Source organism: Scyliorhinus canicula, chromosome 13 (assembly GCF_902713615.1).
Source record: "Scyliorhinus canicula chromosome 13, sScyCan1.1, whole genome shotgun sequence".
NCBI lineage: Eukaryota > Metazoa > Chordata > Chondrichthyes > Carcharhiniformes > Scyliorhinidae > Scyliorhinus > Scyliorhinus canicula.
This window is the reverse complement of record NC_052158.1, coordinates 137,855,106-137,989,656: the sequence shown is the minus strand read 5'-3', so window position 1 is coordinate 137,989,656 and position 134,551 is coordinate 137,855,106. Positions and strand designations below refer to the sequence as shown.

Here is a 134,551-nt window from a genome sequence, read left to right as displayed (position 1 = left end):
ATATACAAACAACATAGATGTGAATGTGCGGGGGGGGGGGGGGGGGGGGGATGATAAGTAAGTTTGTGGATGACGCAAAGATTGTCAGGGTGGTTAATAGTGAGGAAGAAGGTCTTAGTCTGCAAGAAGGTACAGATCGGTTGGTCAGGTGGGCAGATCAGTGACAGATGGAATTTAACCCTGAAAAGCATGAGGTGATGCACTCTGGAAGGAGTAACAAGACAAGAGAGTACTCAATTAATGGCCGAACACTAGGAAGCTGGCGGGGGGGGGGGGGGGGGGGGGGGGGGACACCTGATTGTGGCGTTTAAGATTAGGAGGGGTATGGACAAGATGAATAAGAAGCAGCTGTTCCCCTTAGTTGAAGGATCAATAACGAGGGGACATGATTTTAACGTGGGCAGGAGGTTTAGAGGCGATTTGAGGAAACATTTTATTCACCCAGAGGGTGATGAGAGTCGGAATGCACTGCCTGGGAGGGTAGTAGAGGCGGGAAACCTCACAACCTTTGAAAAGTACATGGATGAGCATTTGAAATGTTATAACAATCAAAGCTATGGGCCAAGTGCTGGAAAGTGGGATTGGTGTAGATTTAGTGTAGTTTTGTCAGTGCATACTCGATGGACCATAAGCCCTCCCTTTTCTGTGCTGTATGGTTCTATGACTCTATGGAAACCCAGCAGAGTAAACCGAGAGCCAACAAAATAACAGAGTAACAAAAAAAATCACTAAAACAGGGATTTTGAAGAGGCTTTTGAGACCAAGGAGAGGATATAAAGATAGACTGTTGGAAGATGATTTTGATTTGATCTGATTTGATTTATTAGGATTGCAAAGATGATTCTTGACATGAGCGAGAGTAACAGGGTAGTTGTTATGGGGGACTTTAACTTTCCAAATATTGACTGGAAATACTATAGTTCGAGTACTATAGATGGGTCAGTTTTTGTGCAGTGTGTGCAGGAGGGTTTTCTGACACAGTATGTAGACAGGCCAACAAGGGGCGAGGCCACATTGGATTTGGTACTGGGTAATGAACCCGGCCAGGTGTTAGATTTAGATGTAAGTGAGCACTTTGGTGATAGTGATCAAAACTCGGTTATGTTTACTTTAGCAATGGGCAGGGATAGGTATATACCGCAAGGCAAGAATTATAGCTGGGGGAAAGGCAATTATGATGCTATTCGGCAAGATTTAGGATGTATAGGATGGGGAAGGAAACTGCAGGGGATGGGTACAATCGAAATGTGGAGCTTTTTCAAGGAACAGCTACTGCGTGTCCTTGATAAGTATGTACCTGTCAGGCAGGGAGGAAGTTGTCGAGCAAGGGAACCGTGGTTTACTAAGGAAGTTGAAGCACTTGTCAAGAGAAAGAAGAAGGCTTATGTTAGGATGAGACATGAAGGCTCAGTTAGGGCACTTGAGAGTTACAAGTTAGCCAGGAAGGACCTAAAGGGAGAGTTAAGAAGAGCGAGGAGAGGACACGAAAAGTCGTTGGCGGATAGGATCAAGGAAAACCCTAAGGCTTTCTATAGGTATATCAGGAACAAAAGAATGACTAGAGTAAGATTAGGGCCAATCAAGGATAGTAGTGGAAAGTTGTGTGTGGAATCAGAGGAGATAGGGGAAGCGTTAAATGGATATTTTTCGTCAGTGTTTATACTGGAGAAAGACAATGTTGTCGAGGAGAACACTCAGGTTCAGTCGACCAGGCTAGATGGAATTGAGGTTCAAAAGGAGGAGGTGTTAGCAATTTTAGAAAATGTCAAAATAGATAAGTCCCCTGGGCCAGATGGGATTTATCCTAGGATTCTCTGGGAAGCCAGGGAGGAGATTGCAGAGCCTTTGTCCTTGATCATTATGTCGTCTTTGTCGACAGGAATAGTGCCGGAAGACTGGAGGATAGCAAATGTTGTCCCCTTGTTCAAGAAGGGGAGTAGAGACAACCCTGGTAATTATAGACCTGTGAGCCTTACTTCGGTTGTGGGTAAAATGTTGGAAAAGGTTATAAGAGATAGGGTTTATAATCATCTTGAAAAGAACAAGTTGATTAGCGATACTCAACACGGTTTTGTGAAGGGTAGGTCATGCCTCACAAACCTTATTGAGTTTTTTGAGAAGGTGACCAAACAGGTGGATCAGGGTAAAGCTGTTGATGTGGTGTATATGGATTTCAGTAAGGCGTTTGATAAGGTTCCCCACGGTAGGCTATTGCAGAAAATAAGGAAGTATGGAATTGAAGGTGATTTAGCGGTTTGGATCAGTAATTGGCTAGCTGAAAGAAGACAGAGGGTGGTGGTTGATGGCAAATGTTCATCCTGGAGTTCAGTTACTAGTGGTGTACCGCAAGGATCTGTTTTGGGGCCACTGCTGTTTGTCATTTTTATAAATGACCTGGAAGAGGGTGTAGAAGGATGGGTTAGTAAATTTGCAAATGACACGAAGGTCGGTGGAGTTGTGGATAGTGCTGAAGGATGTTATAGGATACAGAGGGACATAGATAAGCTGCAGAGCTGGGCTGAGAGGTGGCAGATGGAGTTTAATGCGGGAAAGTGTGAGGTGGTTCACTTTGGAAGGAGTAACAGGAATGCAGAGTACTGGGTTAATGGCAAGATTCTTGGTAGTGTAGATGAACAGAGAGATCTCGGCATCCAGGTACATAAATCCCTGAAAGTTGCCACCCAGGTTAATAGGGCTGTTAAGAAGGCATATGGTGTGCTAGCCTTTATAAGCAGGGGATTGAGTTTCGGAACCACAAGGTCATGCTGCAGCTGTACATAACTCTGGTGCGGCCGCACCTGGAGTACTGCGTGCAGTTCTGGTCACCACATTATAGGAAGGATGTGGAAGCTTTGGAAAGGGTTCAGAGGAGATTTACTCGGATGTTGCCTGGTATGGAGGGAAGGTCTTACAAGGAAAGGCTCAGGGAATTGAGGTTGTTTTCGTTAGAGAGGAGAAGGCTGAGAGGTGACTTAATAGAGACATATAAGATAGTCAGAGGGTTAGATAGGGTGGACAGTGAGAGTCTTTTTCCTCGGATGGTGATGACCAACACGAGGGGACATAGCTTTAAATTGAGGGGTGATAGATATAGGACAGATGTCAGAGGCAGTTTCTTTACTCAGAGAGTAGTAGGGGTGTGGAACGCCCTGCCTGCAACAGTAGTAGACTCGCCAACTTTAAGGGCATTTAAGTGGTCACTGGATAGACATATGGATGAAAATGGAATAGTGTAGGTCAGATAGGCTTCAGATGGTTTCACAGGTCGGCGCAACATCGAGGGCCGAAGGGCCCGTACTGCGCTGTAATGTTCTATGTTCTATTATTGTCACATGTATTAGTATACAGTGAAAAGTATTGTTTTGCATGCTATACAAACAATGCATACCGTACATGGGGAAGGAAGGAGAGACTGCAGAATATAATGTTACAGTTATAGCAAGGTGTAGAAAAAAGATCAACTTAATCAGAGGTGGGTCCATTCAAAAGTCTGATGGCAGTAGGGAAGAAGCTGTTCTTGAATTGGTTGGTACGTGACCTCAAACTTTGGTATCTTTTTCCTGACGGAAGAAGGTGGAAGAGAGTATGTCCGGGGTGCGTGGGGTCCTTAATTATGCTGGCTGCCTTTCTGAGTGTGGTGAATCACAGTAGCGTAATTCACACTGTATTACACATGTTGTACTATGTCTCGGTAAGCTCGGCACACGAGCAGTTGCGCTGCTCTGCCACTAGGGGGAGATGCACTGGGAGTGTACGGGAGTTTGTACTGGGCTCCACCCTTGGCTCCACCCACGGCTCCTCCCCTAACCGGAAGTATAAAGGTTGATGCTGAGAGCCTGCCTGCCAGTTCATCTGGAGTTCATCTTGTCATAGGCAGGCTCTGTTGTAAGACGATTAAAACCACTGTTCACTTCTAACCACGTGTCGCGTGATTTGATGGTCTCATCACTGAGGCAGCAGGAATTATAGATAGAGTCAATGGATGGGAGGCCGGTTTGCGTGATGGACTGGGCTACATTCACAACCTTTTGTAGTTTCCTGCGGTCATGGGCAGAGTAGGATCCATACCAGTCTGTGATACAACCAGAAGGAATGCTTTCTATGGTGCATCTGTAGAAGTTGGTGAGGGTCGTAGATGACATCCCTATCTTTAATGCCTGTATCCAATTGTTTTGCGTTACCCTCTCAAATTCAATAGAGGCCTGTCCAGGCTGTTTTCTTGCATTTCAAAATTTCTGCATGTATGCGTTTGGAACCAATTGATACACACGAAGGTTAGCTTTCTTTTCTGCATCATACTCTACAGATGCTTCTTCCGATAACGATGCTCTACAGATCAACTTATTCTGCGATAGAAATGTCCAAATTACGTTTGGCTATTCATTTGTTTAGTTACCTTTTCGGTCAAAATAAAGAATGCTTCCACCTCCATTTCTTCAAATTTTGGAAGGGCTGGTATGAATTTAAACATCTCCCCACTGGGTTTTAATCTAGAAAAACATCCTTCCTCACCTTCTTCTGGTCTCTCTCCTTTAATTGCCAGCATTTTAAGCTGGAATTCTCTGTCTCGTTCTTGCTATACTAACTTTTACATTTCCAATTTCCTTTCCTATCTTTTTGCTCTTTTTCCCTTTCCTCCATTTCTGCTTGTTCTTTTTGAAGGGCTCTCTTTTTACATTTCCTCTCTTTCCCTTTTCCTTTTACATAAGAACATAAGAACTAGGAGCAGGAGTAGGCCATCTGGCCCCTCGAGCCTGCTCCGCCATTAAATGAGATCATGGCTGATCTTTTGTGGACTCAGCTCCACTTTCTGACCCGAATCCTTAATCCCTTTATTCTTCAAAAAGCTATCTATCTTTATCTTTAATGAAGGAGCCTCAACTGCTTCACTGGGCAAGGAATTCCATAGATTCACAACCCTTTGGGTGAAGAAGTTCCTCCTAAACTCAGTCCTAAATCTACTTCCCCTTATTTTGAGGCTATGCCCCCTAGTTCTGCTTTCACCCGCCAGTGGAAACAACCTGCCCGCATCTAGCCTATCTATTCCCTTCATAATTTTATATGTTTCTATAAGATCCCCCCTCATCCTTCTAAATTCCAACGAGTACAGTCCCAGTCTACTCAACCTCTCCTCGTAATCCAACCCCTCAGCTCTGGGATTAACCTAGTGAATCTCCTCTGCACACCCTCCAGCCAATATGTCCTTTCTCAGGTAAGGAGACCAAAACTGAACACAATATTCCAGGTGTGGCCTCACTAACACCTTATACACCTTTCGCCTTCAATTCAAGATTTTTTTTGGCTTTTAGCTAATTCAATTGCCTCCTCTTTGGGAGAACTTGGTCACATAGGCATCCCTTGCAATCTGAAATACTTTTAAATACTTCAGCTTTCCTTACTCCCATAGGTAATCCCAACTGCAATTTATCTGCCAATTTCGTTAACTAGCTCTTACTTTCTGTAACCCAGTCAGGGTTACATCTTAACTGTGTACGGTTTTGGTCTCCTTACGTGAGAAAGGATGCACTAGCACTGGAGGGGGTGCAGGGTAGATTCATTAGGTTGACTCCGGAGTTGAGAGGATTATGAGGAGAGACTAAGTAGACTGGGACTTTACTCATTGGAATTTAGAAGAATGAAGGAGGATTTTATAGAAACATATAAATTTATGAAGGGATAGATAGGATCGAAGCAGGGAGGTTTTTTCCACTGGATTGGATTTGGATTGGATTTGGTTTATTTTCACGTGTACCAAGGAACAGTGAAAAGTATTTTTCTGCGAGCAGCTTAACAGATCATTAAGTACATGAAAAGAAAAGGACATAAAATGAAAATACATAATAGGGCAACACAAGGTACACAATGTTATTACATAACACCGGTATTGGGTGAAGCATACAGGGATGTAGTGTTAATGAGGTCAGTCCATAAGAGAGTCGTTTAGGAATCTTAACAGTGGGGAAGAAGCTGTTTTTGAGTCTGTTCGTGCGTGTTTTCAGACTTCTGTATCTCCTGCCCGATGGAAGAATTTGGAAGAGTGAGCAAGCCGGGTGGCAGGGGTCTTTGATTATGCTGCCCGCTTTCCCCAGGCAGCGCGGGAGGTGTAGATGGAGTCAATTGATGGGAGGCAGGTTTGTGTGATTGACTGGGCTGAGTTCACGACTCTCTGAAGTTTCTTGCGGTCTTGGGCCAAGCAGTTGCCATGCCAGGCTGTGATGCAGCCCGATAGGATGCTTTCTGTGGTGCATCTGTAAAAGTTGGTAAGGGTTAATGTGGACATGCCAAATTTCCTTAGTTTCCTGAGGAAGTATAGGCGTTGTTGTGCTTTCTTGGTGGTAGCTTCGACGTGGGTGGACCAGGACAGATTTTTGGAGATGTGCACCCCAAGGAATTTGAAACTGCTAACCATTTCCACCTCGGCCCCATTGATGCTGATAGGGGTGTGTACAGTACTTTGCTTTCTGAAGTCAATGACCAGCTCTTTAGTTTTGCTGGCATTGAGGGATAGATTGTTGTCGCTGCACCACACCACTAGGTTCTCAATCTCCCTCCAGTATTCTGACTTGTCGTTATTTGAGATCCGGCCCATTATGGTTGTATCGTCAGCAAACTTGTAGATGGAGTTGGAACCAAATTTTGCCATGCAGTCATGTGTGTACAGGAAGTATAGTAGGGGGCTAAGTACGCAGCCTTGCGGAGCCCCGGTATTGAGGACTATTGTGGAGGAGGTGTTGTTGTTTATTCTTACTGATTGTGGTCTGTGCGTTAGAAAGTCGAGGATCCAGCTGCAGAGTGAGGAGCCAAGGCCTAGGTTTTGGAGCTTTGATATGAGCTTGGCTAGGATTATGGTGTTGAAGGCGGAGCTGTAGTCAATAAATAGGAGTCTGATGTAGGAGTCCTTGTTGTTGAGATGCTCTAGGGATGAGTGTAGTGCCAGGGAGATAGCACCTGTTGTAGACCGGTTGTGGCGGTATGTGAATTGCAGTGGATCAAGGCATTCTGGGAGTATGGAGGTGATGCGCTACATGACCAATCTCTCAAAACTGGAACTAAGGGGCATAGCCTCAAAATAAGTGGGAGCAGATTTAGGACTGAATTGAGGAGGACCTTCTTCACCCAAAGGGTCGTGAATCTGTGGAATTTCTTGCCTAGTGAAGCAGTTGAGGCTACCTCGTTAAATGTTTTTAAGGCAAAGGTAGATAGGTTTTTGAACAGTAAAGGAATAAAAGGTTACGGCGAGTGGGCGGGTAAGTGGAGCTGAGTCCACAAAAAGATCAACCATGATCTTATTGAATGGTGGAGTAGGCTCGAGGGGCCAAATGGCCTACTTCTGCTCCTAGTTCATATGTTCTTATGTTCATCTTTAGAAAAGCCTTAGCAACGCCCAATGTCATTTTGGATTCCAACCTGTATAATATACCTCACAACAACTTAAATTCTTAAGTCCAGCACCTCAATACTAGAACTTTTGGAAATTTCTGCCTATTTGTTGGATGATTTTTGTTGACAAGTTGTGAGGAGAGAGGTGGGTGGTGGATCCTCCCATAATGTGGAATGAAGACGGGGTACCAGACTCGGCAAATGTCAGTGAGAGCCCTAGCTCAGGAGTTGGAACAACCTTGTGGCACAGAAGTATTGGGAAAATAGCGGAGGGGGATGGGTCGTTGCCAGTGGCCGCATTGCTGCTGGAGCAGCTAATGAGAGCCATAAAAGAAGAGATGCAGGGAGATTGGTCGAGGGCGTTTGAGGGTGCAGTAGCACCTCTTCGTGGGTCTTTGGATCAGGTGGGAAAGTGTCTGGAGACACAGGGTGCAACGATAAAAGAAGTGGTGAAGACTGTTTTGGACCAGAGTGTCCGAATCATTTCGCTGGAGGCAGAGATATCGCACTGGGGGAAATGTGCAAGGTGCTGCGAGTGAGGGTAGGCGACCAGGAAAATTGGTCCAGGCGGCATAATTTGCATATCATAGGTCTGCTGGAGGGAGTGGGGGAACGAGTGCCACCAGTTATATTACTAAGATGTTTGAGAAGTTTGTAGATGAGAAGGTTTTAGAGAGGGCCCCCAAAGTGGATGGAGCCCAACAGTCTGTGAGATAGAAGCTGAGGGTGGGGGAGCTGCCCCGGCTGTGATTGTGTGAATGGAATGCACAAATTTCAGGAGAAGAAAAGATTCTGAGGTGAGGCACTCGGGACTGTAGCTGGGAGGGGAATTGGGTCCGGATATACCAGGATATTGGGGCCGACCTGGCCAAGAGACAGGCAGGATTCAACAGGGTCAAAGTGGTGCTCTTCTGGAGTAAGATTCGATTTGGGGTCTTGTACCCTGCTAAGTTGTGGGTAACATTCAAGGGCAAGGAACACTATTTTCAGACTCCAGAAGAGGCAAATTACTTTGTCCAAGCTCATGGGCTGGGGGAGGGTTAGGGCTGGGACGGTTTGTATGATTCACAATTTGTCAGGTGTATGTTCAATTGCATCTGTAATATGTTATTGATTTTTTTTTTGAATGTGTGATGTTGCTTGTGTGCACTTCCTAGTGCTGATGGGTTGTTGGTCTTTCCTGCCTTGGATACTTTGGTAGGATGGGGGTATGAGTAGTTTTGGGAAGGTCGGAGAGATGGTTGAATTCTATGGGCACAGTCCAGTGGGGAACATGATGGGTTGAAGGGGGAAGTGGATGGAGTAAATAGGGTGAGGATGGGTCCATGGGTCGTGGAAGTGAGGTCCTTTGTTTGGGCCTCCAGGTAGGAATCACCATGCTAGCGAGGTATCGAAGTAAATGGAAGCAGTGTGAGGGTGGGGGCTGTGATGGGTAGCCAGTGTGGAAGGAGGGTGCAGAGGTGGGAAGAGGAGGGGAAAAGGAGGGGTGGGGTTTGTGATGAAGTTGTTTTTCAAGTTAGACTCAGGGGAATATGGAGGGGACGGCCATTTTGTGTGGTCTCAAGTTTGTTGCGGAATGGATAGTTGGGTGGATCGTAGATTAGGGGATGATGGCAAAGGGGGAGGATGAAAGTCCCCAGTGAGGATGGTAACTTGGAATGTCCAAGGGCTAAATGGGCCAGTTAAAAGGTCAAGAGTATTTGCGTATTTAAAAAGTCTAAAAGCAGATGTGGTCTTCCTGCAGGAAACACACTTACGTAAAAGTCCAGATGTGATTGAGGAAGGGGTGGGTAGGGCAAACATTCCCACGCCACCACCTGTTGTCTCAACTGATGGGCCAGTAGATGACTAGCCTTCTCATACTGGGCACTGTTAACCTTACGAAGCTGACCCACAGCCTTTCCCGTTGTCAATTAGTCAAAATGCTCCTGCAGTTCCTTCCTCTCCGCCATAAGCTCCCTACTATGGGCTACTGAATATCTGTGATCTACCTCCACAGTACCCTCCAGTAACCTTCGCAGGTCCTCCCTCTCCACCTTTTCCCTAAGGACCTTAAAAGGAAATCACCTCCCCCCAGACCTCCGCCTTCAATGCCTCTCACAACGTGGCCACAGAGACCTCCCCATTTTGATTAAGTTCCACATAGTTCTTTTGTGGCCAATTGCACCTTATCACAAAATTCTTTATCCAATAATAACCCCAAATAAAATCTCCACCCCAGTCTCTGTGCCCACCCCGTCATTAGCCTCACATCTACGTAGTGCGGCGCATGGTCCGAAATAACTATGCCTGCATACTCCACCCCCGGCAACAACTCCTTCCCCACCGCAAATAAATCTATTCAGGCGTATACCCAATGAACCTGGGAAAAGAAGGAATATTCCCTCTCTCTCGTGTATAAACCTCTACAGATCAAACTGTCCCATCTGCTCCATAAACACCCCTAACTCCCTTCATAGAACATAGAACATAGAACATACAGTGCAGAAGGAGGCCATTTGGCCCATTGAGTCTGCACGACCCATTTAAGCCCTCACTTCCACCCTATTTCCATAACCCAATAACCCCATCTAACCTTTTTGGTCACTAAGGGCAATTTATCATGGCCAATCCACCTAACCTGCACGTCTTTGGACTGTGGGAGGAAACCGGAGCACCCGGAGGAAACCCTTGCAGACATGGGGAGAACGTGCAGACTCCGCCCAGACAGTGACCCAGCGGGGAATCGAACCTGGGAGCCTGGCGCTGTCCACTTGTGCTACCGTGCTGCCCAGTAATTATCTACTGGCCCATCAGTTGAGACGACAGGTGGCGGCATGGAACGTTTGCCCTATTGTGCAGGTAAGGGTAGAGAGGGGGTGGGTGTTATTGTGGGGAGGGGGAGGGTGTCAGTGGTGACGGCATCGGAAAGAATTAATGAGGTTTTGGAGGCATTTTTTCGAGATTTATATAGCTCTGGACCCAGCGGGAGGACGTGGAATATGGGGTGCTTTTTGGATAGGTTAGCGTTTCCAGAGGTGGGGGCGGAGAAGCGGCAAGCATTGGAGGAGCCACTGGGGTTGCAGGAGATAGTGGAGTTGATGCAGTCAGAGAAGGCGCCGGGGCCGGATGGCTTCCCGGTAAAATTTTATAAACAGTTCTTGTGGGAATTGGCCCCACACCTCCTGAGTACGTTCAATGAGGCACTGGAAAAGGGGATGCTGCCGGGTAAATTTGAACAGGCCTCTATTTCTCTGATTTCAAAGAAAGTTAAGGACCTGCTGGAGTGTGGTTCATACAGGCCCATTTCATTGCCAAATAAGGACATGAAGATTCTGGCCAAGTTGCTGGCAAGGCGATTGGAGGGGTGTGCTGGAGGTGGTATCAGAAAATCAGATGGGGTTCGTGAAGGGACGGCAGCTGCCTAGTAACATCAGGAGGCTATTGATCTTGGTCATGACCCCGTCGGGTAGTAGGGTGCTGGTGTCAATGGATGTGGAGAAGGCCTCTTTGACCGAGTGGAGTGGCGATATTTGTTTGAGACTCTGAAGAGGTTTGGATTCGGTTACTTTATGCATCCCTCATGGCGAGCGTGTGAACGAATGGGATCGATTCTAGGTATTTCATGTTACATAGGGGAACGAGGCAGGGATGCCCTCTGTTGTCACTATTGTTTGCACTGGCAATAGAGCCTTTGGCGATTGAACTCCGCGCTCCGGAGCAGTGGCGGGTGATTGTGAGCGGGGTTAAGGACCATTGGGCGTTGTTGTATGCCGACGACCTATTATATGTGGCAGACCTGTTGGAGAGCATGGGAAGAATTATGGGTTAGCTGGAAAGATCTGGGTCTTCTCTGGGTACAAATTGAATGTGGGAAAGAGTGAGATCTTCCCGGTGAATGATTTGGGAAGGTGTACGAATTTCAGAGTTTTGCAATTTAAGGTTGCTAAGGTTAGCTTCCAGTATTTGGGGAATCAAGTTGCACATGATTGGGTAACGATGCACATATGGAATTTAACGGGACTGGTGGAGGGGGTTAAAGTGGATTTGAAGAGATGGGACGCTTTGCTGTTGTCAATGGCAGGGAGGGTACAGGCCATAAAGATGAATATGTTTCCTAGGTTCTTGTTTATCTCCCAGTCTCTCCCAAATATTCTCCCTAAGGCCTTTTTCTGGAGGGTGAGTGGACTGATCTCCTGTTTGTTTGATCAGGTAAGACACCAGGGTCAGTAGGGCCCTTTTTCAGAGGAAGAGGCGTATGGAGGGGTTTAATGCTCCCAAATCTGCTACACTATTACTGGGCAGCCGATGTGGAGAAGGTGAGACAATATGGGCAGAGTGAGGTCAGAATGGGATGATTCTTGTAGGGGGTCAGGTTTAAGGGCTATGGTAATGGCCCTGCTCCTGTTTAAGGGCTATGGCAATGGCCCTGCTCCCGTTTGCCCCGGGGAAATACACTAATAGCCCGGTGACAGTATCATCGATAAAGATCTGGAATCAGCTAATGGAAGCACTTTAAGTTGGAGCGGGTGTCCCCACTCTGCAGGAGCATAGGTCTGCACCCAGATGGATGGACGCGATGTATGAAAGCGGAGGACAGGGGTAGGGCAAGTGAGGGGCCTATTTCTAGAGGAACAGTTTGCAGATTTGGCAAAGCTTCAGGAGGAATTTGAGGAATTTCAGGAGTAAATTCAGGTACCTACAGGTGCGGGACTATATCCGGAAGGATGTTCCAAGTTGGATATTTTTGTACATGGTGGGTTAACACAGTGCTGGGGTCCAATCAATTGGCCAGTAGATCTCCAGTCCCAGCTCTGCCACCATGAATGGTGGCCACTCCTGGGACTACATCTAGTCTCCAATCACAAGGAACCTGAGTGAAAGGTAATTCTGGAGGGCATCGCCGACGAGTGGGGTGGGGCTGGGAAACATACAAGGGGAATCGGGGTGCAGATCCCTGGGGATGGGTGGGGCACTCCTCTGATGGGTTTAGAGGGCCTGTAAAGAAGGCAACCATCCCCCTCCCCCAACCCCTTGTCGGCCACCAGTCCGCACAATGAAAGCTGCCAGGCTGGTGCTTAGCATGAGCTTCTCCTGTTACTGGTTAGATTCCAGCAGTGGCAGGATGAGGCCTTAAGTGGGCATTAATTGGCCCATGTGTGTTCAGGTCACCTAGTTTCACCCCACTGATGGCACAGTTAAAGTAAGTAAAGTTGCCACCGTCCCAGATGACCATAGGCTGCTTTCCCCTTTGACAGGGAGAGCTGACTGGTGGTGATTTAAGCTGAGGGTCACCACACCTCAGGCGAGGGACAATGTTGAGAAGGTTGGGCCTTCATGAATAACCTCAGGCCATATGGGAATTGAACCCGCGCTGTTGGCCTCGCTCACAAACCAGCTGTCCAGCCAACTGAGCTAAAACCAATTACGGTGAGGGCAGGGACAGGCAATAAAATGGTGGGCAAAAACCTGCCACCCAGGGCTGTAAAATCTACTCCTGTGAGATAGTCTCCAAAGCATGTACTAAGCTGCAACAGGATGACTGCACTAAAGTTCACCACACAGGAGCTGTCAAGCAATAACAATAGCTGCTGCAAATCCTCAGTGACTCACTGAAGATAAGATAAAATTGCACCCTGTGCAAACCATGACTACCTCAAGAATGAGATTAACTCTCCAGGTAGTCCGCCCGCATGTCTAGCTGATTCTGGAGAAGGATTGCATCATTCAGCGTCTCTCAAATTAAATTGTGGAAAAGACTAAGAAAGTATTGGAAATTGTCTCCCGGCTTAATGAACTGCCATGACACAGAGGCCATACTACGCAGTCATAGATGCTCACTCCCACCCAGCCACATTTTGAAAAAAATATTGCACACAATGCTGAGACTGCGGAGAATATCTCCTGGCATTCTGCCAACATCCACCCCTCAACCCGCAACTAAAATATGTGGCCTGATCATTTATTTGATTGCTGTTTGTGGGACCTTGCTTTGCACAAAATGGCTGCCATGTTTCCGACATTACAATGGTGACTATACTTCAAACAGCCCTCCTTTGGATGTAACGTCTTTTGGGAAAGCCTACGGTTGTGAAAGGCACAATATAAATGCAAGGTGTTTCTGTTGTAAGTTGTTCTGTAGCTCAGCACCATGCTGGGTTTACATTTTTATTAATTGATTTAAGAAGAAAAGACGTGATAAAATTAGTATTTCATCTTGTTACACCGAATTATAGATAAATGACAGCATATAACCAATCTGCGTTCACATCAATTCACTGCATAGACAGCAGTGCTAATTCCATGGTGCCTGCCCTGTGTTCAACTCCCCTTATTTCCTTTCCTATAACCACCTATCAAATCTAATAAAAGTTAACATTCTCTGTTTTAAATACTGACTCTGACAGTGCATTACGCAGGCTCACAACCTACTGTGTTAAAAAACATCCCTATCATAAACACCTTACATTGAATCTTTTATCTGTGTTGGCAATTACTGGAAACAGTCTTTTATTTACTTTGTCCCATATCTTAACAACTTAAAAAACCTCTGTCAAATCACCCCTTAACCTCCTCCGTTCTAATGAAAACAACTCTAATTTTCCAGCTCTTTCTTCAGCTTTGGTTATTTTCATGCTAGGTAGCATTCTAATAAATCGGCGGCGCGGTGACACAGTGGTTAGCACCGTTGCCTCACAGCGTCAGGGACCCGGGTTCGATTCCGACCTTGGGTGACTGCCTGTGTGGTGTTTTCATTTTCTCCCTGTGTCTGCGTGGGTTTCCTCCGGGTGCTCCGAGTTTCCTCCCACAGGCCAAAGATATGCAAGTTGCCCCTTAGTGTTCAATGGTTAGTTGGGGTTATGGGGCATTGTTCCGAGGTAGGGTGCTCTTTTGGAGTAGACTTTTGCAGTAAGATGCACATTAATATGCACTGGCCGGAGTTAACTAAGGCGCGGAATCGAATCCCCTCACCTTGGAGACCATAAGCGAGTGCCGGTTAGTACTGGTCTCTACAAACGGGGACCAAGCATACCAGCACTTAAGGGGGGGGTTCTCCCAGGAGATCAAGGGCCCCTGGGTGGCTGTGCTCTGGGCAGGATGATACCTAGCATTGCTGGTATCCTGGCAAGGGCACTGCCAGAGTTCCAGGATGGCAATTTGCCCACATTCGAGATTGGGCCTGCAGGTGCTCTGCCCTTATTAGGTGAGGTGTGGGGGGCTCGATGACCCTCTTAAGGTGAGTTGGGAGGATGGCGAGGTCCAGGGGGTCATGGTGGGGGGGTCTTGAGATGAGGCGGCATTTTCAAATGGCCCTGTGAGCGCCAGGAAACACCCGGCTAAACGCACTCAACATGAGACCCTGTTTCATTTCTGTTAGATCGCACCCTAGAAGTGTGGGTCAATTTCAGGGTGGATCTCACCCAGAAGGCCGGCAGGAAACACCCTGCTAAACTCACCCATAATGACACTTAGAATATTTTAGGTTAAATTGCATCCATTGTGTTTAGTTTTAGTAATGGGAGGAGACAGGAGCTGAATCAGTTTCTGCAGTTTAAAAAGTTTGGCATTAGATTGGGATTTGTCCAGACAGGCAGCCACTCATAAGACAGTGAGGTTAGATTTGTTTGTGGACAGACTCTGTCAAAACAGTTCAGTTAACGATTTGACTGTGAACAGACCAGAAGCTGATCTCAAGACAGTCATTTGCTGTGAACAGGATAGTAGAACTTTCAAAGGCTGGCAGACTAAACAGTAAGTTGAGACAGGCAAGAATCTGCAGCTGGTTCCTGGAGGATCTCTCCCTCAAAGTGGTTTATCCCCCACATCTGTTTATAGCAAGTATTTCTGAGTCTGCTAATTTTATTTAAAAGTGGATTGTGACCTGAGATGAGTTTGAGTAGAGATAAAGATAGCAATTTGGAGTTAGTGTTTCATGTTATTGGTAACCATTGTTTAATAGGTAATAGTAAGCTATTTTCTTGTGTGATGTCAAAGATAATTTAATGCAGGGCAGCACGGTGGCGCAGTGGGTTAGCCCTGTTGCCTCACGGTGCCGAGGTCCCAGATTCGATCCCAGCTCTGGGTCACTGTCCGTGTGGAGTTTGCACATTCTCCCCGTGTCTGCGTGGGTTTCGCCCCCACAACCCAACGATGTGCAGGTGAGGTGGATTGGCCACGCTAAATTGCCCCTCAATTGGAAAAAAATGAATTGGGTACGCTAAATTTATTTAAAAAAAGATAATTTAATCCTGTGATAGTACTAACGTTTGTTTTAATATATCATATCCTTATGTGTGTGTGGTAGTATGACTAGGGCTATTACGGTACCTTGGAAGCGAGCTGCTATTGGTGCAGAACACTCGCTGCCCATTGGCCCGGGTAAATCATGTGCCTCTCTGCCGATTGGCTGGGGAAGTTATGTGCCTGTCAGCCGATTGGCTGAGAGGTAGGTAGGTCCGCCTACAAGGCGGGATATAAGAACCCGTACTGCCCGTCAGTCGGCCTTTCTTCTGTACGTCTGCTGCCGGGCACATATCTTGTGCATTAAAGCCTATCGTTTGGATCTCATCCTCGTCTCATGTCCAATTGATGGTGCATCAATTTAATGCACAAGTGTTTTTTAAAATGGAGCTTCGTATCTAGCCGGAGTGCCTTTGAATCAGCCCGCACGCAACAAATGCATCAGCAACATTTAAACACTGGCTGGCGTGTTTCAATAGTTACTTGAACACAGCAGAAAACCGCCCGACGAGGGAACAAAAACTGCATATACTCCACTTGTGCGCGGGCACCGCCGTCTATACGCTCATAGAGGACGAAACAGACTATGACGCAGCCATGGACCTGCTTAAGGGACATTTCATCCGGCCGGTGAACCAGGTCTACGCACGGCACTTACTGGCCACGAGACAGCAATTCCCCGGTGAGTCCCTAGACGAATTCTACCGGGCCCTCCTAGTCATGGGGAGAAATTGCGCCTGCCCACATGTTTCTGCGGCTGAGCACACCGAACTTCTAATCAGAGACGCTTTCGTTCCGAGCATGCAATCTTCCTAAATATGCCAGAGACTCCTAGAAAAAGACACTTTAAGCCTCGCCACGGCACGGGCCCTCGCATCCTCTTTAGATGTCGTTAACTGCAATGCCCACGCGGCGGCCCCCTGGGCAGCATGGAACGCGACCTCCCTCACCCCCGCAGACTCTGATCCATCCCCAGGCCTGTGTCGCAGGGCGCCCCAATAAACCCACAGGGCCCTGCTGCTACTTTTGCGGCCAGTCCAAGCACCCCCGCCAGCGCTGCCCGGCCCGCTCCGCAAACTGTAAAAGCTGCAGCAAGAAAGGCCACTTTGCGGCCGTTTGCCAGTCGAAATCGGTCGCTGCAGTCCCGAGCAGCAACCGCGGGTCCCCCCCCTGTGCTCCTCAAGGACCCCGTGCGGCCCGCGGACCTCGCTGCCCCCACCCCCCACCGCCACGAGTGACCCCCGGGCGCCGCTATTTAGGGCCCCCGCGCCACATGCGATCCCCGATGCCACGTGCGATCCCGGTCACCGGCATTTTGGGCCCCTGACTCCACGTGCGACCCCCGTGCACCACCATCTTGCTCACCCCCCACCACGTGCGGCCGACGGGTGCCGCCATCTTGGATCGGCACCGAGGACCCCGCGGGTGACCACTCGCTGCCGGATGACGACTCGGAGTTCCTGCTATGACTTGCCTCAGTAACGTTGGATCAGATGCTGCGCACTTCCCGTTTACCCAGTAAAACAAAGAATTGCTCTGGCCTCCGGTTCGCACTTGGTCCAGATCACAGATTGCTGCATAGCGGACCTCACGGTCCAGGGGAGGGTGTTTAAAAATTATAAGCTCTTCGTCCTCCCCCGCCTCTGTGCGGCAGCACTCCTGGGGATATATTTCCAGTGCAACCTCTAGAGTTTAACATTCAAATTCGGCGGCCCTATGCCCCCCCTTACTGTCTGCAACCTCGCGTCCCTCAAGGGCCATCCCCCATCCTTGTTTGCAAGTCTCACCTCGGATTGCAAACCTGTCGCCACCAGGAGCAGACGGTACAGTGCCCAGGACCTTCATCAGGTCCGAAGTCTAAAGGCTTCTGAAGGAGGGGGTTATCGAGGCTAGCAACAGCCCCTGGCGAGAACAAGTGCTGGTGGCTAAGACCGGGGAGAAAAATCGGATGGTCATAGACTATAGCCAGATCATCAACAGATTTACGCAGCTGGAAGTGTATCCTCTCCCACTTATCTCCGACCTGATCAACAGGATCGCGCAGTACAAGGTTTGTTCCACGGTGGACCTTAAGTCCGCTTACCACCAGCTCCCCATCCGCGCGAGTGACCGAAAGTACACTGCGTTCGAAGCGGATGGGCGACTCTACCACTTTTTAAGGGTTCCTTTTGGTGTCACAAATGGGGTCTCGGTCTTCCAAAGGGAGATGGACCGAATGGTCGACCAATACGGTTTGTGGGCAACCTTCCCGTATCTCGATAATGTCACCATCTGTGGCCACGACCAGCAGGACCATGACAGCAACCTCCGCAAATTCCTCCGTACCGCAAAAATCTTCCAACAATAAGGATAAGTGCGTGTTTAGCACTGACCGTCTAGCCATCCTCGGCTACGTAGTGCGTAACGGAGTGATAGGCCTCGACCCCGAACGCATGCGCCACCTGATGGAGCTTTTCCTCCTCAACACCCTCAAAGCCCTCAAGCGCTGTTTGGGCTTCTTTTCATATTACGCCCAATGGGTCCCGAATTACGCCGACAAAGCCCGTGCACCTATCCAGTCCACCACGTTTCCCCTGTCGATGGAGGCCCGCCAGGCCTTTAGCCGCATCAAAGCAGACATTGCAAAGGCCACGATGCGCGCTATCGACGAGACCCTCCCCTTCCAAGTCGAGAGCGACGCGTCTGATGTAGCTCTGGCGGCCACCCTCAATCAAGCGGGCAGACCCGTGGCCTTCTTCTCCCGTACCCTCCATGCTTCCGAACTCCGCCACCCCTCTGTGGAAAAGGAAGCCCAGGCCATAGTCGAAGCTGTGCGACATTGGAGGCACTATCTGGCCGGCAGGAGGTTTACCCTCCTCACAGACCAACGGTCAGTGGCTTTCATGTTTGGTAACGCACAAGATAAAGAACGATAAGATCTTGCGGTGGAGGATCAAGCTGTCCATGTACAACTACGATATCTTGTATCGTCCCGGGAAGCTAAACGAGCCGCCCGATGCCCTGTCCCGTGGCACCTGTGCCAACGCGCAAGTGGACCGCCTCCGAACCCCCCACACGGACCTCTGTCACTTGGGGGTCACCCGCTTTTTCCATTTCATAACGACCTGCAACCTGCCCTACTCCATCGAGGAGGTTAGGACAGTGACCAGGGACTGCCACATCTGCGCGGAGTGCAAGCCGCACTTCTACCGCCCTGAACAAACGCATCTTATAAAGGCTTCCCGCCCCTATGAACGTATCAGCATGGACTTCAAAGGTCCCCTCCCCTCCAACAACCGCAGCACGTATTTCCTCAACATGATTGATGAGTACTCCCGCTTCCCATTCACCATCCCCATGCCCTGACATGACCACAACCACCATCATTAAAGCCCTACACACCATTTTCTCCCTGTTCGGATTCCCCGCTTACATTCATAGCGATCGGGGGTCCTCATTTATGAGTGAGGAGCTGCGTCAATTCCTGCTCAGCAGGGGCATCGCCTCCAGCAGGACGACCAGTTACAACCCCCGGGGTAACGGGCAGGTTGAGAGGGAGAACGATATGGTCGACCGTCCTGCTGGCCCTACGGTCCAGAAGTCTCCCAGTCTCCCACTGGCAAGAGGTCCTCCCAGATGCCTTCCATTCTAACCGGTCACTTCTCTGTACCGCCACGAACCAAACGCCTCACGAACGTCTTCTGGTTTTTCCCCGGACGTCTTCCTCAGGGACCCCTCTCCCGACCTGGCTGGCTACCCTCGGCCCATTCTGCTTGTGAAGCATGTGCGGGTGCACAAGTTGGACCCGTTGGTCGAAAGAGTCCAGCTACTCCACACGAACCCGCAATACGCATATGTGGAGTATCCCGACGGCTTACAGGACACGGTCTCCCTTCGGCACCTGGCATCCGCAGGAACTCGGCCACACCAGCACCAGCACCCCCCCTCCAATCCCAACGGCCCCCAGCACCCCTCCCCCCGGCCCCACCGACGTCCCCACGGCCCAGCGGACAGGAATCCCCTCCCCCGGCCTGGCCCCCACTAACTCCGACCAGGGGTACGGACACAGGAACAAGACCATCGCTCCCGGAGTCACGGACGACCACCGCTCCGACGTCGCCAGCACCACTGCGCAGGTCAAGCAGGACATCGAAGGTACCCACCCGACTGATTGAATCAATGTGATCTACTGGTGGACGTCTGCCTACAGATGGACTCTTGTGTTTTTCTTGTTTGTTCCTTGCCTGTTCCCTCATCCCCCCCCCCCCCCCCCCCCCCCCCGTACACTGTACATAGTTACTGTTTTCTATTCCACACTAGTTGCGGGTCAGTGGGCAGTCATAGATGCAATGGTACGACCTAAACATCTCTAGTCATACTACCAATCTCACGTACCCACGGGACACGCCCCCCCATGTCCGCATTCCTCCCCCCCGCTTCTTTTTCAACAAGGGGTGAATGTGGTAGTATGACTAGGGATATTACAGTACCTTGGAAACGAGCTGCTATTGGTGCAGAAGACTTGCTGCCCATTGGCCCAGGTAAATCATGTGCCTCTCTGCCGATTGGCTAGGGAAGTCATGTGCCTCTCAGCCGATTGGCTGAGAAGTAGGTAGCTCCGCCTACGAGGCGGGATATAAGGACCCGTACTGCCCGGCAGTCGGCCTTTCTTCTGTACGTCTGCTGCCTGGCACATATCTTGTGCATTAAAGCCTATCGTTTGGATCTCATTCTCGTCTCGTGTCCAATTGATGGTGCATCAGTGTGCGTGGAATCACTCCTGGAGCAAAGTATTCTTTCCTCCGCCTTACAAAATTAAAATAAGATATTGAGGTTTCTGTTAGTATCCTAGCAACAGTTGGGGCCTGGTATGGGATTGTAATATAAAACCAAGCTCTTCGCCTGACTGAGGAATCCTTTGAGTCACCATTCAACAATCCTGAAGTTTTAGACCATTCTCTCAAATGAGTCTCAACTTTACTTCAAAACGCAACTCTTGCAATCAATTTGTGTGAGTTGGCATGCCTATTATCATAAAGATTTTGAGTGCCGTTGTAGGATGTATTGTCCATTCATCGTGTTTCGTTACAAGCAGCCTCGTAGCTGAACAGCGGCACTTTAAGAGAACAATTGTGTGACTTCATCAGCTGTTTGCATTGGCAAACGGGAAGTCTAACATCGCAGCCTGTAGCGTTTCCATCCTCTAAATGAAGCTCTATGTTTTAGTGAACCTTCAAGGCTTGCGGACTTAATCCTCAATCAACCACATAAAAACTGGCGACGAGGTAGACGACCAGCATTTGTAGGCACCCAAAGAAATAATAAATAATTGAAATCATCGCTATATGAAAGCTGCCGAAAGGGGAGCAAAAAAAAACCAACAAAAAATCTGGAGGAATCAACCTTGGATAGAAACCCACCAAGTGCTCTGCCCAAAATAAACTTGGCGACCTTGAGTAGCAAGTACCCTGCACAACTAATTTCAGACTGGGGGTGTTCCAAAACACAAAGGGAAACAAACAGGTTGAGCACAGGCTGTGCTTTCTTTTGGGAAGAAGGGAAGCAAGGCAGTGCTGGACATTTGTGGCACATTGTGCACACACGGGTTCTTCCATAGAGAGAAATGGCGGGAGTTTTTGGCAATAAGACCATTTGATGAGAATACAGAATGATGAAGCTCAGATACAGAACAATTCAACTATTTTGTTCAAGCTAACAAGACAGCAACAGATTTAAAAGCCCCAACATTCCTGAGCATAATGGGGGGGGGGGGGGGGGGGGGGGGGGGGACCGGGAAAGGGGGGGGGGGAGGAACGGGTCATGTAACCTCCTTAGGACTCTGGTAGAGCCGGAAAAGCCCGTCACAAAAACACACAAAGAAATTGTGGAAATTTTACAGGGCCATTATTCCCCAAAATCCTTAGTCATCACAGGAAGGTTTAGGTTTCATAAGTGCAATCAAGAAGAAGGTCAATTGATTACACAGTTTGTAGCTACCCTGAAAAGACCAGCTGAACACTGTGAATTTGGGGGAGTGTTAAACGATACCATCAGAGATAGATTAGTTTGTGGTTCAAGGAGTGAAGCTGTTCAAAAGTGGTTGTTAACCGAAAGCAATCTGGCCTTAAAGAAAACATTGGAAGTCTGTATCTAAGAAGTTAACTGCCAAAGCTAACAGTTGAGTTCAAGCACAAGAATTCACAAGATGTTTGCTGAAGCTCAAATGCAAACATAGACGTGCACTTGCCAAAGGTGTGAAAAAAACTGGGCACTCAGCAGCAGATTGTTGGTGCAAAGATATCATGTGCAGAAACTGTGGCAGGAAGGCCACATTGAACACGTCTGTTGGAAAAAGAAACAAGCTTCAGGCAAAAGCTGCAGGAAGCAAGAGCCGAAATTTCACAAATAGCAAGCTGAATCAAGGAAAATGTGTCCACGTGGTACAAAAAGGACTTGATTCGCAGTCTGAAGATTAACTATCATTAAATGTACTAGCTATTGCCGGTGCAGCAAATCGTCCTGGGACACTCCATTACTGGATGGTCAGCTGGTGAAGATTGAAGTGGACTCTGGGCAGCTGTCTTTCTGGCGCCAGAGACTCTTTATTAAGAAAAGTTCTGACATATTCCTCTGCAACCCTCAAAGATGGAGGGCGCGATTCTCCGCACCTGTGGAAAATCGCGAAGTTGGCCGTGAAAACGGCTGAGTTTTGCGACGGCCCGACACGACCCATTTCCCGAGGTATTCACGTCCGGGAAATGGGCTAGGAACAGGGCCGCGTCAATCACGTGCACGATGATGCCGGAACGCGGCGACGCTACGGACACGCCCACGTGACGCACAGAAACTGTAGGCCAGGATGCCGGAGCTGAGGAGAGCAGCCCCGCGATTTGTGGAGGCTGATGTGGAGATGCTGCTCGATTCGATCGAGCAGAGGAGGGGCATCATCTGCCCGCGTAGAGGGCATTGCCACCCTGCCAGCGCGGTGCGCCAGGCCTGGCGTGAGGTTGCTGCTGCCGTCAGCGCTGTGGGGCAGACCCCTCGTTCAGCTGACCAGTGTCGGAAGAAGATGCACGACCTCACCAGGGCTGCCAGGGTAAGTGCCAAGAGGGTGCCCCCGGGTCACAACCATCCCTCCCCCCCTTTACTTAATCACCCACCTCCCCCCCTGGCACGGGGGGTGGAGGGGGATTGTGGCAGAGTGAGTTGAGGGTGGTTCACAAAGTTGTCACAGACCCAGCGCTCAGGCCCCCGTGGAGAGATGCAATCATCTTATTACAACTTGACCCCCAAACTGTACCAGTATCTGAACGGACTGCTGATACCTGCCGTATTGTAATAATCTACCTATGCCCCCTCCCCCAACAGGACAAGACCACTCACAACATCCGTGAGCGGAACAAGACGGGAGGGGGTTCGCCCATTCTGCGGCCCCTCACCACTTTTGAGCAGAGGGCCCTGGACCTTGTTGGCGGATCTGCTACTCGGGAGATCGCGCTATGAGAGGTTGGCGGAGCTGCAACAAGTGAGACAACCCTGCATGACAAACACCCCCCCTCCCCCATCCTCTGTCCCTTCACACACCCTGCCCACTTGGACACCCCCCCCCATCCTCTGTCCCTTCACACACCCTGCCCACTTGGACACCTCCCCCATCCTCTGTCCCTTCACACACCCTGCCCACTTGGACACCTCCCCCATCCTCTGTCCCATCACACGCTGCCCACTGGGACCGTCCAGCGCCTGGCCGAGCGTCTCTAAATAACCTATTTCATTCTCTTCCCTAGGACGTGATGCCGAACGACCAGGGCCGTCTGGCTCCAGACGGACACAGGCATCTGCCCCCACCTCACCCGGGGCCGCACGACAGAGGGTGCCTGATCAGCGGGGAGTCCCATCCTCCCCAACAGAATCTGTGGAGCAGGATCTGTGGACCAGGCCCAGCATGCAGCTGGCTGCCAGACGTTTTCAGAGTTCCTGGACTTTCTCAACCCACCCGCACAGCCGATGCATCAAGAAACCCAGGGACACAATGACGGGCTGAGGGCTGTCTTCCAGACTCTGCAGACGCTGTTAGAGGAGTCGAACCGCGTCCACGAGCAGGGAGTGGTGCCGCTCATGGCAGAAACCCAGGCCGACACCGCACGGGTGGCATCCGCGGTGGAGGCAATGGGTGAAACGGTTTCGGCCATGGGTCAGGTTATGCAAGACGTTGGGCTTCGCGTGCAGGCGTCATCCTCGGCCCTGGACAGGGTTGCCCTCTCACAGGCAGCAATGCGCCAGAGCCAAAACGACATTGCCGGCGCGCTGCGGGCCTTGGCTGAGTCTCAGCAGGTCATGGCCCAGTCACAGCAGTCAGTCGCGGAGAGCATCAACCGCCTGACACACATGCTGGATGGCGTCGTGCACTCACAGGTTGAGGTCGCACAGTCCCTGGCGGGAATGTCTAACTCCCTGGACTCCGTCTCTGCAAACCTTCGGATCCTGGTGGATACCGTTGCAGGCCTCCAGGACTGGTAGCGCCAGGTGTCGGTGGTGCGACGGGGCACCTCCCCTCTCGCACCTCTGTTCCAAAGTGAGGCCCGGGGGCCACCGGGCTCCCCGGAGGAGGAGGAGGTTTCGGGGCCCGTCCCATTAACTCCATCACGGGGCGTCCCGGAATTCTCGGCCTCCCCCCCGTCCTATCCCTGGTGCATCGGGTGGGCAGCAGGCAGAGCAGGGTGGCACAACGTCACCCGAGACGCCCGCATGCAGCCTGGCCCATCAAGGCCGGGTCGCCCCAGGAAACGCTTGCCGAAGGAGAAACAAGTCGAAGGGGGCGATTCGCAGCAGTCCTCCTCCACTCCTGCTGTATCATCTGGGGAGTCACTTAGACGTAGTGGTAGGACCCGTAAGGCAACAAAGATAGACACTGAGTAAGTTGGCACGGGTGAAGGGCACAGTTTAGTTGTAGGGGCTAGAGCACCTGTAAATGTTTGTTCATATTAAACGCACTGTTCCACCTTACTTGTAATACCGTGTGATTGTTCCACAGCCACAGGATCCGTGATGGTGACCGAGTGTCGCTGGGGTTGACGAGCGGTGAAACTTCGGTGCCGGGTGTGCAGTCCCACACCCCCCCCCCCCCCCCACCCCCCTCCCACCCCCTCCCACAGCTAGCCCACGCGGGCACGTGATAGAGTGTCCGTGACGATCTCAGCGGCCACCAAGGTGGATGGTTCAGCTATTGCCATGGGTCAGACTCTCTGTAACGATTCTGAGCTCACAGCTCTTCGCAGAGCGGGCTGTCATCATTCCACATGGCACTGATCACACCCGCTGACACAGCCATCAATGTTGTGCCATTCCGTCTGGACCCAGTGGTGAGGATGATGTCTAAGTGGAGCAGTGTACACTGAGAGAGGGGGGGGGGGGGGGGGGGGGGGGGGGGCTGTGGTGGTGGCAGTTGTGTGTTGACCCTCTGCACGACTAGCGATGCAGGTGGTGGTTTGGTGTTCAGCGGGGACGTCACATGCGACGCGTGAACCATGCTGCCACCAAGGCGTTGCGTGCCCGCCGTCCTCGCCGGGTCCGTCGTGCCGCCTCCTGGACATCACCAGCACCTGGGTCGTGTCTGCGTGCTGCGCCCGCCACTCCGCCAGCCTCCTCCTCCTCCTCTGTGCTGGCACCACTGCCGCTGACATCTCCCTCCGCCTCCTGCAGCAGGTCATCTCCCCTCTGCATCACGACTGTTGTGCAGCGCACAGCAGACCACAACAATGCGAGCGACCCTGTCGGCCTGGTACTGCAGGGCCCCTCCGGAGCGGTCCAGGCACCTGAATCTCATCTTCAGGAGGCCAAGGCAGCGCTCCACCACACCCCTGGTTGCTGCATGGGCCTCGTTGTATCGTGTTTCCGCATTGGTCTGAGGCCTCCGTATAGGCGTCATCAGCCAAGACCTCAGCGGATAACCCCTGTCGCCTAGCAACCAGCCCCTCAGCCGGGGGGGACGCCCCTCAAACATCGCAGGGATGTACGACTGTGCCAGTGTGTAGGAGTCATGCACACTCCCTGGGAACCTTGCACAGACGTTCATGATCCTCATGTGGGGGTCGCATACCACCTGGATATTCATGGAGTATGTCCCCCTTCTGTTTGTGAAGACCTCCCTGTCCCCTGCAGGCGGGCGCATGTGGACGTGAACACAATCAATTGCCCCCTGGCACGCTGGGCCACGCTGGCAAATCCACGAGCTCGTGAGTCTTGACTTGCTCGGTCCTCGGGAAAGGTGATGTAGCGGTCCGCGATGGCATAGAGGGCGTCGGTCACATCCTGTGGACCGATGACTGGGAGATCCCGGAGAGGTCCCCGCTCGGAGACTGGAAGGAGCCGGTCGCATAGAAGTTAATAGCGACCGTCACCTTGATGGCAACCGGGATCGCGTGTCCTCCCCCCGTTCCACGTGGGGCGAGGTGCGCCACGAGGTGACAGATATGTATCACTGTCCGCCTACTCAGCCGGAGTCTCCTCCTGCAGGTGATGTCCGTCATTGTTAGGAAAGAGATCTGGGCACGGTACACTCTCGGCCTTGGTCGTCGCCTCTGGCGCCGTGGCTGCACCCTCACTCTCTCCTCTTCCTCTTCCTCCTCCTCCTCCCCCCCATGCTGCTCAACGACTGGCAACTCCTCGGCCCTTCCCTCTGCTGCTGCAGCTGGCCCTGCATCCACTGCGGGTTGTGGCTGTGGATGCTGCTGCATCTCCAAATGCAGTGCAGCGGCCCCAACCACTGCGCTGAACATAGCCGTTCTGTTCCCATGCATCGTGCTAACCTACAGAAGGGTGGTGGGGGGCAGAGAAACGGGACATGTTAGACGGAGGTTAGTCGACACCTCGGCAGCCGCCTGCCACGGGATACCTGTGTGTCCCGGTGGCCTGGTTGCGCTGCTGACACGCGGGCAGCCTAACCCCTGGTCACTTTCTGCATCCAACGGGCAGTTAACTATGTCCTCTTCACCGGTGCGTCAGTGGCCTGTGTCCGTAAGCCACAGGGCAACCAGCGGCCGTGTACTCGTGACCGGCACGCCATGGCATGGTGGCAGACATTTTGTAACCGGGGTTGGACAGGTCACTCACTCACTCTCTCCCTACCCCCCCCCACTCCCACTCCCCCCCTCCGTCTCCCCCACTCCCCCCTCCGTCTCTCCCACTCCCCCCTCCATCTCCCCCACTCCCCCCTCCGTCTCCCACACTCCCCCCTCCGTCTCCCCCACTCCCCCCTCCGTCTCCCACACTCCCCCCCCCCCCCCCCCCCGCTCTGGACCCCCTCCCGTTCTCGGGGATGCATTCCCTGTTGTGGCTAGACTCCAGCAGTGCGCTGAGCGGTGCACTCACCTCCTCGAAGCTCTAGTCAGCCAGCACGACTGGGTGACAAACTTGAAAAGCAGGTGTGTTGGCCGGCGTGAAAACATTGCGTGATGACGTCGGGACTTCGGCCCATCCGGGCCGGAGAATAGCGGGGGGGGGGGGGCAATAAGTAGCGATTCTGGTCATGTCGGGGGCGCGTTCGAGGCCTTTGCCGGGAATGCCGACGTGTAGTTTGTGCGGGGTTCGGAGAATAGCGGGAGGGCGTCGGACCAGCGTCGCCATGAAAATTTGCGCGGCCCGCTATTCTCCGAACCGGCGTGAGTGCGGAGAATCGCGCCCAGTGTTAAAAACCCTACACTGGAGAATTGGTTCTGTTGAGGGACCGTATTGATGTAACAGTGCAATTAAACGGACAGGTGGCAGATTTGTACTTGCACATAGTCAAAATAAATTATCCAACACTAATGGGAAGAACTTGGCTGGAAACAATCGGATTAAATTGGGCCGAGGAAAATCTCATGACAGATTCTGAATCAGGCCTACCCAAAAGTTTGAAGAAATCAGCCATTGTCTTCAACGGTGAGCTGAAAAACGGACATCTAAGGTAGAGGTAGAATTAGAATGGCTGGTCAGAACAGGCGTTCTTACCTGTTAATGTGAATGATTGGGCTACATTAATCATAACCGTGATGAAAAAACACAGATCTGTACACATTTGTGGTGATTTTAAAGCATTATTAATCCTGTACTGTGTGCATAGCAGTACACTCTACCCACGATTGGTGACCTATTCGCTGGGTTGGCTGGAGGCCAACACTTCAGTAATAATAATAAAATTGACCTCAGTCAACTATAGCTTCAAACAAATGTGGATCAGGATTCACAGCAGTCTTGATGATTGTGACACACAAAGCGTTACTTCAATACAAAAGATTACCATTTGGCATTATTTCAGTGCCAGCGTTGTTCCAACGAGCTATGGACCAAATCTTAAGCAGATTCAATGGAGACTAGTGATACTTGGATGATATCTTGGTTACTGGGAAGAAGAGGAAGAACATTTCCACAAACTAGATGCCACGCTCCAGAGATGAGAAGAATATAGATTAAGAGACAAATGTGAATTTTTCCAATCTTCTATTGAATATCTGGGTCATGTCATCGATGCCGAGGGACTGCATAAGTCGATTTCGAAAGTCAAAGCCATTACCAAGGCTCCCACAGCTCAAAATGTCAACCAACTTTGATCTTTATTGCTGCAAAAGGTCTGTCCCTAATCTGGCAACTATTCTATAATCCTTGCGTAACCTATTGTGTTGAAACAAAAAGTGGAAATGAGGGGGATCAGTGTGAGAGAGCATTGGTGCAAAACAGAAATCCAGACACATTTTGACCCAAATTTACTCCTGCAATTGGCATGTGAAGGATCACCTTGTTGGGGTGGTGATTTCCCACGTAATGCCAGAGTGTTTGATGTTTCTCATTCTAGTCAATACACATTCAAAATGGCCTGAAGTTGCCATCACAAAGTTAACATCATTGGAGAAAATAGTTGAGACAGATTTGGTTACCCTGAGAAACTGGTGAGCAATAATAGACTGAAGTTCGTATCTCAGAGTTCACAAATTACTTGAAGGGGAACGGAATTCAACACATCCGTCTGCTGCTTATCACCCTGCCATAAATGGGCTGGCAGATATTTTCTGCAGACAATGAAAGATTTGTGAAACGTAACCAGAGAACAAGATTCATTGTCTAAACATTTAAGTCAATTCCTGCTCGCATACAGAAATACTGCTCCATCACCAACTCAAAGCTTCTCTGGCATTGCTAATGGTTAAACGTCAACTACGCACATCATTCGATTTGCTAAGACCATCCAAGACAGAAGAAATTGAGGTTCACTGACAACCACATGGAACAACGACCTCTGAAACCTCTGATGTATTGACTGTTGTTGTTGATTGATTGTTCATGTTGCTAATTGAGTGTTAATGTTACACTGCTTATTGTGTCAGGGACCTTTGATTTAAAGGGGGAGGAAATGTTGTATATTCTTAGTGCTTCCTGCAAGCAGCCTTATAGCTGAACAGGGGCACTTTATGAGAATGATTGCACGATGCCATTGGTTTGGCCATTTGCACGGGCAAACAAGAAGTCTAAGACCGCAGCCTGTAGTGTTAACATTTTCTAAATAAAGCTCTACATTTTGGTTGAACCTCAAAGTCTGCAGACTCAATCTTGAATCCACCACAGGTTGTGTTGTGTTATGCTGCTTTGTGTAGCATAAGCTGCTTCCTTGATGTATGCTATGACAAAGGAAGCTCCAGACTATGAAATGAGTTCAACTTGTTTGTTGAACTATTAACACAGTTCTTAAATGAGTTTGACTCTCTGCTAATCTAGCTGTAGTAACTCAGTCTATCTTTACCAGCTTGCTCTAAGCCATGTACTGGGTGTGATGCCGTTGATCAACCCTGATGTACTCTCTAGATGTCTGTCTGTGGAAAAAGGCAGAGCATGTGTTCCCTGTCCTTCTATATGAGTTGTGAAGTGCCCCCTTGTGGTAATACCACCTCTGGGTGTTCTGATTACCCATTGGTTGTGTCCTGTTGTAATGACCCATTGGCTGTATGTCTGCATGTCATGACATCTCTGGTCCTCCCTCTAGTGGTTACTTAGTTGTAGTGTATTTACATTAACCCCTTGTGTATATACAATGATGCATATCACCAGACCCCCCTTTTTTCATGTTACATATTTTCTGTACTTTGTTAAAGAAAATTGTACAAAACAGGTAGTTAAATGATGACATGTACAAGTTGTGATGATATTGATGATTATACAATACCAATTAACATTTATGAGTCCAAACTTTAGGAATTGGTACGGTGGAGTGGCTTTCTTGTTTTGTTGTTGAAGTGGTGATGTTGATGCTGCCATTTTCTTGTGAACGCCGTCAGTGTTCCTCTGATCATGAGGCGTTCGACTGTTGACTCACTGTGTTGTCTGATTTGGACTCTTTTTTTCTATGCTTGTGGCAGCGATTCTGTATGTCATCTTTCCTGAAAGCTGGTTTGCTTGTTTGTAGTGGAGCAAACGTGAATCAGTGAGATTCGGTGTCATGCTATGGTATGTCTGCACTCTTGCCATTGTCTTGAGCTGTGCTGTCACATTGTCCTTCATGTGCAGAGTTGTACCATCTCGTACAAGTCGTTGTTCTATTGTTGTTGTTTTTGTTTTGCTTGTTATTGACGTTGGTGCCTTTGGTTCGCTTCTTGTTGTTGTCTGTGTTGTTGTTTTTGGAGGTTTTGTTGTGTTTGTTGCGCTCAAATGACCATTCAGAGTGGAGAATTTGAGTCCTTCACAAAGTTACTTGTGTCAGTGTCCTTTGTTGCATCTGCTGTTTCCACTTTTTGTGTGGCATCAGGCCGCTATCTATGGGCTTTGTCTTTGTGGGTATTTGACAGGTTGCTGTCATCCAATGTATCAACGATCTGCCATGGCATCATGGTATTGGATTCATCTACCATGAGTAGAGTCGGTTTGAGCTTTTCAACCATGGCGCTGATGCTTGTATGATCATCATATCCGAATGACTCAGCCATGTCTGAGTAGTATTCTTTGATAAACCATTTATCTTCTTGTGTTTCGGTATTGTCATTGCGCTCTCTGTGTTCAAGGAAGAAATCATTGTCTGAGTAGTAGTCTTCAAGGACCAAATCATCTCTTTGGGCGGTGCTAACTGCTTGTTGCAGAGTTCTGAGGAGGTTGATTTCAACGACTGGTAGAAGTTCAGGCATTGTTCTGTCTTTCGAGGTGAAAGAATGTGTTTTGCGGCTTTAAAACTCTTTGTAATTTTCGGACATTTCTCCTTTAAGTGGGTGTGTTCCGTGGCCTTTGACATCATGACGCTCGTGATGTAAAGCGTAGGAATGGATGGCGCATGCGCAAATCACTTTTCCTTTACTGTGCGCTCTTTTCGCATCTGCGCATGTGCGGCTTCTCGCACATGCGCAAAACACTGTTTTGCCAGTTCGCGTCATCCAGGGAACTGCGTATGTGTGGACTGGGCTGGCTGGATATGCGCAAGATGGCTGCCAATCAAAATTGCCGTTTGCTTCTGTTGCATCCCTACCTCTGCCTCGTGCTGAGAATTGATATCAGTTTTACCGACTTTTGTGTTTACTGGGCCTATTCACTGAGCTCCCCTCAGTCACTGTACCTTGTACTGTTGCCCTTTTTGATTTTTGACTATGTCTTCTCTGTCTTGCACTTTCCCCCTTACTTCCTTTTGTTTCTGTCCCTGTTTTACTACCTTCCAACTTCCTGTTATTTAAGGATGACATCCGGGCAATAGTTAGGGATGATATCGGTGCTATGGAGGATAAGGTTGAATCCATTTGGGTGGAAATCAGGAATAGTAAGGCGAAAAAGTCACTGATAGGAGTAGTCTATCGGCCACCAAATAGTAACGTTATGGTGGGGCAGGCAATAAACAAAGAGATAACTGATGCATGTAGAAATGGTACAGCAGTTATCATGGGGGATTTTAATCTACATGTCGATTGGTTTAACCAGGTCGGTCGAGGCAAACTTGAGGAGGAGTTTATAGAATGTATCCACGATAGTTTCCTAGAACAGTATGTAATGGAACCTACGAGGGAACAAGCGGTCCTAGATCTTGTCCTGTGTAATGAGACAGGATTGATTCATGATCTCATAGTTAGGGATCCTCTAGGAAGGAGCGATCACAATATGGTGGAATTTAAAATACAGATGGAGGGTGAGAAGGTAAAATCAAATACTAGTGTTTTGTGTTTAAACAAAGGAGATTACAATGGGATGAGAGAAGAACTAGCTAAGGTAGACTGGGAGCAAAGACTTTATGGTGGAACAGTTGAGGAACAGTGGAGAACCTTCCAAGCGATTTTTCACAGTGCTCAGCAAAGGTTTATACCCACAAAAAGGAAGGATGGTAGAAAGAGGGAAAATCGACCGTGGATATCTAAGGAAATAAGGGAGAGTATCAAATTGAAGGAAAGTGCATACAAAGTGGCAAAGATTGGTGGGAGATTAGAGGACTGGGAAAACTTTAGGGGGCAACAGAAAGCTACTAAAAAAGCTATAAAGAAGAGTAAGATAGAGTATGAGAGTAAACTTGCTCAGAATATAAAAGCAGACAGCAAAGGTTTTTACAAATATATAAAGCAAAAAAGAGTGGCTAAGGTAAATATTGGTCCTTTAGAGGATGAGAAGGGAGTTTTAATAATGGGAGATGAGGAAATGGCTGAGGAACTGAACAGGTTTTTTCGGTCGGTCTTCACAGTGGAAGACACAAAGAACATGCCAGTGACTGATAGAAATGAAGTTATGACAGGTGATGACCTTGAGAGGATTGTTATCACTAAGGAGGTAGTGATGGGCAAGCTAATGGGGCTAAAGGTAGAGAAGTCTCCTGGCCCTGATGGAATGCATCCCAGAGTGCTAAAAGAGATGGCTAGGGAAATTGCAGATGCACAAGAGATGATTTACCAAAATTCACTAGACTCTGGGGTGGTCCCGGTGGATTGGAAATTAGCAAACGTGACACCACTGTTTAAAAAAGGAGGTAGGCAGAGAGCAGGAAATTATAGGCCAGTGAGCTTAACTTCGGTAGTAGGGAAGATGCTGGAATCTATCATCAAGGAAGAAATAGCGAGGCATCTGGATGGAAATTGTCCCATTGTGCAGACGCAGCATGGGTTCATAAAGGGCAGGTCGTGCCTAACTAATTTAGTGGAATTGTTTGAGGACATTACCAGTGCAGTGGATAACGGGGAGCCAATGGATGTGGTATATCTGGATTTCCAGAAAGCTTTTGACAAGGTGCCACACAAAAGGCTGCTGCATACGATCAAGATGCATGTCATTTCGGGTAAAGTAGTAGCATGGATAGAGGATTGGTTAATTAATAGAAAGCAAAGAGTGGGGATTAATGGGTGTTTCTCTGGTTGGCAACCAGTAGCTAGTGGTGTCCCTCAGGGATCCGTGTTGGGTCCACAATTGTTCACAATCTACATAGATGATTTGGAGTTGGGGTCCAAGGGCAATGTGTTCAAGTTTGCAGATGACACTAAGATGAGTGCTAAAGCGAAAAGTGCAGAGGATACTGGAAGTCTGCAGAGGGATTTGGATAGGTTAAGTGAATGGGCTAGGGTCTGGCAAATGGAATACAATGTTGACAAATGTGAGGTTATCCATTTTGGTAGGAATAACAGCAAATGGGATTATTATTTAAACAATAAAATATTAAAGCATGCTGCTGTGCAGAGAGACCTGGGTGTGCTAGTGCATGAATCACAGAAAGTTGGTTTACAGGTGCAACAGGTGATTAAGAAGGCAAATGGAATTTTGTCCTTCATTGCTAGGGGGATGGAGTTTAAGACTAGGGAGGTGATGCTGCAATTGTATAAAGTGTTAGTGAGGCCACACCTGGAGTATTGTGTTCAGTTTTGGTCTCCTTACTTGAGAAAGGAAGTACTGGCACTGGAGGGTGTGCAGAGGATATTCACAAGGTTAATACCAGAGCTGAAGGGGTTGGATTACGAGGAGAGGTTGAGTAGACTGGGACTGTGCTCATTGGAATTTAGAAGGATGAGGGGGGATCTTATCGAAACATTTAAAATGATGAAGGGAATATTTAGGATAGATGCGGGCAGGTTGTTTCCACTGGCGGATGAAAGCAGAACTAGGGGGCATAGCCTCAAAATAAGGGGAAGTAGATTTATGACTGAGTTTAGGAGGAACTTCTTCAACCAAAGGGTTGTGAATCTATGGAATTCCTTGCCCAGTGAAGCAGTTGAGGCTCCTTCATTAAATCTTTTAAAGGTAAAGATAGATAGTTGTTTGAAGAAAAAAGGGATTCAGGGTTATGGTGTTTGGGCCGGAAAGTGGAACTGAGTCCACAAAAGATCAGCCATGATCTCATTGAATGGCGGATCAGGCTCGAGGGGCCAGATGGCCTACTCCTGCTCCTAGTTCTTATGTTCTTACCTCGCAGTAGCTTTCAAATTTGTCCAGGATTGTCTGGAATCACGTTCTGTCCTGCCCTTTGGAGTATTTAAAGGAACGGAAGATCTCTGTTGCATGTTCACCCGCAATGGTGAGTAGAAGAACAATCCTCTCAGCGTCGGCCACACCATGTAGGTCGGATGCTTCCATGTAAAGCTGAAAATTTTGCTTGAATGAACGTCAGTTGGCACTGAGATTGCCATGGTACCTGAATGGATTTGGAACCGGAATCTCGATCAGCTTGCCTGGGTGCTGTTGCTGGTTGTCACGGATCTTGCTGAGTTGAACTAAATAGATGTAACAGGCACTCCTGGTATCATGTTGTGTTATGCTGCTTCATGTAGCATAAGCTGCTTCCTTGATGTCTGCTTTGACAAAGGAGGCTCCAGACTATGAAATGAGTTCAACTTGTTATTGAACTATTAACACAGTTCTTAAATGAGTTTGACTCTCTGCTAATCTAGCTGTAGTAACTCAGTCTAACTAACCAGTCTGCTCTAAGCCACGTGCTGGGTGTGATGCTGTTGATCAACCCTGATGTACTCTCTAGATGTCTGTCTGTGGAAAGAGGCAGAGCATGTGTGCCCTGTCTTTTTATATGGGTTGTGAAGTGCCCCCTTGTGGTAATGCCACCTCTGGGTGTCCTGATTACCCATTGGTTGTGTCCTGTTGTAATGACTCATTGGCTGTACGTCTGCATGTCATGACATCTCTGGTTCATCCTCTATAGTGTTTACTTAATTGTAGTGTATTTACATTAACCCCTTGTGTATATACAGTGATGCATATCACCACAGGTTGGACTTACTCCAACAGGAGCAGAATCAGATGGAGAGATCTTTAAGACAGAGCTTTCATGATTACATTGGTAAGCGGCCACATCATGGTGACCAGAAGCAGGGACTTGGCTGAAATGGGTAAGAATGCTGGTGTTGTTTCTTAGAATAACAGCACGTCTGGATGCTCCTGCCAACTCCTTACAATGAGTACAGATGTGGTATGAAAGATCAAACTATCCCAGGCGCCTGCTGTGAAAATGTTGGACCCAGTAGATAAAGACTTGGTTCACAAAGGTAAATGGCTAACCGGATACTAAACACCTCTCACAGACACAAAAACAGATAGCTCTCTCTCTCTTGCTTCTGCTTCTGAGCAATTGCCTTGAAAAGAGAGAAAGCATTTTTGGAATAACAGACTAGGCACATGTATATTTTATAATAGGAAAATACATTTCTGGTTGCAATGATATTTAGCTGTTTCCAGAGTGTTTATGGTGTTGGATACTTCATTCATAATTATTGGAAATGAGACACTTAGCAGTTTATTTGCTGTTTCAGACAATGTACATGAAGGTATCCTGAGTCATGGCACATTGAAGATGTGGAGAGAGCTGTTGATGCACTGGGTGGATGGAATATTTATCTTTGGCTGGGGTGGGGGCAGGAAGGCGAGAGGTGAAGATCAAGGAGAAATGGGAAGGAAGTTGGGAGGGGAGATCAATTGGGGAGTTTGGAGTGCACACCATATGGTAAACGGGACCTCCTTCTGTGCAAGGATGAGCCTGATACGATTTAAGGTGGTGCACAGGGTGCATATGACTCGGGCGAGAATGAGTGTTTTTTTTCAGGGGTAGCGGATGTGTGAGAGGTGTGGGTGGGGGCCAGCAAATCACACACATGTTTTGGGGTTGTGAAAAACGGGAAGATTCTGGGCGGGAGTGTTCGCGGTCTTAGCCAGGATAGTGGAGGAGGGCGTGGACCGGACCCTTTGGTGCCGATATTTGGGGTTTCAGAGAAGCCGGAGCTCATGGAGAGGAGGAAGGCTGATGTTGTGGCCTTCACCTCTCTGATTGCACGGCGGCGAATTCTACTCGAGTGGCAGTTGGCATCGCCACCGGGGATAACAACATGGTTGCGTGACCTGTACGACTTCCTGCGGTTAGAGAAGATAAAGTATGAGTTAAGGGACTCCACAGAGGAATTTGAGAAAAGATGGGGGATGTTTATGACCGTATTTGAGGAGCTGTTCGTCGCAGGGGTGGGAAGGGGGAGGGTGAAAAAAGGGGGGAAAATTGTACAGACAGTATAATTGATTGCTGGAAAATATGTTTCCTGGAGTGCTTATGGGTGTAACCTGTTTTGATACACGTCTGTAATGAAATACATTTAATAAAAAAGAAATACTCATCTTTGAGAACCTATAGAGGTGGCACGGTGGTTAACACTGCTGCCTCACGGTGCTGAGGACCCGGGTTCAATCCCAGACCTGGAACGCAGCCTTGAACATACTTAATCACCCGACATCTATAGTCCTCTGTGGTAAAGAATTCCACAGGTTCACTACCCTCTGAGAGAAGAAATTCCTTCTCATCTCTGTCTTAAATGGGTGACCCCTTACTCTGAAATTATGCCCTCTGGTCCTAGACTTTCCCATAAGGGGAAACAACCTCTCAGCATCTACCCCATCAAGTACCCTGAGACTCCTGTATGTCACAATAACGTTGTCTCTTATTCTTCTAACCTCCAATGTTGGAGTACAGTCTCAACCTATTCAACCTGTCCTCATAAGAAAATCCCTACATACCAGGGATCAACCCCCTTCTCTGGACTGCCTCCAATGCCAGTATTTGTTCCTCAGATAAGGAGACCAAAACTGTTCATAGTACAGTATTCCAGGTGTGGTCTAACCAGTGCCTTATATAGTTTTAACGAGACTTCCCTGTTTTTATACTCCATTCCCTTTGAAATAAAAACCAACATTCCATTGTCTTCCGAATTACCTGCTGAACTTGCATGCTAGCTTTTTGTGATTTATGGCAACTGTGCTGCAGCTTTCTGCATTCTTTCTCCATTTAAATAATATTCAGCTCCTTTATTCTTCCTACATTATATTATGCATTACCCAATCGCTTAGCCTGCCTATATCTCTTTGTAGATTCACCACTTGCCTGCCCACATATTTTGATGTCACCTGCAAAGCTGGCAATAGTGCACTCACTTCCCTTATCCAAGTCACTAATATATATATCTCCACTAGTTAAAGGTTGCCATCCAAAAAATGCCCCTCTTATCCCAACTGTCGGTCTCCTGTTAGTCAGCCAATCCTACTATCCATGCTAATATAATTCCCCCAACACCATGGGCTCTTTTCTTATTAAGTAGCCTTTTGTGCGGTGTGCGATTGAATGCTTTTTGGAAATCCAAATACATTACATCTACTGGTTCCCCTTTATCTACAGGTTGTATGATATCAGCAATATTGAATGTGTTCCTCGTGTGGCATTCTCCAGTCTGGGACTAAGGCCCAAGCTGGGGCGGGAACAAGGAGTGTTTCCCATTTTGGAGGCTGGCGGAAAACCATGCCACTTCTTGTAGCCCATACCTAATTAATTATGTCCCTGGGAGTTTAGCAGTGGGGCAGGCATAATGGCATGAGTCCCACCATCATATTTGGGTGGCATATTGAAAAGGTGTCCATCACTGACCCACAGTTGAAGAAAGAAGATGGACCTCCTGAAAAGAAGATGGATCTCTTGGAACATTGGCACTGGAAGATGGACCTCCTGAAAAAGGTCAGGTCAGGAATACTCTGGGACTGGAAGATGGATCTCCTCGATGACACTCGAAGATCCACCAATAGATGCTACCCTCACCCACTGCTGTGGTGTTCTGAGGTCCAGGATTTCTGGAGGCTTCAGTCCTGAACCATGGTGGCAGCCCCAAGCATAGCTCAGGTGAGTCCCAACTTCTGCATACCACATTGCTCCAGATGTGTTCTGACTGGTGTGTTTTCCTGCTGGAAAATCGAGCATGGGTGGAAGATTCCAGTCGAGCCTTTGTCTGCATTCCATTAGCGGGATGCAAATCAGTTTCATGCCAGTCTCCAGTGGGCTTCCTGATCTGCCATGGCAGAAAGCAGCAGAAGATCCCGTGGGAAATTCACGTCGGCATGAAAACAATGATTGAATTCCCGCTGAATTCTCCCCTCAATCACCACTGAACTTGCTGGTGGGGCTATGGGAGAATTCTGCCATATTGTGGAAATCAATGGAAATAAGCATTGACTTCTTCCCTGAAAATGAAGCTCTTGCTTATCCTTCCATCAATCCATGACGTGCATTATGGCAGAGAACCTGTAAGCACAATCCCCCCTCCTGACTTCAGAGCCCCTTGCTGTATGCTGAGAATGATGGGAAATTCCAATGTCTCTTTTCGAAGTATGGTAGCGATTTCATAAAATCACTTACATTTTAAAAATGATTTGGTATTACTGTTATTGCTGCAATGTTAGAGCCGAGCTATCCACTAGATATTTCTAAACAACCACAGGTGTGGCTGTGGTGAAACTAAACCATATACACTAATTTTAGTAGAAGATATTGCACACTCATTGTCTGGGCAAATGCATCTGATAATAATAATTGCTTATTGTCACAAGTAGGCTTCAATGAAGTTACTGTGAAAAGCCCCTAGTCGCCACATTCCGCCACCTGTTCGGGGAGGCTGGTACAGGATTTGAACCTGAGCTGCTGGCATTGTTCTGCATTACAAGCCAGCTGTTTAGCCCACTGTGCTAGACCAGCCCCTCACATCTCGCATGTTCCTATCATTAACAAAGATCAACTGCCATTCAGTAACTAAGAAAATAAATCACTCACAACAATCAAAAAGCACTCCAATACTTGCCTTTTTGTCTCACTATTTTAATAGCAAATGCACAAAAATGTTAAAATACACATCTCAATGACATTGCCCGTAGCTTCCTCCGACAGGCAATCTCCGCTCCAGATTTCAGAGCCTCCTCAGAGTGCCACACTCTGGCAGATTGCCACATTCTGGATGATCTTACCTTCATTGAAATTCCAAAGCCCAGGTCTCTCCCAACCTTCTTCACTGGAGCTGGGTGAGGCAGGAGCAGCGAAGCACAGCCCTGACTGCATTAGCCAGGAGTAACTAGAGCACAGTGAAGACTGGAACGCCCCCTGTTTATGGCACTAGCTGCTGTAAAAGTGATGTGGGGAGACCGGGAGGGGGGAGGGAGGCAGGGAGAGACCGGGCAGGAGTGGGTGAGGGATAGAGAGAGACGGGGAGGTGGCAAGGGTGGAGATGAGTGTGGGAGTGGGGTAGGGAGTTCAGGTCAGACTGGGAGGGAGCTCAGGTTGGAGCTGGGGGAGTCAGTTCTGACCGGGAAGTTGGGGTGGGGGCTCGGATCGGGCTGAGAGTGAGGGAAGGGGGGGGGGGGGGGGGGGTCAGGTCAGTCCGGGTCCGGGGTGGGGGGGGGGGGGGGGTCAGATTGGGCTGGATCGGGAAGTGGTTCGTGCTGGGCTATGTCGGGGGGGTTTGGATTGGGCCACACTGGGTGGGAGGGTTGAGTTGGATCAGAAGGGGTGGGGGGAACGTCAGATTGGGCAGGAGTGGAAGGGAGGAATCGGGCTGGACCAGGGGGGGTTTGGGCTGAGTTGGGGCGGGGGCGGCTTGGGCCAGATCGGGAGGAGGAGGGATTGGGTCGGGTCAGCGGGGAGGTGGAGGGTGGGTGACGGTCAGTCAGGTATGGTGCGTGGGATATGCTGGGGGGTCATGTGTGTGTGAGGTATCCGCAGCTAGACCAGATCTGTGTTTTTTAAATACTTACTCTGGATTTAGAAGCTTTTTTCCTTCTAACTCTCAGAGCAACTATCAGGGTAAAACTGGCAGAACCATCTGATGTTAGCGATTTAAATAACTTCTATAGGATGGTTCCCAGCCCAGTGGAATTGTCCAGAGGAAATTAGCATTTCTGGGCAATTACCGGGTAAACCCTTACATGGGAACTTCCTAGAGTGAATGCCCAGCGCATCATTGGTGTACCCCCTAAATGCAAGACCGGGGAACCAGGACGTTATGGCCCATTAAGTCCACTACTTTGTTTTTACAGCCCAGAAATGCCATGCATCACATCTGTACTCCCAATTTGCCACTTGAAGTCCTATATTTCCATTTGAAAAAAAGTTCAATCCTAGCCACGATAACCGATTTTACTCTATGTTCTGCAAGAAACTACTTTTGTCAATCACTACCATGCTATCTATTGGAGAGTGGAAGATTTCTCAAAGGAATTAAGTTGTTTTCTGTACATCTCACCCATACTCAATGCAGCAATGGGAACCAAACCAAATTCAGAAATGAATTTTGCCCAAATCTGATTATTTTGTCAGATTTCTTTATAACAGAAATTGGTAACATGCATGCTCAGAAAGACAAAAGTATATCCGTACATGTCCAGCTTTGCTCAATGTATCTTGTCATTTGCTCCCTGCAGTTTATTCGGTGACTACAACAATATTTGATGCCAGTTTTTAGAAACATAATTTTTTCATTGCAACTATGTCAGGTACATATATTTCCACTATTCCTAAAAGTCCAGTGTGGTGTTTAATTACTACACATTACTTTTACTGTTGCTGATTGGAAGCTATCTATTTACTGTATCTTAGTCAGAGACAGAAGCAAATTCGGATCACAACTTCCTGGTGGCCTGGAGATGGGTAAGGTGCAGGAAAGTAAGGAAACATCACAGAATTGTACATACACCCGATTTCCCCTCCCCAGAGCCATTTACCATTCCACCTATCTTTGACTCTCTCCTTGTGGGGTCACTGAGTTCATCAAATAGGCCACATTCAATCATTTCTTCCTGCCAAGGGATGGTGACCGCACCTGTGGAAAACTTCTTGTAAAACTGTTTATCCTGGTCAGTGATTTCAATGCCTTTGATCTCAGAGAAGTCAGCAATGTCTCCAAGGTCCTTACAGTACACAGTAGAAGGGTCTGGCACAAAGGTAGGATCAATGAGTCCAGCTTCTAATCGTTGAAAGTTGATTGATTTGAAGAAAGGGTGATTTCTAGGGTCGTCGTTTTCTCTCCTAAAATGAAAACGTGGGGGAAAATACATGTGAATAACCTAAGTTTTTAGCTGTTATTATTGTTCAGATGTTATACGAATCATATATCACTTGGTCAGTTTTAGAGAAAAAAAGGCTTGATGCCTGATGCCCTGTCACGGTAGCACAGTGGTTAGGCTGTTGCTTCACAGCGGCAGGGTCCTAGGTTCGATTCTCAGCTTGGTTCACTGTCTGTGCGGAATCTGCATGTTCTCCCCGTGTCTGCGTGGGTTTCCTCCGGGTGCTCCGTTTTCCTTCAACTAGTCCCGATAGATGTGCTATTAGGTGAATTGGACATATGAATTCTCCCTCAGTGTTCCCGAACAGGCGCTGGAATGAGGCGACGAGGGGTTTTCACAGTAACTTCATTGCAGTGTTAATGTAAGCTTACTTGTGACAATGATAAGGAAGAATTTGGAGACTCGACTGAGTAAGAAGGAAGCTGTAATTCACAGAGATCAGGGCCGGGATTCTCCCCTACCTGGCGGGGCGGGGGTCCCGGCGTGTTGGAGTGGCGTGAACCACTCCGGCATCCGGCCGCCCCAAAGGTGCGTAAGTCTCCACACCTTTAGGGGCCAAGCCCTAACATTGAGGGGCTAGGCCCGCGCCGGAGTGGTTGGCGCTCCGCCGGCTGGCGTGGATGGCCTTTGGCGCCACGCCAGCCGGGGCCGAAGAGACTTCGCCGGCTGGCGGAAGTCCGCGCATGCCCCGGAGAGTCAGCGGCTGCTGACGTCATCCCCGCGCATGCGCAGGGGAGGGGGTCATTTCTGCCTCCACCATGGTGAATACTATGGCGAAGGTGGAAGGAAAAGAGTGCCCCCATGGCACAGGCCCGCCCGCTGATCGGTGGGCCCCGATCACGGGCCAGGCCACCGTTGGGGCAACCCCTGGGGCCAGATCCCCCCCCCCCCCCCCCCCCCCCCCAGGACCCGGGAGCCTGCCAGCGCCGCCTGCTCCTGCCGGTAAGGTAGGTGGTTTGATCCACGCCGGCGGGAGAGGCTTGACAGCGGCGGGACTTCGGCCCATCGCGGGCCGCCGACTGGCGAGGAGCGATTTCCGCCCCCGCCGAATCTCCGGTGCAGGAGAATTTGGGACACGGTGGGGGTGGGATTGACGCCGGACCCCGGCGATTCTCCGACCCGGCGGGGGGGGGTCGGAGAATCCCGCCCCAGATGCGTTAAACCATCACACCCATCATTTATTCCAGAATGACAAAAGAAAATCTGGAAAAGATGTGCCAAATAAAAACCACGTTAATGCATACACCTATCATTTTGTGGATCATTGAGTACTACAAGTGTCTAGTCATCATACATAATGTTCCAGTCAAATTAATTACTTCAGATATTACAGGAATGATCCAGGAGAAATGCATGAAAACATACTGTCAGTTTGCATAATTATCTAACAGTCCCACGTAGAGGAAAAAAAAAAGTATTAGGTATTTCTCTTTGCAATCTGCAATGGCTGTGCTTTGTACGAAGGGGATTGCTGCCATTAAACCTGGTTGAAAACGGAATAAGTGTTTGTCTTGTGAGAGCCGTGCTACGAGGACAAGGGACCATTTAGCAATCTGTACTTAGTAATTGACTATTTTATATAGTAGAACCTATGTACGTGTAACTGACATTGCGACAACATATGAAGCATGAAATGATTCATAGCAAACTGGGAGACCATTATCCATTGAAAAGAAATTCAAGTGTGGCTCGGAATGGGTTCAACTATAAATTGTTTGGTGCTATTGACAAAGGTGAATTTTATCCCCTTGATCTGACAAAGCTATTTAAATTGTTGAATAAAATGGAGTTAGTTCGCAGATTAGCCGTGATCTCATTGTATGGCAGAACAGGCTCAAGGGGTTAAATGGCCCCTAATCGGTTCCTCTAAATACCATAAAACTGAATTCATAGGATCATTTACAGTAGTAGGCCATTCGACCCATTGAGAACCTGCCAGCTCCCCACAGAGTAATCAGTCTGACTCCCCTGTTCGATTTCCATAACCCTGCAAGGGGCGGTACGATAGCACAGTGGTCAGCACTGTTGCTTTACAGCGCCAGAGACCCGGGTTCGATTCCTGGCTTGAGTCACTATCTGTGAGGGGTCTGCACGTTCTTCCCGTGTTTGCATGGGTTTCTTCTAGGTGCCCCGATTTCCTCCCACAGTGCAATGATGGGCAGGTTAGGTGGACTGAGGGAGAATTCAGAATGTCCAGTTCACCTAAAGAGCACATTTTTCAGGACTTGTGGGAGGAAACTGGAGCAGCTGGAGAAAACCCACGAAGACACAGTGAGAAGACTCCGCACAGTGACCCAAGCCGGGAATCGAACCTGGGGCCCTGTCGCTGTGAAGCAACAGTGTTAATCCCTGAAAAAAAGATAGGTACGACACATGTGGACTCATTAAAGACTAAAGTTGTTGACTAAAGTTCCTGTAATGGAAAATAAGGAAATGGCAAACTGGATAAATGAATACATAGTATCTGTTTTCCCAATGGAGGAAGGGGACTGCATGCCAGCAATGCCAGAGAACCTGAAAATAAATCAAGGGGGATGAACTTATTAAACCTAATATAAATAAGAAAATGGTAATGGAGAAAATAACGGGACTTAAGATTGACGAATATCCAGGATCCAATGGTTTCCACGCTGGTGTTTTAAAATAATGAGATGGTAAATTGTACATTAATTAGTCATCATTTTCCAAAGCTTTAGATGAGAGATTTGTGTGTTTGGTTGACAGCATCGCAAATTTCGCTGAATTGTTTAAGAAAGGAAGGGGGTGGTGTTTGCCGAGGAACTACAGACCCGTCAATTTAACATCACTCATTCCCTCTTTGCTGATGGGCCAAAATCCTTGAACTATCTTTTTAATAGCATTGTGTAGCAGCAGCTCATGAAGTAGGCTCACCACCACATTCTCTTTTTTTTTTTTAATTTTTTTTTTTTTAAATTTAGATTACCCAATTATTTTTTCCAATTAAGGGGCAATTTAGTGTGGCCAATCCACCTACTCTGCACATTTTTGGGTTGTGGGGGCGAAACCCACGCAGACACGGGGAGAATGTGCAAACTCCACACAGACAGTGACCCAGGGCCGGGATTCGAACCTGGGACCTCAGCGCCGTGAGGCGGTTGTGCTAACCACTAGGCCACCGTGCTGCCCTTCCACCACATTCTCAAGAGGATGCGCAATAGATGCTGGCGTTGTCAGTGAAAACGACATCCTGAAAATTATTTTTTTTAACTTGTAGGGAAGTTACTAGAATCTTATCATAGGAAACATGTAACTTCCCTTGGTACTGATAGTTGCCCGGGAGGGGGGCGGGGCAGCTCAATGGGCCACAGGGTGCCTGATCAGGTACCCCCAAACTCGCAAGGAGTTTGCAAGCTTCTACTCGGTCATCTCACCACTTGACATCAGGCCTCCTCCCCTTCTGCCAGAAGCTATGGGATGAGGTCCTTAACTGACTCTTAATTGACTACTTGGTTGGCTTCAGGGTGGGAAAGTCCTTGACCTTCCCTGCCTCCTGACTGAATCATGGAAATTAGGACAGTAATGGAGACTTAACTCTTGCCTTTCCAATCAATTCTATCGGCACCCCCTACTTCCCAATCTACTCCTGTGGGCCTGATTTGATTCCATCTTGGGTGACTGCTTTGTGAAGCACCAACATTCAGTCTGCACAGTGACTTTGCGCTTCCAGTTGCTTGCCATTTTAATTTGTCACCTTATTCTCAATATGACCGTGGCCTGTTACAGTGTTCCAATGATGCTCAACACAAGCTTGAGGAACAGCACCTCATCTTTTGACTGGGCACATTATAACCTTCTGGACTCAGCACTCAGTTCAACTAATTTGGAACATATCCACTTGCACCCATTTTTTCCCCTTTTTTTGCTGCTTTGGTTCTTTTGTTTTTTTTCTCTTATTCCTTTGCTTTTGGCCAGCTGCTATTTGTAATCCTGCCACTTACACTTTTGTGAGACAAATTATTTGTTTCTATTACCACTCCCCTTTGCCCAACATCATGGAACATTTTAGCAATGAATCTTCCCCATCTTCCACCCTATCACGGATCTTCGCTTTCTTCCCCCCAGTTCTCATGAAAGTTCACAGAAGTTAAACATTAAAACTGCTCTCTCTCCTTAAATGCTGCCAAAACCTGTTTATATTACAATGACCCTTAACTTCTTTGGCTCTCAGTGTTGGATTTGGGGGGGGTACCCCCAAAGATGCGCTCAGGAATCTCTCTATCTAAAGTTCCTAGGTAAGGGTTTACCTAGCAATTCTCCAGGAGCTCTAACCTTTCCTGGACAATTGTTCTGGGCTGCTAACCATCCAACAAAGCGTTTTAAATCACTAACTTTCGATGGTTCTGCTAATTTTACACCAGTAATTACTCTGAATAAGATGGAAGAAATAAAAGCACTTCTGGCTGTAGTGAAAGTATTTTAAACACCCAGACCAACACAGAATGGAAACAACCCCCTCACTGCAGAGGCTCCACCCCCTGATTAATCCCCCTCCCCAATATGGGATCCCCCCACCCTTGATATACCCCTCCCCCCTCCCGAACTCCCAGAGCAGATCCCCCCACCTTCCAGAGCAGACCCACCCCTCCCACCCAACTGGTTTATAAGAGTGTTTTGATGGAAAGGAACAACATCATGTAACATTGGAGTTCTTGCTGCAGATGGACACAGAGGAAAGTACTCTTGTTCACCTGGCTACAGTAAATGGATACATGTCTTATTTCTAGAATTAATTATATTTCAGAGTGTGTGGCATAGTGCTCATTTATGTAATAATAATAGTAATCTTTATTGTCACAAGTAGACTGACATTAACACTGCAATAAAGCCCCCAGTCGCCACATTCCAGCGCCTGTTCGGGTACACGGAAGGAGAATTTAGAATGTCCAAATTAGCTAACAGCACATCTTTCGGGACTTGTGGGAGGAAACCGGAGCACCCGGAGGAAACTCACGCAGACACAAGGAGAATGTGCAGAATCCGCACAGTGACCAAAACCGGGAATCGAACCTGGGACCCTGATGCTGTGAAGCAACAGTGCTTACCACTGTGCTACCGTGCTGCCCATATATTCAAGATCTTTACCTGCAGCCTAAACGTTCTTCTGTGTTCTTTGCCAAAAACAGTTTGCAAATGTCTTTAGACTCTTCTGTGAATTTAGGGTGTTCGTATTTTTCTTCATCTTCCAGCGTTCGTCTTTTTACTTCATCTTTACTGACCTTTTCTTTATAATCCTTAAAAGGTGTTCGGCCAGCAATCATTTCATAAACACTGCATCCGAGAGCAAACCAATCCACAGAGTATGTGTACTTTTCCTCTTTTAAGATCTCTGGAGCCATATAACCATTTGTTCCAGCCTGCAGTAGAAAAACAAAGATAATTTACAAATACATAAATAAATGCAGAAGATAATTAAACTAATTAAAACTAATTAAATCAATTAGTTGGACGAATAAACTAATCAAAATTTATTTGCAGTATATTCTCAATGAAATGGTTTATCTGCCAATAATGGCTGCCATTAGTCTGCGTAATGTGAGATGTTATCGGTGTAATGAAAGTGCATCAATATTGTGCATGGAAATGGCTGCGTTAATGCACAAATATCTTCAGGCAGTGATTACAGTACTGTAGTTTAATAGGGTCAAGATGGCACCATGCTCTGAAAGATTGAAGCTGAAGCAGTTTAAAATTCACATTTAGGCTTACAAGCAAATTTAGTCATCAGTGTGCAATTTAGGACTGGAAAAGTAGCAATGAGACGTAGGTGCCACCAGATCAGATGCAGCAAAAAAATCAGCCTGCTTTTAAAATTCCAAAGTACTGCTGTTATTACCTGCTAGAATAAAATGGGCGCATATTAATTTGCATTTACATTTACTTTGTAAAGCTCAAAGTTACACATTCGAATAAATGTTTTCATTCTTGTTCTTCACCCATAATATCTAACTTGTCCAAATGGCCGATGCCCCTGACTCCTTCATGTGCGGGAAGTGTGTCCAGCTGCAGCTCCTGTTAGACCGCATGACGGCTCTGGAGCTGCGGATGGACTCACTTTGGAGGATCCGCAATGCTGAGGAGGTCGTGGATAGCACGTTCAGTGAGTTGGTCACACCACAGATTAGGATTGGTGAGGGAGACAGGGAATGGGTGACCAAAAGGCAGAGAAAGAGCAGGAAGGCAGTGCAGGTGTCCCCTGCGGTCATCTCCCTCCAAAACAGGTATACCGTTTTGGATACTGTTGGGGGGGGGTGACTCACCAGGGGAAGGTAGTAGTAGCCAGGCTCATGGCACTGTGGCTGGCTCTGCTGCACAGAAGGGTGGGAAAAAGACTGGCAGGGCTATAGTCAGAGGGGATTCAATCGTAAGGGGAGTAGACAGGCAGATCGGCTGCAGGACATACTGAAGGGGAGGGTGAACAGCCAGTTGTCATGGTGCATATAGGCACCGACGATATAGGTAAAAAAGAGGATGAGGTCCTACAATCAGAATTTAGGGAGTTAGGAGATAAGTTAAAAAGTAGGACCTCAAAGGTAGTAATCTCAGGATTGCTACCAGTGCCACGAGACAGTCAGAATAGAAATTCAAGAATTGTCAGAATGAATACGTGGCTAGAGAGATGGTGCAGGAGGGAGGGGTTCAGATTTTTGGGACATTGGAACCGGTTCTGGGGGCGGTGGGACCATTACAAATCGGATGGTCTACACCTGGGCGGGACTGGAACAAATGTCCTAGGGGGTGCTTTTGCCAACACTGTTGGGGAGGTTTTAAATTAATGTGGCAGGGGGATGGGAACCAGATTAGGAAGGTAGAGGTCAGTAAAGAGGCAGCAACTAAAGCCATTAAGGTACTAGATAATAAACTCAATGTGACTAAGGGGAAGAGTAGACAGGGAAGAGATGATGAACGCAAAGGGACAGGTGGTCTGAGGTGCATTTGTTTTAATGCGAGAAGAGTAGTAGGTAAGGCAGATGAACTTAGGGCTTGGATTAGTACCTGGGAATATGATGTTATTGGTATTACTGAGACTTGGTTGAGGGAAGGGCAGGACTGGCAACTGAATATCCCAGGGTATAGATGCTTCAGGAGGGAGGTAGTAGGGGTGGAGGTGTTGCATTACTAGTCAGAGATGATATCACAGCTGAGATTAAGGAGGACATGATGGAGGTATCGAGCACTGAGGCAATATGGGTAGAGCTAGGAAATGGGAAGGGTGCAGTAACATTGTTGGGACTTTATTACAGGCCTCCCAAAAGCGAGCGTGAAGTAGAGGTACAAATATGCAGACAGATTATAGAAAAATGTAGGAGCAATAGGGTGGTTGTGATGGAGATTTTAACTTCCCCAACATTGAATGAGATTCATGTAGTGTTGGAGGCGTAGATGGAGCAGAGTTTGTAAGGAGCATCCAGGAGAGTTTTTTTAGAGCAGTATGTAAATAGTCCAACTCGGGAAGGGGCCATACTGGACCTGGTATTGGGGAATGATCCCGGCCAGGTGGTTGAAGTTTCAGTCGGTGATTACTTTGGGAATAGCGATCACATTTCCGTAAGTTTTAGAATACTCATGGACAAAGACGAGAGTGGTCCTAAAGGAAGAGTGCTAAATTGGGGAAAGACCGAGTATAACAGAATTCGGCATGAGCTAGGGAATGTGGATTGGGAGCAGCTGTACAAGGGTAAATCCACATTTGAAATGTGGAAGTCTTTTAAGGAAAGGTTGATTAGAGTGCAGGACAGACATGTTCCTGTGAAAATGAAAGATAGAAATGGCAAGATTAGGGAACCATGAATGACGGGTGAAATTGTGAGACTAGCTAAGTTGAAAAAGGAAGCATACATAGGATCGAGGCAACTCAAAACTGATGAAGCTTTGGAGGATTATCGGGAAAGTAAGACGAATCTCAAACGCGCAATAAAGAGGGCTAAAAGGGATCATGAAATATCTTTGGCTAATAGGGTTCAGGAAAATCCCAAAGCATTTTATTCGTATGTAAGGAGCAAGAGGGTAACTAGAGAAAGGATTGGTCCACTTAAAGATAAAAGAGGAAATTTATGCGTGGACTCAGAGGAAATGAGTGAGATTCTTAATGAGTACTTTGCATCGGTATTCACAAAGGAGAGGGACAAGTCGGATGTTGAGGCTAGGGATGGATGTTTAAATACTCTCGGTCAAGTTGTCATACGGAAGGGGGAAGGTTTGGGTATTCTAAAAGACATTAAGGTGGACAAGTCCCCAGGACCGGATGGGATCTATCCCAGGTTACTGAGGGAAGCGAGGGTCGAAATAGCTGGGGCCTTAACAGATATCTTTGCAGCATCCTTGAGCACGGGTGAGGTTCCGGAGGACTGGAGAATTGCTAATGTTGTCCCTTTGTTTAAAAAGGGTAGCAGGGATAATCCAGGGAATTATAGACATGTGAGCTTGACGTCAGTGGTAGGCAAACTGTTGGAGAAGATACTGAGGGATAGGATCTATTCACATTTGGAAGAAAATAGACTTATCAGTGATAGGCAGCATGGTTTTGTGCAGGGAAGGTCATGTCTTACAAACCTAATAGAATTCTTTGAGGAAGTGACAAAGTTAATTGATGAGGGAAGGGCTGTAGATGTCGTATACATGGACGTTTGATAAGGTTTCCCATGGCAGGTTGATGGAAAAAGTGAAGTCGTATGGGGTTCAGGTTGTACTAGCTAGATGGATAAAGAACTGGCTGGGCAACAGGAGACAGAGAGTAGTGGTGGAAGGGAGTGTCTCAAAATGGAGAAGGGTGACTAGTGGTGTTCCACAGGGATCCGTGCTCGGGCCACTGTTGTTTGTGATCTACATAAATGACCTGGAGGAAGGTATAGGTGGTCTGATTAGCAAGTTTGCAGATGATACTAAGATTGATGGAGTTGCAGATAGCGAGGAGGACTGTCAGAGAATACAACAAAATATAGATAGATTGGAGAGTTGGGCAGAGAAATGGCAGATGGAGTTCAATCCAGGCAAATGCGAGGTGATGCATTTTGGAAGATCAAATTCAAGAGCGGACTATATGGTCAATGGAAGGGTCTTGGGGAAAATTGATGTGCAGAGAGATCTGGGAGTTCAGGTCCATTGTACCCTGAAGGTGGCAACGCAGGTTGATAGAGTGGTCAAGAAGGCATGCAGCATGCTTGCCTTCATCGGACGGGGTATTGAGTACAAGAGTTGGCAGGTCATGTTACAGTTGTATAGGACTTTGGTTCGGCCACATTTGGAATACTGCGTGCAGTTCTGGTCGCCACATTACCAGAAGGATGTGGATGCCTTGGAGAGGGTGCAGAGGAGGTACACCAGGATGTTGCCTGGTATGGAGGGTGCTAGCTATGAAGAAAGGTTGAGTATATTAGGATTGTTTTCGTTGGAAAGACGGAGGTTGAGGGGGGACCTGATTGAGGTCTACAAAATTATGAGAGGTATGGACAGGGTGGATAGCAACAAGCTTTTTCCAAGAGTGGGGGTGTCAATTACAAGGGGTCACGATTTCAAAGTGAGAGGGGGAACGTTTAAGGGAGATGTGCGTGGAAAGTTTTTTACGCAGAGGGTGGTGGGTGCCTGGAACGCTTTACCAGCGGAGGTGGTAGAGGCGGGCACGATAGCATCATTTAAGAAGCATCTAAACAGGTATATGAATGGGCGGGAACAGAGGGAAATAGACCTTGGAAAATAGGAGACAGGTTTAGATAAAGGATCTGGATCGGAGCAGGCTGGGAGGGCCGAAGGGCCTGTTCCTGTGCTGTAATTTTCTTTGTTCTTTGTTCTGCCAGTCAGCCCAACCTCTAACCATGCCAGGATCGTACCCTTAACACCATGGGCTTTTAACTTATTTGACAGTCAGGGCAGCACGATGGCGCAGTAGGTTAGCCCTGTTGCCTCACGGCGCCGAGGTCTCAGGTTCAATTCCGGCTCTGGGTCACTGTCCGCGTGGAGTTTGCATATTCTCCCCGTGTTTGCGTGGGTTTCGCCCCCACAACCCAAAGATGTGCAGGCTAGGTGGATTGGCCACGCTAAATTGCCCCTTAATTGGAAAAAAAAATGAATTGGGTACTCTAAATTCATTTAAAAAAACTTATTTGACAGTCTCCCATGCGGCATCTTGTCAAAGGCCTTCTGGAAATCTAAATAAATCACGGCCACTGGTTCTCCTTTGTCTAAATTCCTTGTTACCTCCTCAAAGATCTCTAACAGATTTGTCAGTCACGACCTCCGTTTGGCAAAGCCGTGCTGACTCAGTCCTATTTTACCATGTGCTTATAAGTACTTTGCAAATGGAGAGTGGCGAATGCCGTGCCCCTGTTCAAAAAAGGGAATAGGGATAACCCTTCAGTGGTAGGCAAAGTAATGGAAAGGGTACTGAAGGATAGGATTTCTGAGCATCTGGAAAGACACTGCTTGATTAGGGATAGTCAGCACAGATTTGTGAGGGGTAGGTCTTGCCACACATGTCTTATTGAATTCTTTGCCTGTGGAAGTAGTTGAGTCAAAACATTAGGGACCTTCAAGCAGCTATTGGATAGGTACATGGATTACAGTAGAATGATGGGGTGTAGAATAATTTTTTCTTAATCTGGGACAAAAGTTTGTCACAACATCGCGGGCCGAAGGGCCTGTTCTGTGCTGTATTTTTCTATGTTCTATGTTTTCTATGTTCATCTTTAATAACAGACTCTAAAATCTTACCAATGACCGAAGTCAGGCTAACCACCCTATATTTTCTCGTCTTCTGCCTCCTCCCCTTCTTAAACAGTGGTGTTACATTAGCCACTTTCCAGTCCTCTGTGACCCTTCCTGTCTCCAGTGATTCTTGAAAGATCATCACCAATGGCTCCACAATTTCCTCAGCTATCTCTTTTAGGACCCTGGGGTGTAGTCCAACTGGCCCAGGTGACTTATCCACCTTTAGACCTTTCAGTTTCCCCAGAACCTTCTCCTTAGTGATGGTTACTGCACTCACCTCTGCCCCCTGATTCTCCTGGAGCTCTGGCATCCACTGGTGTCTTCCACTGTGAAGACTGGTGCAAAGTAACTATTCAGTTCATCTGCCATTTCTTTGTTTCCTATTATTACTTCTCCAGCCACATTTTCCAGTGGTCCAGTATCTATTTATGCCTCTTTCGTACCTTTTATATATTGAAAAAACTCTTCCTATCTTCCTTTATATTACTAGCTAGTTTGCACTCATACTTCATTTTCTCCCCCCCTTATTGCTTTTTTAGTTGTCCTCTGCTCACTTTTAAAGGCTTCCCACAATCCTCGCCACTTTGTATGCTTTTTCTTTAGCTTTTATGCTGTCCTTGACATCTCTCGTCAGCCATGGATGCCTTGTCCTCCCCTTAGCATGTTTCCTCCTCTTTGGGGTGAATTTCTGTTGTGTCTTCCTAATAGCCCCCAAAAACTCCTGCCATTGCTGTTCCTCTGTCTTCCCTTTTAGGCTCCTTTTCCAATCAACTCTGTCCAGCTCCTCCCTCATATCTTTGCAGTTACCCTTATTTAATTGTAATACCATTACATCTGATTCCAGTTTCTCCCTCTCAAACTGCAGGGTAAATTCTATCATATTGTGGTCACTGCTCCCTAAGGGTTTCTTCACCTTTAGTTCCCTAATCGAGTCTGCCTCATTACACATCACCAAATCCAGAATTGCCAGTTCCCTAGTAGGCTCTGTCACAAGCTGCTCCAAACAAACAGAGGCATCATAATGGATGTGCACACTGGTGATTAATGTGTGATACAATTCCCCGCTCTCTCGATGGTGCTCCCCACCCTCTCGCCCCTATTGTTGCGAGCTGACTGGGGATGGCTGAGCAAGTGCTGCTCGACCTTGTTGGCGGGATGCTGGGAAGTGCGGTGCCGGTGAATCGGCTGGCGAGCCTTCATTTACGCCGAAAAGCCCGTGGAGCCTTGTTAAGTGGACCAATTAACATTGAATAACGTTGCTGGTCTCGCTGGGCCGAGCGCTGGGAAGTTGGTGACCTTTCCCGCTCGCTACTACACTGAGAAAACTTTCCATAGAATCACGCCCTCTGTGTCCTCTTGGTTCTGTTGCCATTGCAATGGCTTGGCCAATCTTCAACTTCTTGATTTGCCAGCTCAGCAACGTAGACAAGCAGTAACTACAGGTCTAATATCACAACATCTTTAATCCTCTCCCCTCCTTTCCTTCAAGTCTTAAACGTTGAATGAACCATGCATTTGTCATTCCCAAATGCGGAGGAAAACCAGACAATAGCTTTCTCCCAATATTGCTATTTACCACAAAGCAAATGATGATGGGTGCAGGCAGCTCCCTGGAAGGTCACCTCAGGTTTCATTAATCACAGTTACTACCTGCGCTGCAATTTCAGCAGTTCCATTAATTCATAAACCACTCAAACTTCACTTTCTGATTTATGATGCCATTACAGCCCCTCCATTACTGTAGCCTTGTTGCACATTTCCACCTAACTATTACACTTCCCAGCTTTTAAATTGAAAACAATGTTAGATCTTATCCAATCAGCTACAAATTAATGTTGCTCATTGTTAATGTTAAAGTTATTAATGAGGGACATTTTAATTTCTTTGCCTACGGTTATGCAGTTGAAATCCAGGATACTTACGTTTACACAAGGATACAGTGTAAATGGAATTAAGAGGATTTTCTGAGATAAACCAAATGAAGTCATTCCAAAAATAGTTAAGCTAATTTCAGTAATTTCCCATATTGAAATTAAAATATGATCAATGGTGGTGAATGAAGCCTGAAGTCTGGATTTAGTTATTAAAAAGCTCAATTAAGGTACGTAGTTGATGACAATATAAAATTCTTGATGCTTATTCTAAAGTTGGGTTCAGTACCATTGTGATTTGTTAGTCATTTACAAAGAGTATTTAAATTGTGAAATTGGTTGATATTTTGGAAGACAAATACTACTTGTTTATTATTGGTGGGGGGGGGGGGGGGGGGGGGGCAGAGGAAGTGAATTGACATTGAGAAACTTGCATCTGTTGCATTCATGATCCAGAATTTGTGCTCGGTGGTGAATGTGCAGCACTTGGTTTTAATGCTGCTAGCAGTCTTTTGATGGATTTGTGTGCAGCAGCTATTTAGAAAGCCATTTCTTGACACTATGAATGGTAGCATGACAGTAATGTTACTGGACTAGCAATCATAAAACCAGAAGTCCAGAAGAAATAAGACCAGGAGTAGGCCATTCGGCCCCTCGAGCCTGCTCCACCATTCAATAGGATCATGGCTGTTCCAACATTTCGCATGCCCAATTTCCCCGTAACCCTTGATTCCCTTACTGATCAAGAATCTATATATCTCAGCCTTGAATGTACAGCAGCACCTCAGTAATTCCCAGATGGGACTGGACATGCTCTGCAGCGCTTCATCAAGGTCCACGGTACTGGGTCACGTCCCCCAGTGACTGTGACATGCTGTCAAGCCACTCAGCCATGATCGCCAATGACTGAACCACTTCTTGGACTCCTCCACTCATGCTGCCAACGTCATGCACAACGCTCTCCACTGTGGTCGTCACTCTAGCAGTGTTGGCCTCAGTGCCACGCATTTAGAGGGCATGGGGGAACGGTGGGGGGGGGAGGGTCTGGGAAGGGTGGGTGTTGGAGAGGTGTGTTTGTGGAATCCACCTCTTCATTCACCTGAGGAAGGAGCTGCACTCCGAAAGCTACTGATTCGAAACAGACCTGTTGGACTTTAACCTGGTGTTGTGAGACTTCTTATTGTACATGCAGCAAGACCTGGAGATCATTCGGGCTTCAGCTGATAAGTGGCAAGTAACATTGGCGGCACACAAGTAGGGGCAATGACCATCTCCAAAAAGAGAATGTAATCACCCCCCCCCCTCCCCCCCGACGTTCAATGGCACTGCCATTGCTGAATACTCCACTATCAACAACCTTGAGAGGGGGTTATTATGACTAGGAATGTAACTGGCCAGCCTCTGTAGGTCCCTTTGTAACAGCACAGTGGGTGTACCAGGACCGCATGCACTGCGATGGTTCAAGCAGGTAGATCATCGACACCTTATTCAGGGTAATTAGATGTGGACAATTAATCATTACCTTGCCCTAGACGCTCACATCCTGTGAATGATTAAACAAACAATTCATTGCAGAACCATCCTGAGGAAATCTGGGATCTGTGAACAGGGTAAGTAGCAGTGTGTCTCTTCAACCACTCAGGCTGAAGGATTCTTACTGAGACATGCAGGGTGGACCCTAATCATCTGTGAATTTTTTCTGTCATCTCTGATGTTGGTTGCGCGGCATTGCAATCTTATGGGAGGCTGCTGATTAATAGGCCCCCTCAGTGTGCTCTGTCCAATTAGAGATGGGGTGGGTTCCTGAGGTGGGAAGTGCAAGCAGGGGGCCTGAAGCTCAAGATGACCGGCAGCTTTACTGGAAGAGGAGGACGTCGCTACAGGATGTTGGCTACTGCAAAAGCATCTCAAGATGGAGACAACTCTGAAGTCTCCTGAAAATTTAAAAATTATGAATAGCTACAGCTGGCAGGTTACTATTGTGAAGGCAGAACCCCAAACAGGATTGCTTGTGCCTGTGTCTGTGACCCTTTGATCATGACAGCCCAGGATGGGGGATGAGGGTAATTAGTGGAGGTAATCAATGACCTCCCAGTTTGCTACCAACAGGCTCCCTTCAGATAGCGGGGGATCCATCAAACATTGAGACGGTCCCGGCAATAGCAGCGTTTTCCCCCCAGTTGTTCCATAGAGCAGTCTAATTGGCTACCCACTGCTGCTGTGTTGCTCCTATTGCCAGCCAAAGAGCTCAGAGGTGGAACTGCCTTGGGAAGTCAACCCAACACACGATCTTCAGATTTTACTCCCATTTCTGCCACCACAGGACCAGGAAAATTCTGCTTGCGGAGCCTAACACAAGGAGTGCACATGAAAAAGAGAGCAAAGTATTGAGATTAAGGGAAACCAGAAAAAAACAGTCCACAACCATCAGATCACATCTAAGCTCAGCAGTCCTGCCACATTCAGCCATGAATGGTGGTGGAAAGTTAAGCACTGGAGGAGAACATTCCACAAACATCCCCATCGTCAATGATGGGGGAGTTCAGCGTATCGCTCCAAATACAAGGCTGAAGCATTTGCACCAACTTCAGTCAGAAGTGCCAAGTGGATGATTCATCTCGGACTTCCTGAGGCCCCCAGCCTCACAGATACCAGTCTTCCGCCAATTTGATTCACTCCATGTGATAAGAAACAGTTGAAGGCACTGGATACTGCAAAGGCTATGGACCCTGACAATATTCCAGCAATAGTATTGGAAACCTGTGCTCCAGAATTTGGCCTGCCCCCGAGCCAAGCTGTACAGCTACAACATTTACCCAGAAATGTGGAAAATTGCCCAGGTATGTCCTGCCAGAAAAAAGCAGGTAAATCCGACCCAACTAATTACTTCCTCATCAGTCTACCCTTGATCATCAGCAAAGTGTTGGAATGTATCATCAACAGTGTTACCAAGCGGCGCCTGCACAGAAATGTTGGTTAGCTCAGTTGGCTTGACGACTGGTCTGTGATGTGGAGCGAGGCCAACAATGGGTTCAATTCCTGTACCGGCTGAGGTTATTCATGAGGCCCCGTCTTCTCAACCTTGCCCCTCACCTTAGGTGTGGTGACCATCAGGTTAAATCACCATGACCTAGATCCTCTGTTCTGGAACCTAAATGCCCTCTCCAGTGGAGAATCGTTATTGGTATCCACTGCCACTAGGAACGGGACCCAGTATGCGATTCACTTCTTCACCATACTAATTTATGCATGGGGGAGAGTTCGAGAGAGTCAGCCAGAATCCAGGTATCGGGGCACCATTTTGAATGGGCGAACCCAATACCAAGATCTGGAGGTGGCCCCCCTTCAGCCACAATGCAAATCCTGCCAATCCCTGCCAATCCCAGCTGAAAAATAGGGACATCTCTCCCCCTCCATGGGATAAAGGATCACCCCTCAGAGCAACTCACATGAAAGTGACCTAATTTCCCACCGACTCCCCCAGCCCCACCATTCCACACCTCACCAGAGACCCCAACAGAAACCCCCATCAGAAACCCAAATCTGAACCCCCTTCATTGGAACCTCCATCAGGGACCTCAATTTCAGAGACCCCCATCAGAGACCCCCATTAGAGTCTGATGCCTGGAAGCTGAACAGCAGTCCAGGCAGTAGAGTGAAACAACACTGCATTTGTATTTACCCTTCCCTAACATCTGCTGCCTCAGACAAATATGTTTAAAACAACAGCTGTTACAAGTGTCAGAAGCTTCTTCGAAAGCCACGTCCCTTGAGAGACTTTGAAATGCAAAAACAGCTGTTGCTTTAAACACACCAATGGGATTCTCAGTTCGGGGTTTGATGGGGGTCTCTTAAAGGGGCGATTCTGATGGGGGGTTCTGACATAGGGGACTGATTGGGGGAGATCGGTGGGGAGGGGGTCAGTGGGGGGTGTCTGGTCAAACTCATGCGTATGTGCTTTGGGGTAGGGGCTGACACATCATTCCCGTGGTGGGGGGAGGAGCATGCCCATACTTGTTAGTGTGGGGGCATGGTTTACATTGTGGGGGTAAGGGCGCCTTCCGATGGACTTTGGGGGGCACCTCCATTATGAACTGACCCACTTCGGGGTCCACTGCATCAGGGCCACGCTTGGCAAAATTGCAGCAAAGCCCGTCGGGTACATCTCCTGCTTTGGGAGTCAGTGTATAATGGGATGAGGGTGGATTCTCGGGCTTCCAGCCTGTTAATCAATTACAAATGGGTTCACATCACTGATTTACATCCTCCGCTGGAGCGGGACCAGTAGCAAGCTGAGATCATCGGTGGGGTATCGGAGCATTGCAACGGGCGCCAAACCCATTTTTCCCTCGACGTTCCATTCTGCGCCCGAAAAGAAATCCCGATATCAGCATCAGGCAATGGAGAATAAACCCCCACCAGTCAGCTCGCTTTCTCCTAAAGGGAAGAGAAACCTATTGTCCTCTGGGACTTTGTCGACATTTAAATATTTTTAATCCGGTTTAAAAGCATTGGTTTTGGAGCCCATAAAAAGGAGGCAACCACAGTGCTGCTTGGCTAAACTAGAGTGCTTTGGAGTTGAGTGAAAACGTAGAGTTAGGTGAAACAGGGAGAAGGTGAAATTAAAAAGATTGAGTGCGGAGCAGAGGCAGCTGAACTTCACAAACACCGCGAGAGGGCGAAATAACTGATTTAGTGAGCAGTGGGTAAGGTTGAGAAATTGTCACTAGATGCTTGCTTGTAGTTGGTAAGATCACAATTGGGTGATGACCTGTGAGGCAGCAGTGGGGCGGAGCAGTGCACTCCAGAACAAAAAGAGCGAGGTGATCTGGTGGCAGAGCTCGAAGTGATGTGTGGCAGCGGAGGGGGATGATTGGTGAGTAACAATCACATGAGTATTTCTTCCCATATTTAATTCTTTCAGACATTAATTTTGGAGTAGCTAGTGTTTAAAGTGGAGGAAGGTCCCTTGCGTAACCAGTACTCGATATTTTTTTTTAAAAATAATTTTTATTGAAAAATTTTGTATTTATATAACAACAACGAACCGCAATAAAATACCAACAATAACAATAATAACAGTCATAAATATTCGCCCATTTTCAAGAACAACAAAACATGTTAACAACAACTCAAATTAACACAATATTAAGTTAAATAACCATAGAAAAAATAGAAACAATAATAAAGAACACCCCCCCCCCACCGGGTTGCTGCTGCTATTGACCAAGATACCTATCTTTGAGCCAGAAAGTCCAGAAAAGGCTGCCACCATTTATAGAACCCTTGTATTGATCCTCTCAGGGCGAATTTGACCCTCTCCAATTTTATAAATCCAGCCATGTCACTGATCCAGGTCTCCACACTTGGGGGCCTCGCATCCTTCCACTGCAGCAAGATCCTCCGCCGGGCTACTAGGGACGCAAAGGCCAGGACACCGGCCTGTTTTGCCTCCTGCACTCCCGGCTCCGCCGCAACTCCAAAAATCGCGAGTCCCCAACTTGGTTTGACCCTGGATCCAACCACCCTTGACACCGTCCCCGCCACCCCCACCAGTACTCGATATTTAAGGGAGAAACTAAGAGCCCAGTTCAAGGGTATGGCAGGAGTTCTCAACCCTGTGGAATGCTCCTCCTGCAATATGTTGGAAATCAGAGGCCCTTCCAGTGAATCTGGTGACCATGTGTGCAGAAGGTGTGTCCAACAGCAGCTCCTGAATAATCTGGAGCTGCAGATGGACTTACTCAGGAGCATCTGTGATGCTAGGGACATCGTGGATAGCATGTTTGATGAGCTGGTCATGCTGCAAAGGAGACTCTCGAATGGTATATCCCCTCCCTGGTGCAAGGGGCAGGAATATCTCAGAGTGGCTGCAGGGAATTCTGAAGGCTGAGGGTGAGCAGCCATTGCTCGAGGTACACGTCGGTACCAACCACATGGGTAGAAAAGGGAAGAGGTCCTGCAACAGGAATTTAGGGAGTTAGGCAGTCGATGAAAGAGCAAGATTTCTAAGGTTGTAATCTCTGTATTACTTCCGCTGCCACGTGCTACTGAGTATATGAATAGAAAGATAGGTCATATGGCTAAAGAGACGGTGTAGGAAGGAGGGCTTTAGATTTTTGGGTCATTGGGACAGTTTGTGGGGTAGGCAAGACCTGTACAAGCTGGACGGGTGACACCTGAACCAGAACACGTCCAATATTCTTGCTGGGAGGTTTGCTCATGCTGTTGGGTAAGTGTTTAACCAAATTGGCAGGGAGATGGGACACAGAGTAGATGTCGAGTTGGGAGTGAGGTTGAATCAAATATACAAGTAAAACTAGATAAGTCCAACAGGCAGAGATGTCTTGGGCATGATCAGGCACATGGGAGGATCGAAAGCTAAAGTGCATGTATTTTAATGCAAAGAGCCTGACTGGTAAGGCAGATGGAGAGCGTTGATCAGCACCTGGACATATTGTTGCAATCACTGATACAAGGAGGGCGCGGGCGGCAACTCAACATTCCAGGATACAGAAGTTTCATGGGTGAGGGGGGTTATGTAAGAGAGGAGGGGGAATTACATTATTGATAAAAGAGACCACCACTGAAGTAATGAGGGAGGATGTCTCAGAAAGCTCTTCAAATGAGATCATTTGGATGAAGCTTAGAAATAAAAAAAGGGGTGATCACTTTGCTGGGATCATACTACAGGCTTCTCAACAGTCAGAGGGAGATAGAGGAGCAGATATGTAGGCAAATCACAGAGAGGTGGAAGAGGAATAAGGTTATAGTAGCAGGAAATTTCAACTTTGCCAATATTAACTGGAATCGCCTTAGTGTGAAAGGATTAGACAGGGTGGAATTTTTAAAGTGCATGCAGGATAGCTTTTTGTGCCAGTACACAGATTGTCCTGCTGGGGATGGGGCCTAATCCAAGGACATGAAGCCAGGCAAGTGGTCAAAGTGTCAGCGGGTGAGTATTTTGGAGATGGTGACCATAATTCTATAAGTTTCAAATACATTATGGAAAGAGATAAGGATAGTCCAGAATTCAAAGGCGCGATCTACCGGCCGGGTCACACTCAAACGGAAATGCAACATGGCCGGGAGATGCCGGGAGAAACCTCACGTGGGCTTCCCGGCAGCTAGTATACCTCGTGAGATTTACACAGAGGCGCCGCGATCAAAATCCCACACACGATGGGCGTGACCAAGCTTTGCGCATCTGAGTTGGTTTTAAACCCATTTATGCGTGCTTACCCGGGATCTACCAGCCTCCCGGCATCTAACAACTTCCCCAAGGAGTCCCCAGCTGGGTACCATTCAGTGCTGGTCCACACAAACGTGGACCAGGTGGAATGGCACCCTGGAAGGGGGGGGTTCTCCTGGGCCACCGGAGGCCCCTGGGGTGTTCAGGAACACTGTAGGGTGGCCCCCTGGCCCTCCACTGGAACACGGGCACCTTGGCACTTCCACCCTGCCACTGCCATGGTGCTTGTATGGCACTGCAAAGCTGGCAGGGGCACTACCAGTGTGCCAGGGTACCAGTACCAGGTGCCCAGATGGCATTGCCAAGGGTCAGGGCCTGGGGGAGCCATGCCCATGTAAGGAGGGTGGAGGAGGGTATGAAGGGTGGAGGGGCTGCAGGGCGGGTATGAAGGGGCCTCTAGAAGGTTGGGTGGCTGAAAGGTGGGGGGTCCAAAAGGGGCGTGGGAGATCTGAAAAGGACAGGCCCTCAGCGACCCCATAACAGGGTGACATCACTTTTTTTGGGTGGGCATTGCCCATGGATGAGGGGTGTGGAGGACCCATAAGCCCACTTAGAGATCGGGGCACCTTTTCAAAATGGTGGCCCGACTCTGAGTAGCTGGTCTGGCCAGCAACTTCAGTTCCCCAGTGATGAAAAGGATTCTAAGGGTGCAATTTAACTATGTGAGAACAAAGTCGCAAAGCGAGCGCGTTTAACCGTGTGACTAGCTGTCTCACTCTAATATGCAGATTTGCCAAAAAGTGTGGGATTTACATCGCAATGTCTCGCAAGATCTCATGAACCATTGCAAGCCAGGTTGATCCCGGGAGCAGGGTCTCCTGGCATTTAACAGCCACAAAGTGCCGCGGCACACTGCTTTTTGGGTGCAGTATAGCCATTTTATTGTGCCCTAAGTGTGCGCTAGCCTGGTGGAAACTCCACAGGACCCAAAAAGATAAGTGTGGTTAGATAGTACTGGGGAACCCACCGACAGACCAGATGGGAAACTCCCAGAAAAACCTGTAACAAATTACACTTAGAAACTTTTTTGTATTAGATTCCGCCCCCAAGTGCCTGGATTGGGGGAAGGCCGATTTTAATATCATTACATAAGAACATAAGAATTAGGAGCAGGAGTAGGCCATATGGCCCCTCGAGCCTGCTCCGCCATTCAATGAGATAATGGCTGATCTTTTGTGGACTCAGCTCCACTTTCCGGCCCAAACACCATAATCCTTAATCCGTTTATTCTTCAAAAAACTATCTATCTTTATCTTAAAAACATTTAATGAAGGAGCCTCAACTGTTTCACTGGGCAAGGAATTCCATAGATTCATAACCCTTTGGGTGAAGAAGTTCCTCCTAAACTCAGTCCTAAATCTACTTCCCCTTATTTTGAGGCTATGCCCCCTAGTTCTGCTTTCACCCGCTAGTGGAAACAATCTGCCCGCATCTATCCTAAATATTCCCTTCATCATTTTATATGTTTCTATAAGATCCCCCCTCAACCTTCTCAATTCCAACGAGTACAGTCCCAGTCTACTTGACCTCTCCTCGTAATCCAACCCCTTCAGCCCTAGGATTAACCTAGTGAATCTCCTCTGCACACCCTCCAGCGCCAGTACGCCATTTCTCAGGTAAGGAGACCAAAACTAACACAATACTCCAGGTGTGGCCTCACTAACACCTTATACAATTGCAGCATAACCTCCCTAGTCTTAAACTCCATCCCTCTAGCAATGAAGGACAAAATTCCATTTGCTTTCTTAATCACCTGTTGCACCTGTGAACCAACTTTCTGTGACTCAGTCTTTGTGGGGCGAAGGGCCTGTTTCTGTGCTTTATGACTCTATAACGTCCTGATTTTTAATTTTAAAAAAATAATCTTTATTGTCACAAGTAGGCTTACATTAACACTGCAATGAAGTTACTGTGAAAATCCCCTAGTCGCCACAATCCGTTGGCTGTTCGGGTACACTGATGGAGAATTCAGAATGTCCAATTCACCTAACAAGCACGTCTTTCGGGACTTGTGAGAGGAAACCGGAGCACCCGGAGGAAACCCACGCAGACACGGGGAGAACGTGCAGACTCCGCACAGACAGTGACCCAGGCCGGGAATCGAACCTGGGACCCTGGCGCTGTGATACAACAGTGCTAACCACTGTGCGATCGGTAGAAGTTACAATCCAATTTATAACTATTCTTGCGACAAAATCTGGATAATGTAAGCTTTACAGCAGAATTACAGATTTCTGGAACACAACTATTTTCGATGGCCCTGTGTGTTGTCTACTGCGCTTGTTTGTACTTACTTTCTGGCTAATGGTTTTGTCGCCTTTCACTCTGACTGCAAGTCCCAAATCTGAGAGCCGGCAGTTACCATTGTCATCCAGGAGGACATTCTCCGGTTTCATATCACGGTACACAATACTCATGGAGTGAAGGTGCAGGATTCCACAAGCAATCTGAGCTGTGTAAAATATTGTACGGTTCATTTCTAGTCCCTTTTCTCCAATGTGGTAGATATGAAATTTCAGATCTCCTCCATTCATCAAGGTCATGACCAAGCACAGGTTGTTCTTGTTTTCATAAGCATAGGCCAGATTGACAAGAAATCGGCTGTTCGCCCTTTCCAAAATTTCCTTTTCAAGAAGGGCCATTTCCTCTCCTTGTTTCTTTTTCAGTCGTTTCTTGTCTAACTGTTTACAGGCGTACATTTTTCCACTTGTTTTGACTTGTACAGCACACACCTGAACAACGCAAAGTTTGACACGTATAAATACAACAATAATATGCTTGAATCCATTTTTTGCAACGTAGACAATTCTTGTGCACGCACCAAAAGATTAAACAATATTTATACCAACAAATAAAAAAATATTGGGTGCGTTCTAACCAAATTGCAACAGAGTCCCGTGTCAAGCTCGGGTGTTTCCCAGGACTCGCTGTGCTGAGAAACACCATGCTATCTAATGGGACTTTTTTATAATCTGGGGCCCCATCGAGGCCGCACTTGGTCCCATTTCCTGCACTGAGGAACTCTGCTCGTCAGAACTCCCTCCGCGAAGGAGCCCTTGCCTTCTGGCAGTGCCACCTTGGCAGTGCTAGGCTTGCACTCAGGTGACACCAGCAGGGCCAGGGTGCCACTCTGCCCAGAGGGCAACCACCTGGGGGCCTCCAATCCCCTGGGAGGCTCCCCCCAAGTGCTGTTCCATCTAGACCTTGTTTGTGGAGACCAGCACTGAACAGTGTTTGCCTGAGGTCTCTGAGGTGCAGGGGTTAGATCGCAAGGCCTTGGTAGATCGGGCAGCTGCATTTTAGAGTGTGACTAGCTGTTTCATGCCAATATGCAGATTTTCCAATTACTGATCCCATCATAATGGGCGTGATTCAGATCACGACATCTTGCAAGATTCTGTTAGATCTAGCGAGACTTGGTGAGCCGGGTAGATTCCAGAAGAGGGATCTGCCGCGCCACCATAAATCACACCCATTACTTTTTATACATTTTTAATTTGAATTAACATACCAAAAGGCTATGAGGTTTTGTTTAATTATTAGAAAAACAGTTATTTTGAATCAAATTACTTTAAAATCGTATTTCAAGGCTTTGGGCAGAATTTTTCTTTTGTGATCAGGACTTGACGTTGGATGAGTTTCTGAGTCCTGACCCTGCATTGGTGTCAGACACCTGAAGTGATTTCTGTCGGGGACGGTCAATTAATGGACAGGGCGCATGTTCGCTGTCTAATTGCGGATGTTGGGTCGGCTCCTGAGGCAGGGGCACTGAGAGGAAGTCCTCAGGCACTGAAACCTGGGCGGCTCCACTGTCTAAGGTGGGAGAACTCAAGAGAGGCAGAGAAAGTGCTTCATGGGGGAGGTGTCCTCTGAAGAGAAGATAGAAAATATTCAATTACACAAGGCCACCGCTGCCAGTTTGGCATTGTGGAGGGGAAACCTCTACCATGGCACTGCCCAATGGCAATGTGGGGAACGTGGGGTTTCCTAGCGGGATGGCGTGCTGGACTTCCAACGTGGTCTGCCACCACTATCCCTCGGACACATTTTGGACTTGCTGGGGGATGTATGGCTGAGTGGGCTATCAACAGACTGGAAAATAATTCTAGTTTTCCACTGTGTGGTTGTAATAGGATACTTAACTGTTCTAATAGGCTATCCACCGCTTGTAGCTGAGTAGCTATCATCACACACCCCCCAACTGAACCACACTACCCCCCCCCCCCGCCTTCCCGAAAAGAAAATGATAATAATCTTTTTATTGTCACAAGTAGGCTTACATTAACACTGCAATTAAGCTATTGTGAAAAGCCCCTTGTCGCCACATTCCGGCGCCTGTTCAGGTACACAGAGAGGAGAATTCAGAATTCTCAGCTGGTATGGGAATTGAACCCGCGCTACAAGCCTTGTTCTGCATCGCAAACCAGCTGTCTAGCCCACTGAGCTAAACCAGCCCCCTGGCCTGGAGGTTGGAATGTGTCAGCAATCCGGCACGCTGCTTTCTAATGCAGATTTCTGAGCTTTCTGTGATTTCCACCTCTGATGAAAATCAGATAGTCTTTCCTTTAAGTTGTACAAATTAGAGATCTCTTACCTCTCCAAATCCCCCTTTGCCCAAAACTCTGAATTGATAAAAGTACTTTTCAGTTATCGGCTGCCGTTCAAACGCTTTCCACTGCAAGAACTTAATAAAAAATGGACTGCTTTGAAAGTCTTCGAAAGGTCGTCCCATAAGGAATATTTTAGCTTCTGATCGAGCCAGAGCCAGAAGTTCCTCAAAGTTCTTTTCTGCTGTGTCTTTACATTTATCAGCCAGCTCTTGACTGAGGAAGGCGAGGTAGTTTTTGGAATCAGGTTTTAGAAAGTTGGTCACAATGTTCTGCCGCAGGTTGTCCTTTACCCCATTTTCAGCAAGACAAAAGCCCATAACTTCATTTTCAAAATCAACTGCAACTTGATATTCTGGGATTGTTTCTGTAAACAGATGAAACAGTTTCTTGCCAATTGGTTGCTTTTCACACACATTCTCGAATACAACATCGATATTTTGCCTCACTGACACACTTTGTTGATGACTTGGTAAAGCTAAACTTTGTCGCCTCTTTCGCATTTCCTTGATATCTCCATCCACGCTTTTCCTGGCTTGCAGGTAAACCGTGTTGGCAATGAGGTTATCGAGTGCTCCCATGTCACACATGTTGCTCTGTTTTGTAGGTCCTCGCTTAGTGTGAAAACGCCTGAGAGTTTGCCTGCGCTTTGTGTAGCTGTGAACAAACGAGTGTCTGTACCATTAAATACCTCACAGATTTCCTTAAGTACCTTGAGGTGTTCTATTCCGGGATTATGATGCGTAAGAGGTTTGCATCTAAGTAGATTTTACTTTTCCAAGTTTAGTTGTCAGCGGTGTTTATGAGATGTGATTGATGATATATTTAAAATTTCATTACATACAATGCAAAATTAATTTAGGAAGAGAATCAGTTTTCAAAAATATATACTGCAATTCGAAGTTATCAAAAATATTTTATTACGCGAAGGGACAAGTTTTGAAAGCTGCTAAACTCAACTAATGTGTCCCTTCCTCTCATAAGATATTTTTGATAACTTTGAACTGCAGCATATAGTTTTGAAAACTGATTCTCTTCCAAAATTATTTTTTCATTGTATGTAATGAAACTTACATTTTAAGTAACAAAATGAAAAAAAAGATCCGTGTATACATTTTGGAAGCTTACACACTGAAGCAGAGGTTTGTGTCATGTTGTGGGCAGCACGGTAGCACAAGTGGATAGCACTGTGGCTTCACAGCACCAGGGTCCCAGGTTCGATTCCCCGCTGGGTCACTGTCTGTGCGGAGTTTGCACGTTCTCCCCATGTCTGCGTGGGTTTCCTCCGGGTGCTCCGGTTTCCTCCCACAGTCCAAAGATGTGCAGGTTAGGTGGATTGGCCATGATAAATTACCCTTAGTGTCCAAAAAAAAAGGTTAGGAGGGGTTATTGGGTTACGGGGATAGGGTGGCAGTGAGGGCTTAAGTGGGTCGGTGAAGACTCGATGGGCTGAATGGCCTCCTTCTGCACTGTTGTTCTATGTTACTTCGTAAGTTACAAAGAGGTGGCTTAAAAAAGGGTAATTCTGTACAAGGTCATTGCAACTGTATCTAAATCCCATGCTAATTTTCTACAGGAGCTGTTGATTAAGGTTGATAGAAACATTAGCAGTCTTAGTATTAGTTTAAAACTACTGCAAGATAGAATATAGAACATACAGAGCAGCAGGAGGCCATTCGGCTCATCGAGTCTGCACCAACCCACTTAAGCCCTCACTTCCACCCTATCCCCGTAACCCAATAACCCCTCCTAACCTTTTGGACACTAAGGGCAATTTAGCGTGGCCAATCCACCTAACCTGAACGTCTTTGGACTGTGGGAGGAAACCGGAGCATCCGGAGGAAACCCACGCAGACACGGGGAGAACGTGCAGACTCCGCATAGACAGTGACCCAGCGGGGAATCGAACCTATGACCCTGGCGCTGTGGAGCCACAGTGCTAGTCACTTGTGCTACCGTGCTGCCCATTTTATTGGTATTTTATTGTTATGAGTTTGTGAATAATTATAAGAAAGTAGTATGACTGAAATTAATTACATTATAAAAGACAAGTAGCTGCTGCAAAATATTTTAAAAGTAGAAATTAGCATCCAGAACCATGGTAGATTTTGACATTACTTTCTTACAATTGGCCAAAAGCAAGAAACGCTCAGAAATTGAAATCAATTAACAAACATATTATTTCCTGATATTTTAACAGTGGCATTACATCTTATCACTTCCTCCTCACCAGTGACAACTGTTAAATTCTGTCTGATTTTCAAACCGTCAAAATTGTTCACGCTGTCGGACTCGGTCCTCGACGCATTTAAACACTTACACGCTCAGCCACCCTTTTAAAATACATCCCCACTTTCTCTGTCTCATACTTTGCAGTCTCACAGCTGCGGCAGGCAATCTGCCCTTGGTCTTCTGCCAGTCTTACATTTGAATGGCTGTTTGGGTATGCCCAGAAGAGTCCCATGGTGACTCACACTACAATTTCCTCTCCTTTCCTTTGAGGTATTACCTACTCACTGATTGGCACCTCTTCCTAACAGCGTGACCAGAATTCTCTATAACTGGCACAACGCCACAGTCAGCCATTCATGCGCAGCCTATTGAAAGAACAATTTCTAACCACTTTTACATACCTAATAAGTCAATCTAAGGAAACGGAATAACTGATTGTGAATGAGTGCTTCAATCCAGCTTGAAACTGATTAAATGGAATGTTCATCTTCTAATGCTGCCAACCAGCTTGACTAGAGTGTCCAGTTGGTCATTTAGAATTTTTAAAAATGTGAATCGGTGCACAAGTGTCTGCAGTTAAAGTGAAAATCCATTTTCCACTTCCATCTATGTGGTATAGAGGTATATTGGTTAATAAACATGTTCTTTTTTTAACACTAGCATGACAGACATTAAAACTCGAAGCTGTAATTCTAGATTTTAGGAAGCTGCTAGGCCTCTTATTTGGTTTTGTGCCTCGCAAAGAGCAACAACACAGTGCCACCGCACCGTCTACTAGCGCGCCATGTGCCCAGGGTGCCCAAGTGTGAATGCAGGACCTGTCCTCTCAGCGATGGTTTGGCTATCCCCTGAGATAGAATTATGACACATTTTACTAATATTGAAAGGTGCAGGAGTTCATTCATGTAATATTTCAAATTTTGGCCCAAGTTTCCCTCCAAAGGCTGCATCAGCAATGCACACCAGGGACGGGATTCTCCGACCCCCCGCCGGGTCGGAGAATCGCCCGGGGCTGGCTTCAATCCCGCCCCCGCCGCGTTCCGAATTCTCCGCCACCCGAGATTCGGAGGGGCGGGAATCGCGCGCGCTGGTCGGTGGGTCCCCCGCGGCGATTCTCCGGCCCGCAATGGGCTGAAGTCCCGCCGCTGACAAGCCTCTCCCGCCGGCGTGGCTTAAACCACCTACCATACCGGCGGGCGCAGGTGGCGCGGGTGGGCGGCGGGGTCCTGGGGGGGGGGGGGGCGTGGGGCGATCTGACCCCGGGGGGTGCCCCCACGGTGGCCTGGCCCGCGATCGGGACCCACCGATCGGCAGGCGGGCCTGTGTTGTGGGGGCACTCTTTTTCTTCCGCCTTCGCCATGGTCTTCACCATGGCAGAGGTGGAAGAGATCCCCTCCCCTGCGCATGCGCCGAGATGATGTCAGCAGCCGCTGACGCTCCGGCGCATGCGCGGACCTACGACGGCCGGCGAAGTCCTTTCGGCCCCGGCTGGCATGGCGGCAAAGGCCGTTCACATCAGCCGGCGGAGCGGGAACCACTCCGGTGTGGGCCCAGCCCCTCAATGTGAGGGCTTGGCCCCTAAAGGTGCGGAGACGTCCGCACCCTTGGGGCGGCCCAACGCCAGAGTGATTCACGCCACTCCATCACGCCGGGACCCCCCGGCCCCGTCGGGTAGGGGAGAATCCCGGCCAAGTATTTGTTATCCATTGCACCAATTCCACTACTGATCACGTCCTGCATGTTTTCTTCATTTCTAATTAGAAGAGGCAATATTTAATATGATGGCAAATTACAAGCTGCAAAGCCAATTGATGCTGCTGCAAACAGCAGTACAGTTCCTTTGTCACTGTGGTGGAACAACTACTATTTAAGTCAATGATCAGTTTAAATGAGTCCTGCTGCCTAGAATCATGGAATGTCTACAGTGCAGAAGGAGGCCATTCGGCCCATCACGTCTGCACAGATCCTCGCCATACGCTCACTCTTCTGCCCTACCCCCTTAACCCCACCTAATCTGCAGATCTTTGGACACTCCGAGACAATTTAGCATGGCCAATTCTCCCAACATGCGCATCTTTGGACTGTGGGAGCACCCAGAGGAAACCCATGCAGACACGTGGAGAACATGCTAACTCCACAAGGCCACCCAAGGCCGGAATTGAACCTGGGTCCCTGATGCTGTGAGTCAGCAGTGTTAACCTCTGTGCCACCGTGCCTATATGGGATAACATGGGAATTAACTTTTCCGGATTGTTCTTAAAAACAAGAAAACCTCAGATTTTCTTTCTGTAAAATAAAGGAAAAAAATGGACGTGTTTGTACAGGATGTGTTATGGGGTGGAAGGGTTTAGACGGTGGGTGGGTGGGAGGGATGGGGGGGGAGGGTTGTTGCCACATGTTCCCCGGTCTCTTTTGTGGTCCCTTATATCTGCTTCCTGAAGCCTCCTATTCTCAATGTGGTTTCCCAGATACCATTTTCCCTTTCTTATCTCCCTACCCACCCACATCCATCTTTTCATGTATGACTTTAAAAAAATACTTTAGCCCCAGTTTAATACCTGTCTATCCCTGCGTCCCGGTGCCAGCACCATTTTTGAGGTTAAACGTTTAATTGGTACTTTTTTATGCCAAATATGACTTCAGGCATTCCCTCCCTGAATCCTCTGACTGACATGATTCTAACTTTGGGCATGAATCCAAGATTCAGGATTGGGACACTGCGGTGATAGACCCGGGAATGAGTAAAAAATAGAAGGCCAGTTGTTTTCACTACAAAAGCAACAATCTCGCAGATTTTAAGAGCGGCAGGGTTAAAGGCCACAGATGCGGAGAAGGGAAACTATGAAAGCAGCTCACAGTCAAAACATCCGAGGGTGGGCACTCAATAGAATTAGAATTAGAATTAGAACAGTACAGCACAGAACAGGCCCTTCGGCCCTCAATGTTGTGCCGAGCAATGATCACCCTACCCAAGCCCACGCATCCACCCTATACCAGTAACCCAACAACCCCCATTAACATTATTTTTTAGGACACTAACCCGCACATCTTTGGACTGTGGGAGGAAACCGGAGCACCCGGAGGAAACCCACGCACACACGGGGAGGACGTGCAGACTCCACACAGACAGTGCCCCAGCCGGGAATCGAACCTGGGACCCTGGAGCTGTGAAGCATTGATGCTAACCACCATGCTACCATGCTGCCCAATAGATTGAGCATTACAGTAGTTTCATTAACCCTGTTCACCTAGACTGTGGCATATTAGGCGTGGGATTCTCTGTAGCCCGACACTGAAATCGTTATCACCGATCGGGCAGAGAATGGATTCCAACGCTGGAATCGGGGCCGGTGCTGGTTTACCGCCAGTCCGGCACGCTTCGCCCCCTCCAAACCGGCAGCTTCGTGATGTGCACCATGCGCCGTTTCAATGCCATTGGCATGTCACCAGCAGGCCCACCCGCAATGCTCCGCCCCCGATGGGCCGAGTTCCCGATGGCGCAGGCCACCTGTGGTCCCAGAGGTCGGGAAACCGGCATGCCAGCTGCGGACATAGTCCAGCGCTGCAACACTCGGCCGGGATCTGTGCCGCTGGCCGGGGGGGGGGGGGGGGGGTTTCTGCTAGGGCTGGGAGGACTGGTGGTGGCTGGCCAGCGGGTGGGCTGTGGGGTTCCGTTTGCCGGGTTAGGGCTCAATCACAGCCGCCGCCATGTTTAACGGCGCGACTAATGCAGGTCATCACCCATGCGCATGCATGCCCTCTGACCCAGCCATTCTCCGGGGTGATCCGCAGGCGTTTCATTGGTACTGGAATCGGTGAGGTGCTTGCGACGATTTTCCTGTCAAGAACCTCTCATGAATTCTCATTCATACCGGCGCTTCGCCTCAGAAACGGACAATCCAGCCCTATATCTTTGTTCCACCGATTTTCCATCGGTGCACCATTATTGTTGTTCAGGCAAGGAATGTATTTACGTGAATGTGAGTTCAGTAGCAGACTTCCTGTAATGTTAGTGCTGCAATTTGCAGTCAAATAGTCACTAAATGTTCCATTTAAAGTGCCTTTGGACTCATTAGCGAGAACTTTACAGCATTCAAGGAGACTATTTGGCCAAGCCTGGCATGTTCTAATGATATTTGCATTGAAATATTCTCTTAACTTTTGCCTTCAGTCTTGTGGAGGTGAACTTTAGGCTATGCCCACTCTTTGATCAACGGAAGTAGTGTTGACTATTACTTCAACTAAACCCTGGATGTGTTTGAACACTTTCCTTTTATCTCTTGTCAGCCTTGTCTCAACAGATAGTATTTTCAGCCCAGAACCAGAAAGTTATGGGTTCAAATTGCACTGTAGGGACTTGAGTACAAAAGAAAAACTAGCTGACGCTGAGTTATATTATTGACAGAGTGCTGCACTGTCAGGACTAACATCTTTCAGGTGACGCCCTGATATTCTCTCAGGTGGACATAAAAGATCACATGATACTATTTTGAAGACGAGCCAAGGGTTCTCCCCAATATCCTGGCCAATATTTTTCTCTCAATCAACATCGCTATGCTTGATTACCTGGCCATTATCAGATTACACTACGAAGGATCTTGCTGTGCGCCAATCAGCTGAATTGTTTCCCACATGACAGCAGTGCATATATTTCAAATTTATTTAACTATTAGCCCTATTGATATTACAAATGTATTCATTGTTAATGTGTTTTCATGTTTCATCAGAAGAATTAGAAACATTTTGATGCAAATTTGTGAACGGAGCAGTTTTGTCAACTCATTCTTTCAACCACTCTCAGCATTTTATTCCAAATTATCAGGGTTCTTGTTTAAACAAATGATTAAAAATCTCCCCAAAGAACCTATTGCAATATACATGAGCAACTGAAAGCGCCGTTCCTGTTGATTCCATTATTTCCCATTTCTTTTACTTTGTGGTTATCATTTTTGATCCACGGATATTCAATGGATATATATCTTTAAGTCGAAGTGCGGAACTCAAAAGTTACAAAATAGTACACTGTGCTATTGGAGATTTAGCTTTTGAACAGAAAAACTCAGACTTTCTGGCACCCGAGTGTTCGGAGGGATTTGGTTTGATTGGTTGGTTGGTGGCCAATGGATTGGCCAAAGACCGTACCCTGCCCAGCACCAGACAGTGATTGCATTCAGACAGTGATTGGGTTCAGCCAGGTGGGGAGTTTTCGGAGAAGCCAGAAAGTAAAGTCCTGGATGCTGAGAGAAGAAGCTGTGAGTTGCTCCCTCTCGCTCCAAAAATGCTTCCTATCTGCTGCTTCTGAATCTGCAAAGACGTCCTGAGATCCTGATGAATCTACAGAGAAAACCATTACAGAGTGAAAGCAAGTACATCCAACTGAAGGCCTTGATTCAAACTGGAAGATATCCATCTGAAACAGAGACGTTTATCCTGTCTACTTTTAGTGATATTTTCTTCACCCCCCTCTTTCCCCTCTGTGCTTGTCTGCCTTGCGTGTGTGTGCAGAGGGTGGGGCAAGTTAAAGAGTAGGTTAGCAATCAGATAATAGATAACCAGTTGTATTTTCTGCCTATTCAATTATAGCTATTGTTAATCATAAAAATTAATTTTGTCCAAATTTACAAACCTTGTCACTGTAGTTATTGGGCAGCCAAATACCAGAGACTTTGGGTATTTTCTAACCATTCATTTCAAATGTTTTGTGACCCGGGGTCAAGCGGGGCTGGAATTAACTGTGCACGAGCCCAGGGTCAGTGTCGTAACACAACCTTCTGCTGAACTTACTTAATCTGTATATATATATATTATGCATGATTAGTTTTATCTTATAATAACTATGATGTTATCAGTCTTAATTTGTCCAACCGTTACATAAAAATTGCAGTTAAGCTTATATTGGTAAACAATCCTATAAGATGCTTATCCCATTAGAAAAACTATCCCTCATGAAAAGACAGTAACACTGCTATCATTGCATAAACTTAAAAATCCTTAACTGTGCACGAACACGAGTTCACAACTTAAGTTTGCACTGTTAACTCTCTTTCAAATTATATTTTTCTATGAGGAAAATTAGTGTGTGAAGAAGCTGTCAGAAACAGTGCATGGTACTTGAGATTAAAGTAGGTTATACTGAAAGGATAATCCTTTAAACCCTTAGATCCACAACACTTGGATCTTTGTACGGTATCTTTAACATCAGTTTAGAATTGAAAAATACTTCAGAAATAATGTGCTGAATATTTACATCAAAGGAATATCTAATTAGTGCGATACATGGGTGCAATCCTGTCAAGAGGAGTTCTAATTGGCATTGTGGTTCTTTCATATGCAATTAATCAAAATGATGGACATCAAGGGTTGACAATTAGGTTATTATCATTGAGAGGCAACTGGTGAGCCAAGTACAGAAAGATAAACTACTGCTGAATTAAAAGAGTGTGTCTGTTGCAAATTTAGGTCTGCTGCTAGCTTTGGTGACGTTAGCCAATCTTATGGGTGAAAGAGTCTTCAGTTTAATCAGGGCTGATTCATGCTACCCTATATGTATTTGCATGGTAACATAACGCAGGGATGTAATAATAGTTCCTCCCTTTGACCTGAACCAGATATTTGTATCTTTTGCACGTGCCCTCACGTGCTCCTTCAAACTTTCTGAAGGCATAACCAGAAAAGGCTCAACGAGACACAGCCTGAGACAAACTAATACCAGCTTTATTCCACAGTGAGGCAAACAGTAGCTTCAATTGGACTCACTGAACTCTGTCAGTTCAATTTATCTTTACATAATAATACTAAAGGATGCGCCAATCTGCACCACCCCCTGTCATCAATCCATCATCTTTAAGTTAAACAAATTGACCTCTAACAGTCCTGCAATGTTTCAAACTGCTTAGTTACGATTGTGGCTTTTGAATAAGAAAATTGACTGACCTCGCAGCATTTTACTGCCTATGTCTCAGTTTCTGTTATTCCCTTTGCTGCAGTTCAGGAGCAAAACTGAAAACTGATGAGAAATCGCTATTTTAGCAAGCACATGAAGCTAGAGGGTTCCTTGTACAATAAGTATGAGATATTTATCAATGAGCAAATTAAGCTAATGAATTGTTCATTGTTTACAGGGTTTGGAGAAAAGAATACTATTCACATATTAACACATTAGCATTGTACTTTTTTAGAAAATATTTTATTGAAGCATTTGTAATTTTCGCAGTTTAACACATGAATATTTCTTAAACAACTGCGCGGGCCGACACACGCAAAACACCTAAAAAAACAAAAAACAGTAAACAACGTCCCCTACTACCCCGCCCTATCCCCTAATTACCCGTATACTAAGTACCCTGTGCTTGTCTTACACTACCATGCCTCCTGTATTCCTCCCCACTTTTCCCCTCCCCCCCTTTCTGCTGACATTCAATTTTCTTTGAAGAAATCGATGAACGGCTGCCATCTCCGGGCGAACCCCTGAGTTAATCCTCTCAAAGTGAACTTTATTTTTTCCAGACTGAAAACCCCTGCCATATCGCTGACCCACACTCCTGACTTTGGGGGCTCCGAGTCCCTCCATCCCAGCAAAATCCGTCTCCGGGCCACCAGGGAGGAGAAGGCCAGGACATCGGCCTTCTTCCCCCCCCCCCCAGTACCCTGGATCTTCCGATACCCCAAATATTGCCAGTTCTGGACTCGGAGTTACCCTCCCTTCCAGGACCTCTGGCATAACGCCCGCAAATCCTCTCAATTTTGGACATGCCCAGAACATATGTACCTGGTTCGCCGGGCTACCCCCACACCGTCCACAACTATCCTCCACCTCCTCAAAGAACCTGCTCATCCGGGCTACCATCATGTAGGCCCTGTAGACCACCTTGAACTGGATCAAGCTATGTCTGGCACACAGTGAGGATGAATTGACCCTCTTCAAGGCTTTTTCCCACAGTTCAATTTCCAACTCTCCTCCCAGCTGCTCTTCCCACTTCCTCTTCACCTCCCTGATAGGGGCCCCTTCCCACTCCATCAACTCCTTGTGTATCTCTGAAACCCTCCCACCTCCAACCCCTGTTTTTGACATCACCTTATCCTGTAGTCCCCTCAGGGGGAGGTGAGGATGCTTGGAACCTGCCTCCCTACAAAGTCCCGTTCCTGAAGGTACCGAAACCCTTTCCCACCCGGCAACTCGAACTCCTCTAATGCCGCCAAGGTCAGAAAGCCCTCCATGATGAATAGGTCCCCAAATCTCTCAATCCCTGCCCGCTGCCATCTCTTAAAGCCCCCATCCAGCCCCCTGCCCGGGGTGGTTGTCACAGATCGGTGACCACTTTGACGTCTCCTCCAGTCCCATGTGCTGCCTCCATTGCCCCCACACCCTTAGGGCTGCCACCATCACAGGGCTTGTAGAGTACCGAGCCGGCGAGAACGGCTGAGGTGCCGTTAGTAAAGCCTCCAAACTTGTACCCTTGCAGGATGTTGCTTACACTCGCTCTCAAATCGACCCCATCCCCACTACCCACTTCCTGACCATCGATATGTTGGCCTTCCAGTTTATAGTTAATAAAGCTCGGGAGGGCCAGGCCCCCCTCTCCGCGACCTCATTCCAGGAGTGCCTTCTTTACTCTCAGGGTTTTGCCCGCCCACACACAACCCTATATCGCTGCATTCATTTTCCTTAAAAAAGCCTTTGGGACAAAAATTGTGATATATTGAAAAAAGAAGAGCAGTCTCGGAAGGACCGTCACCTTTACCATCTGGACCCTCCCCGCCAGCATCAGCGGGAGCATGTCCCATCTGCGAAAATCCCTTTTCATTTGAACGACCACTTTGTCCAGATTTAACTTGTGAAGCTGCCCCCAATCCTTCGCCACTTGAATTCCCAGATATCTAAAACTCCTCTCAACCACTTTAAAAGGTAACTCCTTCAATCTCCTTTCCTGCCCCCGTGCCTGATTTAGGAACATCTTGCTCTTTCCCATATTTAACTTGTAGCCTGAAAATCACCCAAATTCTCCTTGTACCTCCATGGTTTCGGCCATCCCCCACCGGGTCTGTGACATAGAGCAGCAAATCATCCGCATAGAGAGAGACCCTGCGCTCAATACCCCCCCCCCCCCCCCCCCCCCCCCACTATCCCCTGCCAGACATTCAATGATCTAAGGGCCATCGCTAAGGGCTCCATGGCCTGGGCAAACAGTAATGGGGAGAGTGGGCATGCCTGTCTTGTCCCCCTACAGAGACCGAAGTATTCTGACCGGACTCGGTTAGTTCTTACACTTGCCACTGGTGCCTGATATAACAGCCGGACCCAATCCACAAATCCCTGCCCGAACTAAACCTGCCTAAAATATCCCATAGGTACTTCCACTCCACCCGGTCGAAAGCCTTCTCTGCATCCATGACTACTACCACCTCAGCCTCGTGTCCCTCTGCTGGTATCATTATAATATTAAGAAGCCGTCTAATATTGGATGTCAGGTGACTGCCCTTCACAAATCCGTTGAGCATAATTTTTTTAAAATTCATTTACGGGATGCGGGCATCGCTGGGTAGACCAACATTTATTGCCCATCCTTAGTTGCCCTTCAGAAGGTGGTGGTGAGTTGCCTTCTTGAACCGCTGCAGTCCTTCAGGTGTAGGTACCTCCACTGTGCTGTTAGGGAAGGGTTTTGAGGATTTTGCCCCAGCAACAGTGAAGGAAAAGTGATATATTTCCAAGTCAGGGTGGTAAGTGACTTGAAGGGGAACCCCCAGGTGGTGGGGTTCCCAGGTATCTGCTGCTCTTGTCCTTCTAGATGGTAGTGGTCGTGGGTTTGGGAGGTGTTGTCTAAGGAACCTTGGTGAGTTAGTGCAGTGCTCCTTGGAGATGGTACACAAGGCTGCCACTCTTTGTCGGTGGTGGAGGGTTTGAATGTTTGTGGAAGGGGGAACAATCATGCGGGCTGCTTTGCCTTGGATGGTGTGAAGCTTTTTGAGTGTTGTTGGAGCTACACTCATCCAGGCAAGTGGAGAATATTCTATTACACTCCTGACTTGTGCCTTGTAGATGGCAGACAGGCTTTGGGGGTCAGGAGGTGAGTTACTAGCCTTTGAGCTGCCCTGGTAGCCACAGTATTGATATGGCTAGTCCAGTTCAGTTTCTGATCAATGGTAACCCCCAGGATGTTGATTGTGGGGAATTCAGCGATGGTAATGCCATTGAATGTCAAGAGGCGGTGGTTAGATCCTCTCTTGTCGGAGATGGTCATTGGCTGGCACTGTGTGGTGCATGTAACGTGCCACTTGCCAGCCCAATCCTGGATATTGTCCAGATCTTGCTACATTTGGGCATGAATACTTCATTACCTTGTTATGGGCCAGGGGTTAGAAACTGCAAAGTGTATTATGAAGTCCACCTGATCTACAACCTTTATATTGAATTTGGCTGGGATGAGCACTAAAGCCTTCACTGCAGGTGTGCTTTGACAGACTTCCTAGCCACTTTAATCAAGAAGGTTTATTCGAAGAATGTAGTTAACATCATGGTGGAAGACACCAGTGGGATGCCAGAGCTCCAGGAGAATCAGGGGGCAGAGGTGAGTACAGTGACCATCACTAAGGAGAAGGTTCTGAGGAAACTGAAAGGTCTGAAGATGGATAAATCACCTGGACTGAATGGACTACACCCCAGCGTTCTAAAAGAGATAACTGAGGAGATTGTGGAGGCATCGGTGGTGATCTTTCAGGAATCACTGGAGGCAGGAAGGGTTCCAGAGGACTGGAAAGTGGCTAATGTAACACCACTGTTTAAGAAGGGAGAAAGGCAGAAGACAGGAAACTATAGGCCGGTTAGCCTGACTTTGGTCATTGATAAGATTTTAGAGTTCATTATTAAAGATAAGATCACAGAGTACTTGGAAGTGCATGATAAAATAGGACTGGGTCAGCATGGCTTCGTCAAGGGGAGGTCATGTCTTTTTTTTTTAAATTTAGATTACCCAATTATTTTTTCCAATTAAGGGGCAATTTAGCGTGGCCAATCCACCTACTCTGCACATTTTTGGGTTGTGGGGGCGAAACCCACGCAGACACGGGGAGAATGTGCAAACTCCACACGGACAGTGACCCAGAGCCGGGATCGAACCTGGGACCTCAGCGCCGTGAGGCGGTTGTGCTAACCACTAGGTCACCGTGCTGCCCTAGGGGAGGTCATGTCTGACAAAACTGTTAGGATTCTTTGAGGAAGTAACAAGGAAGTTAGACAAAAGAGAACCAGTGGATGTGATTTATTTAGATTTCTACAAGGCCTTTGACAAGGTGCCGCATAGGAGACTGTTAAATAAGATAAGAGCCCATGGTGTTACGGGTAAGATCCTGGCAAACATAGAGGATTGGCTGACTGGCAGAAGGCAGAGAGTGGGGATAAAGGGATCTTTTACAGGATGGCAACCGGTGACTAGTGGTGTGCCTCAGGGGTCAGTGCTGAGACCACAACTTTTCACAATATACATTAATGATCTGGAAAAAGGAACTGAAGGCACTGTTGCTAAGTTTGCAGATGATACAAAGATCTGTAGAGGGACAGGTAGTATTGAGGAAGCAGGCGGGCTGCACAACGACTTGGACAGGCTAGGAGAGTGGCAGATGGAATACAATGTGGAAAAGTGTGAGATTATGCACTTTGGAAGGAGAAATGGAGGCATAGACTATTTTCTAAATGGGGAGATGCTTAGGAATACAGAAGCACAAAGGGACTTGGGAGTCTCTGTTCATGATTCTCTTAAGGTTAACGTGCAGGTTCAGTTGGCACTTAAGAAGGCAAATGCAATGTCAGCATTCATGTCGAGAGGACTAGAACACAAAACCAGGGATGTACTTCTGAAGCTGTATAAGGCTCTGGTCAGACCCTATTCGGAGTAATCTGAGCAGTTATGGGCCCCATATCGAAAGAAGGATGTGCTGGCCTTGGAAAGGGTCCAGAGGAGGTTCACAAGAATGATCCCTGGAACAAAGAGCTTGTCTTATGAGGAACGGTTGAGGACTCTGGGTCTGTACTTGTTGGGAGTTTAGAAGGATGAGGGGGGATCTTATTGAAACTTACAGGATACTGTGAGGATGTTTCCACTTGTAGGAAAAACTAGGACCAGAGGACACAATCTCAGACTAAAGGGACGATCCTTTAAAACAGAGATGAGGTGGAATTTCTTCAGCCAGAGGGTGGTGAATCTGTGAAACTCTTTGCCGCAGAAGGCTGTGGAGGCCAAATCACTGAGTCTTTAAGACAGAGATAGATAGGTTCTTGATTAATAAGGGGGCCAGGGGTTATGGGAAGGAGGCAGGAGAATGGGGAAGAGAAAAACATCAGCAATGATTGAATGGAGGAGCAGATTCGATGGGCTAAGTGCCCTAATTCTGCTTCTATGTCTTATGGTCTTATTAATGAGGGTACTACGGCAACACCCGTCACCATAGGACTTTTAATTTCAGATTGAATTAAAATTTCACCATCTGCCATGGTGGGATTGAAATCGCAATCCCAAAAACATTACCCTGGGTTTTGGGATTATCAATCCAGCAACAATACCATTGCCCCTCCATCAATGGACTGATGTTTAACTCTGCATTACAGGAAAATAACTGCTTCTTGATGAGGCACAGCTGATTCAAGTGAAGCCTGCTGTTAATTAACATAACAAGCACATCCCTGGAGGGCACCCTCATTATCCCAGGTCACAGGGGCTGCAGGGTTGATGGGCCATCCATCAGCCACAGCCATACATCCCAACACAAATTCCTGACTGTCAAACTTCCTGGAGAAGTGGATTTGAACTTCCATGCAGCTTAAAGCCTTTCTCCCCACAGTGTTACCTGAGTGTGGGGTTGAACTCAAACTGCAGTCGTCCTCTCCCCAGTGAGAGGGTCTTCATGCTCCATGAGGCCGGGTGCAACCCATTCCTGAGTTCCTCCACCATTCCCTTGCAGCCTGGCCTCTCATAGAAACCCACACAAGAACCTCAGTCAGCCCCAGTGCTGACCCTCTGTATTCACCTCCTCCTCCCACCCACTTTCCAGCACCCACTATAGAAACACACTCCTTCAGCTGCAATTTGGACACAACGTAGCAGAGGGGACATGGGAAGCCTGCCTACATGCCAGTCTTCAAACCTATTTAAAGCAAGTGTCACCCTGACATGAAGGGTTGGTAAGGCCTGCAAGAGACCCAGTATTGAGGAAGGTTTGTGATTCTGAAACCCACCCCTCAGCCCAGAGTTAAACCTCTGTATCCCCCCGGTGCCCTCTCCGGTGCCCCTGTATCTCCCGTGTCCTCACCCGTGCCCGTATCCCCCACGTATCTCCGGTGCCCCTGTATCCTCTTCGATGCCTTTGTGTCTCCCGCAAGCTCTCAGGTGCCCCAGCATCCCCCCCCCCCCCCCCCCCCCCCCCAAGTCCTCTCCAGTGCCTGTGTCCTCTTCAGTGCCACTGTCTCCTCTCCGGTGCCCCTGTATCCCCCGAGAGCTCTCTGGTGCCCGTGTCCGCCATGTCCACTCCGATGCCCATGTCCAATCTCCCCCCCCCCCCGAGTCCTCTCCATTGCCCCTGTATCCCCCTCCCACCCAAATCCTCTCTGTTGCCCCTGTATCCCCCACCCCCCCCGCCCGAGTCCTCTCCCATGCCCATGTCTTCCCCCCCCCCCACTGAGTCCACCGGTGCCTCTGTCCCCCCCCCCATGACACCTCCCCCCAAGAAAAAAAAACGCATCAACTTCAAGATGGTTTCATTTTTCACCTTTTCACTTTCCTTTAAGAAATGCAGGCAGTAAATATACTTTTGTGTTTAAAAAAACAACACACGCAAACAGGCATAATAATATAGTCCATTTCTGTTCTTCTTCCTCCAACTGAAATCCTTCTCGATTGACAGTCTCTTTGAACAAAAAGGTCTCTGCAAGATCCATCCATTTCTCTACGCCTCGGCATTTCTCTTTAAAGTCAATTACTTTAGTTCAATCAGATCACAGAGTCCCTTGTAATTCTCCAACACAGGAGCATTGGTCATCACAACTTTCAGGCAGTCAAATGCCTGTTTAAACTCTGCTGTCCACTGAAATTTTCGCCGTTTCTTCAGCAAGTCCATCAGTGGAGCAATCACTCTACAAAAAGTTTGCACAAATGTTTGATCAAATCCACCCATGCCAAGAAATCGCATTATTTCCCTTCGTCTCAAGGCTATTGGAAACTCCTCAATAACTTTTGTTTTCACATCCCATGTGACCATTCGCCCGTGTCTGATTGTATGGCCAAGGAAAGTGAAATGGGCTTTTCCAAATTCACTTTTGGCTAGGTTTACCACCAAACCCTCCTCCTGAAGTCGATCGAATAACTCCATCAGATGCTTTAAATGTTCTTTCCATGTCTGGCTGAAAATTACCAGATCGTCGATGTATACCACACAATTGGGTAATCCTGAAACAACTTTGTTAGTTAACCGTCGAAATGGGGCATTTTTCATGCCAAATGACATAACTTTGAACTGGTATATACCATCTGGAGTCACAAAAGTTGAAATCTCCTTTGCCCTTTTGGATAAAGGTAGCTGCCAGTAACCTTTTAGTCAATCCAGTTTGGAAATAAAAGCTGATTGTCCCACTTTCGCAATGCAATCCTCCAAACGTGGATGGGATACGAATCCGTTCTTGTAACTGCATTAACCTTTCTATAGTCCACACACAACAGTTGGGTACCGTCCAGTTTTGGTACCATCACTATGGGTGAGCTCCATTGGCTGCAACCCACTTCAATTATGCCATTTTCAATCTCTTTGTTAACCTGTGCCAATTTTAAAGGGTTAAGTCTATATGGATGTTGTTTGATTGGAACAGCATTTCCCACATCTACATCATGTATAGCCATTTTAGTGCTTCCCAACCTATCTCTATAAACATGCCCATGTGATATCAATAACTCTTTCAGGTCAGTCCGTATTTCCTCTGGAAGGTAACTCAACAATTTATCCCATTTTTTAAGAACATCCTCGTTTTTCAATTTAATTTGAGGTATGTCAAATTCACAGTCATCTGGATTTGGTTTGTCACTTCGAGTTAGAATCATTAAAACCTCCTCCTTCTTCTCTCCTTCCCTTTCAAAGTACCTTTTAAGCATATTCACATGACACACTCGGTGACTCTTCCTTCTATCTGGCGTTCTTACCACATAATTCACCTCACTTAATTTCCTTTCAATCTGATAAGGTCCACAAAACCTTGCTTTTAAAGGTTCACCTACCATTGGTAACAATACTCAAACTTTATCTCCACTGGCAAAACTACAAACTTTAGATTCCTTGTCCAACATCTCATTTTGTGCAACTTTTAAATGCTATCTAGCCAATTCACCTGCTCTATTTAATCGTTCCCTAAAATTTGACACGTAATCCAAAATGTAAGTTCCGACTGCTCACTCACCAATTTTTCCTTAATCAATTTAAGTTGTCCTCTTACCTCATGACCAAAAATTAGTTCAAAAGGATTGAATTTGGTTGACTCATTAGATACATTCCTAATTGCAAACAGTACGAATGGAATTCCTTTATCCCAATCCTCTGGATAATCTTGAAAATAAGCCCTCAACATTGTCTTTAATGTCTGATTCCATCTTTCTAATGCTCCCTGCGATTCTGGATGGTACGCAGTTGATTTAAATTGTTTTATTCCTAAACTATCCATAATTTCTTTGAATAACCTTGAGGTAAAATTTAATCCTTGATCCGATTGTATTTCTGTTGGTATCCATATCTAGTAAAGAATTTAAGTAACTCCTCCACAATCTTTTTAGCTGTAATATTGCGTTCTGGAATGGCCTCTGGAAACCGAGTAGACACATTCATTATAACCAAAAGATATTGATTCCCACTTTTCGTTTTAGGAAGTGGTCCTACGTAATCAATTAAGACCCTTGTAAAAGGTTCCTCAAATGCTGGAATGGGTATTAAGGGCACTCGTTTTATCACTGCTTGAGGTTTCCCTATCACTTGACATGTGTGACATGATTGACAAAATTTAACTACATCTTTTTGTAGTTCAGGCCAATAAAAATGTTTTTGTATTTTAGCTTGAGATTTCCTTACTCCCAAATGACCTCCCACTGGTACCTCATGTGCAACTTGCAACACCTCCTTTCTATACCCGACTGGCAATACTACTTGATGAACTTCTGCCCACTTTTTATCTGCCTGCATATGTAAAGGTCTCCATTTTCTCATCAAGACATCACATTACGGTAATAAGACTCTGGTATACATTCAGCTTCCTCTTCCGTGTATGCTTTCTGATTTCTACATCTTTCCGTTGTAACTCCGCCAATTTTCTTGAACTAAAAATATCCTCCTCATCCTCCACCTGTTCTTGTTCTTTTTCAACCATCTGATCAAAAATCGTTTCTGATAATTGCACTTAAACTTTATCTTCGCTCTCTGATTTCTCCTCTTGTCTTAACCTGTGACTTTGCGACCTTGTCAATACACAATCCGGAAAAATCCCAGGAGATTCGTCCTTCAACACTTCAGTTGTCTCGATTTTCCACTGGCTTATCAACCATAGTATGCACATCCCACCTGCGATCCAGCTATATCATTATCCAAGATAAACTGTATTCCTGGACAAGATAGTTTCTCTATTACTTCTACAACCACTTCACCACTCTTCACCGGAACTTTCCAACCTTACCTTATATAATGGAACACTACTCTTCTCACCCTGAATTCCACATATTACCACCTTTTCTAGCAACATTCTTCCCAAACTACATAACTCCTCATCTCTTACCATTAAAGATTGACTAGCTCCCGTATCTCTTAAAATTGTGACTGCTTTACCTGCTCCTCCTGATACACATGAGTAAACTTTACGCATACAAGTAAATTATTTAAAGGGATCTGGCACCTTCTTATCAATCACCTCTTGATCAGGCTGTACAAACTTTTGCACTTCTTTCGCTTCACTTGGGCTTTCCTTTACCACTTTAACAAACTCCATTGTCTTATCCTGTTTTACCATGTCAGCCTTCCCAGTGCTTTTCTTCTACCACCAACACTGTGACTTTACATGGCCTAGTTTATTTCAGTGAAAACATTTGAAACTTTTCATGTCTCTTCCACCCTCCTGGATTTCCTTTTTAATCTGAGGTACACTCTCCTTATTATCTCCCATCAGATCACCTTTGCCTCTACCACTTGAGTATTTCTCATGTCCCCAGTTTTTATCCCTCACAGTGTGAAACTGATGTCGGAAACCAAGCTTTGATTTATGAACTAATTCATAATCATCTGCCATTTCTGCCGCTAATCTCTCAGTTTTAACCCTCTGCTCTTCCGCATGAGTCCTCACTACATCAGGAATTGAATTTTTAAAACTCCTCCAAAAGCATAATTTCTCTGAGAGCTTCATAAGTTTGGTCTATTTTCAAAGCCCTTATCCACCTATCAAAATTACTGTTTGACCCTTTCAAACTCAGAGAGTAGTAAGGGCATGGAATGCCCTGCCTACAACAGTAGTGGACTCGCCAACACTAAACGCATTCAAATGGTCATTGGATGGGCATATGGACGATAAGGGAATAGATGGTCTTTAGAGGGGTTTCACAGGTCGGCGCAACATCGAGGGCCGAAGGGCCTGTACTGCGCTGTAATGTTCGATGTATGTTTGACTAAATTCTTTCCTGAAATTTCTAAACCTTTGTCTGTAGGCTTCAGGCAATAGTTCATATGCACCTAAGATGGATTTTTTCACCTCCTCCAGTAGTGATGCAAACACTTCACTAGCCCTACCCACCAGCTTTGTTTGAGTCAGTAATACCAACATGTCCTGTGGCCATTTCATTTGTTTAGCTACCTTCTCAAATGAAATGAAAAAGGCTTCTACCTCCTTCTCGTCAAACCTTGGCAATGCTTGGACATATTTAAATAGTTTCCTACCAAGCCTTTGACTTTGACGCTCTTTCTCACTATCCTCATCACTATCATCCAACTGTACGTTTCCCCATACGTCTGCCAATTTTAACTGACTGTCGTGTTTCATGGCCATTTTCTGAAGTTCTCTCTCTTTATCTTTTTCCCTGATCTGTATCTCCCTTTCTCTTTTTGTTCTGCTAGGGCTATTCTTTCTGTTTTCCTTTCTTCTCTCTCTTTTTCCTCTCTCTCTCTCTTTATTTTTCCTCTCTCCACCCCCAAAAACTTCTGAGCCTCTGAAAGAGCCATTGTCCACAACACAATATTGTCCACAATATTCGTATATAAGGAGCAAGAGGGTAACTAGAGAAAGGATTGGCCCACTCAAAGATAAAAGAGGGAATTTATGCGTGGAGTCAGAGGAAATGGGTGAGATTTGTAATGAGTACTTTGCATCGGTATTCACCAAGGAGAGGGACATGAAGGCTTTTGAGGTTAGGGATGGATGTTTAAATACTCTAGGTCAAGTCGGCATAAGGGGGAAGTTTTGGGTATTCTAAAAGGCATTAAGGTGGACAAGTCCCCAGGTCCGGATGGGATCTATCCCAGGTTACTGAGGGAAGTGAGGGACGAAATAGCTGGGGCCTTAACAGATATCTTTGCAGCATCCTTGAGCACGGGTGAGGTCCCGGAGGACTGGAGAATTGCTAATGTTGTCCCTTTGTTTAAGGGTAGCAGGGATAATCCAGGGAATTATAGACCTGTGAGCTTGACGTCAGTGGTAGGCAAACTGTTGGAGAAGATACTGAGGGATAGGATCTATTCACGTTTGGAAGAAAATAGACTTATCAGTGATAGGCAGCATGGTTTTGTGCAGGGAAGGTCATGTCTTACAAACCTAATAGAATTCTTTGAGGAAGTGACAAAGTTAATTGATAAGGGAAGGGCTGTAGATGTCACATTCATGGACTTCAGTAAGGCGTTTGATAAAGATTCCCATGGCAGGTTGATGGAAAAAGTAAAGTTGTATGGGGTTCAGGGTGTACTAGCTAGATGGATAAAGAACTGGCTGGGCAACAGGAGACAGAGAGTAGTGGTGGGAGTGTCTCAAAATGGAGAAAGGTGACTAGTGGTGTTCCACAGGGATCCGTGCTCGGACCACTGTTGTTTGTGAAATACATAAATGATCTGGACGAATGTATAGGTGGTCTGATTAGCAAGTTTGCAGATGATACTAAGATTGGTGGAGTTGCAGATAGCGAGGAGGACTGTCAGAGAATACAGCAAAATATAGATAGATTGGAGAGTTGGGCAGAGAAATGGCAAATGGAGTACAATCCAGACAAATGCGAGGTGATGCATTTTGGAAGATCTAATTCAAGAGTGGACTATACCGTCAATGGAAGAGTCCTGGGGAAAATTGCTGAACAGAGAAATCTGGGAGTTCAGGTCCATTGTACCCTGAAGGTGGCAACGCAGGTCGATAGAGTGGTCAAGAAGACATACAGCATGCTTGCCTTCATTGGACGGGGTATTGAGTACAAGAGCCGGCTGGTCATGTTACAGCTGTATAGGACTTTGGTTAGGCCACATTTGGAATACTGCATGCAGTTCTGGTCGCCACATTACCAAAAGGATGTGGATGCTTTAGCGAGGGTGCAGAGGAGGTTCACCAGGATGTTGCCTGTTATGGAGGGTGCTAGCTATGAAGAAAGGTTGAGTAGATTAGGATTGTTTTGTTGGAAAGATGGAGGTTGAGGGGGGACCTGATTGAGGTCTGCAAAATTATGAGAGGTATGGACAGGGTGGATAGCAACAAGCTTTTTCCAAGAGTGGGGGTGTCAATTACAAGGGGTCACGATTTCAAGGTGAGAGGGTGAAAATTTAAGGGAGATGTGCGTGGAAAGTTTTTTACGCAGAGGGTGGTGGGTGCCTGGTACGCTTTGCCAGCGGAGGTGGTAAAGTCGGGGACGATAGCATTATTTAAGATGCATCTAGACAGATATATGAACGGGCGGGGAACAAAGGGAAGTAAATCACTGGAAAATAGGCGACAGGTTTAGATAAAGGATCTGAATCGGCGCAGGCTAGGAGGGCCGAAGGGCCTGTTCCTGTGCTTTAATTTTCTTTGTTCTTTGTTCACACTCCCTACCCAAAACTAAAATACGGCACCTGAAAAGCACCCACAATATGCTCACCCCTCACTGTCTTTAAGTTCACAAAGCCAATCCAATAGATAGACGTTTATCCCCCTCAAGCCCCCAATTTATTATGGGGCAGGGTATAGAGACCCCAAAGGGGCAGCAGGGTAGCATGGTGGTTAGCATAAATGCTTCACAGCTCCAGGGTCCCAGGTTCGATTCCCGGCTGGGTCACTGTCTGTGTGGAGTCTGCACATCCTCCCCCTGTGTGCGTGGGTTTCCTTCGGGTGCTCCGGTTTCCTCCCACAGTCCAAAGATGTGCGGGTTAGGTGGATTGGCCATGCTAAATTGTCCGTAGTGTCCTAATTAAAGTAAGGTTAAGGAGGGGGGGGGGGGGTTTGTTGGGTTACGGGTATAGGGTGGATACGTGGGTTTGAGTAGGGTGATCATGGCTCGGCACAACATTAAGGGCCTGTTCTGTGCTGTACTGTTCTATGTTCTATGTATCATGGAGTTCACCTGACCCACAACTTTTAATAGATTGTGGTATGGGGAGCACACGGCCCACTCTACAGGTGTGGTACAGCAGAAATGGAAAAGTATTTTTTAAAGAAAAACAATGTTTATTCTATGAACTCAAGTTAACCTTTTTAAAACATAGTGACCATCTTAGCAACCATTCATTTATATACAACCCCAAAAGAATACAACACTAAGTAATCCTTTAACTTTCCTTTTAATATCCATAAGACAAAATCCTTTTTACAGAAGCACATCGGGTTTAAATTCTCAATTGAAAGCAGTTATCACTCTGAATTCATGAAATGCTCTGGAGATAGTCTTTAGATTGCAGAGATTAAAATTACATCTTCTTTGGCTGGCTTCAGCTCCAACACGAAAATGAAACCAAAAACAGACACACCCAAGCTTTTCCTCAAAGCGAAACTAAAAAGCAGAGTTCAGCTCCACCCACTCTGACATCACTGCAGCCACTTGAGCAGACGAACATTTCTTAAAGTGACATTCCCATGGCACTCACCTGCAAAATCCCCATTGAGGCTGAGGTCGCCAGATTTATGTAAAGCTGGCGTTCAGTGAGGGGCAGGTACTGGAATGAGTGCTTGCTAATAACATGTTTACCTATTAAAATGAGGTTCCTGGGCTCCCATGGCGTATTTCACATTACTCTGCCGGCGAGGGAGCTGAAAATTGGCATTTGCAATCTCACTGGATAGATTCGTTTTTCAAATTTCCCACTGATTTTGAGCGTGTTGTCGATTCAGCGCACGGCTAGTGTGGACTCAAAACCACCCCCTCAGGTCTGGCAGTTACAGTGGAGTTGGAAAATTGACCTTTCACGTCGATGTCCTTTCCTTTAGGGGCTGGTTTAGCACACTGGGCTAGATAGCTGGCTTTTAAAGCAGACCAAGGCAGTCTAGCAGCACGGTTCAATTCCCGTACCAGCCTCCCCGAACAGGCGCCAGAATGTGGCGACTAGGAGCTTTTCACCGTAACTTTATTTGAAGCCTACTTGTAACAATAAGCGATTTTCATTTCATCTTGACGTGCGTTCTGGTAAAAGTCATGGATCTGAAATGATAACTGTTTCTCTGTCTGCAGGTGCTGCCAAAAACTATTGAATCTGCTGCCTTCTTAGCTGTGGATTCTAGAAACTCCCAAATTTGTTACACAAGAGCTTGACCTCTTGTTATTTAGCTGATTATTCACTAACACAAGCTGATTACCTGGGAGACACAAATCAGGTGCATAGTAATACCTCATGCTGCTTTCATGTAAAGACTTGAATCCTATTATCAGTCACCAGCTGCTTAATACATGTTTCTGCGAACTAACGAGGAAAATCTTTATCAGAAATACAACCTATACACAGAAGCAGTTTTATATTCCAAAGTATCCGTTTAACCAATTGAGTGCAAGATAAATAAATGATCCAATATTTATTGATCAAAGACTACTTCAAATGATACTTGAAGTGCTATTTCAATGAATTCCTCTGGTTGCTGCTTTCAATCCATGGTGTGATCTGGCCACGGGGGCCTCCAAACTGGTGTCTTAGCCAAGAAGGCACTAGTCGGAAACTTTACAGCTTAGGCTTCTTCAAGGGAATGATTGCATTCGGTAAATTGACCATTTAAGTTTGAAATGGCCCATGGCTGAGGAGTTAATAGCAGGAGTCCTGTTAATTTTTCCTCATTATTTAAGTGCAGGCTAACATATTCAATTTCCATCATTCCTTCTGGTAGAAAACACCATGTGGTCCAGGACTAATGTGCAATGACTCCTGATCCATCTCTAACATTTTAGCTACTGCCCAGGATAACCCAACCCTAGTTCGGCCTTTCCTAGTGAGCAAAGTTGAAATGTTGTGGAAAAGAATTGCCACTCTTGCTGTCGTGCCTTATTTTTCTTAAGAAAAAGATATAAAAAAATCTTACTTTCATTCGGCAGTTGTTTTTATCTTCCTGAATAGACAGGAACAATGACGGTAAGTTGTTTCCCTTGGTTGGAGAGCCTAGAACCAGGGAACACAATTTCAGAATAAGGGGCATGCCACATAGGACCATGAATCTTTGGAATTTTCCACCTTAAGAGGTCTGTGGAAGCTCGTCATCGAGTATGTTTAAGGTAGAGATTGATAAGTTTCTAATAAATAGGTGAAGGGTTATGGGGATAGTGGCTGTATAAGGCACTGAAGGGCAGCATGGTGATTAGTACTGCGGCCTCACAGGGATCCGGCTTCAATTCTGGCCTTGGGTCACTGTCTGTGTGGAGTTGCATGTTGTCCCCGTGTCTGCATGGGTTTCCTCCGGGTGCTCCGGTTTCCTCCCAGTCCAAAGATGTGCAGGTTAGGTTTGGCCATGCTAAATTGCCCCTTAGTGTCCAAAGAGTAGGTTGGATTATGGGGATAGGGTGGGGAGTGGGCCTAGGTTGGGAGCTCTTTAAGAGGGTCGTTGCAGACTAGATGGGCCGAATGACCTCCTTCTGCACTGTAGGAATTAACATAGAACATACAGTGCAGAAGGAGGTGATTTGGCCCATCGATTCTGCACCGACCCACTTAAGCTATCCCCGAAACCCAATAACCCCTCCTAACCTTTTTGAACACTAAGGGCAATTTAGCATGGCCAATCCACCTAACCTGCACGTCTTTGGACTGTGGGAGGAAACCGGAGCACCCGTAAGAAACCCATGCAGACACGGAAAGAACGTGAAGCCTCCGCACAGACAGTGACCCAGCGGGGAAACAAACCTGGGACCCTGGCGCTGTGAAGCTACAGAGCTAGTCACGTGCTGCTCATAAATTCTATGACTTCTGTAAGTATCATATTGAATGGGCTGAATGGCCTACTGATGTTCCTATGCTTCTCAAGTTATGGAAGATTTTATAAGGCTTAATAATATCAACCTAAGGTGACCTGTAAAGGCAAAATATTTGGGTGCCCTGAGCACGTTTGTGAAGTGTAATACCGCCTGATCCAGGTTATTTTACCAGGTTACTTGTCTATTTTTATAATTTTCCCAAGAACATTTCAACCGTATAAAGGTGGACTGAGAAACCTTTGCAAAATCCATGGGTAAAATGCCATTTATTGTTGTTAAAGCCAATAATGGGGAAACTGCAAAATTATGGTACAGTGGAGGATCAATGACAGGTAAGTAATAACAAAAAATCAGAACTGCTAACAGTGGGAGGAACCACCTGTCTTTCCAACAAACCGTTATCTCCTTATTATTAATTAACGACACAGCTGGAAAGTTGAAATCATCCATTGCAGGGTACAATATATAAATATCTATAGTAAACTGGGACTTGTACTTGAATCTGAAGGGGTGAAAGAAACATTACTACATCCATTCATGAGCTAATCTTGGAAATACACAGATCCATTTCTTTAGTCAATTAAGCTGGGGTTCAATTTAAAAACAGTGGTAAGAGGTGACACACTCATTATTACCAACACAAGAAATGCACGTATTTTAATTTCGACCCAAAAATGTTACAGCTCTTTTGTGGGGGAAAACATTCCACACTATTCACAGTAACTCACAATCAAAGTTGCATCTGGATAAAGGAGCAAAAAAGGTAAGAAACCATTTATTTCTGTCCAGCTTTTTAATAAATATATCCAGGTCAACAATGGCATGCGATTCATTTCATTGAACACAAGTTGATCACCTTTATATAAAAAAGACCCGGGCCACACTCCACAGAGACAGCGAGCAAGATTCCACCGAGTCAAACACATCAACAGCCATAAAAGCGGGAGTGAAAAGATCCTCCACAGTCTTCATTTGCCTATTCTCTGCACTACCCAGTCCTGCTGGCAAAGTGGGCAGCGGTTGTTCTGTTTTACCCACAGCGACATGCAGCAGTTATGGAAGGAGTGGTTGCATTCTCCCCAAACCACTGGAAAGTAAGAACAAAAAGGTCAGTGCTCCCAAACCTGAAAACAAATTAGGTTCCCCTGTCAGACAAATGTACGCAAATAAATATTGCCCTTTGAAGCTGCACGCAAAAAGATTGGTAATATTCTCTACGTCTGTGGTTTTCAAACATTTTTGGTCAAAGCCCCCTCTTCAAATGGGTTAGTAATCATGGACTCCTGCCCATCTAAGTTACCATATAGTACTCATAACTGAAAAACCTGCACGTAAAACATATTTTAATAATGCTTTTAAGACAAGCTTGTAGTAACTGATATCAGTAAAATATCCATACACGCTTCCTACTGCAGAGTCTGTCTACCTTTGGCAGCAGCTCAGGGAGAGCAAAACACGGAGAAAGCACTCTGGGAGCATGGGGAGAGCAGGAGCAATGGAGAGGCACATCACAGTCACAGCAGGGGCACAGACAGAGCAGAGTACAGGGAGGGCAGGAGCCCAATGTATAGGAGCATGGAGTGTGCACTAGAGGAAGAGGGAGAAGCACACCTCCAGCCACTGCTACTTCTGACCAGGGTGTCTAGGCCGTTACCCATCTGTGAGATGGCCATGCTTCATGGATCCCCTGGAAGATCTCTGCTGTCCCCAGTTTGGGGACCACTGCTCTGTAGTACCTACTGACTATACTATAAAACATAATTAGGATGGTGACAGCTGATTGGCAACAGGTCTGAGTGATGGAGTTGGTAAAGGCTAAGGGAAGGTCGAGATTGTTTCATTGGTAAGACGGTGCAAGACATTTGCAGACCATGGTGAAGGTTGTTGAGATGCCGGTGGACACTGTGAGTTTTCAAGTCCCAGGGAAGTATTAAAAATGTCAGCCTGTGGAAGGGTATACATCAAATTGTCCATGAATATGGCAAAGATCCATGAGATATAAAGAATAGCCAATCAGCATTTAACCTGGATATAAGGTTCATGTGATTCATGCTGCCGTGGGGTATGGTGCAGAGGAGGCCACTGTAAAGATCGGGTGACAGACTTTCCTAGAATATCACTGAATATCATAAACAGGTGAGATGGCCAGGATCCAGGAGAAGCTACAGGCAATGAGACACTGTAGTTCAGCAAGCAGGAATGCTGATGTTGAAGACAGTGCTGGAGTTAAAAATTTACAGGCTGGGGATAGAAAAGAGAAGTAAACTCTTGGAAGCTAAGAATCATTTTGGACTGATTCTGGGAGAATAAACGAATAACTAAAGGCCAGTATAATATATACCTCATGCCAGTGTTTCTGGTTGTGTTAAAAGTTCTGTTCAGTAGTTTAAAGTATAAGTTGGCTACAAAAATAACGTTTGGTCAATAGTGCTTTTAGTCTTTCACAGTAAATGTCTTAAAAGATGAAATCATCTGTCAGCCGTCCAGTTATGAACTTAAAAATAATTTCCAGTTATCAGACTCTCTGGGGATCATAACACTGCCTTTCAGTAAATCCATTTCCTCAGACCATCCTGGTGACCATTCGCTATCTAGTTAAGTCTCGCAGTTATGTAAACTACTACTTTATGCACACTGATTTGCAGACACTTTCTAGCAAATATTTTGCTCCTTCCCCATCGTAAGAACAAGAGACCAGTGTCCCAGAATAAGGATTCATACGGCAAACGAGCCAACTGAAGTTCCCCATCAGCCGAAACCAAGTGATCTGCATCTATAAGTAGGTGTTCAATCACTCACAGGCTAAATCCAGCTTCTGTTGAGATCTTGCTAAGTGACTGTGCCAGTGTAACTGGAGACTCGCTGTGTCCATGAGTGTGGGTGTTTTAACTGCCACTCTGGATTGCTGTCCACCACTTCTATTTCTCTTTCATCTTTTATTTTATCGCAAACCACCCGGCACTTACGATGCTCTTTAAAACGTACCTCTTAGATAACCTTCTGGACACCTGCCCTAATATCTCCTTATACAGTTTATGTTGTTAAAGGTGCTTTACAAATGCAAGTCGCTATTCCGGGCTTCGTCTGGCCCCGGAAAACAATCGCTCCATGTGTAAATCTGCTGCGGCACAGCCAGATATGGGGGAGGTGAGTGTTATTTTGATGAGAAGTGCTCACCTCTGGGGGGAAAAAAAGACCCATTGGCAGGAAATGACTAATCTGCTGGTGGGGAATGCTGTTGGATCTTTCAGATGCATTAGCTCGCCCCCGCCTGATAAAGGACCGGTGTGACGGCAGATTCCGGCTGAAAGAGGGCTTACAGTGAACCCGTGGAGATAGCAAGCAGTGCCATCCATTCGCATGATTCATACTCCACTGGCAGAGCAGCTGTTTACATTTTTCAGATCAGCTTCCGTGCATCTGGGTTTTGTATCATTTCGAATTTGAAATTAACTTCATGTAAAATTTATAACACCAAGGCCCCAAACCTTTCATTTTGTGGGTTGCGCGTTCAAGTAACAAAGGATTTTTAGTGTTCTTTAGGACCTATGAGGTTTCTCTTGATTAACAAAACTAAAGTCACAAATTTGTACAATGAGGAACACCAAACAGGATTGCCGAAATAGATGGAACACAGCAAGACAATTGGTTACATAAACCTACCAACACAGTCTTCTTGTTTATTTTCAGCTTGGCACCGAAGGCAGGCATCTAAACAAAGAGACAAACAATCATTCCGACAATACTTTAGAAGTTAGGGACAAATCAACATTTCGTGGTGAAACTCTATAACCTACATATTCCCCTTTTATGGAGGCGAATCTGTGGCGCATCTTTGATGTGGTGGGGTTGTTCTTTCTTCTTCCCCAAAGCCCGATGTGTCTTGCTAGAGGTACAGGGTGGGGACATTTGTGCTCTTGTGATGGGCTTCACTCAGAGGAGTAGGGAGGAGACACGGTGGAGGAGACTCGGGGCTCGGTTTGAGTGGATGGTGGTCAACACAGTTGGGTTGGTATTTGACACTGCGCGTGTGTGTGTGTGGGGAGGGGGAGGGGTTGTGGGTGGGATCTACCGGTCGTGTTGAGCCTGAAAAGCAGCACAGCGCAACACAACCGCTAGATGCTGGGTGATCCTACTTCCGGGATCTACCTGGCTCGCCATGCCTCGCAGGATCTACCGCGAGCTAATGAAACGTCGCAATGTGAATCCCGCCCATTGTGGACAGTATCACTTTCTGGAAAACCTGCATATTAGAGTGAGACAGCGAGTCTCACTCTAATATGCATTCCCAAGATCTACAAAAGGCGCGGGATCTATCCCCTTTGCCGTGGAGATTTTGGGTGAGCGCCGTTCAGTACTGGTCTCCGCAAACAGGGTCCAGGCGGAACAACACTCGTGGGTCACCCAGCGGATTGCATGCCTTCTGCGCAGGTTGGTATCCTGGCACTGCTGGTGCCACCTGAGCAGCCTGGCAGTGGCACCTGGGTGCCGACCGGGCACTGCCAAGGTGCCCAGGCAGCACTGCCAGTTTGTAGGAGCTTTGCCAGGTTGCCAGACTGGCATTTTTTGCGCAGCGTGGATCGGGCCGGGGGGATGCCCTGCCCGGGGACCCCCTTATAGTGAGTTGTGGCTTGGGGGATTTGCAGTTCGTGTCGAACATTTTGTCACCTCACAGGCTCTATGCTCTGCTTTTGATTGGCTCCGAGCTGTCATACTGCTTGTCTGACATTGTTTTAGACGAGTTACAACCTCCTCCACGTCAATACAAAGAAAGTTATTTACCAGCACCATCCCCAACTCCACAAATCACTTCTCACACCATTTCCCTTTCTTGTCACTTTCAAGCTAAACCAAGCTATTTGCATGTGGTGAGGCATCAAAGAACCCAGATAACATTCTGCAGAAGCTGCTACAAAGGAAGATGGCGGTGGTTGTTAGAAGCCAATCATCTCGGTCCCAGGACAGGATAGCAGGAATTCCTCAGGGCCATGTCGTTGGTCCAACCATCTTCAGCTGCTTCATCAATGATCTTCGTTCCTTCACAAGGTTAGAAATGGGTCTGTTCACTGATGATTTTTCAGGTCAGAAGCAGTGCGCAATATCTCCTTCAGAATAGTCTTTTCCTCTAACTTGAAGAAACAAAGAAGCAAAAGTAGGCCATTCAGCCTCTCAAGCCTGCTCCATCAATCAATTCCATTTATTGCCCTTGCTTTGTATCCTTTCATACTCTTCCTTAGCAAAGATTTATCTACCTCAACAATAATATGCATTTATATAGTGCCTTTGATGTCAGGAAATGTTCCGAGACACTTCACAGGAGTGTTATCAAAAATTTAACATCAAGCCACACAAAAAGGGAAAGGGTATCCTCAGGTAAGCCCTGGGTACCTTCTGCTAAATCCACTCTGCACTCATTGCAAGATGAATATATGTGTACTGACTTTGGTGCCTAAAACTAGGACACAAGTACTTCAGCTGGTCACTAACCAGAGGTTTCTACAACTGTGGTGCAATGTCCAGCTTCCTTTCCTGCATTCTCCATCCCATCACTCACTCAGTCCCCAGCCCAAACCTCCCGTGAGTTTCTATGCTCTCCACTGTGGTATTTGGATTTGTTTATTGTCGCATGTACCGAGGTACAGTGAAAAGTATTTTTCTGCAAACAGATCATTTAGTACATGAAAATAAAAAAAAATAAAAAATACATAATAGGACAACGCAAGGTATACAATGTAAGTACATAGACACCGACATTGGATGAAACATGAGTGTCGTATTAATCAGGTCAGTCTATAAGAGGGTCGTTTAGGAGTCTGGTAACAGCGGGGAATAAGCTGTTTTTTAATCTGTTTGTGCGTGTTCTCAGATTTCTGTATCTCCTGCCTGATGGAAGAAGTTGGAAGAGTAATTAAGCTGGGTGGGAGGGGTCTTTGATTATGCTGCCCGCTTTCTGCAGGCAGCAGGAGGTGTAGGTAGAGTCAATGGATGGGAGGCAGGTTAAGTACAGTATTTTTCTGCAAGCAACTCTACAGATCATTCAGTACATGGAAGAAAAGGGAATTAAACAAAATTCAAGAAAATACATGAGAATACATAATAGGGCAACACAAGATATACAATGTAACTACATAAGCATTGGCATCGGTTGAAGCATACAGGGTGTAGTGTTAATGAGGTCAGTCAATAAGAGGGGGTCTGGTGACAGTGGGGAAGAAGCTGTTTTTGAGTCTGTTTGTGTGTGTTCTCAGACTTCTGAATCTCCTGCCCGATGGAAGAAGTTGGAAAAGTGAGTAAGCCGGGTGGGAGGGATCCTTGATTATGGATTTAGGATGTCATTTAGGAGTCTGGTGACAGTGGGGAAGAAGCAGTTGCCATACCAGGCTGTGATGCAGCCAGATAGGATGCTTTTGATGGTGTATCTGTAAAAGGTTGGTAAGATTCAGTGTGGACATGCCTAATTTCCTTAGTTTCCTGAGGAAGTGTAGGCGCTGTTGTGCCTTCTTGGTGGTAGCGTCGACGTGGGTAGACCAGGACAGATTTTTGGTGATGTGCACCCCAAGGAATTTGAAGATGTCAACCATCTCCACCTTGATGCTGACAGGGGTGTGTACGGTACTTTGCTTCAGAAGTCAATGACCAGCTCTTTAGTTTTGCCGGCATTGAGGGATAGATTGTTGTTGTTGCACCACTCCACTAGGTTCTTTATCTCCCTCCTGTATTCTGACTCGTTGTTGTTGGAGATCTGACCCACTATGGCCGTATCGTCAGCAAACTTGTAGATGGAATTGGAACCAAATTTTGCCACACAGTGTGTGTATAGGGGGTATAGTAGGGGGTTAAGTACGCAGCCTTGCGGGGCCCTGGGATTGAGGACTATAATGGAGGAGGTGTTGTTTATTCTAACTGATTGTGGTCTGTGAGTCAGAAAGTCGAGGATCCAGTTGCAGAGTGAGGAGCCAAGCCCTAGGTTTTGGAGCTTTGATATGAGCTTGGCTGGGATTATGGTGTTGAAAGCGGAGTTGTAGTCAATAAATAGGCGTACCGGTTGCGGTAGCATGCGAATTGCAGTGGATCTATGTGTTCTGGGAGTATAGAGTTGATGTGCTTAATGCCCAACCTCTCAAAACACTACATTACGATTGATGTCAGGGCCACGGGACGGTAGTCACTGAGGCACGTTGCTTGGTTTTCCTTTGGCACCAGTATGATGGTGGTCTTCTTGAAGCAGATGGGGACCTCGGATCGGAGTAGGGACAGGTTAAAGATGTCCATGAACACATCTGCCAGCTGGTCCGCGCAGGCTCTGAGTGCATGACCAGGGATCCCGTCCAGACCCATCTCCTTCCGAGGGTTCACTTTCAGGAAGGCCGATCTGACTTTGGAAAGTGGGTATAGGTGCGTTTTGGGCTGCTGGGGCACTTGGCAGTGGATCGATGGTTTTCATGATTGGATGGCACAAGCAGACAGTGTACGGACTGGCTTGTATGCTGACAGGGTTGGTAAACACCGACGGGACGGGCAGCACAGAGGAAGCAACTGATATAGAACATAGAACAGTACAGCACGATGTTGTGCCGAGCAACGATCACCCTACTCAAACCCACGTATCCACCCTATACCCGTAACCCAACAATCCCCCCCTTAACCTTACTTTTTTTTTTAGGACACTACGGGCAATTTAGCATGGCCAATCCACCTAACCCGCACATCTTTGGACTGTGGGAGGAAACCCACGCAGACATGGGGAGGATGCGCAGACGCACAGAGTGTGACCCAGCCGGGAATCGAACCTGGGACCCTGGAGCTGTGAAGCATTTATGCTAACCACCATGATACCGTGCTGATATTGAAATGATTGAATGATTATTTGTGTTGTGGGCAGTTTGTGTGATATTTGTGTGGCTCCGGGGCATTTACCAATATATCTGACTCCGCAATAATAGAGAAATACTGGAAATGTGAAATGAATACAGAAAATGCAGCTTTAACTCAGCAGGTCCGGCAGCCTCTGTGGGGAGAGAAGCAGAGTTCAGGTTTCGGATTTAAATCACCTTCTCAGCCGCCGCCTCAATCCTCCCGCACACGGAGGGAGTGTCCGAGACACCCCGCCCCGGCCCGGCCCGGCCCGACCCGACCCGACCCAGCCCGGTCTCCCCGGCCCAGCGCTCCCCGCCCGGCCGCCCCGGCACTAACCCGCGCCGAGGCCCCATGCCGCTTACCCATCACCTGGACCCGGCAGATGGCGCAGGTATCACACTCCACATCCCAGCTCCACATGGCCACGGCATTCCACTTCTTCAGAGTGAACATCTTATCTCCGGATCGACCGCCCGCTCCCACCACATTGTGGACAGAGGCTGAATCCTCCAACTCCTCATCCGCCATCAGTGATGCCGCAACTCCACCTCCCGGCCGGCAGGGGGCGCAATGCCGCCGCAACTCCACCTTCCGGCCGGCAGAGGGCGCAGTGCCGCCGCAACTCCACCTTCCGGCCGGCAGGGGGCACAGTGCCGCCGCAACTCCACCTCCCGGCCGGCAGAGGGCGTGGCACCGCCGCGACTCCACCTCCCGGCCGGCAGGGGGCGCAGTGCCGCCGCAACTCCACCTCCCGGCCGACAGGGGGCGCAGCAGCACCGTAACTTCATCTCCCGGCCGGCAGAGGGCGCAGTGCCGCCGCACCTCCACCTCCCGGCCCGCAGGGGGCGCAGCGACATTGTAACTCCACCTCCCGGCCCGCAGGGAGCGCAGCGGCACCGCAACTCCATCTCCCGGCCGGCAGGGGGCGCAGCACCGCCGCAACTGCACCTCCCGCCCGCAGGGGGCGCAGCAGCACTGCAACTCCACCTCGCGGCCGGAATAGAGGGCGCAGTGCCGCCGCCGCAACAACACCTCCCGGCCGGCAGGGGGCGCAGTGACACTGTAACTCACCTCCCGGCCCGCAGGGGGCACAGTGCCGCCGCAACTCCACCTCCCGGCCTGCAGGGGGCGCTGCGACATTGTAACTCCACTTCCCGGCCCGCAGGGAGCGCAGCGGCACCGCAACCCCACCTCCCGGCCCGCAGGGGGCGCAGTGACACTGTAACTCACCTCCCGGCCGGAATAGAGGGCGCAGCGCCGCCGCCACAACAACACCTCCCGGCCGACAGGGGGCGCAGTAACACTGCAACTCCACCTCCCGGCCCGCAGAGGGCGCAGTGCCGCCGCCACAACAACACCTCCCGGCCGACAGGGGGCGCAGTGACACTGCAACTCCACCTCCCGGCCCGCAGGGGGCGCAGTGCCGCTGCAACTCCACCTCCCGGCCCGCAGAGGGCGCAGTGCCGCCGCCACAACAACACCTCCCGGCCGACAGGGGGCGCAGTGACACTGCAACTCCACCTCCCGGCCCGCAGGGGGCGCAGTGCCGCTGCAACACCACCACCCGGCCCGCAGGGGGCGCAGCGACACTGTAACTCCACCTCACAGCCCGCAGGGGGCGCAGCGGCACCTAGTGGAATATTCAACTTTCCTCCGAACTGGGCAAGTTAGAGATGCGCCAGATTTTAAGAAAGTGCAGAGGCCACAACAACAACTTGTATTTATAGAGCATTTTCATAATAAAACGTCCCAACGCCTTTCAAAGGAGCATTATAGTACAAAGTATCACACCGCCACTTGAAGATATTAGCTCTGTTGACCAAAAGTTTGATTAAAGTGGTCGGTTTTATGAAGTGGCTTTAAGGGGGAAAACGAGGTAGGGAGATGGAGAGATGTAGGGAAGGAATTTGATGGTGTAAGGCCTTGGAAATGGAAGGCATGTCGACCAATGGTGAAGTGATTGAAACTCAAGAATCCGGAATTAGAGGAGCACAAATATCCCAGAGGGATATGTGGGGCTGAAGAACATTCCAGCGATAGGGAGGGAATGGCCATGGAGGGAGTTGTAAATGAGGAAGAGAATGTTAATACCGAAGCATTGTTTGATTAGGAGCCAATGTAGTCCAGCGAGCACAGAGTTGATAGGACAAGCGGACATGGTGTGTGTTTAAGATGGGGACAGTCGAGTTTTGGATGACTTCAAGTATTTGGAGTGGGGCATATGGGAGACAAGGCAGGAGTGCATTGGAATAGGCAAATCCTGAGGGCAAGAAGGCATTGATGAGCAGCAGATAAACGGAGTCGGGGCAAAGTCAGGCAATGTTACAGAGGAGAAATAAGTGGTCTTTAGTGATGGGCTGAAATCAGTAGTTGGGGAATGGAGACCGAAAGCAATAAATTCCGTCTGCACAATATTTAATTGGAAGAAACTTCTGCTAATTTTGTGATAAAGAATGGATAATCAGTCTGATAATTTATCAACAGTGGAGGAGTTAGTGAATTTGGAGATGACGTGGAGCTGGGTGTTGTCAGCGCATCTATAAAAATTAACACTGCTTCTGGACGAAGCTGCCAGTAGATAAGAAATAAGATGGGTCTCTCTAAGGCTAGATTCTTGGCAGACACTTGAGGTTATGGTGCAGCAGTAAGAAGAGAAGCCTTTACAAGTGATTGTCCAGATATGATTAGATAGATTGGGATGGGCGAGTGAGAGCAGGTCAACCCAGATGAACGAGAGTGAAGAGGCATTGGAAGAGGATGGTGTAGTCAACCATATCAAGGCTGCAGACAGGACGAGAAGGAGGAGGAGGGAAAGTTTACCTCAGTTTGAATAGGGTTGTCTCAGCACTGGCAGCAATGGAAACCTGATTGTGATGGATTTTGGATATTTAAGTGGGGGTGGAGCAGGTGAAGCAAACTAGAGGTCAGGGGTAACAAAGATTAATGTAGGACTGGGAAACAGAAACATGACTAGTGACTAGATTATGACCAGTTGTGGAATGGAGAGAGACCTGTGTAGAAGCAAGCATGGAGTTAGCTCATAGCTTTAGCTATTCCCTGTATATATGTACCAAGTTATCAACAAACGGTTGATGTCCAACCAAACAAGACTCAGAACCACTTTGTGAAACCTACTGAACATGCAACAAACAAATGGGACAGTGATGGAACATAGAACATACAGTGCAGAAGGAGGCCATTTGGCCCATTGAGTCTGCACCGGCCCACTTAAACCCTCACTTCCACCCTATCCCCGTGACCCAATAACCCCCTCCTAACCTTTTTGGTCACTAAGGGCAATTTATCATGGCCAATCCATCTAACATGCACATCTTTTGACTGCGAGAGGAAACCGGAGCACACGGAGGAAACCCACGCAGACACGGGGAGAACGTGCAAACTCCGCACAGACAGTGACCCAGCAGGGAATCGAACCTGGGACCCTGGCACTGTGAAACCACAGTACTATCCACTGTGCTACCATACTGATGATATGGTTATGGTAATCGGTGTATAAAATAACAAAAGTATTGTATTGTGTGCTTAGTGAGAGATTATGACAGCTTGACATTTGGGAGATCACGAGACATGCAAATAAACTAATAGTTTTCTGCAATTTATCAGAGTACCCCGAAGTCTCCCCCCATTTAGATAATAAATTGCTTTTCTATTTTTCCCACCAAAATGGATGACCTCACACATACCCACATTAAACTCCATCTGCCACATTTGGCCCACTCAACTAACTTATCTATTTGTGAGGTTCTTATTTCCTCATTGCATCTTACTGTCCCATCTATGTTAGCGTCATCTCCAAATTTGGCTATAGAACCTTCTATCCCTGTATCCATGTCATGAATATAGATTGTAAATAATAGGTACCCTAAGGGCGAAACCTTGTGACACCCCACTAGTTACATCTTGCCAACTGCACAAAGACCCATTGTAGAAGCCAGGTATTTCTAATACAACTAATATAGGTAAAAAGATAGCTGCTTAAAGCATAAATATTAATTCCCAGTTTTAAAATTAAAGAGAACATATAATTTGCAAACTCATGGTCATGAGTTTGAAAGTAACACAGAAGTCTGATAAGGTCATTACATTTTTTCAAAGGACAAGGGCTGAATCCATGGCAACGAGGAGTAGGAATGAAGGATTCTACGGTTCTCACGCCGCTCGAGATTAGGTTGAATCATATCCCATGAATTATACAAGCTAAAACAAACATATCTTGAACTGTGTTGCCTTATTTTTAATAAATGGACAATTAAAACATTGAATCAAATATAATATATATATATTTGATTCCAACATTCTCATTATAACGATTTTATAAAAGACTGAATTGAAATAGACAGTTTGAATTATATTTTCGGAGTTATGTCCAGCATGGCATGACGAGGTAACATAAGGTCTCAATTGTTGCAGTAGTAAGGTCAGCATGAGGTCTCTATTGTGGCAATAGGTAGGTCAGCATTAGACCAGTTTTTGCTGGTTTTGATAAAGCACAATATCGCAATCTTTAACATGCAAAAATAAGCAAGCAGGCAACAATTAGAAGTAATGTTACATAGTGAAGATGGCTTACTATCAAATCAAATGTGCTTGAGTCTAACTCAAACCAATTAGGATTACATTGGGGTGTGATCGGATCGCTTAAGACAGATATGAAATAGTATATCCATGGACGATTTGGCCACCATTTTGAGAGATAGAAAGAAAGAGTTGAGAGAGAGATAGAAAGTAAGAGTTGAGAGAGAGATAGGAAAGAAAGGAGTTGGAAGGAAAGGAAGGGTTAGAAAGAAGAGAAAAGGAAAGGAAAGGAAGAGTTAGAAAAGTGTTCTGTATTCATATTTCATTTTCAGACTTTGACTTCAGACTTTGACTTTTAAAGTTGTGTTCGAGCTGTTGTCTCAGAAGATAATTCCTGTGATTCTTTGAAAGCTTCAAATTGTCTACAAACTGCCTTTTAAATGACTTTCAAGTTGTAACCAATGAACTCCAAATAAAACAATTCTTTTTTGCACCTGACAAGTTTTTAACTTGAATTTCTACTGAGTTTCAGCAATGCACAAGAATGACCGGTAACCCTGAATTGAATTAACTTCTAATCCTAAGATCCTTCACCCATTTACCCCGACTGTCTCCTGTCCATTAGCCAGTCTTCTATCCGAGCTAATAAAGTACCTCCAATCTCATGTGATCTAATCTTGTGTATTAACCTTTTGTGCGGCACCTCATCAAATGCCTTATGGAAGTCCAGATATATTGGGCAGGATTCTCCTTCCGGGGACGCCTAGAATATGTTCTCCGATTGGACGGAGAATCGGGGGAAAGTCAGAATCAGCCCCCCCTTCGATGCTCTAATCCCCTGCTGGCGGTGTGAACGAGGTTCACGATGCGCGCCAGTGGGAAGATGTAAATAAATGCAAATGGATCTTATTGACCCCTGTAAAAGGCAGACCCCCCAGGGACCCCTGTAATAGAGGGACCCTCCACACAGGGACCCCTGTAATGGGGGACCCTCCACACAGGGACCCTTATAATAGAGGGACCATCCACAGGGACCCCTGTAATAGAGGGACCATCCACAGGGACCCCTGTAATAGAGGGACCCTCCACACAGGGACCCCTGTAAAAGGGGAACCCTCAGGGACCCCTGTAATAGAGGGACCATCCACAGGGACCCCTGTAATAGAGGGATCTTCCACAAAGGGACCCCTGTAAAAGGGAGACCCCCCAGGGACCCCTGTAGTGGGGAAACCCCCACAGGGACCCCTGTAATAGACGGACCTTCCACAGGGACCCCTGTAATAGAGGGACCCCCCACGGGGAGCCCTGTAATAGAGGGACTATCCACAGGGATCCCTGTAATAGAGGGACCCCCCACGGGGAGCCCTGTAATAGAGGGACCATCCACAGGGACCCCTGTAATAGAGGGACCATCCATAGGGACCCCTGTAATAGAGGGACCATCCACAGGGACCCCTGTAATAAGGGGGGCCCCATAGGGACCCCTGTAATAGAGGGACCCCCCCACGGGGAGCCCTGTAATAGAGGGACCATCCACAGGGACCCCTGTAATAGAGGGACCCCCCACGGGGACCCCTGTAATAGAGGGACCATCCACAGGGACCCCTGTAATAGAGGGACCATCCACAGGGACCCCTGTAATAAAGGGACCATCCACAGGGACCCCTGTAATAGAGGGACCATATGTCACAGGCCCTGATCTCCTTGATCCTGAAGCGGGACAAAGACCCTGTACAGTGCGGGTCCTACAGGCCTATCTCCCTCTTGAATGTAGATGCCAAACTGTTGGCAAAGGTCCTGGCAACCAGAATAGAGGATTGTGTGCCAGGGGTAATCCATGAGGACCAGACGGGGTTCGTAAAGGGACGACAACTTAACACAAATGTCCGGAGACTGTTGAATGTGATTATGATGCCAGCAGTGGAGGGGGAGGCTGAGATAGTGGTAGCACTGGATGCGGAGAAGGCATTCGATAGGGTGGAGTGGGAATACCTGTGGGAGACGCTGGAACGGTTTGAGTTTGGGGAGGGATTTATCAAGTGGGTGAAGCTGCTGTATTCGGCCCCGATGGCGAGTGTGGTTACAAACGGGAGGAGGTCAGAGTATTTTGGGCTCCATCGAGGTACCAGGCAGGGATGCCCCCTATCCCCCTTACTATTTGCATTAGCGATCGAACCGTTGGCGATGGCACTGAGGGGTTCAGGGGGGTGGAGAGGACTGACAAGGGGAGGGGAGGAACATCGGGTATCACTCTATGCGGATGATTTGTTGTTGTATGTGGCAGACCCGGAAGGGGGAATGCCGGAGGTAATGGAAATACTAGCGGAGTTTGGGGACTTTTCGGGATATAAATTAAATGTGGGTAAAAGTGAGGTCTTTGTGATACACCCGGGAGATCAGGGGGAGGGAATTGGGCGGCTCCCCTTTAAGAGAGCAGTAAAGAGCTTCAGGTACTTGGGGGTGCAGGTGGCAAGGAACTGGGGGACCCTCCACAAGCTGAACTTTTCAAGGCTGGTGGAGCAGATGGAGGAGGAGTTCAAGAGGTGGGACATGGTACCGCTGTCGCTAGCAGGGAGGGTGCAGTCAGTCAAAATGACGGTCCTCCCGAGGTTCTTGTTTCTGTTCCAGTGCTTGCCCATCATTCTCCCCAGGGCCTTCTTCAAGAAGGTAACTAGCAGCATTATGGGCTATGTGTGGGCACATGGCACCCCTAGAGTGAGAAGGATTTTCTTGGAACGGAGTAGGGACAGTGGAGGATTAGCGCTACCCAATCTTTCCGGATACTACTGGGCGGCGAACGCATCGATGGTGCGCAAGTGGGTGATGGAGGGGGAGGGGGCAGCTTGGAAACGTATGGAGAGGGCGTCCTGCGGCAATACAAGCCTGGGGGCGCTAGTAACGGCACCATGGCCGCTCCCCCCCACAAGGTATACCACGAGTCCGGTAGTGGCGGCCACCCTTAAAATCTGGGGGCAGTGGAGGCGACACAGGGGGGAAGTGGGGGGTCTGATGGCGGCGCCACTGAGAGGGAACCACAGATTTGTCCCGGGGAACACTGGCGGGGGATTCCAGAGCTGGCACAGGGCGGGCATCAGGCAACTGAGGGACATGTTCATAGAGGGGAGGTTTGCGAGCCTGGGAGAGCTGGAGGAGAAATTTGAGCTCCCCCCGGGGAACACGTTTAGATACCTGCAGGTGAAGGCATTTGCCAGACGACAGGTGGAAGGATTTCCCTTGCTTCCCGATAGAGGGGTGAGTGATAGGGTGCTGTCAGGGGTCTGGGTCGGAGAAGGGAAGGTCTCGGACATCTACAAAATAATGCAGGAGGTGGAGGAGGTATCGATAGAGGAGCTGAAAGACAAGTGGGAAGCGGAGCTGGGAGAGCAGATAGAAGATGGGACATGGGCGGATGCCTTAGAGAGGGTCAATTCGTCGTCGTCGTGCGCAAGGTTGGGCCTCATCCAATTTAAGGTGCTGCACAGAGCCCATATGACGGGGACTAGGATGAGTCGGTTCTTCGGGGGTGAGGACAGGTGTGTTAGGTGTTCGGGAAGCCCTGCGAACCATGTACATATGTTCTGGATGTGCCCGGCACTGGAAGAGTTCTGGGAGGGGGTGGCGGGGACGGTATCGAGAGTGGTGGGAACCAGGGTCAAACCAGGGTGGGGGCTAGCGATTTTTGGGGTTGGGGTGGAGCCAGGAGTACAGGAGGCAGGGGAGGCCGGAATATTGGCCTTTGCGTCCTTGGTAGCTCGGAGAAGGATCTTGATTCAGTGGAGGGACACAAGGCCACCAAGTGTTAACACCTGGTTAAACGACATGGCAAGCTTCATCCAATTGGAAAGAATCAAATTCGCCCTGAGAGGGTCGGTACAGGGGTTCTTCCGGCGGTGGCAGCCCTTCCTTGACTTTCTGGATCAGAGATAGGAACTGGAGGCCGAAACAGCAGCAACCCGGGGAGAAAGGGGGGGGGGGAAGGGAGGGGGGGGGGGGGGATAGCAACGAAGGGAGCACGTCAGCGGGGGGTCGCGGGCAATGACTGCCCGAGGCCATCGGCAGAAAGGGAAAAACGGTTTGGTTGCTAGACTGGTAGCGCGGGGGGGGGGGGGGTTGGGGAGGGTGGGGGGGTGCGCGCGGGGGGAGGGCGTGGGGAGGATTTTCCAGGGGGGATTTGTTGTGTTATAATTTAAAATGTAGTAGGGGTAAATGTTTGTATCGAAAAATTTCAATAAAAATTATTTAAAAAAAAAAAATAGAGGGACCATCCACAGGGACCCCTGTAATAAGGGGGCCCCCCATAGGGACCCCTGTAATAAAGGGACCATCCACAGGGACCCCTGTAATAGAGGGACCATCCACAGGGACCCCTGTAATAGAGGGACCCCCCACGGGGACCCCTGTAATAGAGGGACCATCCACAGGGACCCCTGTAATAGAGGGACCCCCCACGGGGACCCCTGTAATAGAGGGACCATCCATAGGGACCCCTGTAATAGAGGGACCCCCCACGGGGACCCCTGTAACAAAGGGACCATCCACAGGGACCCCTGTAATAGAGGGACCCCCCACAGGGACCCCTGTAATAGAGGGACCATCCACAGGGACCCCTGTAATAGAGGGACCATCCACAGGGACCCCTGTAATAAGGGGGGCCCCCATAGGGACCCCTGTAACAAGGGGACCACCCCCATAGAGACCTCTGAAATAGGCAGACCCCCCTAGGGACCCCTGTATTGGGGGGAACCCCAAACAGACCTCTGTAATAGGGGGATCCCCAGGGACCCCTGTAATAGAGAGAAAGCCCACAGGGCCCCTACAACAGGAGGATCCTCCACAGGGAACTGTAGTAGGGAGACGCCCCACAAGAAACCCTGCCTAATGGAACTCCCTCCACAGACAACCCTCCCCCCCATGCACAGGCTCTCTCCCCCCCCCCCCCTTCAGAAAAGGGACACCTGTCTAGAAGTTAGAGAGCAGTCCAGCAGGGGCAGTGGGAAGCACTGTAGCTGTAACACTTACCTGGCAGCTCCACATGTCCATTCCTGGAAGGCGAGCAGCTGTACCTGCGTCTGTATCTGCGTTCCCACTGATCCACTAGCTGCAAGCCATTCATAGCTTTCTCGCAGTGGCCTGTGATTGACAGCTTCTACAAACCATCTGCAGCTTTGATCCATTCATATCCCTTCATGGTTCAGTGGCCGTGGGGTCCTGGGGGGTGGCGGGGGGTTTGGGTCACCCTTGTACTTGAGGGGGGAGGGGTGGGCACCCAGGCAATCCGGGGGTGGGGGCTGCTGTGCGGAGTGGGATGGGGGGAAGGTGGTCAGGGTTGGTTTGCAGTACAGGTGGGCTGGGGGGGGAGGGGGGGTAGGGTGGCGTGCCGGTGGACCTTGCTGTCTGGCCGTCTGCTCAAAATGGGGGCCGATAACGGGACTCCCTGGGAATCCCTCATTTTACATTCCATGCATAACTTTGAATGGCGCGGAATATTAAATTGCATCCCGCTTTATGACCCCAAAGAGATCGTAAAACTGATGCAATTCAGCTTCGGTGGGCGATCATCGGGCAGCATTCTCCGTTCCTGATTCCTGAGAAGTGTTCGTGGACTTCAACGACAGCAAACCAGGAGCTGAATCTGGACTGATTCAGCGACTGTGGAGGGGCTAGCATCAGCGTCACGTGGAACACAATCGATTCCAGTGAATTCCAGGATTCGCCGGGTCCATGATTGACGCTCAGGAGGCTGACGAGCTGCACCTGCACACACACATTACACTCACCACACATACTCGTCCCAGCCAACAAGATGACATTAGGGCGCGCTCATACAGCTTAATATTCATCTGGGGCCAGAGGGCACGCAGGGGGGCCCTGGGGAAGGACCTATATGACCCATGGCCCTAAGTTCATAGTGGTATGTGCAGCTGCATGGCTGCCTTTTCAGCTATCAGAGGCAGAGTATCGCGGTGTTTACTGTACGTGCGTCCCGGACCACAGCAATGCCGCTGTCGAGGTAACGGAGAATCCCGACCCCACAGCCCAGCTCCTGGCCACCCCCCGCTACTCCTTCCCGTGGCACAACTGTCAGCAAACTATGGTGATGTTGGACACCTTCCGTACCCTCTCTCTCTCCCTCAGCAGCCACAACACCGGTTTCACCATTTTTAAAAGCACAAATGAACCGCGCTATCGGGAACTCGGCCCATCGGAGGCGGAGCATCGCGGCGTTTACTGTACGTGTGTTCCGGCTTCATAAAACCGTGCTGACTCTGATGGATAAGGAGGAATGGTTTCTCTCAGAGGGCAGTGACTCTCTGGAACTCTTCCTCAAACATTAGTGGAAGCAGAGTCTTGGAATATTTTAAAGGCAGGGCCAGATACATTCTTGAATAACAAGGGTGTGAAAGGCTATCGGGGGTGGGTGTGAATGTGAGGTGGCGTTACAATCAGATCAGTCATGATCTTATTGAATGGCAGAACAGGCTCAAAGGGCCGAATGGCCTACTCCTGCTAATAATTTGTATGTTCGTAATTAACTGTAGTATTAAGAGATGTCTTTGCACGGTAGCACAGTGGTTAGCACTGTTACTGCACAGCGCCAGTGTCCCGGGTTCGATTCCCGGCTTGGGTCACTGTCTGTGCGGAGTCTGCACTTTCTCCCCGTGTCTGTGTGGGTTTCCTCCGGGAGCTCCGGTTTCCTCCCACGAGTCCCGAAAGATGTGCTTGTTAGGTAATTTGGACATTCTGAATTCTCCCTCTGTGTATCCGAACAGGCGCCGGAATGTGGCAACTAGGGGTGGCTTAATTTTAGTGTTAATGTAAGCATACTTGTGACAATAATAAAGATGATTAATTATTATTATTATTAATTATTGATCTTTCACTGTGTAGTAATGTTTTACTGTCAGAAGATGGTGGTGCTGCACTTTGTAACTCGCTCTAAAGAGCTAACTGAGTAATCTTTGTGGACCGATGGATCGTGACCCCTCTTTACTTTCCCTCATAGATTAAAAGCACAAATAAATTTAAACTTAATGTCTAAAATATTATACATACAAATACACCTAATACTCATATAAAACATTAATATATATATCAATAGTTTTATCATGGCAATTTTAACGGAGATTAAATTTGCTTGTTGTGAATATACAATGCAAAGTAGGCTTTAGAGATGTGGGGCGCGATTTAATGGCCACGTCGCGCTTAAGCGAGAGCAAGACTAGGCCATTAAATCACGGGAGAGGCCAAAAGCGAGAACCGTGCCGGGCGCTGACCCGTTTGCAATCGGATTGGCCGCTCCATTGGCCTTACTATAGTGAGCCAGCAATAATCACCACTTTAGCCCAATCGCCATACAATTAACGGAGTGACCCCCATTTAACCGTCCCTGTGACAAATGACCTCCTCAGCAAGTGGCTACGCGGGCACCGATTGGTACTCCTTTTTAATAATGTGATGCTGGCAGGAGGGCTGTTGCTGGGGCCCGTGGCAGGAGGGCTGTTGCTGGGGCCCGTGGCAGGAGGGCTGTTGCTGGGGCCCGTGGCAGGAGGGCTGTTGCTGGGGCCCGTGGCAGGAGGGCTGTTGCTGGGGCCCGTGGCAGGAGGGCTGTTGCTGGGGCCCGTGGCAGGAGGGTTGTTGCTGGGGCCCGTGGCAGGAGGGTTGTTGCTGGGGCCCGTGGCAGGAGGGCTGTTGCTGGGGCCCGTGGCAGGAGGGCTGTTGCTGGGGCCCGTGGCAGGAGGGCTGTTGCTGGGGCCCGTGGAGGTTAGTAGCACTTTCTTCACTCACAGGCAATGAGCTCGGGGGGGCACTGCGGTTGTTGCCTTGGTGCTCGGAGGGGGTTAGGGGAGCACCCGGGGCTCAGCCTCGGTGGGGATGGGCTGCCATTGTGGGGGGGGGGGTTCTGAGTGGTGGTGGGGTGGGGTCCTGGCGTGGCCTGGCCTAGGCTGGTCTGGGCTGGGCTGGGCTGGCCTGGGCTGGCTGGGGCTGGGCGGAGCTGGCTGGGGCTGGCCTGGGCTGGTCTGGGCTGGCTGGGGCTGGGCTGGGCTGGGCTGGCCTGGGCTGGCTGTGGCTGGTCTGGGCTGGCTTGGGCTGGGCTGGGCTGGTCTGGGCTGGCTGGGGCTGGGCTGGGCTGGCCTGGGCTGGCTGGGGCTGGGCTGGGCTGGCCTGGGCTGGCTGGGGCTGGGCTGGGCTGGTCTGGGCTGGGCTGGGCTGGCTGGGGCTGGGCTGGGCTCAAGGGGGAAGATGGTGACTCAGCACCCGCGGGTCTGCCTTGCCAGCCACTGGACCATATGATCCCCTTCCGGAGGCAAACCCATCCCTGCCCGCCTGACCCACTGACCACCCATAATTGCCACTGACCGCCCATAATTGCCACTGACCGCGGACACCTCAGGCCACGTGGCTCAAGGCTATTGCTAATAGGGAATTGGATATTGTAGTTAGGTGAGCACTGTCATAATATACACCAGTATATCATGGTGCAGACACACACTGATGGACACGCACAGGGACCAATCAACATGTACAAACACCGCAGCCAATCACCAGTTAGAATACACACACTATAAAGGCAGAGGGCACCACGGTTCCCGCTCATTCTGGGTGCTGCCTCTGAGTGTAACAAGAACTCATCCAGCCCAGCACAGACTTACAACACGTGCTGAGAGAATCAACTGGTTCGGACAAGGCTTAGGTCTCTAGTTTAAGTTAGCATCATTTAGACCCACAGTCATCGTGTGTTAGTTAGTTAGAAGTAGTTAATAAAATTGAGTTGAACCTTCATCAGTGTTGGAAGTGTCTGTTCATCTCTCAAGCCCACACTAGCCAACACTTCATGGTACCAGGAGTTGAGGGATGCTCGCACTTCTGAGACCTACCCTTCAGTGATCTGCCTTCCACCAGTCTCGTGCCATCCTACAGAATGGACTCCGTTCGCCCGCCGCCGCGTCTCTGCGTTGCCGGGAATCTGGGCTCCAACTGGAAACTTTTCGAACAGCGCTTGCAGCTGTACCTCGAAGCCTGGGACCTGGAAGCTGCCTCAGATGCACGTAAGATTGCTCTCTTCCTCTTCACAGCCAGTGACCATGCTCTGCACATTTACATCTCGCTCACCTTCGATGAGGGAGAGGACAAATCGAAGTTCAAGACCATAATTCAAAAGTTCGGCAGCCACTGCGCGGCCGAGGTCAACGAGAGCTTCGAGAGATACATGTTTCAGCAGCGAACTCAGGGTAAGGACGAGCCTTTCCAGTCCTTTATTACCCACCTTCGCGTCGTTTCGCAGTCCTGCAACTACGAGTCCACCTCTGACTCCATGCTCCGTGACCAGATTGTTTTTGGTGTTCAATCTGAGCCCCTGCGCCAGCAGCTACTAAAGGTAAAGCAGCTCACTCTCTCCACGGCCATTGAGACCTGTGTACTTCATGAACATGCCTCCACGCGCTACTCCTGCATCCAGGCTGCTGAAACGGCGCAGCAAGCCCCCTACGAGGCAGAACGGGTCCAAATGATTAAATCTTTTCAGGCTCTGGACCTGAACGATGGCGGCCATTTCGCGCACTTATCGTGGAGTCCCGCGCTCACATGCAGCGAGCGTGCTGACGTCACGGACCGCTTCGTGTAGGTGCGCGCTACCCTGGATCCCCGCGCATGCGCGGTGGTGCGATGAACGTCCCAACGCTCCGACGTGGGGCAACTGCGGCTCCGCCCAGTTAAAGCGGCAATGTCCCGTGAAGTCTCGACGCTGCCTGCCGTGTGGCAAACGAGGCCACTACGCTGCAATGTGCAGATCTTCCATGCCTGCTGCTTTTCAAAGGTCCACCCAGCCCCACAGAGAGTCAGGGCTATCCAGCCTGCCACCAATGAACCGACTCTACACCTTGATTCCGACTGTGCCTGCAATGACCCACAGGTCCCGTTCCAAATCGGCGTCATCACTGCTAACAGGACATCCCCCAAGCGTGGCACTGAACCCTGCCCACGTCCACAACATCAGCCAGGATGATGAGTGTTGTGCCACCCTTACGGTCAACTGGTCCCCTGTCAGGTTCCGCCTGACACTGCCGCTTCTGCCAATCTCATCGCATCGTCTGATTTCCGCAAGCTCTGCGTACAGCCTGCTGTCCTGCCATCTGCCTGTAAATTGCTGGACTACAGTGGCAATGCCATCGCCGCCAGTGGCTCCTGCCGCCTTGAGGTGACACATCGTGCTCACACAGTCATTCTCCCGTTAGAGATTGTTGCTGCCTCAAAGGCCTCCTTGCTTGGTGCGCAGGCATGCAAGCTGCTCCACTTAGTGCAGAGAGTACACTCTCTCTCTTCAAGCGATATACCCGTATCCACTGACACAGACTTCAGGGCGCAACACGACTCCATCATCCAGCAATACCATGATGTTTTAGAAGGCATGGGCACGCTCCCCTACACGTACAAAATCTTACTCCAGCCCAACGCCACGCCTGTCGTTCACGCACCTCGCAGAGTCCCAGCGCCCCTCAGGGACCGCCTCAAGTAACAGCTCCAGGACCTCCAGGACCAAGGAGTCATCTCTAGGGTCATGGAACCCACAGACTGGGTAAGCTCCATGGTCTGCGTCAAGAAGCCGTCCAGCGAGCTGCGGATCTGTATTGATCCTAAAGATCTGAATCAGAATATCATGCGGGAGCACTACCCAATTCCGAAACGGGAGGAGCTCACGTCCGAGATGGCCCACGCCAAACTATTCTCAAAACTGGATGCCGCGAAGGGTTTCTGGCAGATCCAACTAGATGAGCCAAGCAGGAAGTTGTGTACGTTCAACACACCCTTTGGCAGGTTCTGCTACAACTGGATGCCATTCGGCATCATCTCTGTGTCCGAAGTTTTCCACCGGATCATGGAGCAGATGATGGAGGGGATCGATGGCGTCCGGGTATATGTCAATGACATTATTATCTGGTCAACCACCCCGCAGGAACACATTGCCCGCCTTCAGCGTGTTTTCAGGCGCATCCATGAACACGGCCTCCGCCTCAATAGGGCCAAATGCTCCTTCGGCCAGTCGAGTATCAAGTTTCTGGGGGATCACATCTCCCCCCAGGGGGTGCGTCCGGACGAGGACAAGATTGCAGCAATCACGTCCATGAAGACGCCCGAGGATAAGAAAGCGGTCCTCCGGTTCCTGGGTATGGTGAATTTCCTCGGGAATTTCATTCCGAATCTTGCCTCTCACACCACGGCTCTCAGAGACCTGATTCTGAAAACCACAGATTTCCGATGGCTCCCCGCTCACGAGCGTGAATGGCAGGAGTTGAAGGCCAAGCTTTCCACGGCCCCAGTGTTGGCCTTTTTCGACCCGACCAAAGAGACCAAAATCTCTACTGATGCCAGTCAGTCGGGGATTGGTGCCGTGCTCCTGCAACGAGACGAGGCCTCATCATGGGCCCCCGTTGCGTATGCGTCGCGGGCGATGACTCCCACAGAGCAGCGCTATGCACAAATCGAGTAAGAGTGTCTTGGCCTTCTCACTGAAGTTGTGAAGTTCCACGGCTACAGGCGGAGTTCTCCGCTGCCGTGGAAAATCGAGAAGGCCGTCGTGAACTTGGCCGAGTTTCACGACGGCCTCGGAGGCCGCTCCTCTCACCTTATTCACCCCCACCCGGGGGTTAGGAGCGGCGCTCCGTTATTCTCGGCCACCGGGCCTTGTCGCTGGCTGACGCGCCTAATGACATCAGCTGCGCATGCGCAGGTTGGCCGGCGCCAACCCGCGCATGCACGGTTGCCGTCTTCCCCTCCGCCGCCCCGCAAGACATGGCGGCTTGACCTTGCGGGGCGGCGGAGAGGAAAGAGTGCGTCCCCTTGAGACGCCGGCCCGACGATCGATGCGCACCGATCGCGGGCCAGTCCCCTCCCGAGCACGGCCGTGGTGCTCACTCTCCTCTCCGCCCCCCACAAGCGTCAAACCAGCGTTTGGCGCCATGTTCACGACGGCAGCGACCAGGTGTGGTGTGCACAGGTACGACTTTCAACTGATCTATATCCCTGGCAAGGACCTTGCCGTTGCCGATGACCCCTCAAGGTCGATCACAACTCCGTGTGATCATGACGGCTTTATTTGCCAAATAGATGTCCAAGTTCAGCTTGCATCCTCCCATTTGCCAGCTTCGGATGCACGACTGATGCAAATTTGCCGCGAGACGGCGGCTGATCCACTTCTGCAGCGGGTGATGCGCCTGATGTCAGACGGGTGGCTTAGGGCCAATGCCCGCAATTTTACAATGTCCGCGATGACCTGGCGGTTGTCGACGGGGTGCTCCTGAAATTGGATCACATCGTCATCCCACAAAGCTGGTGTTGGAGCAGCTCCATAAAGGGCACTTAGGGATCGAGAAGTGCCGCCGCAGGGCCAGAGAGGCCGTCTACTGGCCGGGCATCAATGATGATATCACCAATGTGGTGCTCAACTGCTCTACCTGCCAGCGTTTTCAGCCCGCCCATCCACGGGAGACCCTGATGCCCCGTGAGCTTGTCACATCGCCTTGGACCAAAGTGGGCATCGACTTGTTCCATGCATTGGGCAGGGACCACGTCATCATCATCGACTACTTCTCCAGTTACCCGGAGGTCATCAGGCTGCACGATCTCACATCTTCGGCTGTGATCAGGGCTTGTAAAGAGACATTTGCCCGACATGGCATTCTGCTGACGGTCATGTCAGACAATGGCCCCTGTTTCGCGAGCCAGGAATGGGCCGGCTTCGCCCGACACTACAACTTCGAGCACGTTACGTCCAGTCCCCTAAACCCCCAATCCAATGGGAAGGCGGAAAAGGGGGTCTGATGCACAATCAATGGACATGAAACGTAGATGAAGTCTGAACGAGAGGCTTTAATTCGCAAGAAGTGGACCGGTCAGCAGACGTACAGAAGAATGGCTGGCTGCCGGGGAACACGGGTTCTTATACCCCGCCTCATAGGCGGAGCTACCTTGGGCCAATGGGTAGCTCACACTCCCAGGTACCGTAATACCCCTAGTCATACTACCACATTCACCCCCTGTTGAGAAAGGAACCGGGCGGGGGGGGTGTGTGTACGGGGAATGCGGACATGGAAGGGGGGGGTGCGTGTCCCGTGAGTATGTGAGAGACTGGTAGTATGACTAGAGATGTTAGATCGTACCATTTCATTGATGGCTGCCCGCTGGCCCGCAACTATTTACAAAATACAGAACACAGTAACTATGTATAGTTTGGGGAATGGGGGGAAAAAAAATAGAGAACAAGCAAAAACAAGAGTCCATCAACAGTTCACATGCATTAGATCAGCCGATCGGTTGCCTTGGATGTCCTGTGTAACCTACGGAGCTGTGCCGGCGACGTTGGAGTGATGGTCGTCCGTGACTCTGGGAGCGATGATCCTGTTCTTGCGGTTGCGTCCGTACCCCTAGTCGGAGCTAGCGGGGGCCAGGCCGGGGGAGGGTCGTCCTGTCCACTAGGCAACGCGTGTAAAGGTGTTGGTGGGACCGGGGGCGCCTGCCGGGGGCAGTTGGAGTTGGGGGGGTGAGGGGCTGGCGCCTGGGGGTGGGGGGGGGGGGCGGGATCCGGCAGCTGGCAGGTCCTGTAGGGAGACCGTGTCCTGTCGGCCATCGGGATACTCCACATACGTGTACTGCGGGTTCGCGTGGAGTAGCTGGATTCTTTCGACCAACGGGTCCGACTTGTGCACCCGCGCGTGTTTCCGGAGCAGGATGGGCCCGGGGGTAGCCAGCCAGGTCGGGAGCGGGGTCCCTGAGGAAGACTTCCTGGGAAAAACAAGAAGGCGTTCGTGAGGCGTTTGGTTAGTGGAGGTACAGAGAAGTGACTGGATAGAATGGAGGGCGTCTGGGAGGACCTCTTGCCAGTGGGAGACTGGGAGATGTCTGGACCGTAGGGCCAGTCGGATGGTCTTCCAGACCGTACCGTTCTTCCTCTTGACCTGTCCGTTACCCCGGGGGTTGTAACTGGTCGTCCTGCTGGAGGCGATGCCCCTGCTGAGCAGGAATTGACGCAGCTCGTCACTCATAAAGGAGGACCCCCTATCGCTATGGATGTAAGCGGGGAAACTGAACAGGGAGAAAATGGTGTGTAGGGCTTTAATGATGGTGGTTGTGGTCATGTCAGGGCAGGGGATGGCGAATGGGAAGCGGGAGTACTCGTCAATCACGTTGAGGAAGTATGTGTTGCGGTTGTTGGATGGAAGGGGACTTTGAAGTCCATGCTGAGACCTTCAAAGGGGCGGGAAGCCTTTATAAGATGCGCTTGTTCAGGGCGGTAGAAGTGCGGCTTGCACTCGGTGCAGATGTGGCAGTCCCTGGTCACTGTCCTGACCTCCTCGATGGAGTAGGGCAGGTTGTGGGTCTTTATAAAGTGGAAAAGGCGGGTGACCCCCGGGTGGCAGAGGTCCGCGTGGAGGGTGCGGAGGCGGTCCATTTGTGCGTTGGCACAGGTGCCACGGAACAGGGCATCGGGAGGCTCGTTTAGCTTCCCAGGACGATACAAGATATCGTAGTTGTAGGTGGACAGTTTGATCCTCCACCGCAAGATCTTGTCATTCTTTATCTTGCCCCTCTGTGCGTTATTGAACATGAAGGCCACTGACCGTTGGTCTGTGAGGAGGGTAAACCTCCTGCCGGCCAGATAGTGCCTCCAATGTCGCACAGCTTCTACTATGGCCTGGGCTTCCTTATCCACTGAGGAGTGGCGGAGTTCGGAAGCATGGAGGGTACGGGAGAAGAAGGCCACGGGTCTACCCGCTTGGTTGAGGGTGGCTGCAAGAGCTACATCGGACGTGTCGCTCTCGACTTGGAAGGGGAGGGACTCATCGATAGCTCGCATCATGGCCTTTGCAATATCCGCTTTGATGCGACTAAAGGCCTGGCGGGCCTCCATCGACACGGGGAATGTGGCTGATTGGATGAGGGGACGGGCTTTGTCAGCGTAATTGGGGACCCACTGGGCGTAATATGAAAAGAAGCCCAAACAGCGCTTGAGGGCTTTGAGGGAGTGGGGGAGGGGAAGCTCCATCAGGGGGCGCATGCGTTCCGGGTGAGGCCTATTACTCCGTTACGCACTACGTAGCCGAGGATGGCTAGACGGTCGGTGCTAAACACGCATTTGTCCTTGTTGTAGGTCAGATTCAGGAGTTTTGCGGTACGGAGGAATTTTCGGAGGTTGGTGTCGTGGTCCTGCTGATCGTGGCCGCAGATGATGACGTTATCGAGATACGGGAAGGTTGCCCGTAAACCGTATTGGCCGACCATTCGGTCCATCTCTCATTGAAAGTCCGAGACACCGTTTGTGACACCGAAGGGAACCCTTAGAAAGTGTTAGAGCCGCCCATCTGCTTCGAACGCAGTGTACTTTCGGTCACTCGCACAGATGGGGAGCTGATGGTAGGCGGACTTGAGGTCCACCGTGGAGAAGACCTTGTACTGCGTGATCCTGTTGACCAGGTCGGAGATACGTGGGAGAGGATACACGTCCAGCTGCGCAAACCTGTTGATGGTCTGACTGTAGTCTATGGCCATCCTATTTTTCTCCCCGGTCTTTACCACCAGCACTTGTGCTCGCCAGGGGCTGTTGCTAGCCTCGATGACCCCTTCCTTCAGAAGCCTTTGGACTTCTGACCTGATGAAGGTCCTGGGCACTGTACCGTCTGCTCCTGGTGTCGACGGGTTTGCAATTTGGGGTGAGGTTTGCAAACAAGGACGGGGGATTGACCTTGAGGGACGCGAGGCTGCAGATAGTAAGGGGGGGCATAGGGCTGCCGAATTTGAATGTTAAGCTCTGGAGGTTGCACTGGAAATCTAACCCCAGGAGTGCTGCCGCGCAGAGGTGAGGGAGGATGAATAGCTTGTAGTTTTTAAACTCCTTCCCCTGGACCGAGAGGTCCGCTATGCAGCACCCCGTGATCTGGACCGAGTGAGAACCGGAGGCCAGAGCGATTTTTTGTTTGACTGGGTAAACAGGAAGTGCGCAGCGTCTTACCGTGGCGGGGTGGACGAAACTCTCTGTGCTCCCAGAGTCCAGCAGGCAGCTTGTCTCGTGGCCGTTGAGGAGGATCTTCGTGGTCGCTGTGGATAGGGTGTGAGGCTGCGACTGGTCCAATGTGACTGAGGCGAGTCGTGGCAGAAACTCAGAGTCGTCATTAGGCAGGGAGTAGTCACCTGCGGGGTCCTTAGTGCCGATCCAAGATGGCGGCGCCCATCGGCCGCACATGGAGGGGGGGTGGACAAAATGGCGGCGCCCGTGGATCGCACGTGGTGCCGGGGGTCCGAAATGGCGGCGCCCGGGGATCGCACATGGTGGTGGGGGTGGGGGCAGCGAGGTCCGCGGGCCGCACGGGGCCCCTGAGGAGAACGGGGGGGAGGACCCATGGTTGCTGCTTGGGACCGCAGCGACTGCTTTAGATTGGCAAACAACCACAAAGTGGCCCTTCTTGCCGCAGCCCTTGCAGGTTGCAGTGCGGGCCATTGCCCCACCCTTGAGGCGGTCAACCAGAGTTCGTAGCCCACCTCAGAGACTGAACTTATGAACTCTGTACACATGTGGACTCTCTGAAATGTTCTTTTTCCTATATCCTTTATGTTGCATTCGTTATCCAGTGATTTGTAAATAGATTCGTTGGTTGTTCCAGTTCATGGTAGTCATCTGCACCAGGACCTTCCTCTGTAAATAGTCTTGTTCCCTGTATATAGCTTTGTACATATGTCTTCGCACCTCACACATAGCTAAGTACATTCTCCACACACCCACACTATTTATTAGCACATGCCTAGATCAACATTTCTTTATAAAAGAGGGGATGTCATAATATATACCAGTATATCATGGTGCAGACACACACTGATGGACACACACAGGGACCAATCAACATGCACAAACACCACAGCCAATCACCAGTTAGAATACACACACTATAAAGACAGAGGGCACCATGGTTCCTGCTCATTCTGGGTGCAGCCTCTGAGTGTAACAAGAACTTAATCAGCCCAGCACAGACTTACAACACGTGCTGAGAGAATCAACTGGTTCAGACAAGGCTTAGGTCTCTAGCTTAAGTTAGCATCATTTAGACCCACAGTCATCGTGTGTTAGTTAGTTAGATATAGTTAATAAAATTGAGTTGAACCTTCATCAGTGTTGGAAGTATCTGTTCATCTCTCAAGTCTGCATTAGCCAACACTTCAAGCACCTCACGCAACCCAAGTGGGTTTGAGTGGGTAGGCGGCCATGTAGCATGTGGGAGTTATTGCCTGGCATCCCAATCAGACTGTGCTGCCTGAACACTGTACCTGAACACTCAGGGAGGCAGCACCTAGGACACAGCGGTCAAAATCCAAACTGGGCCCCAACACCGGGGACATCTCTCTGACCAGGTAACGATACGTGAAGGTGTCTGAGGTACAGGGGGCGCGATTCCCCGCAACCCAGGCCGGGTGGGAGAATCGCGGGAGGGCCGCTCTGGCACCCACCCACGATCCTCCCCCCCCCCCAAAATGACCCGCGATTCTCCGGCCCGGATGGGCCGAGCGGCCTGCCGCTCCCGACCTGTTCACGCCAGCGGCAACCACACCTGGTCGCTGCCGGCGTGAACATAGCGCGAAAGGTAAGTTTGGGGCCTGTGGAGGGCGGAGAGGGGATCGAGCACACGGCCATGCTCGGGAAGGGACTGGCCCGCGATCTGTGCCCACCTATCGTCGGGCCGGCGTCTCTAAGAGACGCACCCTTCCACCTCCGCCGCCCCGCAAGATGAAGCCGCCATGTCTTGCGGGGTAGTGGAGGGGAAGATGGCAACCGCGCATGTGCGGGTTGGCGCTGGCCAACCTGCGCATGCGCGGCTGACGTCACTAAGGCGCCGTTGGCTGCGTCATTATCGGCGCGCCGCCTTGACGCCAGCGTCAAGGCCCGTTGGCCGAGTTTCACGAAACGCCGCTCCTAGCCCCCCCTGGGGGGGGGGGGGGGCGGAGAATAGGGGGCGAGGAGCGGCCTCCCCGCCTTCGTGAAACACTCCGGGTTTCACGACGGCGTCGGCCGTTGCGGAGAATTCAGGGTGTGGGGCCTGGTGAGTAGGGGTCCCCACTGTGGCTGAAGAGTACAGGGGCAGGGCACCATGTGGACGAGGAGCATACCCACCTCCAGTGGCCGTCAAGAAGCCCTGAACGTCTGCACCTCAGGATCATTCCAGGGCTCGAGCAGGTACTTGTGCAGCATCTCACTAACTGCCGCCCACAAGTACATCTGTGAAGTCACGGATGTCCTGTTTGCCCGGGCAGAGAATTACATAAACTTTGACACTGACCAACTCCAGCCAGCAGGATTCTCTGCCATCGCCAGCATGTCCCCGGTCCAGGGGGTAGTGGATTGTCCACCATTGCCAGGATGTCCCCGGTCCAGGGGGTAGTGGAGTCTCCACCATTGCGGTCTAGGGGGTAGTGGATTCTCCACCATCGCCGGGATGCCCCCGGTCCAGGGGGTAGTGGATTGTCCACCATCGCCGGGATGCCCCCGGTCCAGGGGGTAGTGGATGGCACGAATGTCGCCTTGCACTCACCTGGCTATCTGGGAGTGCCCTCCCTCAACAGGAAGGGGTTCCACGTCCAGCTCATGTGCGACCACCACATGAAGATCATGCACATGTGTGCACACTTCCCAGGGAGTGACAGCTGCATCCTGGGGCAGTCGGACATCCCCGCCTCTTTGAGGCCCACCCCAAGATGGCCTGTTGGCTCTTGGGGGTTAGGGGTACCCGCTGAGGACCTGGATGCCACTATGGAGGCCGGTTACCGATGCGGAGACCAAGGACATCGAGGTCCATGTGGTGGTTTGGTGTGTCTTCCACAACCTGGCACGGTAGCGGTGCTGGAGGTGGAGGAGGAGAAATATGTGGCCACCTCTGAGGAGGAGGATGAAGAAGCACCGGACCTGGAGGGCTGGAGAATGAGCCCTGGGGAGGGCCCGCAGGACCATTGAGTACGGAGGACAGGCAGGAGGTGAGAGACTCCGGCAAGCCCGGAGGACCAGGTGGCCCTCATCCTCACCCACTTCACATAGCACATGGCCTCATCCGTCATTCACCCTCTCCCCACCCCCTCCCCATCCCTCTGCATTCCCCCCCGTCACCATCCTCCTCCCACCCCGCCCCCCATTCCCACCCTCCCAGGGTCTGTGTAACATCACTCCAGGCTGCTGGGACTGTGTCAGCACTATCAGCAGCTCACTGTCGAGGGCAGGGGAGTGATGATAACCCGCAGGGAGCTGAGTGCTGGAGCTCCTCAATCTATGCCACAGTCTGACCCCTGCTTGCCTGCTGTCTCCAGAAAGACGAAAGGTTTACAGTCCTCATGCTAGCCAAGATATGGAGATGCCGGCGTTGGACTGGGGGGGGGGGGGGGGGGGGGGCGGGGTGGGAGCACAGTAAGAAGTATTACATGAGTGCACTTTCATGAAGGAGCTGCGCTCCAAAAGCTAGTGATCCCAAATAAACCTGTTGGACTTTAACCTGGCCTTCTTAGTCCTCATGGTGTATTTGGTAGTAGCTGTTTTGTTATGCTCTTGACGTAGCATAAGCTGCTTCCTTGATGTGCACTCTGACAAAGGAAGGTTCAGACTTGGAGATAGCTTTATCACATTTATTAAACTGTTAATGATTCTCCTACTTGGATTTGACTCTCCTGTTAATCCTGCTATAGCTACTCAGACTGACAAACCAGTCTGCTACAATCCACGTGGTGGGTGTGATGTGTTTCAAATCAACCCTGTGTACTCACTGAGTGTCTCCACTGGAAAGAGGAAGCTCATGTGTGCTGTGTCCTTATATATGGGTTGGTGTAATGCCCTCCTGTGGTAGTGTCACCTCTGTATGTATCGTGAATGCCCATTGGTCGTGTCCTATCTTACTGACCTATTGGTTGACTGTCTGTGTGTCATGTCTCTGGTGCTCCCTCTAGTGTCTAGCTAGGTGTAGTGTGTTTACACTAACCCCTTGTGTATTTACAGTGATGTATATCACCACAGTAGCTGGTCCAGAACGTTCACCACTTACAATCTCAAACCTCCTGTGCCATGGTTCTGATCCAGTTCTACTTCCTCCATTGACAGACCCGGCATGATGTCCACTCTACGGACATCACAGTGGTTAGCACAGTTGCTGCACAGCTCCAGGGTCCCAGGTTCGATTCCCGGCTTGGGTCACTGTCTATGACATGTTCTCCCCGTGTCTGCGTGGGTTTCCTCCGGGTGGCCCATTTTCCTCCCACAGCCCAAAGATGTGCCGGTTAGGTAGATTGGTCATGATAAATTGCCCTTAGTGTCGAAAATGGTTAGTTGGGGTTATTGGGTTACGGGGTTAGGGTGGAGGTGTGTGGCTTAGGTAGGATGCTGTTTCCAAGGGCCGGTGCAGACTCGATTGGCCGAATGGCCTCCTTCTGCACTGTAAATTCTATGATTCTATGATTCTATCAAAAGGCTCTTCCTCCAGTCAACACCTGCTGTTCTGCTCACCACTGGAATGCCTACATTTCCCACCGCTGCTTCGATAGGCCCTGTGAATGAGAGGAAATGAACATAAATACTGAGAAAGTTTGGATAGTCCAGATTGGGAAACAGTTAACAAAAGCATTTTCATGATTTACCATGTGTGTAAAATGGTTTATTCCCAAGACCAGGTTTTGGAGAATCTATAAAAACTGATGGCCACCAAGTTAACACCAAGTGATAAAATGGTTTGACGTAGTTTGTGAGTGGACTTCCTCTCAATGCGCAAAGCCAATTAAATTGCCTATCGTCAGTCAGATCTTTCAAAGTGTGCATATAGTTACATTGTTCTTCCATTCACATCTTTTTGGGACCTAGCTTCATCAGATATATGCACAGTGGGATGGTGAATCGGCTTCCTCTTCAATAAAGATGAACCTTAGTATTAGTGTCCAGATAGATGGTGTTGCCTCCAAAGAGAAGATTATACAGCATGCCAATAAAGTGATCACAATGGGGCCACACTGCTATATGGCTGGACAGTCATTCTACCAAACCACAACATTTTATATCTTTCCTTCAGTTCTCTGTCTTCCTCTCCAATTTAACCCGCCTCGAGCAGACTTCAGCTTGAAACGTGTCAACAGGGTTGTGTTCAGCTGGAGGAGAAATGTACAATGTTAGTTGGAGCCATTTGTTATTCTCGTGGTAGCACCGTTTCTTGTGAAGTTGGCACGAAAATGTTGTTTCTAATTGGTGCCATTTTATATTTAAAAAAGAAAATATTTTAATTGGTGCCATGTCAGGAGTATAAGAAATCCAATGTACATAATATTGCCTTTTCACATGCCTCCGATTTTGGACGATGTTCAATGTAATTTTGGATGTTTTTGTTAAAAAGGATGTTGCCAGAACGCAACTGTTTCCATATGGGCTGTAAAAAAAGAGGCTGTGAGGGGTTTGGAAAACTGAGTGAAACCAAATTGAACACATCTAGGATTTTGCAATAGAAATTAATTAATACTGTTTTGAAACACATTTTAAAAATTTTTTGCTTAACCATAAACAGTACAAATAGTTGGAGTGGGCTCTTGGGGAAGAGGGAGAATACTTATTTTGTGCATATCTTGGTCAGGATGTGTCCAACTCCTAAAATGTATTTCTAATTTTATGGTAAATTCCTTGTATTTTTCCTTGAAGTGTTTTTTTCCTTGATCTCCCAGGGAACTGCAAAGGAGAGGCTGGATAGACAACCTGACCCCAGGGGTCCCACGAATGCAGCTCTGAACAGAGCACTGACGGCTATGTGAGAACGACTCTTGAGATTATTCTCCACTCCTCCCCCACCCACCCTCACCCACCAACCCCCAACACGCCACTCCCTCTGTGCAAGAGAACTTGCACCTTTCTCAGCACTAAGTGCTCCCAGGCCAGATATAATGCAGCCAGCTGCAGAGCAAAGCTCCTGGTATTTTGCTCCAAGTGTGCTTCAGTCCCAACCCCAGACGAGTGCCAGCATGCATCAGTCTGACATTTACCATTTCCTGCACCAACCATCCTGTGCCCACTTTGAACAGGTTTGCCAATTTGTGCCACACTGGAGACAGTTGTATTCTGTAGATTAGTGACCACTGGGAACTCTTTTCACAAAGGAATTTCAAGGTAGGAAGAGAAGAGACCAATTTTATCAGTCCGGACTATATTTATTCTAAGCTTTTATAAATTGGAAGCTAGTTCCACCCAATTCCACTCCATTCATCCTCAGTCACCACCTTGCAGAGAGAAGAGGTGAAATGTGTAATTCAAAAAATGATATCAAGAATGTCCAGTGCTGACAATAATTAAGATTAATCCTAACATCATTTTCAGTACTGTGAAAAAGGGACGTCACAATATTGGCAATGTTATACTTACTTAAACTGATGGAATCTGGCCATTAATAATTGGCACTATTGGTGCTTTGACTGCACTTATCAGTGTCCATCACTGAGCTATTGAGATGTGCAACAATGACAAATGTTTCTTTGGTTGCTATGTGCTACTGACATCATAAACATAATGGGAAATTCACAATTTCAAGCAAAATAGCATCAGAAGAAAACAGGTTCCGGGACTTTCGATGACGGGGATGTGCTGAACGGAAGCACGAATGGTGGCTCTCCACCTAAGAACTCGAAATTAGGCTCTTTTACCCGAAATAGCCAGCGAGAACAGGGAAAAATGCATACCCTCACCCTACCCAATAGCATCATAAGGTACCAGGTTGAACAACAATAGTGCCAGAGGCCGCAAAGAGGCAAAAGGTGGTAGAAGCCAAGATAAACTAGTGACCCCATGAACTATGTGGCTTAGCTACTGGTAAACCTGGTGGGAAGGAACAGCTTCCTGTGGTGAATGTATAATGCTTAATTCACACTATGTATCATTGTGTCCTTGTGGGCTCTGTCTGTGAGCTGTTGTGCGGCTCTGCCCACAGGGGGAGATGAGGAGCTTGTAGAGGGCTCCACCCTTGGCTCCGCCCATGGCTCCGCCCATGGCCCCTCCCACCGGAAGTATAAAGGGCTGCGGTCTTGTGAGTCTGCCCTCAGTTCTTCTGGTCGCAGGCAGGCTCAGTTGTAAGTCTATTAAAGCCACAGTTTACTTCCTCTCGTGTCTCAAGTGAATCCCCAATGTGTCAGAGAAAGACAGAGCACACAGGTCGCTGCGGTCAAAGCCTATGGCCAGAGAGCGGTTTGGACTTGGAGCAGGGTTCATTGCCTGGGTGAAACTCCTGTACCACACCCGCTCCCATGGTGAGCACGCAGACCAACACCTCCAGCTCTAAATACTTCCAGCTGCACAGGGGCACACGGCAGGGATGCCTGCTGCCTGCGCTCCTACTGAACTCAGTCTGCAGCTGCCGCGCCGAGTTCCGAAAAAAAGTAGCATGAGTGACCCACGTCATCGGGAACTCGGCCCATCAGGGGCGGAGCATTGGGGAGAGGGCCTCAGGTAACGTCCTGAGGCCGTCCATACGGCGTGCGGCGTAACTCCTAAAGTACGCTGTTCTGGAGGGAGCGGAGCATCGCAAAAGTGGCACCGCCCCCGATTTTGGCGCCAATGTGGATTCTCCGGCCGATCGCAGAACGCGATTCTGGCTGCCGAAGAATCCCGCCCATTGTTCTTGTGGGACATACAAAATCATTCTGCTGTGTGAATGTAAATAATAGGTTTCTGAGTTTCTGCCAACACTGTGCAACCACATGTGAGTGACAGAGATCAGACTCTACCCTGCACCCCAACCTCAGTGTAATACTCACCCTCCTCAATTTGGCTTCTCATTTTTTTCAAAGCAAAATTGAAAGTCGCAGCAATCCTAATGGAATCTGTAACCGAAGAACAAAATTCATTTAACAATCCTGGGGGTGGATTTTGGAACCGGTGAGGGATATTTTATTTAATGCAAAATACCTCGGGATTTTCACCTCAGTAATGTCCTTTATCTGAAATGACGGCATATTTTCAGTTCAATTAAACACAAACCCTGACAGCCTGGCATTTAGACCACCCACATTTTGCTACTCTCTGCACTGTCTCTGGCATTTTCTAAATGTAGGGCGTGATTTTGCTAAAAGGGAATAAAGTCCCATAGCGAGCAGGTCTAGCTGTGTGTTTCCCGGAGTTCGCAGCACTGAGAAACACATGGGTATAAAATGCCACTCGCGTTCGATAAGGGGCCTCAGCGGGAAATGCGCAGCCACGTTTGTGGAGACCAGGACTGAACAGCACTTGCCCGAGGTCTCTGTGATGAAGGCGATTGATCCCGCGCCTTGGGTAACTCGGAAATCTGTACATTAAAGTGAGACTAGCTGTCTCGCTTTAGGATGCAGGTTTGTTAAAAAGTGAACGTGCCTACAATGGATGGGATTAACATCGCGACGTCTCACAAGATCGCGTTAGATCATGCGAGACATTGCGAGCTGGGTAGATCATGGGAGCGGGGCCTTCCAGCTTCTATCAGCCACACAGTGCCGTGATGAGTTGCTCTTTGAGCACAGCGTGGCCATAAAATCGCGCCCGTAAGGTCAAATCCAATGTTTCCTTTTACACAAACTGTAACATACATAGTTTTGTTAACAATAACCATGGAAATGTATAGTTTTACTTTCCAATGTTTTTAGCCTTGCTGCGTTTGCTGCCTATGTGTCCAACCAATAACATGAATGGTCTTCTGCACATGAGCGGACAAGTGGACATGTGCAGGCCAGTGTCTGCGACCATCTTTTACAGCCATCTTGTATGGCCATCTTGTGCGACCATCTTGCGTTGGCAAGAGACACAAGGATAAATAATCCAGCCCAGCCCCCCCGTCGGAATTGCCACGGTGGCACACTGGTTAGCACTGTTGCCTCACAGCGCCAGGAATCTGGGTTTGATTCCGACCTTGGGTGACTGTTTGGAGTTTGCACGCACCCCCCTGTTCCCCACTCCCCCCCACCTCGTGTCTGCGTGGGTTTCCTCCGGGTGCTCCGGTTTCCTTCCACAGTCCAAAGATGTGCAGGTTAGGTGGCTTAGCCATGCTAAATTTCCCCTAATTGTCCAAAAGGTTAGGTGAGGTTACGGGGATAGGGCAGGGGATTGGGCTTAGGTAAGGTCGTCTCCCACAGGGTCAGTGCAGACTTGATGGGCCAAATGGTCTCCTTCTGCACTGTAGGGATCCTATAATTTGACAGACCTTTGAAGGGTCCGTTGACCTCGGGCAAGAATTTCCAGGTTGGGCAGGACCTGAAATTTCCATCCACAGTGGTTAACAAGTAGTGACATGAAGAAAAGAGTTGGTCCTCAGGGATATTAAGTTAAATTAATCAGTATTAATGCAAAATGCGTTATTTTCAACCTGACAGAAAATATGTATTCAAAGTACTGGCATTCAGGGAAGGGGTTTCTTCATTGTCGACTGGAACAGATACAAATAGGCCTGAATTCATTCCGCAGTGCTACTGTGAATAAGAGGGCCCTTTATGGAGTTTTTATGTTTCAACCACAATAACTGAACATTCCCTCCTTAATTCCTTATTTTTAAATCATGTTCTTTGTACTTTCTTTTATCACTGCCCATTCTTCATGCATGCATTTATATTTGTGTCTTGAGGTGCCATCGGTCATATAACATGATGTTGCGGACACAGTTTGTTCCATGTAGCTCAATGCTCTGCTTTAGAACAAAATTGTATTGGAACTTGACATAATGTTCTTGATCAATGTGATACCGTGCAATACACTGAACATGACCTCATGAAACACTTGGGAAGTACAGAAGCAGAATCCTGCAGATGCGGGAGATGGTGAAATAGAAACAGAAAATGCTGGAAGCAGTCAGGCAGCATCTGTGGGGAGAGAAACGGTCAACGTTTCTGATCAAAGCCTTTCATCAGAGCTGGGAAAAGTTAGAAATGCCACAGGCTTTACTTAACTGGAAAGGGGGAAGAGTGGAAGAAATAGGCTGGAGGGTAAGAGGCATTAAAGAACAGAAGACTTGGTGGTGCAGAGTCAAAGGGAGTGGTAGTAGGACAAGTAAAGAGGAGGTGTGAATGGCAGAATGGTGAACAGCACCAACAGGAGAGATTGTGGGACGAGGGGGAAATGGAATGTGAGAAGATGGAAGAGGTAGGATTGTATAGTCATACTGTATAGAATCAATGTCGCTGGTGGCTGTGGAGTCAGTGACTGCCTCTCCAATAGTTTCCAGCCCTTTCTCCTCCATGGAATGAGTGCATTTAGCCGGGCCTGCTCTCCTATTGGCTATTTGTTGATGTTGGACGTTCTGCACCACTTGTCCTTGAGGAGCCAGGAAAGTGTGGTCGTGATTGTGGAGCAATGTGTTTTGGTGGTGTGACTCTCGTAGTTGAATAGCTGGCAGAGTGTGCAAGTATGAGGTATGGGTGTGTGAGGCTAACAGCAGTGTTAGGTATGTGAGGCTGAAGTTTAGCTATGAATGTTAGGTATGAGTTATGGTCGATAGAGATTGTTGGTAAGTGAGTGATTGGGGTATGGTGAATTTGAGAAGAGTCTGAGGCTAGTGGTGCATTGGAAGACTCAATCACTGACCTTGACCACTTGTGTGAGGTCATTAAACGTTTTTCTGCACTGCAACCATGTCTTTGGCGCTAAACTACTTACGTTGACAGCGAATGTGGCTATCTATCATCGCTGCCATTTCAGTGTCTGTCTGGGTGTAAAGCCTGTGGCATTTCTAACTTTTCCCAGCTCTGATGAAAGGCTTTGATCAGAAATATTGACCGTCTCTCTCCCCACAGATGCTGCCTGACCCGCTGACGGTTGTTTCCAGCATTTTCTGCTTTTATTTCACCATCTTCAGTATCTGCAGGATTCTGCTTCTGTACTTCCCAAGTGTTTCATGAGGTCAAGTTCAGTGTATTGCACAGTATCACATTGATCAAGAACATCATGTCAAGTTCCAAAACAATTTTGTTCTAAAGCAGAGCATTGAGCTACATGGAACAAAATGTGCCTCCTGCAACCCTCCCCCCCCAAAACCTCCCCATCCCCTGCCTTAGGGAAGAGGACCTCTCTGCTGTCCAGCGCCCTGCACCAAGGCCTCAGAGAACCTTGGAGCACGCTGTTGAGACATATCCAGTCTTCTGGCAGTTCAGGCACTCTTTCACAGCCACTTCCAGCAGCTATTACAGCTGGAATACAGCTCCCCTTTAAGAGGCACAGACTTGCTATAAAAGGTACCAACTTTGCCCAGATGCTGGTCTCCTGCTGAGGGTGTAGCCACTCAGCAGCGTATTCAATGCTCAGCTCCATGGGGATATTATTTAAATGAGCAGGCAATCTGCATTGTAAGGAATGGATGTGTATCCCATTTAGCATGGTGGTAGTGCCACACAACACAATTGAGGGTATCCTCAATGTGAAGATGGGACTTTGTCTCTTCCACCGATGCTGTCATGGGCAGATGCATCTGCAGCAGGCAGGTTAGTGAGGTTAAAGTATGGTTCCCTCACCACCTGCTGCTATGGCTCAATCTGTGGTGGTAATATCAAGCCACCCTTGGTGATGGACATTGCATTCCCCACCCAGAGCATGTTCCGCACCCTTGTTTTCTCCAAGTGGTGTTCAACATGGAGGAGTGCTGATAGCCGGTATGTGATAAACAGCAGGATTGCCTATGAGACTTCATGGGGTCGAGAGACAACGCTGAGGACTCTCAGGCAACATCCTCCCGACTATATACGAGTGTGCCGACACCTCTGCTGGGTCTGTCTTGCCGGTGAGACCAGGAATGGTGACTGTCTGGAACATTGTCTTTTGGGCATGATTCTGTGAGCAGTCTGTGACTAGTTTGACAGCTCCCCCTTTGGTACAATCCCCCAGATGTCTAGTAAGGAGAACTTTCCTAGGCCATTTAAGAGTCAGTCACATTGTTGTGGGTCTGCAGTCACATGTAGGCCAGACAGCTGGAACAGGTAAGGATGGCAGGTTTTTATGACAATGGATTCATGGTTATCATTAGACTTTTTCAATCCAGATATTTTGTTGAGTTTAAATTCCACCACCTGCCATGGTGGGATTTGAATCCGGGACCCCAGAACAATATCCTGGGTCTCTGGATTACTAGTCCAGTGACAGTACCACTACACCACCACCTCCCAATAGAACCTTGTATTAGAATACACAATGTCACATGACCCTCGAACAGCATGTCAAGCTGGTTGATTACGCTTTGATTTGCAATCAACACGTTGAATTGCAATGTCATCGTTTTGATTTAGTGACTATTCAAATTATTAAGCATCACATTAGCAAAGGAGAAATTCTTCTTTGGATGTTTACTCATGCTCATTCTTAAACCTTGATGACAGAGTTCAATGAGGGAGTAAAATAAAGCGAAAATTGCTGCATTTTTTTATAAATGAGAAGAACAAGCAGGAGCCATACACTCAAATGTTTCTTCTTTCTGTAAGTCCTTCCTTCAAAACATCTCGCAGCCAAGTGAGTGGTCAGGTTGCAGTGGATAATACCTGATTGCTATTGGTTTGGAGGAGTGTGCCTGGGAGTCTGTGCTCAAACCTCTTTTTGTAACCAATCATTTGATGGGGGAGTGAGAGCAGCTGGTGGGTAACTCACATTCTGCTTTTTCCCCTCTATCCCCATCGGGATTCCAACTGAATGACAACAACTGGAAACTCACCGTGTGAGAACGGCAAAACAGCAGACTGCTCGGTATGCGACACCTATAAACAATGCTGTTCAGTGGAAATCTTCTCTCCAAACAGTGAAAATGCACATGTCAGCACATTGATGCAGCTGCAGTGAACTGACCAGGCACACACAACAAATAAATCATTAAAAAACAACGCACAGGTCCAGCAACTGGCAAGAGAATTAAGCACAGGGCCTCATTTGAAAACTAAATATCTCCATCTGGTACAATCATTACAGATCTGTGTTGTTCTGCCAGTAAAGCCAAATAAATACTTCAGCTCACCTATTATGTACAATACAGAGAAAGGCTAATTCTCATTTTATACTCCAGACAGTTTTAAGGATTGTTTAGTTTTATAGCTCACGGCACAGCGCCTCATAAGTACAATAGTTTGTCAACTTAAAATTGACTTGCACGAGGACTGAGTGGCAGAAACGGTTAGGACGTAATCAGCCGGAACTTACATCTGAAAGATTACCCAGCCTCTCTCCATTAGGGATGAGCTGGGGTTAGAAGACTGTGAAACTCAACTGTTCCATTCCCCAGCACTGAGCAGCTGCACCCTGGCTCACTCACTGAGGAGGTCGGACTCATTCAAATCGAGTGAATGTCATCTGGAAAGTAATCACAGCACTCACCAAATAACAACAACTTACCTCAGAAACGTTTGAGAAGGCTATTATAAATACATTTCATTTATACTAAATGAAACTTACTGCTTTCAAAGAAACACTCAAGTTTTAGCCAAAGGGTAGAATTTTCCATTCTGGAGACTAATTGGGTGGGAAAGTCATAGAATTTACAGTGCAGAAGGAGGCCATTAGGCCCATCGAATCTGCACCGGCTCTTGGAAAGAGCACCCTACCCAAGGTCAACACCTCCACCTTATCCCCATAACCCAGTAACCCCACCCAACACTAAGGGCAATTTTAGACACTAAGGGCAATTTAGCATGGCCAATCCACCTAACCTGCACATCTTTGGACTGTGGGAGGAAACCGGAGCACCCGGAGGAAACCCACGCACACACGGGGAGGACGTGCAGACTCCGCACAGACAGTGACCCAGCCGGGAATTGAACCTGGGACCCTGGAGCTGTGAAGCATTTATGCTAACCACCATGCTACCGTGCTGCCCTAAGAGGAAGTTGATGAATCCCAGGAATCTTAGCACCGCTTTCTTGTCATCTGGGGCGCGATTCTCCACACCCGCGAAAAATCGTGAAGTCGGCGGTAAAAACGGGCGCGTTTTACGACGGTCGGGAAGGGTCCATTTCCCGACGTATTCACGTCCCAGAAATGGGCTAGGAACGCGGCCGCTTCAATTACGTGCGCGATGACGACGGAACGCGACGACGACACGAACACGCCCACGTGACGCCGCCTGACGCCGTAAAAAGGCGCGGGCGAGCACAGAATCTGTCGGCCATGATGTCGGAGCCCAGGAGAGCTGCCCCTCGGTTTGTTGAGGCCGATGTGGAGACGCTGCTCGATGCCGTCGAGCAGAGGAGGGGCATCATCTGCCCACGTAGAGGGCATCGCCAACCTCCAGCGCGGTGCGCCAGGCCTGGCGTGAGGTGGCTGCTGCCGTTAGTGCTGTGGGGCAGACCCCTAGCTCAGCAGAGCAATGCAGAAAAAAGCTGCACGACCCCCCCCCCCCCCCCGGCACGGGGGGTGGAGGGGGATTGGGGCAGAGTTATTTGAGGGTGGTTCACAAAGTTGTCACAGATCCAGCGCTCTGGCCTCTGTGGAGAGATGCAATCGTCTTATGACAACTTGACCCCCAAACTGTACCAGTATCTGAACAGACTGCTGATACCTGCGGTATTGTAATGATCTACCAATGTCTCCTCCCCCAACAGGCCAAGTCCGCTCACAACAACCGTGAGCGGCACCAGACTGGAGGGGGTTCGCCCAACCTGCACCCCCTCACCATGTTTGAGCAGAGGGCACTGGACCTTGTTGGGGGGTCTGGCACCCGGGAGGTCGCACTATGCGAGGTTGGCGGAACTGCAACAAGTGAGACAACCCTCCATGACAAACACCCCCCCTCCCCCATCCTCTGTCCCTTCACACACCCTGCCCACTTGGACACCTCCCTCATCCTCTGTCCCTTCACACACCCTGCCCACTTGGACACCTCCCCCATCCTCTGTCCCTTCACACACCCTGCCCACTTGGACACCTCCCCCATCCTCTGTCCCTTCACACACCCTGCCCACTTGGACACCTCCCCCATCCTCTGTCCCTTCACACCCTGCCCACTGGGACCGTCCAGCGGCCGGCCAAGTGAATCTAAATAAGCCGTTTCATTCTCTGCCCTAGGATGTGATGCCGAACGACCAGGGCCGTCTGCCTCCAGGCGGAGACAGGCATCTGGCCCCACCTCACCCGGGGCCGCACGACAGAGGGTGCCTGATCAGCGGGGAGTCCCATCCTCCCCAACAGAATCTGTGGAGCAGGACGCC

General features: G+C 48.5%; 2 protein-coding genes and 1 long non-coding RNA gene across 4 annotated transcripts; all 3 read right to left on the bottom strand.

Annotated features, from left to right (window-relative positions):
* Window positions 1–40,156: 40,156 nt before the first annotated feature.
* On the bottom strand, window positions 40,157–66,049 carry LOC119976045 (rhodopsin kinase grk7-a-like). The gene is made up of 4 exons (XM_038816154.1): window positions 65,354–66,049; window positions 63,054–63,491; window positions 46,018–46,289; window positions 40,157–40,876 (listed from the first exon to the last, which is right to left on the bottom strand). Exons 1-4 carry the CDS (start codon window positions 65,954–65,956, stop codon window positions 40,525–40,527), a joined length of 1,665 nt encoding a protein of 554 aa, XP_038672082.1. The 5' UTR covers window positions 65,957–66,049; the 3' UTR covers window positions 40,157–40,524.
* A 6,384-nt stretch (window positions 66,050–72,433) lies between these two features.
* LOC119976561 lies at window positions 72,434–90,484 on the bottom strand. Its single transcript, XR_005462941.1, has 3 exons — window positions 90,106–90,484; window positions 74,532–74,604; window positions 72,434–72,932 (listed from the first exon to the last, which is right to left on the bottom strand). It is a non-coding gene; the product is annotated as an uncharacterized LOC119976561 (long non-coding RNA).
* A 754-nt stretch (window positions 90,485–91,238) lies between these two features.
* rnf7 (ring finger protein 7) lies at window positions 91,239–99,435 on the bottom strand. 2 transcript variants are annotated; one of them, XM_038816181.1, is made up of 3 exons: window positions 99,211–99,435; window positions 94,655–94,702; window positions 91,239–92,115 (listed from the first exon to the last, which is right to left on the bottom strand). In XM_038816181.1, exons 1-3 carry the CDS (start codon window positions 99,374–99,376, stop codon window positions 92,045–92,047), a joined length of 285 nt encoding a protein of 94 aa, XP_038672109.1. In that variant the 5' UTR covers window positions 99,377–99,435; the 3' UTR covers window positions 91,239–92,044. The 2 variants fall into 2 exon arrangements, with proteins under 2 accessions (XP_038672109.1, XP_038672108.1); XM_038816180.1 differs by having other exon boundaries at window positions 91,239–92,078.
* Between the last annotated feature and the right edge of the window lie 35,116 nt (window positions 99,436–134,551).

Coding starts and splice junctions, on each gene's coding strand:
- LOC119976045 (XM_038816154.1), bottom strand. CDS start 65,956: ATGTGTGACATGGGAGCACTCGATAACCTCATTGCCAACACGGTTTAC. Junction 63,492..65,353: donor GCAAAGGGGGATTTGGAGAG/GTAAGAGATCTC, acceptor TGCGTTGTTCAG/GTGTGTGCTGTACAAGTCAA. Junction 46,290..63,053: donor ACAAAACCATTAGCCAGAAA/GTAAGTACAAAC, acceptor TTTCTACTGCAG/GCTGGAACAAATGGTTATAT.
- rnf7 (XM_038816180.1), bottom strand. CDS start 99,376: ATGGCGGATGAGGAGTTGGAGGATTCAGCCTCTGTCCACAATGTGGTG. Junction 94,703..99,210: donor CTGCCGGGTCCAGGTGATGG/GTAAGCGGCATG, acceptor CTCTTTGTTTAG/ATGCCTGCCTTCGGTGCCAA. Junction 92,079..94,654: donor TAAACAAGAAGACTGTGTTG/GTAGGTTTATGT, acceptor CTTACTTTCCAG/TGGTTTGGGGAGAATGCAAC.